We start from the raw sequence: 144,179 nt of genomic DNA on the forward strand, positions 1-144,179 counted from the left end.
ATCACAAGCACCACTCTTGCTTCTTAGTAATAATATTGTGCATATGATATGTACGTGAATGTGGTCTCCTCATGTCCTCCATGGCTATAAGCTCTGGAAACTAGTCACAGGGACATCATACTGCATGCCTTTGTCCAGTATGAGTGAAATTGTCTTTAACGCTGGTGGGACAACCAGTGTATCTTCAACAAAGGAGGGCATGTCACCCCCCACTGGGTCTTAAAAACAATGCAGTACCATCTGACCATAGATTTTGCTCAAGGGCATAGCGAGCATGGCACAAATCTGCTCGTACAAAGGCAGAAGTATTTACAAATAAATAAGATAAATAGGAACATAGAAGTGGGCCAGTACAGTAAGAATTCATAAAAATACATAGCTTAACAATGAATAAACTGAAGGACAGCAGGATGGAAAGGTATGAGGTGGACGCTGGGGAAGCGGTAGATCTGGAGGCAGGAGAACGGCACCCCAACCCCCACATGGGATGACTTGCTTCATTTGTAATGAGCCCGGACATTGGCACAACACCTGCCCCTTCCAAACCGTCCAGCAGCCTGCCACAGGTGGTCACCACAACAATGTGTCTAATCAGCCCCCTACATCTCTAGTGGTCCTGATGAATCCTTAGACTGGAAGAGTGAGGAACTGAGTTGACACTGGTTTCAGAAAGTGTTTCCAGGCTTAGATAGAGAGGACATGAGAACAATGATGGAGGAGCATGATTTGGTTGTTCGATGAAGTTGTTAAGGCTCTGGAGTTTAAATCAGTGCCACAAGTTGCGATAGAAATGGACACTGACCCTACTGAGCAGCTCTTTGCCCAGCACACAACACACAGTATGGAAATACAGCGAGAAACTACCATTTCCATTGATTATCTCACGGTAGATCTATTGGGGGAATTTCACAGTTTGGCTCAGCTGGCCTGTGGCTTTCAGGCGGAGAGTCAGGGATTATTAGAAATAATGTCTGCAGCCTGTACCAAATGCAGTTCAGACAGACTGGCAACTGCCCAGTGCATTCACGGTGAGAACATCTCCACCTCCTGTTTCTACTGTCTTGCTGCACAATGATGGTCCACTCGAAAGCCCGATGGCACAAAAGTCCCTACTAATGTAAAAAGTGTGATAGCCACAATGCAATGTAAATTAATTGTGATATTAACAGAATAAAAAGATGCCAACGCTTTCATATTGTTATGTCAGCAGAAATTAACTTACCCTTTTAAAGCTCACCACAAACACTGGACTTTGCTCCACACACAAAGCCACAGATTGTCGCAATATCCCTTGACGGAACAAATACATGTGTACTGTACATGGTAATAGGATAGTCTAGTTGGTTTAGAATGTGTTCTTGGCAGTGAAGAATGAACAACAAATGTACGAACTGAATGTTGATAAATATTAAATAAGTGAATTGTGTTGATTTTAGGCACTGTATGATTTCCCATCCACCGTGGACGCAGGGATGCATAAATGTATATGCTGATGCTTTAAAAAATTGGTTATTGCAAAAGTATTTTTTTACCTTTATGTTTTTCCTACGTTTTAGAACATGGACATGGAGATGTGTTTTTTTTGTATATATGGCTGTGTTATTCTTTTTTTATTGTTCATGAGTTGTTTTTAGGGCACATCTTCCTATATCAGGTACAGTGACATGAATTGCCTTCACGTGTCAGCAGATTGCAGCAATATGATGTCCATACTGGCCTTGAGTATTGAAAATACGTATATTCACATTTTCTTTCTCTCTCTCTTATTCCTACTGGCTATTTTCTTGTCCCTTAGAACATGCAATGCCTTAAATGTGTTAAGAAGAATGAAACATTTGCATGTGTAATTCAGACAGGATAGTGTGGGTGGAGTATGGGGATCGTGTGTTCAAGTAGGATACAGTCTTGTCTGACATGGACTTTTAGAAAGGGAACACAAGGTTTTAGAAGGATATAAAGAACATGATGAGCTGGGAAGGACAGAAAGTAGGGGAAAAGGTTTTGTGATTCAGAAAAGGAAGAAGATACAGTACGGTGCAACTATGATATTAAGATATAAGCACTCACTATGCAATGAAGATTGGCTATTCACATTTATGGATTTATGTTTTTTCAATTATATCATTTCCTTTCCAAGAATAATTAGAGACGTTTATGCTGCGAAAAGTAGCATGAAGAAGTTATCAGAAAAAAGAAGTGATCTCCCTGCACAATTTAAATGTAATTTTAAATATACCTTGTTCTCTCAAAGTGATGCAGTTATGACCAGAGCAGGGAACATGCTCCCATCACACACCTAGACTGGTTCCCCTATTTTGTTTAATTAATTAGATGCATGAGTCCTCTAGCACCACTTCGGCCACACCAATTCAAGTTGTGGGTTTCCAATATAGTACACGTTTGGTTGGCAATGATAAACATCGTGCCCTTAATAAATGATATGTGAATGAACACTCACTATTACTGTCCTTACTACATGTAGTTGAAAGGAATTGTCCCATAAGGAGTAATGTTGAATGTTACATGCTTTATGATTCCACTGCTTTTACTACACTATAAATTACACCACACACATAGTACAATAGAATGTGGGATTAGGGGCCAGATGTACCAAAGGATTATACCCATTCTGTGTCAATGGGAAAATGCTTTAGTACAAATGGCCCTAGGTGTGCACACAGAGAAGGGGGAGTGGTCTACGTGAACTGTTTCAATCAAAGTATGACTTTTTCTGCAGACCCTCACAAACTAAGAGATTTATTAACACCATTGGATTAGGATTTCCCTTCAAAAGTATTTGTTTCCAACTTTCTGCAAAAAGTACAATGAACTAGAAACATACTAGGCAAAGGAACAGTTAACGATGACTGTGGTCAGATCTTTGAGTTTTGACAGTGGACTGACTTTTGTTTCCAAAGTGATCAAAAGTCTTGCAAGGGACTTGTGAACAGCAAAAGTGCACTATGCCTTTCATCCTCCAGCAGCATGAGCAGCAAAGCGCAGGAATGGTGTACTGAAATGAAACTGGAAAGATTTGTGCATCCACTGAGCTGTCCTGGATTGATGCACTACCCCCTGTTTTATTGGCTAGGAGAACCACCCCTGAGAGAGTGACAAAAATGAACCAACACAAAATACTGCTTGGCCGGCCTATGCACATCCTATGCCAATTCACATGTCCATTGTTCCGCTGTCAGTATCTAATGATTTGCTTCTACAGTCACGTTGAGTTACCTTCAACCACAACAGACCCTTCCTGGCTCAACAACACCAGATGGACATGATCTCCAACCGGGATTGGGCCTGGGCCAGGGCCAGGGCTCACACCAGACGCCACTGCTTGCAGGCCCAGTGAAAATGACCATTTCAGGTTCTCCAGACGACTACCACAGCTGTCAAGCAAGAGGTGTCAACCTCCTGGACGCACAGGTCTCACACTAAGAAGGTGCCCCACCAGTGGAGCGACAATAAGGACCAGGGGCACCACCAACTTCATCGCCTGCAGTTCTGGCTGAAAGACCTCACTAGAAAGCCCTGTTGCAGCAAGTACTGGTGATCTCTGATTAACCAAATAAGGTACAGGAAACTCATCATTTTAAAGTTTTCATTTGAAATGTATTGAGACAATGGCATCTAACACCTCTTTAAGGCCCGCCAAGAAAGGGCTAAGGGTACCAGTGGTTATCTGTGGTACTGTACTGCTCATGGTGTCTGCGGATTTCACACAAATACATCTTACTTCAAAAAAGGAACACTGAATGACACTAACACTTTTGAACTTTGAGAAACTTCCCCAGATTGACAATACAAGTAGACATCAAGGAGAATAGCAAACATGTTTTGGGAAAAGACCTATGTTGAATTAAAAGTGAAGTATGATACAAAGTTATATGCATTATGTAATTTTTGTACGCACCCGCTTCAATAGTACCGAGAAGATAATGAATTACAGAGTAATATGCAAAATAACATTTTACATCTACTGCTGTAAAGAAAAATACACCAACTTGAAAGTTCTGTTACCGCTCTAATAAGAGCGCAGGCATCCCAGAGCTCCAGTCTTCGGAAAGAAAGATTTAAAGATTTTTTCCCCAAGGTACACACACAAAAGGTAGTTAGTGATTATACATGTTTTGTTATGATAAATAAGTCCCATGTGTAACATTTGTCAACACAAACTATCACAAATAGCGGTACACTGTGACAGCCACCAAAGACTAACCAAGAGTATGAATGATGATGCACTAGACCAATAGTAAGTTACTCAAGTTAGCAACAACACATATGCCAGACACAACATCTAGAACTAAACACTGAGGGATACAGGGCAGTGTCAGGGGAATAAGGAACCCCGTGTCATCACTGAATATCAGAGGACAGGGTTTGGAAGCCTTTTTTTTTTTGTGTGGAGTTCATCTTGTCTTGTTCTTGTCATGCGATGTTCAACAATGACAAGGCCTGCAAAATGTGTGCAGAAGTCAAATGACCTCATATAAACTAATGTACCCGGCTGAATAAGTTGTAATGCGAGGCTTGCCCAAAATCAGCTCACGTAACACTGATTGCATCAATCACCCATCAACAGGCAGACATTTGCATCTCAAGGGGCAGGTATGGTGTAAACCCCTGTATTGACACATTTGATGATCCCAGCCACCAGGATATGTTGACCCCTCACCTGTCACCATCTTGTATCACATCTGTATCACAAGATGTTATTCCACTGTGATTGGTGATATGCTTAAGGCTTGCGTAATTCTGGCTTCCTGTGGTCAGCAACACACCATGTATTTGTTCATAATGTTGTCGAAATATTCTTTTCTCCATCATGATTGGATATGCATTTTCACTCCTGTGGTTTTCATGTATCAACGACCTGGTGAAAATTCTTCAAATTGGAATCACTTGCTCATGTCCACTTGACTCACCTATAAATGCTGCCTATGAAGATTGACAATTTTCTGTGTCTCTTTAATTTATCTTCTACACCCCTATGGTGGCTATCATCAAAACCTGATTGTGAGAGATAGGGTTCTGGGTAATTCCTGAGTCTCGTTGATGTCTCCACCCACAACAGATTGTTGCTGCTTTTGACCAAATAGAGTTTCCCCACTGTTTCACTCCTTAATAACAATGTATCCTATCAGCTCTATCTTCACACCTCCATACACCTCAGGATTGATGTCAGGAGGTAGGAACATGAACTTTTCATACCCATATGTTTATTCCATATATTTGTCTTCCACAAGAGCGAAAGGAAAAACAGAATTTGCTAAGACTGTGAAAGTTTTCCCCGTAATCACAATCTGGCATTCAGACATAGCTATGTGACCACCACCCACAACACCATCTACTTGTTTAATCCCCACAGAAGAGAGCAGAACTTGTAAGATCACATTTTGACTCATTTTAGGCACTTTCACTAACTAATGAACTTTGACATTCTTGCATACTTGAGCGGAGTGCCTTTTTTCCTAACAGTTGCGACAAACCGAATTGCGAGCATTGCAGTTTGGACTATTACACAGGTGATACGCACTACCACATTTGGAACACCTGAATTCGGAGTCCCTTCCTGTGCCAGGATTCCCTTTATTTAGATCCTCGCTCACAGTCATCTTTTTAACTGGATTCCTTTGTTTATCATCAACTCCCTTGTCACCTGCACATGCCATTATTCAGTCCACAGAATGTGGTGCACTGTCCCTCTTTTTTTCCCCCTACCCTGAAGTGTGTTCCATACCCTTCACTATATCCACAGCTTCTTAACGTGAAGGGTTCTTTGCCAAAAGCTTTATTTTTGCACCCTGGTGTCATTAGTGCATTGTACCAATTGGTTCTTTGAACATTAAAATGTTCCCTTCCCCATTGCCAATTATGATTTCATCCAGGCTCTCATATGTGTTGTACTCTTCTATGCCCAAGTTAAGTGGTAATACACCCTGCTTCCTGGCCACAGATAATTTTTCACCTACACTTGTTATTAAATAAGAGTCAAAATGTCATTTCAACCCCTTCCATGGTAGTAAAGGCTCTCCAGAGTCAGCCAAAAATTGTGGAGGTAGACCCTATTTGCCACTGCCATATTATGAGACCTGTATTATAGATCAAACTCAACAAGCTAAAAACATTAACTGATATAACAAATTAAAATAATAAGTCAAATCAGTAAATTAGTGCAACAAACTATAATAACAAGAGATGAACTTAAACCCTGGATCCTGATCTGTGTCTTGAATTGCATTACTTTTAGCGTGTTTTCAAATTTAATTCTCCCGCAAGCTAACAGGTTACGTTGTAACCAGGCATGTCAGGTTGTCAGCACACAAAATCACCTCAATTTCATCATGTTTCTGAGGGTGGGGGGAGTGGTCACAGTTTGTGCACATCATGTGATGCATCTTCGCCCAATGAGATTCGCCCAGACACAATACTCTCTTCGCCAAATGAAATGCATGCTGACCCGAAATAAATGCGGGAACGTCTTTACAGCCCCAATCAGATGTACGTGCCGCTCTACAAGCAGTTCTTCCAACCAGTGACCTCCTTCTACATCACAGCTGTTTTCGACACACAGAGATCAACAGTTTGTGAATGATTCGTGGCCTCATGTTCAGGACTCAAACCACGCCCGCATGGACCACACAAGCACTGCAGCGTGCGGATGACTCAACAACCATAGCCTGACACCACCACTTGTGCAGCAATGTCTCACACTCTATCCAACACAATTTCAAACCAAACACTAAATTGTTTGTATAAAGCAGCGCCTGAATAGTCCATAGTCGCACTTACAATTGCTTTGGCAAAAGTTGAAACCTTATACTCTGGGCTGTATCTCATGGAGTCACCCGTCCAAAGCGTCACACGGGGTTCTGTACAATTCAGAGGGATGTTGGTGGAAATAGTCCCTGCCCCTCCCAGGTCTTCATCACCAATGTTAAGATGAAGAGGTCTAGACAACAGTAGTCTTCCAAGTTGTTTATTCCACCAACAGCACAGCTCAAGTACAACCTCCTTGTTCCTTTCCCAGTTGTTCTCTAACCGTCAAACCTCCCACTTGTTACCCTGGCTCCCCCTCAAAAGTCACTGAATAGAATGCACATTTCTGTGACCACTTAAAGAGCAAGTTACAAAACTAAGTTTGGCAGCAACCGGATCACATGCCTTCTTTATGTAGATGATGACTTTTTAATATCTTGAGCGAGGATCGGGTTTCAACGTCAATATTTTGAACTCAACTGGCTAATTACTAACCTAGACAAAAACATAATCATGGTTATTGGAAAAAAAGATTGAGAAGTCAGGAGCTTGTCATGTGAATGCTTTTCCAATCAAGAAGGCAACAGAGTACAAATATCTGGGGGCTGTGATAGATAGCCAAGGCTCTCCCAAAAAGCCATTTGTGTCAAACTTTAACCTACTATACCATATGGGACTCAAGTGATGCTCAAACGTCAGTTCACGCTTAATTAACTGAGTCATGATATAAATAAAACTTGAAAACAAGAAATTGCTACCTTTTTAAAAGTGGCATTTTCTGAATGTGACTTAAAACCAGACTTAACCATTAAAGATGTTTTAAAATTACAATTCTTTTGAGACCAAACATTACATTTCTGCCTGTTCCCAATCAAAAGTTAGAATTTATTGAATGTAATAAGATAACCAAATGTTATCTAATGGGAGACTTAGGCCTCACAGTAATGAAAAACAGGATATGTAAAACTTTAAAATACATGTCCTACCTTTTAAATACAATGCATCCTGCTCTGTGGGCTCTTTAAGTCCTACATTAGGGATGATATATGTTCTAAAAACAGATGTTTAGACCTGGGACAAGGTTTATTTTGTCAGGTCGAATTGGTTGAGTTTTCAAACTGCACTACAAGCTGCAATGGCAGGTCAGAGATGTTTTAAAAGGCTAGTTATGTGGGTTGTACAATCAGTGCAGCAGGCCCACTAATAGCAACTAATTTACTAGCCACAGATACATGCCATATACTAGGGAGTTATACGTAAATTATAAGTAAATTAAATGTGCCAAACAGGTGTAGGTCAATTCCACCATGTTTTAGGGAGCGAGCACAAGCACTTAATCACTTTTGGCAGTGGTAAAGTGCATACAGTACTAATGCCAACAAAAAGGAATTCAGAAAACAGGAGGGGTGAAGTCAACAAGTTTGAAGGTGACCTTGCAGAATGGAGTAAGCCCAACAGTACTCCATTGCAAAACAGACAAGGTACCCTGTCTGCCAAACTCTTGGGCCGCCCACTCAATTTTGAGTCATGTGTACTTGCAGGATTCTGGAGTAAAAGTTACTAGTGTAATTTTCCCTGCGACGGCCTGTGGGAGTATGGGCCACTGGACACAAGCTATTCCACCCTATTTAGAATTAGTTGTCTCGTAGCCCTAGGAGGCAGTAAACATTTTGAAAAATGACTGTCACTCCATGGGAGTGAAATCCCATGGTGTTGGTGCTATTTGATTTTAATTTTCAAGTAGCTTGAAGAAAACCATATATTGTGTCTCAACTCATGAAGCAAGAACAATATTAAGAAATTAAATTGCATAGTGTTCAAACATCACTCCACTTCTGCATGCCAATTTTTACTCCTGCAACATGTAGGGAAGTACCTAAAGGTTTAGGTTGATTCCATGCATGTTCTGGCATTTTGTACACAGGTAAGAAAAGAATACCATACGTTTTGGCTTATAATTCATAAACCACCAATGATAGGCATAATTTAAATTGTAGAACTTTGGAAAGATAAGTTTATGTATGATAATATTCTTCCCTGTGGCTCACTGAGAAGTGGCAAAAAATGTAGGTGGACTTGCATTTTTTCCATTTAGCACACTGGTAGGGTGAAGCACACAATCTACTTTGTCTCAAAATTAATGAGCCATCAAAGATACAGATGTAACCTAAATTGCAGAATGTTGGGGCAATGAATCTGCTCCTGTATACCATTTGTCATGCCTGTGGTAAGTAGATATGTGGCAAATAATTTATGTTGTCTCCATGTACGGTTTGCTATTTCACAACCAGGCAAAGCAAGCAGCATTGCACATTTTGGCTTCTTGAACCAGAAATGACAGAGACTTATTTTGAATTGCAAAATATGGGGAAGCTCATTCTGCTTCAGTATACTAACTGTTAAGGCCTTGATATTTAGGGAACGGAGAAAAGTTTTAGATTCACTGCATGCATGATTTCCGTTTTGTGCACTGGTAGTTAGTACACCGAATATTTAATCTCAATCGATGTACCATGGAAGATAAAAAGAAACAACTTAATTGCATAATGTTGTGAATATCATTCCACTTCCGTATTCTAATTTCCATGCATGTGACGTGATAAAGGCAACATTGACTTCTTTCATGGTTTGTCACTCCATGCACCGAGAAAGCAACGAGCACCAGCAAAGTTTGATATTTTTCATGAACCATGAAAGATGGAGACTGAAGTCCGAGTCGATACGCAGACGACATGCAACTAAATTCGCTTGGTTTGAATGTCTTGTGCGTATCGGACACGGATTTCTCCGGTGCAGTGAGGTCCGTATTGGTTGAATGGAGCCTTCTTTTCATAACGGCTCTCACTGTGATTGAATTCATGGTCTTCTACGGTGCTTATTTGATAGTTGCTTCGGTTTAAAGCTATCAGTCAGTTGGCACCGTCCCGATGAGAACCGTGGATTAGTTCCTTCTTGGGGCAAAATGTCGACATACCCACGGGGCTATCCAATATAGAGTAATAAGAATACTGATACGTTCATGTCGAAGTTGGAGTCACTGTGGATACCTTGTGTTATTCAGAAGTATATAGGTTTTGTGCACTAAACACCTTCTGCCCCTTGCGCTACCTGCACGGATTGTTCAACTTTGATGTCATGATGCTGTGGAAATAATATCATCACATTGACATTGTACTCTGGGACTATTGTTGCATTTATTGACACTCTAACACACCCATGGTGGATGAGGTACCAGTGGGGTGGTAGAGCTTAAGCATAAGTTTCCCCCACCAGACCATTGTATATTTGTTCTGTAATTTGACACAGGTTGCAGTCTGGGTGTATGGGTCGGTCCTTGTGTTTGTTGTACTATGGAGAATGTACGGCCTACCTCAGGGGTGACTCAGGGGTATTAATAAAAGGTTTGGGCCTGGCAAAAGTTTTTTTTGCCAGGTCAAAATGGTAGTTTACAACTACACACACAGACTGCAGTTGCAACCCTGGAGACAATTTTTAGGTCAAAGCCTAGGCAGCGCACATGCGTTGTCTGCAAGACATGCTGTATTCAGTCAATGGGCATTAACCACTCTCACTATTGCCATTCGTTGTTTGTTGTGCTTGTCTTAAATGCTTCCTTTTTATTAGTGCATGTTTCTTAATGTCCCTCCTTTGTGTGCTTAGTTCCCTCCCAGGTGATTTCACTACGAGAACATTTTTGTTGGCCATCACACTACGTTCACGCTTCCTCCTGTTACAGCGTGTGATGGCCCCGACTCCCTCCTCCCATCTGGGCATTTCTGCCTTAGTGTTCTTTTGGTTGGCCCCAGAAATTTGTTCACACTACACCAGTGAAAACACATATGTATCTGTGGCCAGTAAATTAGCTGCTACTAGTGGGCATGCAGCACTCTTTGTACCACCCACAAAAGTAGCCTTTTAAAACAGCTCGGACCTGCCATTACAGCTTGTAGTGCAGTTTGAAAAAAACAACCAATTCGACCTGACAAAATAAACCTTGTACCAGGCCTAGACATGTTTTTTTTAGAACATGTAGGTCCTAAAGAGCACACAGTTCTGATAGTTGCTTCTCTGGTCCCAGTGGTAATTCCTCATTCTCAATCCTCTAGACAGTGCTGCAGCTGCTTCTCTGGTCCCAGGAGGAATTCCTCATTCATTGTTCTCTAGACAGTGCTGCATCTGCTTCTCTGTTCTCGTCGGTAACTCCTCCATTCCAAATCCTTTAAGGAGTAAGGCACCTGTGTCTGTTCATACATCCTTTACGCTCCAAACCAAAACACACAGGTAAAAGACATTGTCATTTACAGCACCAATAGCTCTAACTCTCACAAATCAGACCTATTGCATTGCAATTGCTTGTTTATTGTGCTACTGTAGTGGGTGGGACAATGGGTGATGCAGCCCACTGGTAGCATTTAATTGGCAGGTCCTAAATACAATATAGTGCCATATTCAACAGACGTATAAGTAAATTAAAAGTGCCAATTAGGTATATTCCAATTTACCTGTGTTTAGAATGGAGAGAACCATCACTTCACCTCTGTTTGGAAGTGGTAAAGTGCATGGAGTACTTTGGCCAGCAAAAAAGGGGTCAGCAAAAGGAAGCAAAATATGAAGGGTAATGCCACGTTTCTCAGAATACGATCCTGTCGCTCTCTGCCCTTGATTAAAAAACATTGTCATACTTTGCTCTGAGATTGCTATCAATGCAAAGTGGATCAAGACGCTAAGGGTGGTTAGGCCCTCTACCGTCTTTGATTACACTTATCTGTAAAGCTGATCTAATGCAACTGCCTCTACTTAGACATCATGGCAAAAAACACCAATACATTGCAATATTTGAAATGTGGTGCTGCAAGACTGCAACCTAAACAACAATTTACTTACCTTTGGTAACACATTATCTGGTAGAGACAATGTCTAGCTGTAGATTCCTTACATTTGAATTTCCCAGGCAACAGGCTGAATCTGGAAGATTTTTGCATGAGCAGTACCCCTGTGCGCTGTCAGGTGGTTTCATTTGGTTCCACGTGTCCTTGTTGTCTCCGGAAGTGACATCGCAGTCACCTATATAGGAGCCACCCAGGCACACGGACATCAATTTTTTTTAATGACTTTCCCCGCCAGAAGTGCAGAGCCATGAAGTGCACTGACATTAGTGTGTCCAAACTAGGGCCCTGAAAGGGATCGTCCTTAACCCTAGAAATCTGTCCACAGAGTGGGGAGGCATGGGTGGGTTTGTAAGGAACTGCAGCTAGACATTGTCTCTACCAGATAATGTGTTATGAAGGTGTGTCACTTGTTCATCTGATAGAGACATCTAGCTGCAGATTCCTTTTCTTTGAAGAGATACCCAAGCAATATCATCCTGTCAGTGGGCTGCGTACAAGTTTGTCTAAACAAAAAGTCCTGTAGGACTGAACAGGTGAAATGCCAGTCTCTTCCAGGCAGTAGTGTCTGGCAAACATGTGCAGGGATGCCCACGTTGCTGCCTGACAGATGTCCAGGACTGCAACTCCACATGGCAACACCATGGTCGCAGCCTTTCCTCTGGTGGAACGGGCCTTTAAGCCCTCTGGATGCTCTTTCCTGGCCAGGGCATAGCAAACTTTTATATAGAAACGAACAAGCATGAAATGGTTTGCTTCTGTGCTGCCCAACCTTTCTTTGCTCCAACATAGCGTTCGAAGAGTTAGTCGTCCACCCGGAACTCTTTTGTGCGGCCAAGGTGGAATGACAATGCTCTTTTTGGGTCCACAAGGTGGAGTCGCTCCTCTTCTTTAGAGGGATGTGGAGGAGAGTAATAGGTGGGCAGGCTAACAGATTGTCCCAAATGTAATGGGATTACCATCTTTGGAAGGAAAGAGGTCAGAGTGCGAAGCACCACTTTGTCTGGAAACAATAAAATAGGGAGGCTTGGATGACAAAGCCTGCAGTTCACTCACCCTCCCTGCAGATGTTATTGCCACCAGAAAGGCTGTCTTAATGGTAAGCAGCCGGAGGGGACAATAGTGCAGCAGCCAAAAGGAGCACACATGAGGTAGGTGAGAACCAAATTGAGGTTCTGATGAGGCATAATAAATGGTGAAAGGGGAAACATATGTGCAAGTACTTTCAGAAACTTATTTACAATAGGGGACTTAAATAAAGAGGGTTGGTCAGGCAGCCACTGGAAGGCGGACAGTCATGAGGTTAGTCATTAGAGACACACTTATTTTAGCCTAGGTCTGAGGCCTGGGAACCTACACCGAGACACTTGCCATTTCACACCTTTTATTGTTTTAGCAAGGCAGCATTTTAGTGGTGTTGATTTATTATGTTTATCTATTGTCCTTCTTTGCAGAATTTCTTTATTTGTTGCTTTGCACTACAGTTCATTCTGTGCTCATATCAAGGTTACATATGATTGGTTCCCTGGTAATGCCAGTCCAGAGAGTACGGTGTTTACCGTACACAGAAATGGGCGTGTTGTCACGTCATGGCGGTTCTGAAAATAACACAATGTTTATTATAAAATATCAGGTTGCTTTAGTATACCAGTCAAATTGCCATCTTATGCTACACGTCACCTACATAGTTTTAGCTGAAACTTGGCGCCTCCATTTCTGAGGATTTTCAGAAGACTAACCAACCTTTCATTTACCTTCAAGACAGGTATGGGGCTTGTGCTACGTTGCCAGGACTAGAAGGGTGGATTAGGGCTATCACTGCTATTTGCTCTCATGTAGGAATCTTAGTAGTGTATGTAGGAATATTGGTAATGCTATTGCAACCAATATGGTGGGACTGTTTCTATGTTTCACCTTCTTGGTCACTGTTGTAATAGTGTCTGGTTTCATCATCCTTATAATCGCATTTCATACCTTTTTACGTAGAATGCATTTGGTTCAATAAATCCTATTGAACCAAGTTATGCTTCTGGCTGTCATTACATATGTGAGACTTATGTAACTGAGAGAACCAGGCATCACCTACTTCCACCACGACTTCCTGAGGAGTCTAAGAGGGTCATGTGATAGGCTGCCACAAATCACTTTTACCTAGGGTATCTGTGAGGTGCTGCTAGCTGGCTGGAAGGCTGCCACACAGTTTGAGATCGGACTCAGTCCCCCATACTCAGTGGTGCTGCCACCAAAAACACAGTAGTCTTGTTACTTTGGCGAGAGTCTTATGACATGGCACCGTCAACGTTGGTTAGGCACTGACTTTACGGATCTCCCAAGTATCTGTCTCATTACATGTATAGACTTCCCTAATATCACGGACATCTACAGAGACGTCCGAGGTATTAGGGAACTCCTCCTCAGCTAAGTAGGTAGCACCTATTTTCAGCTGTAGGTTGTTCAAGCTTGAGCCTTTAAAAGGATTCTCCCCACTTGGTGTTTCCGTCTCTGACCAAGGTATTAATTTATTACATTTGTTATAATGGCAGACCGCAATATGGTCACAATTGCAGCTAATATGAGATTCATCCTCACAAAGCACTTATTGCAACATGGCCTCACAGAAAAGGGAGGAGGTGTAACATTCGTAGTTGAGGCACACACAGTTTACAGAACCACCTTTCCAGCAACAGATGGGAACACACATACATTTCAACATTACACTCCAGCAAATGAACCGGCACAGTACAGACCATACATGTGTTTAGAAATATCTATCTATTATCAAGAACACCAGAATTGTCTTCATGGCACTCTACCATACGTCCAACAGAATGTTAGACTAGGTTCACTAAGTAATAATGGACCAACGAGGCCAGAATTGTACACGTATGCATGGAACTCAAATGCAGCAGCGGTAGCAGAAGTACGCAGCCGGTACACTAATTTAGTAGAAACATATAGATGCTTAATTCAATTTGTAATGCAGACCTTAAACACAGCCACAGCAAGCAACCACATGACGCGAAAGCAGGAATTAATCAAGAGGCAGTGCACTCAATAATGGGTAGAGTACCCACCAAACGTGAAGAAATTCCATTTTGGATGGCACAAAAAAATTAGAGCCTTGGAAGCAGTGTTTCCCCCTACTGGACTCCAAGATAAACCGAATTGGCACAATGTGCTTGCCGTTTGGGATGATTCCCTCAGTGGACAACTGCACAACAGAGGGGACAGTATTTGCTGCTCTCTATACTACTGCACATGGTACACCAACACTTGCGAATGTACTGAAGGTGTTTAAACAAATTCAAGATGAATACGGGGCTGCAATTAATAGGTAATTTTGCCACAGTGTCCTCAATAATTTTAAACAGCCTTAAATTCGAAGCAGTTGCTCTGACAGTACGCCAACAGATCCGGAATGTTCCAGTACAGGATGAAGAACGTGAGCTGCCAAAGATTATTGCTGAGACCTATAGTAGCATAGGTTAGGGTAGTCTGGGAGCCAGACCAAGTACACCCCAATTACAAGGGAAATCTAAAAGAATTCTACCAAGCAAGCGGCTGTGGGTTCAAAATAAATGCGGGGATAAACAAAAATAAATAAATATATACTGTTAAAGAAAAAGGAGTATCTCCTTGTCCGGAGACCTCTGAAAAACGCTACAACCTTAGAAAAAAAGAAACTTTGAAAACTCCTGATAGATACCAATATATTGACACATGCCAATCTCATTTCTTCCAGGACTCACTGGAAAAACGCAGTGAGAGAGGAGGGCGTTCCGAACAATGAAACGTGTAAGTGAAACAAAGAAAAGATCCACAATGCTCGATTGAAACGTCCACTAAAAAGGAAAGTTCCCCAACAAAAAGCACAGTTTAAAAAGAAAAAGGTGGCAGCAATTTTGGCCCGAAAAGCCACGCATAATGAGAAATTTAATGAAGAACAGGAAGTGGGCACTGACTCTGCTTGTCAGCGCAGCAGAGGTCACAATAGTTAGCTGGAATCTTCAAGAGCTTCTGAATGTGACAGCAAATAACAACTATTTAGAATTCAAAACTGCAGACATGTGCGTCTTCTTCCCTGACATAGTTTACAAATTGAAATTGCAATTAGGAGACATTGGGTACACAAATAAATGTGATAATCTGAGAAAAATTTACAATGTGCTACGATATCCTATTGGCCGAAAATGACTGGCCACCAGAATCTGCCCGCAATCTTCCATTCGGGGAAAAGGTTATTATAACTTCTTGCGCCTCTTGTTTCTAGGAAATCAGAAGCAGCCTACGCAGTGGATTGGGCTCTGGCACAAGCCCCAGTGCTGTATCCCAACAATGTAGGTTTGGATAAGGATTCCACCTACCCCATAATACCGGTAAGATCTACTCCTAACCACAACCACAATATCCAATTAAAGCATGAAGCTGCAGCACCAGTAGAGAAATACTCACACATCTTGAGTACTAGGGGGTGCTAAAATGCTGTGTATCTCCTTTGAACAACCCTTTGTTCTCTGTAGCGAAGCCAGATCATTCATACAAAATAGTCTTAAAGTACAGAGATTTGAGCAGTCACAAATGCACATGTGCTATACAAAATGCTCACAGCACTTATCAACAATATAGTGCGCAAAAAAGTACAAAATGGCCCTGGATCTCTCAAATGGGTTCTTCTGCCAAAATACAGCACCTGAAAGCAGGGATTAAACAGCCTTCAGTGCAGTAGGTTTGCAAAGGAAATTCTTACGACTCCCAGAGGGGTGTGAGAACAGTCCTGGGCTGTTTTCAGCACAAGTAACTTCTATATTGCACAACATTGACCCTGAGGCATTGTCTTTATGTTGATGTCAGGAATCAGACAAAGAATACATATGAGAGAGAGTTCATGTTTTAAGGTCCAAAAGGTAACCGAAATCTTCTGCGATCAATCACTGGAGAATCTTGCTTTGCCATGGTCAGCACTGAGGCTTTCCAAGATGGCTGCCGTTTTAGCTTGCAGTCAGAGTCCCCCTTTTTATAGAGAATATCACAAGATTTGCACTGTGTTGGTGACAGCGCAAGCGCTCCTCTGCGCACTTCAATAACGATTTCTGAGAAGGCTAGTGTCTTCTCTCTCTGAGTCTCTGCACTCACAAAAACAAAACCTATGTATGGAGCTTGTGGCTTCATAGAATTGGTCCTGTCGAGGGAGCAGTGTTCCAGTTCGGCTTCACTTCAAATCCAAGGTCTTTTGTTCCTCGTTCATTCCCCAATAGAAGCAGTGAGTTGGTGAGCCACAGCAGGGAGAAGCGGCATGTTCTGAGACAACAACCAAGGAAGCATACACAACGGATGACAGAAATTCACTGGCAGTAAGAACAGTTGCTTGTTGCAGGGTTTTCTGCCACCCCTTTTGGTTTTTTTCGGGACGTTCTTTCCTCGCCCTTTCCTTTCCACACCTTGTTCCTATTTTTGCTAGCATTTATTCTGTCAGGATTTTACATGACTAGAATAAAGCTTACAACTGAGGATAGAATGAAGAAAGGATCAATTGACTACGCTGGTGCTGATCTCAATTAAGAAAGTACTGCATGGATAATCAATCATCTATTTGCAGATGGTGTGAATTTGTATAGAACTGCAATTGCATTTATCCTGCGTAACACAACAGGTACAAAGCTTGAAACTTGTTAGTCACTTATTCCTTAGTCTTTTGGTAAACACGTTATTTACATCTATTTCAGGCTACCATCCCAGTAGTGGGTTGCAAGAGTTAACACAGAAGAGAAGCTAAATGCACCTGACTGCTTGGTGGGTCAATGGAATGCCTAAATGCTGTAACAGTGGAAAGGTAACCAAAATACATTAGGGAAAGATAATGGTGCTTTACTGCATGTATTGTGTGTGCGCATTAGGTACCCTCTTAAGGGGCAGATCCATGTAGCATGAATTCCAGAAGAAAGAACTGTGAGAATAGGGAATAGCCCAGCCGAGAGAAAGTCCCAGTTTTCAGGAGCAGTCTCTTCTTTCACCCATTCCCCTTTCACCCCCGGCAGGTGAGCCCCGACCAGAGTCTCAAGTAGGTGGCACCAGAGGATGAGCTTTGGGTGCTCACTTTCGTTCTGCTTCCGTGGAGAATTCAGGTACTTGACAGTCAATGACATTTACTTGACGAACGATGACCTTGTCCAACCCCTAAGAAGGGTGGACCATACTGAAGTGGGTTTTGCAGAATTTGGCTACAAATTCCATTTTAATAAAACAAAAATTGCCTTCCTCAGTGTCCTGTTTTTCGGATACGAGCTAAGAGATGAAGGAAAGAGCCTAGCGCCGCACTTCCTATACAATTGTATGCACTTACAACAATAGAACACAATAAAAAAGCTAAATCATTACTGAGTTTTTAAAATTTTGTCAGAACTTACACTCCAGATTATGCACAGAGCATAAAACCACTGTATGATCTAATACGCCCAGATTTCACAAGTAAATTCTGAAGAGCAGAACACACACGCATACTCAGAGCTTTACAACAGGACATGCTGGAGGCAAATCACTTATATACACAGGACAATAAAACAAACTTGGTCATCAGAGTACTTGCTGGTGCAATCAGGTTCATCTATGCGACATTCAATGAAGGTGATACCGTCCCAATAGCATATAAATCACATTTATATTCCATGGCTGAACAACGCTTTGCTCCCATTGAAAAGATTTTAACTGCTATTCAGCTGGCTGTAATTAAAGAGACACCTTTAGGAAAATGCATTGTGGTCGTGACCTCGGTACCATCTATTGAGGATATCACCAAAGTCAATGTTCCAAAGGTAAAAGCATTACGTCCAAGTTGTATACAATAGGCAACCTCTCTGACGGCTACTGATGTGGACTACGTTTTTGACCCTAAAGTACAGACAAGAGTTCTTACAATATAAACTAGAATATCCATTGCCTGCAAATATTTTGCCACTTGACCAGTATCAGATGATAGTCTACACTGATGGTTCTGCACAACCAGCAGTAGGAACAAAACACTTTGCTGATTGTACAGCAGTAAGTGGTGTAATGAAGGATGGCCAGTTCCACCCTCAAAACACATATACACAGACCCTGGGGACTGCACTGCACAAATGGCTGAGCTTAAGGCTCTGCTAATGGCACTGTAACATACGGATCCCAAACTAAGAACATTAATTGTGTGTGATTCATACTACTGTGTCCAGTCCTTTAATAATACCTACGTTACTGGCAACAGAATGGGTTCAGAGACTCAAAAAGGGAACACCATTAAACACAGGCTCCTGTGCGGGAAAGTAAACAATCTAAAAAAGATTCTACCAAACACCCAAGTTGTCCATACCATGGGCCACCAATGTGTAGGAATGCATGTTGTAGGCTATGGCTCATGAAGCAGCCAAGTCAGCAGTAGCTGTGGCTTCTGTTGCAGCTTTTACTAGTTCCGAGACAAGATTGGATGATGAATCACTGGCTGCTGTGAAAGCTTCTGCTGACAACAAGCCCTTACCAAAAACGTATCCTGCTAAGTATTCCTACCATTTAAGCTTGCAAATGGGTGGGTGATCGTGCAATCCAACCAAGACCAAAAACCAGAACTAATTAAAGCAGCACATGAGGGGGTTGCATCTGCCCATGCAGGTATGGCGGCTACCATCTTACTATTGCAAAAACGCTATTGGTGGCCTGGTCTATACAAACAGACCAGACAGTATGTCCTTTGTTGCAACATCTGCCAACAAATAAGCGGGTCCATCGCAAAATGCCCACCACAGACTCCCCCTCCTAATTCCTAACAAACCTTTACGGTACGTGCACCTGGACCATTGTGGTCCCCTAACATGTGATGGTGCATAGAAGTGCAATCTAGTCGCCTTTGATTGATGCTCTAGATTTGTATGGATATGGCGACAACGATCAGCTGAGGCTCGAACTGTTATTAAAGACTTGCAAGTTTTCATCGGTACATATGCAGTTGTGGCGTTTCATTCGGACCAGGGCCCTGCTTTCGCCTCCAGAGCATTCAGGGACACCATGACTAGGGGGGGTTGGGTATCCAACTCCATTTCTCATCACCCTATCATCCAGAGGGAAATTCAGTAGTGGAACAGAAAAACTGTAACTTAAAGCAGTCCTTAACAGCCAGAGTACTAGGTACAGGTCGTAGTTATCTTAACCACCTGTGTGGAGTCCAGTCCCTTGCTCACTGTGCCACTGGATTCAAGCTAGCCTGGCTGATGAAGGGTGATACCCTGAAACCGGTCCCAGGAGGCTTGTTTCCGGTCCAGGGAGGACCTGGCTTGGCAGTTCGGGCTGAACTGTTCCCATGAGGAACATGGTCAAGACTGATTTGCATGTGGCTGGGTCCAACCTGGGGTGGCATGGTGAGCAAAAGAACGATGGAGTAAACCCAGATCTGTGAGTGTTTGCATTGTTCAGCACTCCGTCCATCATCCTTTTGTGTCACTAATCTACCTAGCAGGTCCCTTGGAGGGATTCCCCATATGAGTTCTTCTTTGGGATACCTATGCATGTCCCAGTTCTTGATGGGCCTGATGCTGTGGCACTAGACACACCTTTTGACATAAACAAATGTGTCACTGTCTTGCAGGAATTACAACACTTTTGTGATGAAAATTCATCAGCATCTGCCGCTGCTTTGGGAATGAAGGATACACCAAAAACAGCAACAGGCTGGATTCCAAAGGTCAGGGATCTAGTGTGTGATTAGATTGCTGTAAAGAAGGACTTTGGCCCATCATATAGAGCACCGGTTCCAGACTTGGGAATACTTGGTATACCAGAACTGTCATACTACCACCGCTGTCCGGTTCCAGAGAAAACCGCTTTGTATCCATTGACAATGTTAAGTTACACCATGTGGCCAGTCCTACACAGCAGACCTCGAGGAATCCTGAGCAGTATCCAGACCCCTCTCACTGCCAGTCAGGATGTGCCTCTTCAAGATTTAAGCATCAATAATGAGACTTCCCTGAGCCTGGGGAGGCTGAAAAATTATCTTTCATTAGTACCTGCTGAATCATTTTTCTCCAATTCTATACAAATGGATGTAATTGTTTACTACGAACCACCAAGAGCTACATCTGCCAGTTCTACTTCACCAACACCAGTTCCAGTCTTTGCACAAACTGCTTCCAGATATTTTGCCGACATCAAAGATTATTTTTCAAACTCTTCAGCATCTTATTCTGCACCTCTATCAAGATCACATAAGATGTTCATTTGGCGTAAAACTATTTGATTTGCCCATGGAACTATCTGTGGATATTGCTAGCTCTGCTTGCCTTCCTTCTTTAGATTGTTTTCTCCTTCCTTGTTTTTTTAATTTTTTTTTTATTATTACTACATGGTCATTATCTTCCTGAACGTTCGGCTGTTGGACTGGTGGAGGAGTTATTAAAACCTTGCTTGTCTTCTCACAAAGCCCAAAGAGACTTGTTCCTAGTGAACATTTCAGCTAATTGTAATGGATTGTTTGGGATAATGTATCCTTTGATATATAGGGGCCCACACAAATGATTCAAATTCCATATGTATTTAAAGTTTCAATGAATTATATAATAATAACACCAGAGGGTTGTTTCTGATAATTGGAATGTGAAAACAGTTGATATGTTTTCTGAGCTTGAATACTATACTGTGTTTGAAAGTGAAGACGTTTACCAAACAACTGCCAACTATGGTGAAATATTCTGTAATAGGGCTGTGCGGGGAGCTTCGCTCTGCATTCAGAGAAAACAGAGTTTTTGAAATGCCGCGCACCGCTTGGACCGTGGAGTTGTCCAAAAAATTCCACTAGCCCCGCCAGCAGAACAGAGCTCACTTAGAGTGCGATGCAGCCCAGCATGGGCTGCACAGCACAATCGCAGACAGTCTGGAGCAGAGGAGGGAGGCAGCAGCTGAGAGGACTTGTCACTATTGGACAACAGGGATAGGATGGCAACACAGTTGCTGGGCTGGAGAGAGCCTGCAGAGGCTCCCAGTCTGCCTGGGAGCACCCTCGCTGGGTGCTCCCAGTCAATCCTAACGGTGCTCTGAGCAGTGTCCGGATTGGCGCAGGGCAGGCTGGGAGCCTGTGCCTGCCTGGAGCAACGATGGAGAGAGGAGCGGGGCAGGTAAGTTTATTTTTTATATATATATTTTTTTATTATTCCCCCTTTCCCTCAACTCCCTGCCATGTGTTGCACTGCCCCTTTTAATCACCGCAAGCCGCGACTGACTGCTGTTGCTACTTATACTTCGCAATGGCTGCTCCACCACAACAAGATGGCACTTCCACCAGCCCAACAATGTTGTGATCACATGATGCAGTATTTCAGAGCACCACTACAGGAAGAACTGGAGTCTGAATGGTCTTTGTCATTCAGACCAGTCTTAAAATGTGTGCAGCCCATCTTTCGTTGACAATGGTGCCAATTCAAACATACACCAAAGTGTATCTTGCTATGCGGTGTGTACCTTCTTTGGACTCAGATCTGATGTTGTTCTCAATGAGGGCTCATCACCAGAGGTGCACATTGAGATCGCGATTGCTACGAGAAGCTTCCTATGAGCCACCATTTGGGGATCAATTGGCCCAAGATGCTAATACACCTGGCACTTAATGGGACACTTTTGCTTTGGCCGGACCACTGGCTGAAGCACCAGAACACAAGTGCTCCCTCGCCTTCTTTATAACCAAACTGGTTAGTTTGTCAGCTGCCATAGTGGAGTCCTTCCTAAATTCAATTACAATTGAAGACACTGGGACATTTTTTATTTTTTTTACAGCATCATGATAATTGCTAATGATCTAATATTAGGCTTTCCATTTTTTGACAAATTTCTTGCATCCGTTTTTAATTTCTAAGTTTTCTCTTTACATAATTTGGCTCGCTGTTAGTATGCCTGTTTTTTTTTTTTTTAAATAAACATTTTTATCTCAATTCATGTATATTTTTAGCGCGTTTTAATTAGTTTGTGGTGATACTCCTTGTAGGATTTTTATCGTTAGACTACATAGCACTCTTGAACCGACAGTGGGGAGAGTGTCATGAGGTTAGTCATTAGACACATACACTTATTGTAGCATAGGCCTGAGGCATGTGACCCTTCACCGAGTCACTTGCCGTTTTACTCCTTTCATTATTTTAGCGAGGCAGCTTTTAGTGGTGATGTTTTATTATTCTCATCTATTGTCCTTCTCTGCAGAATTTTCAGTATTTGTTGCTTTGCACGACATTTCATTCTGTGCTCACATGTAGCCACATCAAGGCTACATGGGATAGGTTCCCATGGTATTGCCGGTCCAGAGAGTAGTGTCTACCTTACACAGAAAGGGACATGTTGTCACGTCAGGGGAGTTCTTAGAATAACACAATGTTTATTATGAAACATCGGGATGCCTTAATATCCTTAGAGGGGACATTCCATTCACCATTTTATGCTGTACGTTGCCTTCGCGGTTTCAGCAGACTAACCAACCTCTCCTTTACCTTCAACACAGGTATGGGGCTTGTTCTACACTCCTGGGACTAGATGGGCAGATTAGGGCTATCACTGCTATTTGTTCTCATGTAGAAATTTTTTGTAGTATATGTAGGAATATTGGTAACGCTATTGTGACAAATATGGTAGGTATGTTTCACTTACTTGGTCACTGTTGTAATAGTGTCTGGTTTAATCATCCTTATAATCACATTGCATGCCTTTTTACTTAGAAAGCATTTACTTCAATAAATCCTATTGAACCCAGTTATGCTCCTGTCTGTCGTTACATTCGTGAGACTCATGTAGCTGAGAGAACGTGGTATTATCTATTTCAACCACGACTTCCTGAGGAGTCTCAGAGTGTCATGTGATATGCTGCCACAAATCACTTTTACCTAGGGTATCTGTGAGAGGGTGCTAGCTGGCTGGAAGGGGTAGGCAGACGGCTGCTACATGGTTTGGGATCAGACTCAGTCCCCCATACTCAGTGGTGCTGCTGCCCAAAATTCAGCAGTCTCGTTATTATGGCGAGAAGAGTCTTACGACAAGACAGAATAGAGCAACAACCCTCAAGAGTACGTAGAGCCCTGCTGTGCAAGGGTAAGAATGAAGAAAGGATTATCAGTAAGAGGCAGAAAGAGGGTTGATAAACTTTTCTGTGCAATATAATACAAATATTTTCCATCATCTTTTGCACCAGCTTGGGGGAGGAACGCTTGGCTGCCAGAATAACATTACAGATTGGGGGGAGGGGAAGCAGTGGGGCGGTGAGATGGCGGGGGTGTTGGGAGGTCAAAGGGGCTGTCAACTGTTGCCGCTGAACCTCCATATTCGGGTGGACGACCCTCCACTGCTGCTGCTGCAATAGAAGATCCTCTCAAAGGGACAGCCTGATTGTAGGATCAATACTCATTTTCAGCAGCTCAGAATACCAGACTCTCCTTGCCCTGTCCGGACCCACAAGGCTTACTTGGGCCCGGTTGTTCCTGATCTTCTTGAAAACTCTGGGCTGAATTAGTACAGGCTGAAGTGGGAAGGTGTAGAGGCCTTGAACTCCACTCGAGATGAAGTGTCTCCAAGCAACAGCCGCCTTGCAAAACTGCTCACATTGTGCTCTCTCTTCTGATGCGAACAGATCTAACCAAGGGTCTCCCCACTGCTGAGAGTCCTTGCGCCACCTCCAAGTGCAGACGCCACTCATGATCCACTAGCCACAGCTGAGTTCATCCGCCCCACAGTTTAGTGAACCTGCTAGGTGTTGAACCACCAGGATTATGCCCTGCTGTTCCAGCCATGTCCAGAGATGCAGTACCTCTTGACAAAGGGAGCACAACCCCACCCCACTTGTTGCAGTACCACATGGCAGTGGTGTTGTCCATGAAAACCTGTACTATCTTCCCCTTGACAGAGGGAAGATATTCATTTAATGCTAGCCGGATCGCACGGAGCTCCGGCAAGTTGATGTGGAGTCCAAATTCTGCCAGAGATCAGACTCCCATGATCTCCACATTTCTCAGATGGCCACCCAACCCCAGAAGTGACACATCTGTCACTACTGTCAGATCTGGTTGGGGAAGGGAGAGGAGTCTGTCTTTCACCCAATCACGGTTTATCAGCCACCACTGCAGGTCTTTTGGAGTCCCCTTCGAGATCTGCGCCATGTCAGAGAGATTTTCCTGATGTTGCACCCAGTGGAACATCAGGTACCACTGCCGAGCCCGTATATGCCATCTGGCATAATTCACCAACAGGATGTAGGAGGCCGTGAGGCCTCACCGAAATCCAGGACAGCAGCTGAAACATCAGTATCAAAGCCTGAATATCCTGGACTCGTTGCTCAGGAGGATAAGCCTAAAACTGCACTGTGTCCAGAACTGCCCCGATAAAAGGGAGCATCTGTGAAGGATTCAGGTGTGACTTCAGCTTGTTTATAGAGAATCCCAGAGAATGCAAGAGGTCCACTGTATGTATACTGGAGATGGGAGATGACAGTCTGGAGCAAGCCCGCCTTCAACAGCCAGTCATCAAGATAGGGAAAGACTGACACCCATGATCTCTGCAGATGAGCTGCAACCCTTAGCATCCCCTTGGTGAACACCCAAGGGGTGCCGGTAGGGCCAAAAGGGAGCATGATGAATTGAAAGTGCTCAAGGCCTACCTTGAACCACAGATGTTGTCTGTGGACACGCAGGATGGGGAGGGAAATGTGGATATACACATCCTTCAAGTCCAGTGCTACCAACCAGTCTCCTTGGTCTAGGGCATGCAAGACCTGAGCCAAATTGAGCATCCTGAGTTTCTCCTTCTTGAGGAAGAGATAGACGGTTTGGAGGTCTAGAATAAGTCGAACATTTTTGCTCTTTTGGGCATCAGAAAGTAGCAGGAATAGCAATTACTGCCTACTTCTGACATCTGAACCCTTTCTATGGCTCCTTTGGCCAAGAGAGACGCAACTTCATCTTAGAGTAAGGATAGATGATCCTCCATCAGTTGTTTTTGGCTTGTCAGTATAGGTGGAAGAGCAGACTCAAAGGGGAAGGAGTAGCCCCTCCGAATGATCGGCAAGACCCGTTTTTCCAACGTAATGGACTGCCAGTGGAGGGGATGATGTTGGATTCTCCCTCCAACTCGACAACCATGGTCTTGCAGATCAGACTAGGAGGGCTTATAGGCTGCAGCTGCTGGTGGGTTGGTGGCAGACAACTCTCTGCTACCTGACCACAGGGCCAGAAAGCGCCACATCTTTGCACAGCTTGGGAAGCTTGCGCAAGGCAGAGGACTGGCATAGAGATGATGCAGTGGCACCTCCCCTGCCAAAGCCACAAAAGGCAGATTGAGGACGAGAGGTCACTGAGAGAACAACAGACTTGGCCGCAGCCCGCAAGTCCTTGAAGCTCTCCAGCGCAGAGTCTGCCTTCTCGCCAAAGAGACGAGTCCCGTCAAAGGGCAAGACCAGGAGGTTGTCCTGGACATCCCCTCGAAAAGTAAGATGTTGTCAACATGGCAAGGCGTCTAAGATCAACCGTCGACAAAACTGCTCTGCCCAGTGAGTTAGTCGTGTCCAATCCACATCTGATGGTGAACTTTGCTGCATCTCTCCCTTCTTTTACCGCTTGGGAGAGGATGGACCGGGCCTCCTTCGGAAACCGTGGCAGCACTTGTGCAACTTCAGCCCACAGAGTGGGAAAAACACCCCAAAATGTATGTGGTGTTCACAGACCGCAATGCTAGGTAGCTGGAAGAAACATTTTCTTTCCCAAAGTGTCCAGCCTCTTCGATTCCCTGTCTGGGGGAGCACCAGGGAATGCACCCTGGGAAGTTGAGGCTTCGACTACCAAGCTCTCAGGGGGTGTGGTGTTGGCTGAGGAAACTTGGGTCACCCAGGGCAGGGCTATGACGGCGGGCAATTGTCCTGTTTACAGGAGCTCCTGTGCTGGGCTTTGACCAGTTTCCCAGCAGGACATCAATCAGGGATTCATTGAAGAGGAGCAGGGGTTCCCAAGAGGAAGATCTGGGCTGAAGCACTTTTGTCAAGTTAGTTTAGACTGCCATTGAGAGGAGGTCGAGGACCTCCACTGCCCTCTTCACCACCATTGCATATGAAGCTCCCTCCTCCGTAGCCACAGTAGGGGTGGGGGGGAAGCAAACCAGTATCTGGAGATGTGTCCAGTCCACTGGCATCTCCAAGTTCCTCATACAAGTCCAAAGAGTTATTTTTTTGTTTTTTTTTAACCCCTTCGCTGCCATGCCTTTTCCCCCTCAGGTGCCAAGCCTTTTTGGGCTATTTGGGGCACTTTGCGCTTAGGCCCTCATAACTTTTTGTCCACATAAGCTACCCACATCAAATTTGCGTCCTTTTCTTCCCAACAACCTAGGGATTCTAGAGGTACCCAGAGTTTGTGGGTTCCCCTGAAGGAGACCAAGAAATTAACCAAAATGCAGGGAAAATTGAATTTTTTTCAAAAAATGGGGGAAAAGGGCTGCAGAAGAAGGCTTGTGGTTTTCCCCTGAAAATGGCATCAACAAAGGGCTTGCGGAGCTAAAATCACCAGCTTCCCAGCTTTCAGAAACACGCAAACTTGAATAAGAAAACCACATTTTAACACAATTTTGGCATTTTACTGGGACATACCCCATTTTTACAATTTTTTGTGCTTTCAGCCTCCTTCCAGTTAGTGATAGAAATGGGTGTGAAACCAATGCTGGATCCCAGAAAACTAAACATTCCAGAAAAGTAGACAAAATTCTGAATTCAGTAGGGGTTCATTTGTGTAGATCCTACAAGGTTTTCCTACAGAAAATAACAACTGAAATAAAAAAAATATTGAAATTGAGGTAAAAAAAAAAAACAGCCATTTTTCTCAAAGTTTTACTCTGTAACTTTTTCCTGCAATGTCAGATTTTTTAAAGTGATATACCGTTACGTCTGCTGGACTCTTCTGGTTGCGGGGATATACAGGGCTTGTTGGTTCATCAAGAAGCCTAGGTACCCAGAGCCAATAAATGAGCTGCACCTTGCAATGCGTTTTCATTCCATACCTGGTATACAGAAATATAAAGAATGAAAAAAAGGTAGAAAACCTTTGTATTTCCAAAATGGGCACAAGATAAGGTGCTGAGAAGCAGTGGTTATTTGCACATCTCTGAATTCCACGGTGCCCATACTAGCATGTGAATTACAAGGCATTTCTCACAGTTTTTTACACACTGTAACATTTGGAAGGAAAAAATGTAGAGAAAGACAAAGGGCAAGAACACATTTTTTGCTTTTCTTTGTTTCCCCAATTCTCCCGATAAAAATGGATCTCACTTGCGTGGGTAGGCCTAGCGGCCGTGAAAGGAAATGCCCCAAAACACTATGTGGACACGTTTTTGTTGGGGGGGGGGGGGGGGGGTTCCTGCATTTTTAGTCCTGGGCTCAGCAGCCATATAGGGAAACCTACCAACCTGAACATTTCTAAATACTAAACACCCGAGGGAATCCATGCAAGTGTGACTTGCGTGGATCCCTCAATGTTTTCTTACCCAGAACCCTCAGCAAACCTCAAAATTAGCTAAAAAAAATAAACATTTTTCTGTGTGGGATCACCGCAACGGGCCAAATTTCCTACCACCCAACGTCCCGGTAAAAATGATACCTCACTTGTGTAGGTGGGCCAAGTGCCTGTGATAGGGAAGAGCCAAAAACATGTCGAAATTGAGGAGGAACCAAAGCGGGTATAAGGGCAGATAAAAAAAAAAAAAAAAAAAATGTAGGCTGACAAGTGGGGCAGAATCTTTATTGGTATAGATGAGACAATGCTGGGTGGTAGGAATTTTGTGGATTCCTGCAGATTCCGGAAGGTTCCATCACAAAAATGTGGAAAAAATGTGTGATTTCCTGCAAAGTTGGAGGTTTGCAGGGCACTGTGGGTAAGAAAATGGTGCGGGTGCATGTGAAGCACACCACCCTGGACTCACCCAGAGGTTTAGTTTTCAGATGTGTCTAGGTCTTGTGGATTTTTCTACATGGCAGCGTCCCGAAGTCCATAAAGTGCAGCCTTCACCATTCCAAGTGGGAAGATTTTGAGAGTTAGCCAAGCTCTCTTGGCCCAAATGTAAAACCAAAATCCAAAATAATAAAATGTCCTCTTACTTGTCATGGGATAAGGTGTTTTAGTGTGTGGGGGAGAGCTGAAAGACTGTTACCCCCTTCAGTTGGGGTGGGGGCATAACCATGCCCATACTGGTTGGTAGCCAACACCACATTTTTTTTTTTTTAAACAAAATCTTCCCTGGTCTCTGGTGGGCTTTGGCCTTCCAAAACTAGGCCGATCTGCCCCCAAGGGTGGCAGATATGGCCAACAGTAATCTGCCCCCATGTGGAGCGACCCTTGCCCAAGGGGCTGCCCCCCCCCCCCAACAAAACACACATACCAATCCCAGGTGCCCAAGTGGTTTCCGCCCCCCCCCCCCCCGGGGGCAGAAATGGCCTAAAAACAATTTGCCCCCCAACCCCCCAGGGAGCGACCCTTGCCTAAGGGGTCCTTCCCTTATAAATAAATACATTTGAAAAACATCCCTGGTGCCTAATGGCTTCTGCCCCTAATAAAAAAGATTGCCCCCCCGGGGAGTGACCCTTGCCTAAGGGGTCACCTCCCTTGTCAATATAATAAAACAAATCCCTAGTGTCTAGTGGCTTCTGCCCTCCGGTGACAGAAAAGGCATAATAAAAAATTGCCTCCCAGGGAGCGACCCTTGCCTAAGGGGTCGCTCCCCTGATCAACTTAAATAAAAATAAATCCCTGGTGTCTAGTGGATTCTGCCCCACTCCCACCGGGGGCAGATTGGCCTAATTAATATAGGCCGATCTGCCTCTGGGGGGCAGAAATGGCCATATAATAAAGTGCCCCCCTTGGGGAGCGACCCATGCCCAAGGGGCCGCTCCCCTTCTTTGTTTTACCTAAAGTAAACAAACTTCTTGGTCCTCGGGGGTAGCGCTTCCCCCAAGGTCCTATACCAGGACGTAATGGTTACGTCCGTGGCCCCTCAGCGCTCCGCCACCAGATGTAACCATTACGTCAATGACGGGGAAGGGGTTAATAGATAGAGATGAACCATGGTAGAGGCCATTGGCATAATCCAGTTTGGATAGTACAAGAGAGATAGTAGGCTGTACCTTGTGTGGAAATCAGAGGTGGGGGAAGATGCATCGCAGAGTCTTCAAGGTGATGAAGCTAATTTGTCCACTAGGGTATTCATTGTAAACTTGAAGTCCATGGTAATTCCAGGGTTTTTAACTTCTTTGGACACTTGAGGAGTGAGTACGAAATAGTCAGGCCAGGAGCACAGTGGGTCATAATCTTTCCAGTCGCCACATGTGAATATTTCTGTTTTGGAAGCATTCAGTTTGAGATGGCGCCAGGTCATCCACTGATCAACGGCTCTGAAGCAACTGAATATTTGTGAGTTTTCAATGTCTTTGGGGCATTCTAATTTAAGTAGTATTTGTGTGTCATATGCATAGTTGTAGCATGTCAGTTGAAAATCATTGATCGATTCTGGTAATGACACCATGTAAATATTGAAAAGCATAGTTGAGATGACTGATTCTTGGGGGAACCCTTCTTTTGTGAGGTAGGGTTTGGACGACAAGGGGGAAGAATAGATAATATTAGTTCTGTTTTGAAGGTAGGATGTAATCCAGTTGTAATGATAAAGTCAGAGGTGCATCACTACTCATGGTTTTAATATATTTCAATATCCTAATTTAATCTGAATAATACTAAAAGGTAGCTCTAGGTCTAACACTGTAAACCCTGCCCTGAATTTCGAACTTTAGTTAGAATTGTAGAAATCCAGTTTCTGGGCATCCACAATTAAACTAGATGCTTCTTGTGCATATATCCAGATAGCGCTGCTATCTCTGTAATTCAACTAAATTACATGGCTTGTTGTTGCAAAGGTATCCGTTTTATAAAACAGATAGCAGTTACTACTACAGGTAACAGAAAACAATTTCCAAAATATTTTGTCCGAGCCATGGAGGGTTAATGAGTTCTGGATGCCAACTGCACCACCTCTGATAACCCTACTGTTGCTTGGTCAATAACAACTGAATCTAGTGTTACTGTAGTCATGCCTAAAGCCCATTGCTGTATCAAAATATATGTAGGGATTGAGCTCACGTACTTATTTTAGAGCTGCCTACCACACATATACATATATAAGAAAAGAAAATCATGATACACTTTTTGAGCTATCAGGACAGGGCAGAGCGCCTTTCGAGACTGGAGTCTCTCCTTCATAATTTTGAAGCCATACCCTTCATGTAAACCCCCCTCTATCAAAAAGGTGCACGTATCTGGGAGCCCACATTCGAATAGGGAGAGAGTATCAAAAGCTGAGGGACTAATAATTTCATGGAGTACTATAACTTCTGGAAAGACAAAAAAGGGACTTTGGAGAGGAGCCCAGGAATGGTACAGGAAGGCTAGGTACACAAGCATTTTCCTAGCTTAGAAAGGTCAGGTAATGGGGTTTCAGTGATTCAACTGTCCCTTAAGTTGCTTACCTGAATGTTCTGGCAAGAACTTGTAGCCCTTGCTCCTGTAGGGTTGCAGCACATGCTTGATATATGTTCAAGATGAGGGAGGGGAACATGGTGCATTACATTGTTCATGTTATGTTATGTTATGTTATGCTGGGGGAGAGAGTGTGGCGTAATGGCCTGAGCTGATGACTTTACAGCTGGGGAAACAAGTTCAAGTCTTGGCGTCAGCTCAACATTGTGTGATTCTGGGCAAATATCTTAATGTCTCTGTGCCTACAATTCAGCGCCTTGAGATCCTCACAGGAGATTTGCCGCACTTTACAAATCCTGGATTTATGGTATAACAAGACAAATTTGTTTCCTCCATTTCAGTCTGTTTCAAGATCAATTTACTGTGTTTCACCAAGTGTCACAAAGTTTTTGCAAAAAACTGTTCTAGGTTTCCAATTTGTTTTTTTTTAGTAAAGGTGCATGTGGTGAAAATGTTCCATCAGAGTCATTTCATTTTATGCTATTTCATTTGAGTGACTGATATTTAAAAGGGTACAGCTTTTGCTAATAGCACCCTCTGGCTGGGAGGCACTACTTCCTCAAAAACTGTAAGGTTTTAAAACTAATCACACAACCCCAGTTAGGTCACAGAAATCCTCAGTAAAGGAGACAGTCGAGGAATAGAAGAGCACTTCACTGTGGGATTCCAATGAGACGCTAGGACTGATATCCAACCCCACAACCCATGCCAAGAACAGCTGGATCGTCATCGAAAGCAAACTCAACTCGACTGTCCAAGTCAACGCCATCACACCACATGCTTCCATACCCCGAACATGCTGAAGTACATTTTCAAATGGCTCCCAGTCAGCACCTGGAAAACCACCACGCTCGCACTCATAACAGGTGAGCAAGTCTACGGGAACCCTACCTACGCAAACCATTCGGAATTCGGTAGGCAGAATCACTCTCACTCAAACTCCCTTGCCGCACTTAAGGGTTTCCACTGACTCCCCATACACAAACAAGCACAATTCAAACTCCTCAGCTTTCACAAACCTTCCCGACATCTCTGCTTGTCTGGACTCCTACTTGCACACATCAAGAAAATCAGATCAGGCGGCTGAGCCTTCTCATAAAACGCTGCTAAAGCATGGAATGACCTGCCGCTACACATAAGAGCCTCCTGCTCATTTCTTGAATTTCAAGATGCTTAAGTCCAGGCTTTTTGAGTAGTCCCACTAGACCCTATGTCGGCTAGACTCACACATGCTCACCACCAGGATACCCTCTAGGGTGACAGTGCACTTCTTCATAACACTAACATACCATAACATTTATTTTGCCAATGTTGCATAGCAGCGTATTCATGCTTGTGAGCTGTCAGAGTACATGGAATTATGCATGTCTTGGGCTGCCTAGTAAGTGCATTGAGGCACAGCTCTCAGAGACTGTGAGCCAGTCCCCACGAGCATCACTGACTCAATTACTACATACATATATGAACATGAAGGATGCACATGCAGTTATTTGAGTAAAGGAAGATCGTGATGAATGATACAGTCTTGTAAGTAGGGATATGCTGAATGTGGCGAGGTGTGAAAGTGTGTTGTGAGTAAGGAAACAACCAGAAAATATTTAGCTAAAATAGTTTTATTTAAAAAATGTTTTTTATATATGCTTGCACATAAATCAATCACTTTCAAAATGAGTATATTTTGCTACAATGCTCGTAAAGGAAACTTGCATCGATATACCACAGTACACCGCAGAGTCAGTTTTTAAGCAAAAATAGCCTTTAACAAATTAGTCTGCAGATTCCCCCACTGCTGTTGTTTCCTATCCAAGATGCAGGCTGAAGCTCCATCCACATCGGGGCCACGTGTCAAAGGTGTGCATTTAAAAATAGTCATTCCTACAGCCAAACTGGTAGAATACCACTTTTGTAATGCAGCAGATATCAGAAAGTCTTAAATCATTTTCTACATAGAAATTGACTTTTGTCATTTAGAAAAAATATATATCAGAACGTGGCAATCAATTCTGAGAAAGATGGCACTCTACTTTTCATAGAGATGATTCAAAGACCACAGTCACCGATGCGTGACATTTCATTAAGACAATTCATAAAGTTTCCTATGTCCTGCCCAGAATTCTATGTATTAACTAAAACATGTCAAATTAATTAGATTTAAAAAAAAAAAAAAAAATGTTTACCGAGTACTCCAAAATGTAAAGTGAAAATCAGGTCAATGCAAACATCGGTGCAAATTCTTTGGTGTGCACAACCCCAACAATACAAAAGTTACATATAAGTAAGGCTACCTTGCCATACTCCTAAACTAAAAAAATATGTTTGCTTTACAAGCACACTAAACAGGTGTTTTCTTTCTCTGCTTCATTCACGGCAGAAATAGCTTTCATCCATTCAAATAAAAGAATGGACTGAGACCCACCTAAAAAGAGATTGCTTTGAAAACAAGCTTAATGGCGTGATTTGATCAAAACAAAAATGCCGAGGATATTTGAGGGACAGACCCACACTTCCCCGCACAGACTTTAAAAAAGCTATATACCACTACATATTTTATTTTTATGTGCAAAAGTTTAAGCGATACATATAGTTTAGATTCAAAAGTATCAAAACGTCTTTATTATATCGGCAATACAAAGAACATAAAGAACAATGGCCATCAAGAAATTAACATGAATTTTTTGGTTTATAACTTAATTTACTGTCCTTAATTTTTATCCTCCAGTTGGTAAGCAGAACAAGGCGCAATATAAAGTGACACAGTATGCTCACTGAACAAACATTATGCTCCCAAAAGCAACCATTTCTAAACTACTTACGTCTTTTTTTTTTATTTACACCAAACTTCACCGTGATTGGTTTTGTGCAACTGAACAGTGCACATTGTATAAATGATAAAACAAGAGAAAAATAACCCTAAATACAAAGTTGGTTTGAATATTGCAAACACCAACTACGGTGAAAAGAGAGGCAGAGAAGTGAAGCGTACAGAAATGCCATTTTGATTTTCTAGTGCTGTTGTTTTATGCTCCCCTCTAATGAAAAGAAAACAATAACTCACTCCCAACAAATCAAAACACATCAACATCTACAAACATCCCCCCAACATTACTACCTCTACCTACACTGTTATTGTGAGCTGAAGAGATGGAAGTCCAAGAACCATCACCAGTCACTTCTGACCAGAAACTCCCAAACCTCATATGGACCTCATCAGCAAACCGAAACATAGACATCAGAGTGAAATGCATTTGAGTAATACATATAGGAATTGGGAATAAAACCACAATAAATAGTGCCTACGAGGCACCCTCCTGATAGTACAGCAGTGATCTCTTTTTGGGAGTGGGTGGGGTAATAACCCAATCGCTACATTGAGGTGAGTGGTCAAATGCACCCTGTACAGTTATTTCTGTGTAACTTGTCAGTCACAGGCAGGTTATAGGGACAAACAAGGCCCTAATCATGTTTTCCTACTGAGGATTCATTCGAGGATGTACTGTAGGTGTGTATATGATAACTGACCATACATTGATTTTCAAAATATAGGATTACGTCTTAGTTGCAGCAGTTTAGATTTGCCATTATATTAAGTACACAGTCTTTCAAGGCTCTCGACAAAGAGGCAACAAATGTACCTACTGATTCAGCAGCAGATGTAGCTATCTCTCGTCTTCCAAGTCTCTAGAGCAGGAATAGTGCAAACATTACTTGTGTCACAATATATCGTCTTTGACCCTTCTTTACCCACACAATTTGCAGCTCCGCGATGCAGCACAGCACTCTTTGCTTCTCCTTCTCGGTGGGTCATTAAGTAGGTGCTGTAGCTCAGATGTGGATATGCCAGTTCTGTTCTAGGATGCTAGGTTTTAACATTTTCTGTTGCTGTTTTGAGCTTTATTTCGAAACTCTACAAAACAGCAATATAATATAGCTCACACACTTGTTTCAGTTTAGTGGTTTGAGGATTGCACTTTCCTAAATACGTATTCATGATTTTGATTCCTTTGTTGCAACATACTTTTGAGGGTGACTGTTTACTTACTACTCAAAGAATGCCTTTCAAGGGGAAACAAAATCGCCCATTATATGGATTCCCGGATTTTTCACAGTTGGATAACAGTCTATGTTTTAAAGCAAGACCTCAGAGGGATTTTTTCACAGTCAGAAGAAATTGTCTACACTTTCATTACATCAAAAATACATCACAGCCAATGGGAGTTGCCTAAAAATGTTTTTTTTTTTAACCCAGAATAGGGCCATGGGGGCAACGTCATTTTATGAGTGTTTGAATTACTATGTCTGCAATGTTCAGTAAACATAGCAGGGTTTTCTGTAACACGCGGGGACACAGAGGTAGCACCTTAAGACCACAAGGTCAACATGTTGACAGTGGTGGCATTGCAGCATTAATAAAAATAAACCTAGTTCTATATAGTGCTTCAGAAGAGGATGTTTATTTATTAATCAACTCCATAGGGCTCACTGTGACAGTTTCTAAATGATCAATAGCTGAGTTGGCCATGAAGTAAGTCAAAACTGCAACTTATGGGTAACACCTCAATTTCTGCAGCAAAGGCATTGGCTCAATGCACCAACTCACCTGCTATACAATTTTTAAATAAAAGTAAACAAACCAGAACGTTTGAAACTACACGCTATAAAGGATGTGGAGAGAAAAAAAAAAGAAAAAAAAGAGTAATTTCTTATGGATGGGTCTAGTGTCAGAACCTTGCGTTTCTGTGATATTTCTTCAATGTCATCTCATCAAATCTGTAGCACTATATTGCCTTTATCAGTTGAAAGGTTTGAAAAAATCTTTTCGTATTCTTCCTTCCAATCTTCATGGGCAAGTGGTCACTTATTGTGTTTTATTAAGATTATAATATAACCTAATCTAATCTCAGCACGCCTCCTGAGGAGTGCTGTGTCGGCTCTAACAGGCGTGAAATTTTCACAGTAAGAGTAGCTAATGGGTGAAAAATAAATGACCATATTACTAAGGTTCATGTTAGTTAGCACTGTTTCCCTGTGAAACAGAGAATTTCTGTTAAGATCCTCTGCCTTATGCATCATGTTTCAATGACCTCCAAAAACTCTTCTTTGCCTGCAGATTTTCAACGTATAGTCCTACACAAAAGATCTTCGCTATTCTCTTCTCTGCGCCCAGACTGGGAAAACCAGGTAGTAAATCACTGGCTGTATGCGGTGTGGACCTCAGTTATGGAACCCAATCCCCACCAGTCTTAAATCTATTCCTTTCCAACACAAAATTAGAAAAGCTTTAAAAACACATTTTTATTCTAATGTTCTTGCTTTTCTCTTAGTCAGCACTTGGGCTGCACTTAATTGGCAGCTAACTGCTTTTTTAGGTGAACGTTTGCGCTTTACAAGTCAATCTCATTTGTTTTGTCATTGTCAATGTTTCAGAAGACCATTAAACAATATTTCAGACTTTCATTTAAAAAAACACTGCCTTTGATATACATTTTGCTAGAAATTCCACAAAGATTAGCAATGAGTAATTTCAACTAGATTCACGTCTGCAGTGATAGGATCAGAAAAAAAAACCAGCCAGTAGTCAACTTGACACTTAGAGGTCAATAAACTTCAGGAGAGCTGAACCAATAGGTGGAGCAAACAACGACAAATGGAAAATACTCTGGCTAGGTCAATTCCTAGAACCCCTATGTGAAAGGATACTTCATAGATTTTGAAAGGCAGTATTCCCTTGTTTAAACGTAGCATCAAACTGCAAATGTGCACCTGGATCAGACATGCAAATGACATGCTGCATAGACATTCTGATGATGGCAGAAAGTAGAAAAAAGATAAACTAGCAAAATCGTTGACTTGTCTCTTGATGCTGGAAATAGAAATTTAAGTATGGTTCTTGACAGAGTTCGGTCTCTCCTACCTCTCAACACTTAAGACCAGCGTTGTACATTAAAGAAAGCTTGTGGATCCAAAGGTTGTATTTCCTCACACTAGTATTAACTGTTTGCCTTCCTTGACTGTAAAAACATTGAAATGACCTCACAGGCCACTATTCGAGACACTGTGGTGAAATAAAACGGGTATCCACCACTAATGACTTGCTGTCATCTTGTCCTCAAAACAAGAAGTTAAGAGAAGACCAGCAAAGTTTGCCCCTAGGTCCAGCTTAAGCTGGAGAAAGAGTGGATAATTAGGAAAACAAGAGTCAACAAACTGCCAGAGCAATCAGCCAAAGGATACAGCTTCACAAGGTGTGTGGCCAAACAAACATAAGAACAGCAAAATTGTTGTTCTACCTGTTTAGTACAATGTGTTAGTGACTAGGTAACAGACAGGACACAATGTGCGCAATTCAACTATCCGATTCGCAATAGTGAATCCCTCCATTTTTACCTTTGATGAAGATGCTGCTGCATAGAAGATAATAATGTTTAAACACAGACTGTAGACTCAGCTGTGTACAATGTGCCTTTGAGGCTAGCAATAAAATAAAAAAAATCTAAAATGTATTTACAGAATGCCTTTCAGTTAAAAATACCCTTTTTAATTTATTGGTCAAAAAGTGTACACATCCCTCCTTCCAATTACCCTTCTTGTTCTAAACTTGACTAGCCTCCATCTACCCTAAAAACACTACAGAAAGTGAATGGAAGTAAATTCATTTGGGGGTTTACATTCCCAGAAATATGCCAGGGCCTGTCTCCAGCAAACAGATTTTAGACACAATACTTGTTGAGAACAACTCCTAGGAGCCGATGCAGTGGCAAATATGGTGGGAGGAACATTACTCCTGTACATGACACCGGTCTGATTAGTGTCTTTTAGAACTATCTATGTTACATCGCATGCTGAATTGCTCGGTCTTTTTGACTGAACTTTTACTCTTATGCAGGTGCTACTTAGATTACCTTCAGGTTAGACAGAGATAACTAATATTGTTCCCAAGTTCTGTATTAAGGAAGTTGCACCCTGGAGGAAATAAAACTCTCTGGTCCTTAATGTCGATAAACCGGAGGTCGTTATCTTTGATAACCCCTCCAAGTGACTACAGAGTGGTGGTCAATTACCCTTGGTCCGTTGCCCACCCCTGCCAAACACACCAGAAACCTTGCCATCATTTTGACTTGAAGCACTGCTTTGAAGAGCAAATTCCCTAACCTCCACCTGCATCCGTCTTCTAAGCATAATCAGTAAGATTCTTTCATATCTGCCTTAGTCTTCCAGGAAAAGTCTCATAAAAGCCTTAGTAATATCCAGGGCCGATTACTGCAACTCCCTGCTGATAGGCCCCCCTGAATATTTGTTGCAAGCTTCATATGGTCCAAAATGTGGCAGCTCGCCTAATACTTGCACTGAAAAGACAATCTACTTCTAGGCACCTGCATCAGCTTCCCTAGATACATATTTCTAAACGAAGCCTATTTAGGGCCTGGGCCACAAAACAACCTACACAAGAAAGATACATGCCTGCTTTAGATTCCTAGTACTTTCCAGAGTGGACTCCACTCCAAATTAGGCCATCAGTGATGGAGGTTGCGCACATGCAGTGGTGACCTCCAAGGTCTGGAATGCAGACCTTGGATTCAGACCTTTGGGCTCAACCCCAATCTAATCATATTCAGATAATGGCTAAAGACTCATCTAATCACAACATTTACATGGTGTTTGTTTTCAACTACTGACTTGTTACCTTTTTAGAACCAGGATAGATCTTTATAAGGTATTTGTGAACTCTACAAATAAACTTAACTTTCTGCAGAATTTCAATGAGCAGAAACTATTTCCACAAGGATGTTTCTTGTCAACTACAAAAAAACTAAAAACTATGGATAGAGTGCAGCACTAGTAACATGTTTCAAACATGTGCATTCTTGTTAAAATACAGAAACAGTTAGAGGATCTGAAGATAAGCGACAAGAAAAGAAAGGGTACACCAGATGCAAAATCAAGACCAAGAGTACATATAGGCCAATTTGTCCAATTCTGAAACAAACAAACAAAAAAAAAAGAGCTCATATTAAATGTGTCTTACATGACACAATTAATACCCTCTCAACTAGTTTCTTACTCTGTGGTCCAGAGACCACTGGGGGTCCACGAATCCTACTCGGAGGTCTGCAAACGTCTTCGAAAATTAAACAGTATAAACAGATTATTTAAGTATATACAAAGAAGCAAAATTGAAAAATGTAAAGCGTTCTTCAAACTTGAAGACATTTTAAACTGGAGGCTAAAAATTAAGTTAGTATCCTCAAATTGATCTGTGGGAGCAGAGCAAGTGCATTAAACAGAATATGGACGATGAGTGGCCTCAACTAAATTTAGGATTACATATTAAAATGTTGATTTCTTTTTATACTTGATTGAATATTACATAAAATATGTCAACATTTGTTTGATGAATGCTTGTTTTTGCATTTTTTTGTTTAGTGTTTTGTGGTTCAAATCATCGAAAATGCATAAGCCGGGGTCCACAGATCCCAGTAAAAACTCAGGAGGGGTCCCTGGATTCCAATAACGATTCAGTAGGGTCCTAGAGTTCCATTAATGATTAAAAGGGGGTCCACAGAATTAAAAATGTTAGAACAACTGCTCTAAACCACTTACTAAATGTCTAAGTGCCTTTAAACGTTATACTCTTTCTCTGTCAGGGAGTTAGTTGAATAATGCCAACCCTCTTTGTTAAGGAAAGTTTGCAGATACTACAACCTTGTCTTAACGCAAGGATACACATGGACGCACAATTATTAACAAAATTAAACTATTCAAGGCTGTACATAGGTGTGAGATACTTATGTCTTGCCAAAGATGCTTTCTGATTTAGTGAGCAAACTATAACCTCTTGGGCCTTTGACAGGAGAGAGAAGAGGTGATGTATACTTTATTTACTTTCAACCAATTGGTTGTAAGCAAATAAAGCGGACAGCACCTCTGCTTGTAATGGTTGTAAGCAGATAAAGCATACAGCGCCTCTTCCCTCTCCGGTCACCTTAAAATCAGTGAGAAACGGAAACAAGAAAGGCAGGGAGGATAAAGTCTATTTGCTAAACCTTTACAGATCTTCTCAAGGAAGCAAGTCAAAGAATTGGCATTGCGGATTTCCAGATCTCTCACATATGGGAATCGAAAATGGAAGTGTTACTTACACACAAGCTGTAAAAGAATTAGACTACTAACTGAGCAAACTGGGAAAAGGATTGTACATTTAGAGCGTGATCCTGTGAGAAACAAGAAAACCTGTCAGTGAATAACAATGTAATCCCAGGGAATTTAGGAAAAGTACTTCCATAAACTTACAATGCAAATCTGTGGTACACTGCAAGAAAACAAACACACTGCAATTATCTTGTATTCCAAGCCGGAAAACATACCATATGACCAAACAGATTCTCGGACTTACAAAACAATCTTATGTGGCATACGAAAATATAGTGCCACAAGCCTAGAATGCAATCAGACACGACAGAGAAGAAACACTGCTTTCATAGAAAAAAGAAAGATGAGGGAAAAAAACAAATGGTTTACTTGAATGCAAGACTGTCGAACAGGACAAATTGTTAGGGATAAAAAATGCAATACTGCTGGACATTAAAGGACAAAACATTGCAGCTAACGTGCCATGTAATCCCTTCAGCCCAGTAATGTAAACTGATTCACATGTTTAGGTTTGGTACCTGGTTCTCAAAACACTTGCTAGACATAAGGTGAACTCTCTAAATAAAAAGGTTTGATTGTCATATTTTGCATGTAGAACTGTTAGAAGGTCGGACATTCTGCTCGGCAGTCATGGCACTTTGTGGATGTTGTCAGTAAGAGGCCTCTGCAAATGAGGTGAATTCCCATTGAGTTGTGTTTTTTGGGGCTATTCATGTATTTGTAATGTTTTTCCCACACTTCTTGTCCTTTCTAAACTTGTATTTAAATGAACCAGGGGGGAAGTGAGTAGGAGGCGGACATCCATCAGAGCATTTATGAACTTTCAATACAATTCCTGAATGCCACATACACAGACATTCTTCAATGCTCTATCTACAAATGCAGGGTTTTGAAACACATCCATACAAAAGGGAAGTCAGGAAAAATGAAAATTTCCAACACATACATTTCTGATTTCTAAAAACGGTAAGATGCTACATTTGCAAACACAATTGGCAGATTTGTGCATGCAGAAATTTACACTTTGTTTTTGTGAATTAGCCCCATCATTTTTGTACTCATTGTCCACAGATTATGGTAGCCTTCTTCCGTAACCAGTGACAGACCAAGCTATCTCAGACCTCACCAGTGCTCCACAAAAGGCATAATTCTATCTGCATGGAAATAAAACATGAACAATTTGCAGTTCCACTGCGTAACTAGACCTTGTATGAATTCAATTTCAGGGATCAATTTCTTTTTGTCATGCCCATCAAGAAAACTAAATGTGCGAAGGGTGATATGCTGCAGCATCCGTCTGACCAATCTCTCCTTACTACTGATAATAATCCTTGGTAAAACATTACCTCAAAGAGACTTGCAAATTGGATTAGTGAAAATGTGTCATGGGAGAAAAAGAAACCCAATGATTTTCACTGCATAGGATCCCTAAACAAAGCCATATATGCAATATTGGGTCTTACGGAATCCAAATGTACAGCTAACAAGAACGTTGCTCCATAAATCTGGTCTACGATTGGTAATTCCATTTGTCAAAAGTAAAACTGAAACTAATGTATATGACATTCTGTAAATACTAAAACCAGTGCTCTTGATGCAAACAACCCAATGCTTGGCATTATAGGTGTAAAGGTGAGCATTTTAGATAAGTTTCAATTTTTTTTGTTTCCTTGTCCAATGCATTAAGTGTAAACTGAAGAAAATTACTCCTGCTGGAAACGAGAACTATTATTTTTTTACACCCTAAATAATAATTCTACTCAACACTCCAAAAGGAGACGCTCAATACTTCCAAGCACAACGTTTAACCCAGGCAACTAGAAACCTGCAGAATTTAAGGCACTTTGCTCAATTCCACAAAGCATAAAAATTATGAAGGGGCAAACATAAGAAAACCCCTATATGCGGTTGTCATTTTTTCTCAACATGGTGCAAGATTTTTTTTCTCTTAATGCTGAGCATTAATTATAAAGAAAAAAATTACTTATGCTAGCAAATGATTGTTGATGGATCTGGCAACATTTTATTCTGAGCAGACGTGCCGGTTGAATTCAAAACAGAACCTTCAAGTATCCTTTTTTGACTGCATAAGGACCAGCATTATTATTCACCTTGCATATTTCCTATCACTCCTTAACTGTACACTATCTACTGGAGTCTGCTTTTACAGACTGATAACAATGTGTGCCACGGCTGAAAACAGTCCAATTTGATTATCTTAACAACCAAGAAAAAACGACAACTCTGATCTTACTTGTCAGAAACACCAAAAATAGTCTGTGGGCAGATTTTCTTCACTAAAAGGGGAAACATTCTTTAAATAATAATTCCATCTCAAAAAGGAGCTTTTGTCAGAAGTGTATGTTTGAATGGTAATTACTTGGAGTTAGGTTAGGTGCGGATAGATACTATCCTTAGTTCCTTGCGTTAAGCATTGTGCTTGATCTTTTCATAGATCTAGTATAACATTCCAAGTGTGAAGAAAGACAAAAAACCTACTGTCAATCAGGAGCAGGATTGCATGAAAGCCTGCCAGCAGGGACGATCGTGGCTTGCATTCATTCATTAACACTTCACACTGACAGTTATTTTCTAAGTGCCCTAACTTCTGTTTAATAGTTTTTTTTTTTTTTTTCTTTCGGCAGGTCTCATTACCTTTTTTCAGTTCTGCAGAGTTGCGCAAGCCATTCGAAACTTGCTGAGACAACGTCTTCCCTACTCCTGACAGAGGTGATCCGTGTGGCCAAGAGGCTTCTGGATGAAACTGTACGGTTGGCCCTAGGAACGAGATGGATGCATTCGAGAAAACGCTATTTTCAATACATTATGTAAGTTCTGAAATAAATGATTAAGTGCCTGTTCTTTGGGTAGAAGAACACATTATAAAGACTTAGAACCTGCTAGAGACAAGTACGCACGCACATTTAGAGCAGTGTTCTGCTTCTGTGACTTCACTCCTTTTTTCATCCAGTTGTATGACGTGAAAAGGATTACTTGTCCCACAAAGGAGGGTGTCAGCAACAGATGCTCCATTCCTCGAGTATGAGGTTGCAATCAACGCACCTCAACAAGGCAGGGCTCTTCAAGGCCTCTGTTCCTTTCCAGCTGCCTTCAGTATAGACATTTTTTGCAGTCTTTGCTGTAAAAATTATACAAAAGAAGAGTTACAAAAATAAGGTTGGCTGTAAGCTTTTAGGAATTTCAAGTTGCATACTGAAAATATAAAAAATGAAACCAGTCTGGTCTGGCTTTTCTCTTGTTTCCCAGTTTGTCTGTTGTGTTCTTTCCTTGTGTTAGGTCTTCTGAAGGTCTGGGGAGAAGGGTCCAGGGGTAGAGGGTCCCTCTAGGTTCGACAGCGTGAGCGGTCCATGGCTGTTAAACACTGAAGGGAACTGTGAAGAACGCAGAGTTTCAAGTTAGAATACACTGAATGTAGGAGAAGTAAAGCAAGTGCAGAGCATCCATAGCACTGATATTTTATAATGAAAATGTCACTTACCCAGTGTACATCTGTTCGTGGCATCAGTCGCTGTAGATTCGCATGTTTTGCATAGCTCGCCATCTGGTGTTGGGCCGGAGTGTTACAAGTTGTTTTTCTTCGAAGAAGTCTTTCGAGTCACGGGACCGAGTGACTCCTCCTTTTGTCTCCATTGCGCATGGGCGTCGACTCCATCTTCGATTGTTTTTCCCCGCAGAGGGTGAGGTAGGAGTTGAATTGTAGTAATAGTGCCCATGCAATGGAGTGACTAAGTATGTACCTATTTAAGGTTGAGATGATACATATACAAATAGTTGAAGGTAACTTCCAAACTGCTACAGGCTCCCGGGGAGGCGGGTGGGCACATGCGAATCTACAGCGACTGATGCCACGAACAGATGTACACTGGGTAAGTGACATTTTCAGTTCGATGGCATTTGTCGCTGTAGATACGCATGTTTTGCATAGACTAGTAAGCAGTTATCTCCCCAAAAGCAGTGGCTCAGCCTGTAGGAGTGGAAGTAGTTTGAAATAATGTTCTTAATACGGCTTGACCTACTGTGGCTTGTTGTGCGGATAACACATCTACACAGTAGTGCTTGGTGAATGTGTGAGGCGTAGACCATGTGGCTGCCTTACATATTTCTTGCATTGGGATGTTTCCTAGAAAGGCCATGGTAGCACCTTTCTTTCTGGTTGAGTGTGCCCTTGGTGTAATGGGCAGCTGTCGTTTAGCTTTAAGGTAGCAGATTTGGATGCATTTAACTATCCATCTGGCTATACCTTGTTTTGATATTGGGTTTCCTGCATGAGGTTTTTGAAATGCAATAAATAGTTTAGTCTTTCTGATGTTCTTTGTTCTGTCAATGTAATACATTAATGCTCTTTTGACATCTAATGTATGTAGTGCCCTTTCAGCTACGGTATCTGGTTGTAGAAAGAACACTGGAAGTTCCACTGTTTGATTTAGATGGAACGGTGAAATAACCTTTGGCAAAAATTTAGGATTAGTCCTTAGGACGACCTTATTCTTGTGTAGTTGTATAAAAGGTTCTTGTATTGTAAACTCCTGAATCTCGCTTACTCTTCTTAGGGAAGTAATGGCGATGAGAAATGCAACCTTCCAGGTTAGGAACTGTATTTCGCAGGAGTGCATGGGTTCAAAAGGTGGACCCATAAGTCTAGTTAGGACAACATTTAGGTTCCATGAAGGAACAGGTGGTGTTCTTGGTGGTATAATTCTCCTAAGGCCCTCCATGAATGCTTTAATGACTGGTATCTTATACAGGGAAGTTGAATAGGTAGTCTGCAGGTATGCAGATATTGCTGCAAGGTGTATTTTAATGGAAGAGAAAGCCAGGTTAGATTTTTGTAAGTGAAGCAAGTAACCCACTACATGTTCTGGAGTTGTGTGTAATGGTTGTATTTGATTAATATGGCAGTAGCAAACAAACCTCTTCCATTTACTTGCATAGCAGTGCCTGGTGGATGGCCTTCTGGCTTGCTTTATGACTTCCATACATTCTTGGGTAAGTTGTAAGTGCCCGAATTCTAGGATTTCAGGAGCCAGATTGCTAGATTCAGCGATGCTGGATCTGGGTGTCTGATCTTTTGGTTGTGTTGTGTCAACAGATCTGGCCTGTTGGGCAATTTGATGTAGGGTACTACTGATAGGTCTAGCAGCGTTGTGTACCAGGGTTGCCTTGCCCAAGTTGGTGCTATTAATATGAGTTTGAGTTTGTTTTGACTGAGTTTGTTTACCAGGTAAGGAAGGAGAGGGAGAGGAGGAAAAGCGTAAGCAAATATCCCTGACCAGTTCATCCATAGGGCATTGCCTTGGGACTGTTTGTGTGGGTATCTGGATGCGAAGTTTTGGCATTTTGCGTTCTCCTTCGTCGCAAACAAGTCTATTTGAGGTGTTCCCCAGAGTTTGAAATAGGTGTTCAGAATTTGGGGGTGAATTTCCCATTCGTGGACCTGTTGGTGATCTCGAGAGAGATTGTCTGCGAGTTGATTTTGGATCCCTGGTATAAATTGTGCTATTAGGCGAATTTGGTTGTGAATTGCCCAACGCCAAATTTTTTGTGCTAGCAGGCTTAACTGCGTGGAGTGCGTCCCCCCTTGCTTGTTTAGATAATACATTGTTGTCATGTTGTCTGTCTTGACGAGAATGTATTTGTGAACTATTATTGGTTGGAAAGCTTTTAGTGCTTGAAAAACTGCTAGAAGTTCTAGGTGATTTATATGCAGTTTTGTTTGATGTACGTTCCATTGTCCTTGTATGCTGTGTTGATCGAGGTGTGCTCCCCACCCTGTCATGGAAGCATCTGTTGTTATTACGTATTGTGGCACTGGGTCTTGGAAAGGCCGCCCTTTGTTTAAATTTATGTTGTTCCACCACAGAAGCGAGAGGTAAGTTTGGCGGTCTATTAACACCAGATCTAGAAGATGACCCTGTGCTTGAGACCACTGTGATGCTAGGCACTGTTGTAAGGGCCTCATGTGCAGTCTTGCGTTTGGGACAATGGCTATGCATGAAGACATCATGCCTAGGAGTTGTAATATCATCTTTGCTTGTATCTTTTGTGTTGGATACATGCGTTGTATGATGGTGTTGAAATTTTGAATTCTTTGGGGACTTGGAGTGGCTACTCCTTTTGTTGTGTCTATTATGGCTCCTAGGTATTGTTGTACCTTGCACGGCAGAATGTTGGATTTCGTGAAGTTGACGGTGAACCCTAGTTTGAAGAGGGTTTGTATGATCTGATTTGTGTGATTTGAGCACTCTATTAACGAATGGGCCTTGATTAGCCAGTCGTCTAGATATGGGAACACATGTATTTGCTGCCTTCTGATGTGTGCAGCGACTACTGCTAGACATTTGGTAAAGACTCTTGGTGCGGTTGTTAATCCGAAAGGCAGTACCTTGAATTGGTAACGTATTCCTTTGAATACAAACCTTAGGTATTTCCTGTGCGATGGGTGTATTGGTATATGGAAATACACGTCCTTGAGGTCTAAAGTTGTCATGTAGTCGTGTAGTTTTAGCAATGGTAATACTTCTTGTAGTGTGACCATGTGAAAGTGGTCTGATTTGATGAATGTGTTCACTATTCTGAGGTCTAGGATTGGTCTCAGCGTTTTGTCCTTCTTTGGTATCAGAAAGTACAGTGAGTAAACTCCTGTGTTTATTTGTGTGTTTGGCACTAATTCGATTGCATTCTTTTGCAATAGTGCCTGCACTTCTATCTCCAGGAGATTGGAATGATGTTTTGTCAAATTTTGTGCTTTTGGTGGTATGTTTGGAGGGAATTGTAGAAATTCTATGCAATAACCATGTTGGATAATTGCTAGAACCCAAGTGTCTGTAGTGATTTTCTCCCATGCTTTGTAATAATGACTTATTCTTCCCCCCACTGGTGTTGTGTGGAGGGGGTGAGTGACATGTGAGTCACTGCTTAGTAGTAGGGGTTTTGGGGCTTTGAAATTTTCCTCTATTCCTAGGGAATTGCCCTCCTCTATATTGTCCCCGAAAACCTCCTCTGTACTGTCCCTGGTAACTGGACGGTGGTGCCTGTGAGGTGCTGGCTTGTGTGCTCTGACCCCGAAACCCCCCTCTAGAGGGTGTTTTACGGAATGTGCTGTAATTCCCTCTGCTCTGCGGGGAGTAGAGTGCGCCCATGGCTTTAGCAGTGTCCGTGTCTTTTTTGAGTTTCTCAATCGCTGTGTCCACTTCTGGACCGAACAGTTCTTTTTCGTTAAAAGGCATATTGAGAACTGCTTGCTGAATCTCTGGTTTAAATCCAGACGTTCGGAGCCATGCATGCCTTCTGATAGTTACAGATGTATTAATTGTCCGTGCAGCTGTATCTGCAGCGTCCATGGAGGAGCGGATTTGGTTGTTGGAAATGGTCTGTCCCTCCTCAACCACTTGTTTTGCCCTATTTTGTAGGTCCTTGGGCAGATGGTCAATGAGATGTTGCATCTCATCCCAATGGGCTCTGTCATAGCGCGCAAGTAGTGCCTGGGAGTTAGCGATGCGCCACTGGTTTGCAGCTTGTGCTGCGACTCTTACCAGCTGCATCGAACTTGCGGCTTTCTTTATCTGGGGGTGGTGCATCTCCAGATGTGTGGGAGTTGGCCCTTTTCCTAGCTGCTCCTACAACGACAGAGTCTGGTGGCAGCTGTGTAGTGATGAAAGCCGGGTCTGTAGGAGGCGCCTTATACTTTTTTTCCACTCTTGGTGTGATTGCCCTACTTTTGACCGGCTCCTTAAAGATTTCTTTTGCGTGCCGGAGCATACCAGGGAGCATAGGCAGGCTTTGGTAGGAGCTGTGGGTGGAGGAGAGTGTGTTGAATAAAAAGTCATCCTCGACCTGTTCTGAGTGGAGGCTTACATTGTGAAATTGTGCTGCTCTAGCCACCACTTGAGAATACGCAGTGCTGTCCTCTGGTGGAGATGGCTTTGTAGGGTATGCCTCCGGACTGTTATCTGACACTGGGGCGTCGTATAAGTCCCATGCGTCTTGATCTTGGTCACCCTGGCTCATGGTGGTGTGAGCTGGGGAATGTGATGGAGTTTGTGCTGGTGAGACGTTAATCACAGGTGGAGGAGAGGGTGGTGGGGTAACTTTTTTCACCACTTTTGTTTGTGGTGTTTGTTCAGTTTGGAACTCCAATCTTCTCTTTCTTCTAATAGGGGGAAGGGTGCTTATTTTTCCTGTCCCCTGCTGTATGAAAATACGCTTTTGCGTATGGTCTACATCAGTTGAGTGTAGCTCTTCCTCAAACCTATGCTTTTGCATTTGGGAGGTTAGCGAGTGCTCTTCTGTATAAGAGCCTGAAACTGGGTCGGTTGCAGTTTGTTTTGGCACCGAAACCCTGTCTGCATCTTTTTTCGGCTCCGAGGTGACTTTTTTCTTTTTCGGGGCCGAAACCTCTCGGCGTCGATCTTCTTCGGTGCCGCTGTCTCGGCGTCGAGCCGTGTCTACACCGGTATCTCGGTGTCGATGCTTGTCTCCAGCACTTTCTCGGTCCCGAGAAGGCTGCGTGCCGGTGTCTCGACCGGAGTCGGACGATCTCGGCACTGTTTGGGCCTTTTTCGGTGCCGACGGTCGGTCACCGAATTTATGGGTCGAGCCATGGCCTGGTGGCAGTGGCGTCCCCTGGGCCTTGTAAATCTTCTTCTGAGTGGTTTTCGACGTCTTACTCACGGTTTGTGTATCGTCGAATCCTTCGGAGTCCGATTCTTGGATCGAAAAGGTTCCCTCCTCTTCTTGTTCCTCGAACTCCCGGTGGGCTGTCGGCGCGGACGCCATCTGAAGTCTTCTGGCTCGACGGTCTCGGAGTGTTTTTCGGGACCGGAACGCACGACAGGCCTCGCAGGTGTCTTCACTGTGCTCAGGTGACAGGCACAGGTTGCAGACCAAGTGTTGGTCTGTATAGGGGTATTTATTGTGGCATTTGGGACAGAAACGGAACGGGGTCCGTTCCATCGGCGTTCTTCTGCACGCGGTCGGGCCGACCAGGCCCCGACGGGGGAATCGAAAAAATTACCCCGAAGGGCACCGGAGCTCTTCGATCTTAGACGCGGTGTTGAATCTAACTACGCCGATCCCGAACGCAACAATACAGACGAAAATCTTCCGAAATTAGCTATCTTTCCGTTCCGAAACTCGGAGCGACAGGAACACGTCCGAACCCGATGGCGGAAAAAAAACAATCGAAGATGGAGTCGACGCCCATGCGCAATGGAGACAAAAGGAGGAGTCACTCGGTCCCGTGACTCGAAAGACTTCTTCGAAGAAAAACAACTTGTAACACTCCGGCCCAACACCAGATGGCGAGCTATGCAAAACATGCGTATCTACAGCGACAGATGCCATCGAACATGCATTTCCAACTGACTCTAATAATCACTGATCTATAACTAGAGGGGTGAATAGACTGCCAATTCATAACAGGCCATTATAATGTATCTGGAGTCTATGAGTGATGATACTTCCACAGGAGGTTCAAAATAACCACTCAAACTCAAACACAAGCTTGGGAACTGAACATTTGTTTAGAAAATTACACAGACATCAGGAAATGTGGTATTCCTATGTGACTTCTCTGTCAGGGTATGCAGCAATCCCTCCTAGCAGTAGATGAGTGAATAAGAATAAGGTACAGCATGGGCATGATTTGTGACAATGGGAGGAACTCATGTGTGAGCAGTTTTTTGCATGTGCATGCACAATAACCTTTGTTTTAAAAGGCACTGATGTTAGTGTGGGGATTCATCTATAAAGTTAGCAACTGAGTGGACATATGGCTAGGCTTTCAGTGGAACTTCACGTCTGAACTTCTCGGATCCCTCAGCTGTAGTGGAGACATGCATAACTGCTCAATTACTGGAAGTTGAGGAAGCATGTGGCACATCCCTCTTGTGCACAATGTTGTGAGAATTTGGAGTCTTGTTAGCACCAATGAAGTGGGCAGGTGTTCTGTTTGAGGCAAATGTGTGATGAGTGGGACTTGTTTGCTGGGAAAGGCTGGGACAGCAGCCATAAGCATCACATTCTATCCACAATATAGACTTAGGGACCAAATAAAACAGTTTGCACTAATCGGTATAATAAGAGGAGTGAAAAATCAGAGTTCCAGGTAGCGGATGGTGGTAGAATTCAGCGACAAACTTGTTTTGCAGATTAAAAAGCCCTGGAAAACATGGCAGGTGGGATATTAGACATCACACAACCCTCATAACAGATGAATGTTGGTCAAAAGAACTTCAGTGTGCAGTACTGAACCTTTTTTGAGCTACATTTGTGCTGTTCGTGGATAAAGTGGCTATAAAGCTTCAATCTCTGCTCCTATTGCTGGACCGCTGCAATAAATGTGATGTGTTAAGTTATATGGATTTGGAGAGTGCAATCACCCAGGAGGGAATCATGGTGCAGAGCAGGTTACAGTCAGCCATCCTAGAGCTTAGCAGGACAACTTAAAGAGCCAAGTCTTCAGATTCTTGCAGAATTCATCAAGAGTGGAGGAGGCCTGGATGTGTAGACGCAGGTTGTTTGAAGCTTTAGGAGTGTCAAAAGAGAAGGGTCAACCACTAGCTCTGGTTTTCCGTATGCAAGGGATGTGTTGGGAGTAGTTTAGTAGTCAGTCCGAGCAGAGGTGTTGTGAAGGTCAGTGATAGTGGATGCATTTGTTGAGGTATGCATGGCTGAGTAGTGTAGTGCTTTGGAGGTGTGTATGAGGAGCTTGAAATGTTCTCACTTGTGTATGGGTAGCCAGTGAGGCTTTTGGAGGTGGGGTGAGATGAGAGTACGCTGTGGTAGGTTGACTGTGAGTCTAACAGAAGTTTGGAACGGTCTGCAGTCTCCTGATGACTACCTTGTTGATCCCGGGATACAGGGTGTTCCTGTACTGCAGCTTGCTTGGGGTTAGGCTGTAGATTTTCTAGGGGTTGAGTGGGAGCCAGCAGAACATCTTCCTCAGCATATTCAGGGCATGGATGCAGGAGGCAGTAACTGCGTTCATTGGGGTGGTCATGTTGAGTTTGGAGTCGATATTGACTCGGAGGTTGTAGGCGTGGATGGAAATGGGCCCAAGCTTTGTGGGCCACCAGGTGGAGTGCCACAGTGAGCAGCCTTTTCCGAAGTTCATGACTTCAGTCTTTCCGGAGCTCAGCTACAGACCATTCAACTTCATTCAGTCTGCGATTCTAGTCATGCAATTCATGAGTTTGTTTGGGTGTTGGGAGTTTTGTCTGAAGGAGAGGATGTTGCATGTCGTCGGAATAGGAGAGGACGTTGATGTTATGAGAGCAGATGATGTTGTCAAGTGGGATCATCTAAGCATTGAAAAGAGTTGAGCTCAGGAAGGAGCCTTGAGGGACTTTGTCCAGTAAGTTATGAAGAAGCAGATCCAGCACAGATCAAGGCCCTTTGACTTCAATGCCGTGGGGATGTTGTATGATGACAGGATGGGAGACTGTGTCAAATGTTGAGGAGGGGTCCAAGAGAATGAGGGCTGATGTGTCTCATTGGTTCAGGATCACGTAGATATCCAGCATGAAGGTGATGAGTGAGGTCTTGTGCTGTGGTTTGGTCTGCATCCCGAATGGGTGATGTTGAGGAGTTGGTGGTTGTTGAGGTAATCTGTGAGGTGTTCGTTAATGGTTTCCTCTAATATCTAGCCGGGTATGGAAGCAGGGAGAGCAGTCTGTAGTTAACTGTGGAGAGGTACAGTGTGGGTTTCTTCACCATGCGAAGAACCATAGCATGTTTTCAGGTTTCTGGGAAGGTCGCTGCGGAGATAAGAGTTGCTCAGGATGGGTGTGGGCACAGCATTGATGGGTAGAAGTCCACTAGAGTAGTGATGGGGGCATGGGTGTGATGGGGCCCAACAATTGATGGACTTCATGAGGTTAGTGACAGCTCTTTGGACATTGAGAGAGCGGGTGTTGAGCAGCATGCATGAGTGTGTGAGGTGTTATGTGGGAGGTGCCTGATCTGAGTGAGAGTGCAAGGGGTTGTGTGCTGTTGGTGCAGGAGTAGAGTACTGGGATGTGGGAGCGTGCATGAGTAATTGCAAAAGGCGCAGGAGAATGCTCCAGGCATGGGGTATGGTGCAGTGCAACAGCAGCGCAGAGAGCGGTGGCCAGGGTTGAAAGCCTATAGGGTCACCATGGGTGGGAGTGGGACCAGGATACCCGCTGCTGGGTGAGGTCAAGTTGTGTCCATGCTGCAGCTGTCATTCAGTAGGTCGTGGGAGGGTGGAAGAGCGCAGGGGGCAGTGGGCGTGGCTGAGAAGTTGTGCGGGAGAGCAGGAATAGGTAATGAGTGCTAGTTGGAGGAAAAGAGGAGGAAAACAATAAGGAAGTTGAGCAATGTCACCAATCAAAGGTCCCAATCATGGCAGAGGTACAAAAGTGAGCGAAAATAGTGCAGAGAGACACGAAAAACAGAGTATGGCGCAAAACAAGAGTTAAAAACAGGGTCAAAGGCAGACAGCAGAGGTCACAAAGGAGAGAGAATGGCGCAAAAACAGAGTGAAAAAAGCAGCAAGAAGCCACAGAACAAAGTTCAGAAGAAAAAAAGAGAGAATGTAAAAACAACAGAGCAAAAAGGCACAGGATAAGGGTCATAGAAAGAAATGCACGAAAGCGAGCAAAAAGCAAGGCAACAGGCAGAGAGCAAAGGTCACAAAACAAAGAGCATGGCACAAAACACAAAGAGAGAGAAACATTAAGAGAGAGAGAGAGAGAGAGAGAAAGCGACCAGGAGAGGAAAGAAGCGTGGTCAGCAAGACGCTGAGGCAGGAGCAAAGGGGTAGTCCTAGGGGATAGGAAGTGGCACCTGTTTAATGTCTAGAACCCTCACACAAACACTTCTTGTACCAGAGGCCAACGGTTCCTTCCTTTTTATAGTGATTAAAAAACAGCATGCTTTCTGTGTATCTGTCCCTCAGGGATTTACATTCTAGCAAAGCCAAGACTAATGAAGCAGGAATGATGGTGTCCATCATGAGTCATTGGTTACCTGTGTAAACTGAACCTATGATTACACCACATAATTTGTTCCTCGCTGTCAATGTCAATGTTTTTAACGTCAATCAAAAAGCATTCTGTGGAAGTTGCAAACACAACCATTCTAAACTAACAAAGAGGTTGTCACATAAGTGCAAATTTCTGCATTGTAATATAAACTTTATGCATCCAAACAGGCTTTTTCCTCGTAATTAAAAATAGATACAGAAACAGAATATACAAATGTAACTTGCCAAGCTGTCGTCCACAGGGACCATGTGCACATCAGACTAGAAGGCCACATCCCCTCTGAGAGAGAATATATGCAACTCAATTGCAACACAACATGGACACATGAAAATGTGTACTGTGGAAAGTAACACCTATGAGAAATTCGATGCAGGGTACAATCGGGAGGAACCATCAGTTCCACAGAATATAATTTTTCTTCTGTTTTCGTGATGAATGCAGAGAGCTCGGCCTTTCAAAGTGAACTGTATTCCTAAACGTCTGCAACCAGGTGGCCGGTGTACTAGGGTCTGGGATAAGCTATTGAATAGTTCCTGGACCATCTACCTTCTCCTTAGGCGAAGCACTCTTAACATTCAGACTATCAGTCACCAGAATGTTTGTGGCTTTCCTGTGTTGACTGACTTTCAACTCCAGGAACGACCTAATCCACACTCCATTTGCGCTCTTCCCAGGTCATCAATAGAATATGAATTAAGATCAGGTAAAGGCTGGTCCTATGACAACATCTAACTTACTATTCCGGGAAAGTGAAAATTCCAGTCATGTACTTTATCCTGTTCAGTATTCTTGTCGCTTTTATGAACATTTAACGCTCTTATTCTCAAGTCATTCACCAGTAATAATTTCTCCTTCTAGGTAGAAGGAGAAATGGTTATTGCCTCAGTACGTGAATACAGCTGAGCTTCCAACTATACCCCAATTTCTGGTTTCTTTGAAAAGGACCTTACTATCAGTGAAGTATTTTGTATCCTCTACTTGTTTATACCACCTTATTCCAGAGTGTCATTTGCAGAAGTGTTAACGCACCGCATTCACCATAGTCATTGCCTAGCACACAGCCTTGAACCATTTCACTTGCCGCTCAAGTGCCAAACCGCAAACTGTAACCTGCGAACTGTGCCCAGTGACGGAAGCAGCAGACGCAGTGGGGATTGATGTATCGGCAACACACAATAGTGACTGATGGGTCGTCGGAAAAGCCAAGGGATCCAGGGGCTCAACGACCAAGACGGAGAAATTAACAGAATAACTGCCTGATCCTGGACCACCACTGGAACCACTCAAGGGAAGAGAGACATGGGAGGGAAACAGAAAATAGACCCCTGGGCCAGGGGACAGGCAGAACATCCACTGTGGAAGAGCTCAAGGACGGAACCAAACTGCAAACGTAGGGAAGAAGAGCATTCCTCCTGGTGCGAAATAACGTAAAGAAAAATTGATAGATTCAGACACATCGACATAAAGGATGGAAACCTCTGACACGGAGCACTGTAGACCCATAGACCCTCACCAGAAGATAGACTGCAGAAAGCCAGGAGATGGGAATCTGTCCACAGGAAAACCTCAGGGAAAAGGAAAAAAAGAGGGGTACCTACCGATGCACATAGCAGCAGACAAACTGGTTGTCCATCAGAACACACTCTATGTGCCCCAACAGGGGACGGAAAAACAAAAAGGTAATCAGAACAGCCCTCCTCAATTAGAAGACTGAAGCTTCTCAAAGCAACTCCACGTCTACAGAGCAGCGGAATCCCCCAGAGTCGTACCCCATCCTATCCCACAGGCATGGGGCATGAGAACCAGCCCAGGTTGAGTATGGAAATGGAAAGTTCATATACAGACCTTATTATCATGTGCATCAAAACCATGTAGAAAGAAACCGAGTGAACCCGACTCATCAACCCCGACCACTGAGGGAAGAACCTATGTATCACTGATGCTGTAGAAGGCCCCCAATGTGATAGCAGCGAGGCAAAGTACAAACTGCAACAAGCACAACACAGGAAAAGCAGGCCTCCATAAAGCCTGTTGGTGGCATAGATAACACCGCTCTCATCGGAGCGCATTCCCTAGCCGAACCTAGACAGGTGGAAGTGCCCGGACATGCTGATCAAAAAGCACAGCGGCGCCATGACAACATCAGGCAGATGCCCTGCGTCTGCCTATACGAACTTAGAAGCAAACTGATGCGGCAAAAAGACCAGGGGAATAAGTTGCTATCAAACAAACATCCCTGAGGACGTCGCAGGCCACCAAGCAAGCCACAGGCACGCCCGCATACAAACACGATCACAAAAAAATTAAATAAAACCGCTACAGCACATTTTTATAAAACAAGTATTTGCAATGCAATGCAATAGGCCTAGCACATGCGCCACCTTTACAACAGCTGTCTCATCTGTGAACCTCACATTAAAACCTGCCCTCGCATCATGTAGGAGAGGGTGCTTATTCCAGACGTCCCTGCAAACAAGATCTCTTATGAATACAGTCCCTGCTAATGAACGATCGAGGGGAGTGACTGGGGGGCACTTGGGCACATGCAGCTGCTACCAAGCTTTACAAAGCTGTCGGAGCAGCAAGGAGTCCGCAAGTCCCAGGCCAGACCACAGGCATATCAGGCCCAGCGCAAGGGGGAGCCTGGGGGAATGGCGGATCTCGCACCACTGCTTAGTCACTGGTAGGCAAGGTTTTACCGCTGTTGGGTCGGAGCACGTCAGAGGAACATATTAAGGGGAAAACAGAGCTGCTAAAAAAAATAAAAAAAAAATAGCCCCTGTATAGTTATGAGTATTTAAAATAAAAATTGCAATTGTTATAAATTGTAGCTGCACATATAGAAACTAGGGAAATGGTGAAAAATAAGGAGGAGTAAAAGGAGCTTTCTGAGGCTGGAAAGGGTGACTCACCTAGAAGACATTCAGCCAAAGAGCGATGCACGAAGGAGAGATGGAGTTTGCGCTTGAAACCGCCATGATCGCGCAATGCGAAGGGGATAGACAAAAGCAAAAGTAGTGCGCCCACTCTAAAGTGCATGGGTGATTGTGCAGGGTCAGACTGCAAGGTGGTAACAAACCAGCCTCAAGGTAAGACAAACTTAAGGCATTTACCAACAACATCAAGGGATTTTTCAAGGACAAGCCCAAGAACGAAAGAAAGGGGTGGGCGCGAGGTTGGTGTGGTTAAAGTCTGCAAATAGATAACAACACAGCGGAAAGCAGCACTTGCGCGCTGTTACGCTCAACCTTAAAAAAAAAATAAAAAAAAGAGAGAGAGAGAGAGAAATTCAAAACAAACATACTTGTAGCCATAATGGCAACTGACAACAGAAAAAAGAAAAAACAGTGAGGTCCTTCCCAGGAAGTGATGTACTTAAACTCCTGAGGATAAGGGCCATCTTAGATTGTAAAGGTAAAGTCAAGTTTAGTAATTATGTTCTGCATGAATGGAGATAAACTATATGTAAGGACTATGCAAGAAGACGGACAAGGAGGTAATGGGACATAAAATAGGCTTAGGCACCAATTTAAAAAAAGGGCACCCACCTCCCCAATTAGCAAAGCAGACAGCTAATAAAAATGGCACACATTTGCAAAGCAGGCCAGTTTTGAACTTGTAAAGGTAAGCTGCATGGGTATTTTGCAAGACATAGGAGGCTGCATGCATATGCGTTTCCTGCAGGTAATGCTTGTAGTAATATCAGGAAAATAAACAGTAAAACTGGCCGAGCTGGCCATAAAACTGGCCCAAAACCTTCTAAACAAACCATCCCACATACTGATCTATCAGACAAACCCACGAGGCAGGGCCTGATTGCCCTATAGGCAAGACCACTGGAATTATGTGATTATGCAGCCGCAGCGATTTTCACATAATCATAGATTTGCCACAATTCCCATATAGTCTATCGTATACCGCATTATCTGTGTATTTTAACAAAAAAATAAGTTTCTAGCTCATACGGTACAAAAGGTAATAAAAATGCAGCAACAAGTGTTGCTGTGGAATGGAGGGCCATTTAGCAAAGCTGAACTGTCAAATGTCTGATGCTTATTGCTATATTTCGGTGTTAAAACAGGTACTAGTGATATGCAGCCAATATCCAGACAGTGATACCAAGTAAAATATGATGAAACCATGAAGTAATATCATTACAAAATGTGCCACATTATGCCACATAATTTGGCTTTTATTGCTGCATAATTTACTCAACCCTGCTGCATAATTTGACCCTTTCCTGTCGCAAAATTTCAGTGGCTCTGCATAGGCCAGTCAGACAGTGCCCACTGCAAAAGTCTGCTGCCTTGCCCACTTGACTACTCTTCTAGCTAGCTCTAATTAATAGAATCCAGTCTAGTAACTGCCCCAGTCTTGCTACTCTGCTTCTCCCCTATACAGACTGGTTTTCTAAAAACCCTATTGTTAGCACAAAGTACCTCAGCATTGCCTTAAGGAAAACCTGTTTTACTTCAGAGAACAACGTCATCCTAGTTAATCTTTTGAGGCAGCTTAACTGCACAACAGGTAGAGTTGTAATTTTTAGACAGTCACTTACATGTAAACCTGTTTATCTAGGTTGCCAAAACCTCTTGCTGTTTCTTTAGTCGGTTTGCCCTCATAAATGTGTATGAAAACCCTACACTTTTTGGGACGATTCTTTTTACTACACGATCCATGCTACTAAGAGTATATATTAAAAGGGGCAATCAGGTGAAAATTGCCCCAATCTCTCCAAACAGACATCACTGACCAGTGCTATAAAATAACATAACTCATTAAGCTGCTGTCACCTTAAGAATGCAAACATTCTTACTGCAGCGTTTACTTGGGCTCTTTCATCTGAAAAGTTTTTTTCATAGTGATTTTAATATTTGGACTAATATTGTTGGTAATACTTCAGCCGAAATTTAAGTGATTTGCTTCCATTTGGATTTCAAGTAGGTTCTACTTACAAAGTACAATGCAAACTTACACACGTACATTTCAAACATGTCTTCTTTGATTACTTCGAAAATAATTTGTTAATGCCATTCCACATAGTGCTCCACTAAAATTGGGCACAAAACCTACTTTTTATATGTTTTTCCTAATACTGTACTAATTATTATACATCCATTTAATTACAGGCAGCGCATTCGTCCACGGTGCCAAGGTAAAAGGACACTCTCTGCTCTCATGGTGTCCCCGGCTGGGCTTTGGGCAATGAGAATAATAGATCTGTTATTTCTTAAAGTGTATTTCTGAAAACTCAGAACTGTAAATGTATTCAAAGTGACACCTCATGTAGGCGCTTACAGATGAGCAATGCTGTCACGGTAGTGATATGGAGCCAGAATTTGTGTAAACACACTAAAAGCAAAGCAAGGTCTTACCTGGAATAGAGTGTTTGCACCGTGCAACCGGGCTGGACTCAGTGGTGCCACAGGACTGAGTGTGCTCCAGAAATGAATACTGGACAGGAGAGGGCTGGGTGTGAGCAGGATCGGTGTCTGAAACACAAAAGTCAGAACTGGTAATGTTAATGTCGGCACTATTCCTTATTTTACACAGCAGGCAGGAGACTTGCAAATAGCGAGCTGTCGAAAGTAACCTAAATAGTACATCACAATGAAAGAAAGGGAGTTGCAAATAGCTAGCTCCTCCAAAACATTTAAGACACTAATAAACCATACCATGCAGTCACCACTGTGCTTTGTAAGCATTAGTACATAACTGCCTGTATCCTCCAAGAATGACGAACTTAACCTGCGACACAAATACATGCAGTTTACACAGACTGAGGTCTGCAGCTGACATGCCAACAAAGCCCAGAGTGTAAGATCTGGCCGAACCAGTAGTAGCGTGTTGGTTGCCTGGATGTAGGTGTGACTTGGAATCTAGTGTGTCATCCTGAAATGTGGCAAAGCATAGGATTCTTTGGGGATGGGGGAGAATAGACAATCGGACCAGCTGGTTGCGACCTGCGGAGGCATATAGGTGTAGGAAGCAGCAACCTGTATTTTTAAACCTTGTTGCTTCTTTGTTGTGTAGGCTTCTTAAAGAAAAATAGTGTTACTGACTGCTTTGTCCATCTCACAGTGACGACCAGTTGAAATACCACCTAGGAGCAACAAGGTACAGGAGCGCAATGTCTTTTGTGAAGCTACTACAGACAATGAAGGAGAGATCTCGTCAGCCCAGTTGTAGCTGGATGACGATGCGCTTGTCTACCGGTATGGACTAACCCACTGGAACAGACGTGATCCATGGTGATTTACATCATATTTTCATAGCGGAGTAGAGCTCCAAACCCATCATTATGTCCTAGAGCGCACAAAGGAACACATATGCTCCACCTCCACGTGGTAGAGATGGTGTGTTGGAATAAGGCACTGAAGCAATTGCACTCTGTTATCGCACCACAACTCAGGAAAATCATCAACAGTTCCTTCGAGTCCGCCACCTTCCCGGAGAGCTGGAAACATACTGAGATCAACGCCCTCCTCAAGAAACCCAAGGCAGACCCAAAGGACCTCAAGAACTTCCGGCCCATCTTCCTGCTCCCCTTCCTGGCAAAAGTCATAGAGAAAATTGTCAACAAACAACTGACTCGTTTCCTCGAGGAGAACAACACTCTGGACCCATCCCAATCCGGATTCCGCAGCAACCACAGCACCAAAACCGCCCTTATTGCCGCCACCGACATCAGAACCATACTGGACAATGACGAAACCGCAGCCCTCATCCTTCGGGACCTCTCAGCCACGTTCAACACCGTCTGCCACCACACCCTATGCACACGCCTCAGCGACGCAGGAATCCGCGACAGAGCCCTAAATTGGATCACCTCCTTTCTCACCAGCAGCACTCAGAGAGTCCGCCTCCCTCCGTTCTACTCTGAAGACACCAAAATCATCTGTGGCGTACCCCAGGGTTCATCCCTCAGCCTGACCCTCTTCAACGTCTACATGGCTCCTCTCGCTAACATCGTCGATCTCACAACCTCAACATCATTTCATACACCGATGACACCCAACTGATCCTCTCCCTCACCAAGGACACCGTCAAGACCAACCTCCATGAAGGAATGAAGGTCATCACCGAATGGATGAAGAACAGCTGGCTGAAACTGAATTCCGACAAGACTGAGGTCCTCATCTTCAGCTCTACCCCCTCCGCATGGGACGAATCCTGGTGGCCTGCCACACTGGGAACTGTACCGACACCCACCAACCACGCATGCAACCTGGGATTCATCATGGACTCTTCACTATCTATGACCCAGCAAATCAACGCCATCTCATCCTCCTGCTTCAACACCCTCTGCATGCTTCGGAAGATCTACAAATGGATCCCCTCTGAAACCAGAAGAACAGTCACCCAAGCCCTCGTAAGCAACAAACTGGATTACGGCAATGACCTCCATGCAGGAACTACGGCCAAACTCCAGAAAAGACTGCAACGCATCCAGAACGCCTCCGCTTGCCTCATCCTGGACATCCCCGCCCCTGCCTCATCACAGCCCACCTGAGAGACCTACATTGGCTCCCCATCATCAAGAGAATCACCTTCAACCTCACCACGAAGTACAATCCTGGGAGTTATTCTTAAAAGAGGAACACTGGGTGAGTTCACACCCATACCAAGGCACTAACTCAGTGGAATTTTGTGTATCTCACTAACGTAGATAATGGTGTCTATCTTGATTATTTTAACTTGTTTTTCAGGGCAAACTGTGACAACGTAAATTATTTTAGATAAGCCATGTCTTCCGTTGCTCCACCACCATCCTTCTATTCTGGAGAGCTGTCCAAGCCTTGGGAGGATTTGTACGAGATCTTTCTGGCATATGTAGAAGTACTGGAAGGGGAAACTGTACTGCCACACATAAATTAGCATTATTTGAAACTTCACCTAAGGGTGAATGATTTGAAGAGTTCAAGAACTCACCCTCATTAGAGGCAAATACAGTTCTTGGTTTATATTGTTGGTATAACATCAAACAGTTGGGTTTACAATATGAGTGAAGTGTAAATGCAGTTATGGAGCACTCGAAAATTCTACTTCCAGTGACAATGTGATTGTGAATAAACTGAAGGGTACCAACTGGTATTAAGGACCGTAGAAGCATTGGGTGATTCTGAGCATATAAACTTTAACAGGTTGGAAGAGACCACAATTTTCATGAGATTTAATAACAAAACAAGCATTTGCAATCCAATAGGTCACGCATTTACATGAGTTACAGCTATTGGAATTGTAAATGCATCCCTGGACTTGTCGTGCAGCATATTTTGGACCGCTCTGCCACATAAATTCAGTGTCCTTGCATATAACTAATGCACTTCCATATACTGCTGACAGACTTGCCATGATAACCATGAACATTTCTTAGATTGTTTTTAGTACTGTTTTCTTGTAATTTATTTTTTATGGGGTGATGTGTGAGGGACTGTTACTGATTTTACTTATGAAATAACTTCAACGTTCCAACCAATACCTCCAATTGAGTTTGCGCTTCACACTGCCATGGCGGCTATGGAGCGCGAAGGGGAGAGACAAAAGCAAAACTGAATTGATTGAGTCGGTAGCAGTGTGAACAATGTGACATAACTGGTAGTCATGTAAAGTGCTCCAATACCGCCGATCGGCTTCGTGCTGAATGAAACTTCAAAGCGCCATGGCCGCCACACAGCGGGAAATGGTGAGACAAAAGAAAAAAGTAGTTCACCCACACTAAACTATTTCAGCAATCGTGCAATAATCCATGTACCGGGGTCAGTCTCCAAGGCGCAACAAAACAGCCTTAAGGCGGAACAAACGTACATCATTTACCAATGACATCAAGGGATTTTTGAAAGGCACGTCCAGGAATGAATTAAAGAATTGGGCGTGAGATAAGCGTGGTTAAAGCTCACAGAACAGATTTACAATGTTGAAAAGCAGCGCTTGCACACTGCTAAGCTCAACCTAAAATGGGACAGAGGCTGCCACCACCATTTCTGTGAATATTTCTGATTGAAAGCAGAGCAGCAAAAGCAAATAAATGTATCAGAGAGACTCAAAGTGATACATGTAAACATAACTGAAGCTTAACAGTTGAGGAGATACTGGTATATGCTGCTGAGTAAAAGCACGACTGAAAAGGTAACTGAAGGCTTTGCAGGAATTTATTAAGGGATAAATCTGAATTTAGCTGAGTGAAAACAGAACTAAGAAAATTACGGGGAAATTGCAAAAGATCCAAAAGTGCAAGGTTCAGAAAGCAGCATGTGAAGTGCACCAAGAGCATTGTCAAGATTAGCAAGATATTAATGAAGAATTAAGAACAAACTGTCACGTCAAATGCAAATGTTACTGCTCCTAGAAAAGGTGAAAACACAAATTTACTGTTGAAACATTTCCTTAGTGGACAAAAAAAGGAGTCGTCTATTTGCAGGTACTCAATGCCACGGCCAGCAGAAAGTGAAAGTAAAAACCTTTTAGTATTTGGGAAGCAGTGCTCGATATGCGAAATCACATGAGAAAGCACCTGTGTAAAGAAAACACTACGGAAATCATTGAAACAAAATTCAGATCTGAAAGGAATGACAATACATAAAATAACATCACCACACAAATAGAGGAAATAAGTAACTCGGAAGAAGTAATTGTCATCGAAACCCGTGGAGATTTTGAAACGAAATAAAGCTGGAGTACGATGTAACACATGACAACAGTAACTGTACAAATACACAAAACTGAATGCCAAGTAGGAAAACAAAGTGTAATAAAACAATGCGGGTGCAATAAAACACCACAAGAAGAATACAAAAGAGATTTCTTGGAAACAAACACTGCCAAAAGGCAATGTGAGGAGCTCTAACATGAACTGACAACATTTGCAGTCATAGAAGTGACCTTTTGGCAACAAACGGCTTCAATATTTATTGTGACGGGGCACCATTATTAACTAACATTACACTTGCAATTAATATTGAGTCCCTACAAGGTTGATAAAATTGTGATCATTGACAAATTATTTGCAAACACTCGAAAAGCAAGAAAGCTGTCACGCAGGCACACGCCTTTATCTCAGCATTTGGGAAATGGAACAGGGGTGATTCTGGGAAGAAAAATAAGAAAAACTTAATAATGGTATTCCAGAAGTACCTGCATAAAAAGTAATGATGATGGAATTGAGGGAGACCAAACGCCACGAAGCACGAATGGAAGAGACAAAAGACTGTCAAGGAGTGCGAAGGATAGGGTCAAAAGAAAAAAATTTAAAGCGCCATGGCCGCCATGGAGCGCGAAGAGGAGAGACAACACAAACAATGTGACATAACTTGTAGTCATGCAAAGCGCTTCAATACCGCTGATTGAGTTTGTGCTATATGAAACTTCAAAGCACCATTGCTGCCACGCAGAGCGAAGCGGTGGGACAAAACAAAAAAGTAGTTTGCCCACACTAAAGTATATTGGCAACCGTGCAATAATCCATGTAACAGGATCAGTCTGCAAAGCTTAACAAAACAGCCTCAAGGTGAGACAAACGTAAAGCATTTACCAATTACATTAAGAGGTTTTTGAAAAACAAGCCCAGGAACGAAATAAAATGATGGACATGGGAAGGGCCTAGTTAAAGCCCACAGATTAGATTATGGGCATAGTTAAAACCCACAGACTATATTACAACATGTCGAAAAGCAGTGCTTGTGCGCTGCTATGCTCGACCTAAAAATGGCATCCCAGACTGCCGGTCTGCTCGGTCTTAACAATGAAGACAGCTGTCAACAAACTAAAAGGCAAAGGAAATTCAGAGATTATATGTTCAAGAAATAAGAGACATCTAATGTAGTGAATGCTAAAATTAGAAAGGTAGGATAGAGAGAAAAGGAGAAGATGGGACATTGTAAAGAGCGCAGAGAAGAAACAAAATCATCAGTGTTACAAGTATGGCAGTTTTAGCCATGTTGGAAATTTTAGAGGGTGTCCTGATGTTGGCAATGTGTGCCACAAATGCAAAAAACAAACAAAACAAAAAAAAAAATTGCACAAGTATGAAAAAAGGGTGACCTCAAGAAGGGTCAATATTGTTACATTGCAGGAGGAAAAATAAGATAGGACTCTTAACCCCAACTAGTAATTAGCGTGGGCGATCATAGGATTCAATGCAAGTTATCTTCAAATATTATTAAAGTGGTGTAGCAATCCACATGATAGAGTCCTATGCCTGACATTTTTAAATTAGGCATGAGCTGCTTAGAGCCTTATGGCAGAGTAGGAGATTGATAAAAATAAAAAAAGTGAATGGGTGGTTGTGCATGGTTACCAGACTTTGGGAGAGGCATCAAGGAATTATTCCGAAATCGAAAAGGAGTTACTCGCACGTGCATGGGCCTTTGAACACTACAGAATATTTATTTGGTGAATTAAGTCCACTATCATAAATGACTGTAAACCCCTTGCCAACATCTTAAAGCTGGTAGATGGAGAAGCCAACATCTTAAAGCTGGTAGATGGAGACCTTAACGGTCAGCTTCGCTTTGGTTAGGTTAGCAGCCAAGTTGCAAGTCTTCTGTTATCTCTTTGAATTTCTCTGGGACATTGAATGTGCTTGCTGATTACATGCCTAAATTACCACTTATTGCCCCTACAGATTCTTTGGAAGGTGAAATCAAGTTTCAGGTAGCCTTCACTTTGGCAGATGTCAAGAGGAATGATTTTATATCTGTTGTATTTGTGATTGAAAGAGATTGGGGACAAGTATAGCAGCAGATATGGAGCTCAAAAAGGTCAGGGTGGCCTGAAGAGCAGAAGCTGAGTGGATAGTTGAAAGTGTATTTCAGGATAAGAAACAAGTTTAATGTGAAGCACGTTATTCTATTTAGAAGAGAAAAGATTGAGTCTTCTTTCAGGTTGAGAAGAAGGATGTTTAAACAATGCCCTGAAGGGCATTTGGTCATATCTGCCACCAAGAGGCATGCCAGAGTAATTTTTGGTGGCAGATATGGACTAATGTGTAAACAACCGGGTTAGTCACTGTGCTGTGTGTTTGAACAGAGAGTGGTAGGTAGGTCAAACTCGCCAGGATGGAGCCAAACTAGTGGAGGTGCTTGGGTCAGAGGACGTAGCCAAAGACAAAGTTTTCCTTGATGCTGATTTTCCGCTTGCAGCAGGAGCAGCTTGATTCGGTGAGATGTATAAGCAACACAAGCATGGATGATATCAGTAAATGCTGAAGAAGTTCTTTTCATTACAGTAAACACACCAAACACCTTCCAAAGAGCTTAGGGTGATTTGTGGTCTGGATGAATTGTTTTAGACTTGCACTGCGTAGAGTTTTGAATAGTTTATAGAAGTTAACTTTGTAAAGAACGGGGAGATATATAGTAACGAGCTGGTTGCCCGAATTAATGCGTGACTTGCACCAGCTGGTTGGGAGCGGCATGGCTAGGCATGGGTTGAAGTAGTCTGTATTTGCTAACCCTCGTTGCTCATTTGCTGTGGAAGGTTCTTAAAGAAAAATAAATTGTACCTGGAGTAACAATACAGCCTTGTCAATTCCAAAGAAGCACAGGCCAAAAAACACACACGCTCATGGAAACAACCTGCTGAATGTGTACTTTCAGGTGACCATCGCAGTATTACCCAACCCCTCGTAAAGCAACATAAAAAAAGATTTTAATAAGTCAGTACCAAGAAAATACTGGGGTTGCAATGTTTGAGGTCAAATAACTCTGGATCACTCACCTGTGAAAAAAATGCTGGTGTTAGTGATGCTGTGGGCAGGGAGGGGCTTAGGATCCCAAGCGGGCTTGAATCACTGCCTGTGACAACAAGAGTTGGAGTCAGCTCCAGCCCCTTGGGTTTCTTGGACCTGGCAGTATGACTGGAACCTTCCTTTCTGTCCAACAGGTACGGTACCTCTTCGTATACCTCAGGGGAGAGATTCTGAGAGTGCTCCAGCTGCTGCGAGGCTGCAGAGTCTAAATCAGTGTCAATGACCAGCTCGGAATTCGAATCAGGAGGAGGAGAAGGGACATGCGAGGGGATCTGTTCAGCAGACACAGCCAGAGGAGAGTTTGAGAGAGAATTAATGGTGTCATTTGCCAAAGGGGTTGTTCTCGGTGGTGTCACTTTAAGTGGAACTAAACCTTCCAAGGCTGGCAAAGACTCCTCAGACACAGGCAAATTGTCACCAGAAGACACCTCTGGGAATGGAGCTGGCACTGGCCTCTTGTATGGCGTTGTCACAAACTTGATGACTGATGGCATGGTTTCCTGAGTGTTCGTTTTCTTCTCAGCCAGTTTCCCAGCGGGATTCTCCATTTTGATGGACTTGATACGTGTTGCATTGGATGAACCTAGAGAATTGAGGGTGAAGGAGGAGTACAGGCCAGAGTGAATATAGTCGTTTCGGCCTGAAGGCTTGGTGCTGGGCAGGAGAAGCTTCTCCTGGGAACTATTCTCTTGGTCTTTCCTGGTACAGCAGATCACCTCTTTGACACCCATCTCGAGCTCTTCATCAGCTTTCACTAGACTCATGGGATCCATTGTTAAAATGTCTGGGTATGAGACGAATCTGTACACAAACTTCTGTCCGTTCACCTTTTTAATAATATTCTGCATATAGAAAGATATACAAATATATAAATAAAAACAACACTCGCAAATGCACGTTTCATCAGCTCCCCTACTAGAAGGCACTTTGGGCCTGATTACAACTTTGGAGGACGGTGTTAATCCGTCCCAAATGTGACGGATATACCACCTACCGTATTACGAGTCCATTATATCCTATGGAACTCGTAATACGGTAGGTGGTATATCCGTCACATTTGGGATGGATTAACACCGTCCTCCAAAGTTGTAATCAGGCCCATTGCCATTAACACTATTTTGAGTTTGATTTGGTTTTATCTGATTGTGTACATGCATAGACTTAGACATGACACAAATACATGCTTATATAAGTATTTTTAAATGCCTGGAAAGGTTTTTGTTGTTCTACCAAACAAAGCCACCGTCAGTCGTAGGTCCACCTCACAAAGCAAGCTTTGTGAAAGCAAATAGGTCTGACCATAAATTTGCACAATGATTAATATTGATAAAAATGGAAAAAGTGCCATAGAATAAGAAGGAGCACTACTCCGTCCATTTTGTCATAAATAAATCTACCTGTGTAGATGACTGTCAAGTGCCCCATAAAATATGTTAAAGGAAAGCCACTGCTGGATGATTTTTTTGTAGGCATTAAGTTTGGAAGTGCAGACTAGAGGCAAGGAGCACTGGGCTGCATTCTTTGTTTTTAGCTGTCCAGTATGGGTTCACTTAATGGCTTTTGTTATTAGCAGGGAATCTAGGAAAGGGGTGATGTATTTTATAGCAGCTGGTGGCATGGAGGTGCTCCTTGTTTTTTTGGTATGTCCGAGTGATGCAGCCGTGCTTTTCAGATATGGTTTGTGAAAGGCAGTGGGGCATTTCTGGGGTCCTACAATGTTTGGCAGGCAATGGTTGATTTTTCTTTTTTTTACCTGCACTTGCAAGTTCCCCTCAGGTTTTCTTTTCTGAGAGATGCTGGGTATACATGTTTCTAGTGGCAGACGTTAGAGGTGAAAGAAGGACAGAGTTTGCTTACGTTTCTAGGTTTTTGGGAGCAATGTTTTTTTGAGAAGTGCTATTTGTCTTGGTGTTGGACAGACAAAGGTGTTTACATGGAGACTGGCTCTGCGGTTCCTGTGAAATTAAGCCGAGAGAATTGAGTTCCAATAGTTGCCTCTATTTTATCTATGTTGGGGCTGAACATTTGGGGTGGTTGAAAGGCCAGAGGGATACAGTGCAAACAAATGCATACCAGCAAATTAGGCTGCATTGTGATTAGAATTCAGGAGTTAATGTACATTTACACTGGGAAAGGGTTTCCTACAAAACAAGCTTAATAGATACCCACAGAAGCAAACTAGGGACACTGTGTTCTTCGTCAGTTGGTTATGTATAGAGTACAGCTGGCGTTACACTGGCACTCCATTCTTAGAAGGTGAAACTCACATTAGAAACATAAAGCACTTATCTTCTTAATATTTGGATTTTTTTGCACAAAAAAAAAAAAAAAAAAAAAAAAAGAGTGCAACTCCTCCAAGACCCGGGAATGGTTGTACCATCCTAAGCTAAAATATTGGGCATGTAGGTCAGACAGTCTCGCAAATCTTTTCTCTAGACCAATATTTACTAATTCCATTAGTTCAAAATGACTGACTGATTAAGAATTTGTAGTTGATAGTTACACACAACTCCGGCCCTAACACTTATTTATGCCACGTTGACCTTCTTACCTTCACATAGTAGTAGCGGAGAGCTCGGCTGAGTTTGTCATAGTTCATACTTGGCTTGCTCTTCCGGATTCCCCACATCCGGGCCACTTCCTCAGCCTGCAGCAGTTTGAACTCCCCGTCGCTCGATGTCCAGCAGATTAAGTGCTTGTGCTGGGGCTCCTGAAGAAGCTGAAGGAGGAACTGCCAGAGGGTGATAGTACTGTCCATGGCAGGGTCTGACATTAGCTAAAGTAGAGAATGACAGACAGGACAAGGGATTATTGGTGAATTCCTATTCTAAGACATCAATACTGGCTGACAGTTCGAGCATGAATCACCTCTAAACTCTCAACCTTATAATAGACAGTCCTCTACAGGTGTGCCTCGTGATTTAGATACAGTAATCCCCCCGAACTTCAAAATCAATCAATATTACAGAATTCAGACTCATACACAAAACAAAAATCAACTTCCTTCCAAACACCCATAGCATATTTCAAACCCTATGGAACATCGACCTATGCTCCAACACCCAGCGCCTACTTTATTGCACCAAACTCCACCTACACTTGTACACCCAGACCACTGTTTAGAAATATAAAAAATGGCTTATTTGCCTTTGTGTTTCACTTTTCAGACTTGGAGTCCCAAGGAGTAGGTCAGAAAACTACCAGTAAAGCCAGCTGATAATGGAGGCAGGGCACATAGGTTGTGGGATCCAGGGGTCATTTTTTACCCATTGCCTATTATTTATACCGAGGTATTAGCGAAGGTGCTGCTTTTGAAGTAGCCCTATGCTACAAAACACAGACCACCATTCAAAACACCATTTATCAACCAAATCTTGGAAACAGCATACATTCCAACTTCCACGGACCTTATACTTAAAAGGTTAAAGCTGTATTATCAATTGCAGTTAACACTAATTAGCAGACTGTTAAACCTGCCCCCCCCCCCTTTTTTTTTTTAAACAGGGTCATCCCCAAACTTTTTGCCTTCCTCCTCCTATTTTTTCTGACCCCTTTTTGTTGACATTAGTACTCTGAGGACTTTACCACTGCTGATCAGTGCCAAAGTGGATGTGCTCTCCCTTCTAAATGTGGTATAATTGGATTACACCTAACTGGCACATTTAATTTACTTGTAAGTCCTTTCTACAGTAGTATCCTTTATACCCAAGGCATGTAAATTAAATGCTACTAGTGGGCCTGCAGCGCAGCATGCACCACCTACAGAAGTATCCTTTCAAACCTGTCTCAGGCCTGCCACTGCAAAGCCTGCATGCACAGTTTCTGCCACAGGAGCCTGGCATCTAAACTGACTTCCCAGGCCTGGAACTCCCCTTTTACTACATATAATTCACCCCTACGGAAGGCCCTACCTAGCCCTATGGGCAGGGTGCTGTGTATGTAAAAGGTAGGATATATGTCTTTATGCACTACATGCCCTAGTAGTGACAGCCTGTTTGGTTCCTCACGACTGTGAGTGCTGCCTTTCTCATAGGATTACATTGGAAATGCCCTAACCTCTGTCTAAGTGGTATCGTCTGATCTATGAGGTGTGGCGTAGGCATGTTTAATATGGCTGCACTGGTAGTGAGAAATGCTGCTTACTGGTGTAGGTGGATTTTTTATTACAATTATAGAAATGCCACTTTTAGAAAGTGAACATTTCTCTGTGCTTATGGCTCTGTTCTTTTGCAGCTCGACTCCAATCCACGTCTGAGGCAGAGTGACAGCTGGGCTTTGTTCATACTTTTCAGACAGCCTGTACACAGGGAGGGTAGAGGTGTCACAAGAGTGCATCTGCATAATGAATGGTCTTCCTGGCCTGGGTGAGGTAGAGGCAGGGCACACCTGCATTTGTAAAGGCCGTGGTTTAAGGTGACATCAAGTAAGACTGTTTCCCCAGAAGTATATAGAGCAGTAGTTATCTGGATGGGGGGGGAGGGTAGAGGCTTGCAGGGGGCAGAATAATGGGGCTATGGGAGCGCAACTCAGTTGATCTGCTCAGAAAATATAGTTTTGAGATCCCTAATTCCCTATCCCTATCTACCTAACAGCACACCCTTGGTACCTGAAAGGTGGGACTTAAACCTAAAAGGGATAGACCACATTGCCCAATTAAGAATCCTGAATTATTGGGTTGAAATTTGGACAATGCCTCATCCCGCTCCTTACAGAGCTTCTGTAACACCATGGTTGAGGGCAGTGAAAGCTCTGTTTAAGTTGTTAAACACAGGAAGTATGAACCCAGCAAAATGGAAATAAGCACATCCAAAAGAGTTGAGGAAATTTATTTGGATCATATCCTTCTGGAAGTATAGCACGAGCTTCAGTCTGATGGTGTGGTAAGTTTTTATCCTGTAAATCCTGTCCCAAGTTTGAAGTATTCCTCAATAAAATTAGCCCCATTAAGGTCAAGACCCTTTATATTTGTTTAGAATTGGGATGCTATCACTTATAGGATTGACAGCAAAGTGGGACAAGAAGAGTGATACAGGGTAGGGGGGGGGGGGTTCCCATTCTGTCCTAATACTTTGGAAACAGAAGAAAGCTTTTTATTTTTTGCCCTAGATACAACAAGCCGAGATCTAAGTAGATTCTTCCACTATGTCAGTCTTTTGGGCATAACCAGCATCTGGCAGCCCTGTGACTTCTCAAATTTGACACAGCAGAACCGATTGTCTTTGCTCTATCAAGATTTCTAAACTAAGTCTGGCATTTAAGATCTAGCATAACATGCCATACTGAAGCAACATGGGTCAAGTAATATGTGTTGTTCCAAAGCCTATGGTGTAATACTCTGCTTGGAGGATACTACATAGGAACCTTACATATTAAATTACCGGGTATGTATGCTACATGAGGAGAAAAACCCTGGCTGACTTAGTTTTGTGTAACTGCACTAGTAGCCACAGGGACCCCTATATGGGGTTTTATTGTTAACTCATACCAGATCACTGCACACAGATAAAGTTGAATAGTCACAAAACACAAGGCCTTGTGGGCTCTGTGTAAGTCACATAAAAAATGTGTTTGAGTATTATCTGGGTGCTGACTAAAACATGCCAAGCCTGTTTAGTATGTCCCCCAGATGAGGCGGGAGATCTCAAGAGCTGACATAAAACAGGTAGTTGATAGGAACACTGATGGCATATCCAGGATACTGAAAATAATCTACAGGGGCTTATGGATCCAGTGTGCAAAAGCACAGGGATGGTCTATCATGCAACACGTTCTTAGGCTCAATTTATCTTACAGAACACAGCTCTTGTTGGCTGAATTTCCTCATGTAGTTTCCTTGTGTTGGCTTTGTCTATTTGACTGTTGCCTAGTCAATATACAATTGTTTGGCTTCTTATAGCTGTAAGGCTGTTGATGTTCTATGAAGTGTGATTTTTATGTGGCTTCCGTACTTATTACTTTATAACTGCTTGGCTTCTTATATACCAAAGATCAATGAGTTTTTATAGCTTAGGATTTCACTTGTTTACATGAACGCTGCACTAGTCACCTAACAACTGCTTGCCTTCTTCGGATTGTAAGGCTGTTGATGTTCTATATAAATTGTGATTTTTATATGACTACTGCACTTCTCATTTTTTTGATAAGTGCTTGGCTTTTTATATACCAAAGATTGACGCAGTTTGATGATTTATGATTTCATTTTTGTGAATGTATTATACTTTTATGTCTATGCATTGACTGAAATTAAGTAATAAAGATTGGGACAGACAACTGTACAACAAAAGAAAGGGGTGCAAACAGCCACACATTAATCCACAAGTTACAGTATCAGCATGGCTAAAAGTTAGTGGCCTGGAGAAAAGTGGGATGGAGTGGCATAGGGTAGTACAGAGTGGAGAGGCATGGAATGGAGTGGCACAGAACGGCATGGAGTGGCACTGAGTAGTGAGCAGCGGCATAGAGTGGCATAGAATGGTGTGAAGTAAAGTGGCATGAAATGGAGTACAGTAGGGTAGGGCACAGTGGCGTAGAATGAAGTGGAAAGGAATGGCAAAGAGTAGAGTGGTGTGGCGTAGACTGGAGTGTAGTGGTGTGGCATAAAGTAAAGCTGGGCAGAGTAGGGTTGCATATGGTAGAGTGGAGTGGCATAAAGTTGGGTAGGGTGGAGTGGTGTAAAGTTGTGCAGAGTAGAGAGGCATAGGGAAGAGTTGAGTGGCAGGGTGAAATGGTGTGGCGTAGTGGGGTGGCGCAGAGTGCGACGTCACAGATTAGAGAGGAGTGGTGGAGAGTAGAGAGGGGTAGCTCAATGTGGAGCAGGGTGGCTCAGAGTGGGGAGGGGCGGCTCAGAGTAGAGTTGCCGGGAGTACAATAGGGTCAAGTGGAGTGGCTTGGAGTAGGGAAGAGTGGAGTGACGTCAAGTTAAGTGGCGTAGAGTGAAGTGGCATACAGCAAAGTGGAGAAGAGTGGTGTGGTGGGGTGGAGTGGCGTGGAGTATTATGGTGTAGAGTGGAGTGGCACAGAGGGGAATGGCAAAGAGGGGAGTGGCACAGAGAGCTCAGATTGGAGTGACATGAAGGAGAGTGGTGTAGAATGGAGTGAATTACAGTGAAGTGACGTTCAGTGGCATAGAATATACTGGATTAGAGTGGCGTGGAGTAGAATAGCGTGGAGTGGGGTAGAGAGGAGCACAGAATGGAGTGGCATAGAGTGTAGTGGTGTAGAGCAGAGTGGAGTAGAAAAGAGTTGAGTAGAGTGGCACACAGTTGAGTGGCAATTGCATGGAGTGGTGCACAGTGGAGGGGTGCAGAGTGGGATAAACTAGAGCAGCGTGGAGTAGCCTAGAGTGAAGTAACCTAGAGTGGTGTAGAGTGAAGTGGCCTAGAGGGGAGTGGTGTAGCTTAAGTGGCACAGAGGAGAGTGGCATGGAGTACATTGGCATAGCGTGGAGTAGAGTGATGTAGAGTGGAGTAAAGTTGAGTGGCATAGAGAAGAGTGGCATGGAATAGATTGGTACAGAGGACAGTGGAGTGGCAGAGAGTACAGTGGAGTGGCAGAGATCGAAGTGGCGTAGAGTGGATGCCATGGTGCGGAGTAGCGTAGAGTGGAGTGGTGTGGGGTGAGGTAGACTTAAGTGATTCAGTGCTTAATTTGTGCCTGTTGTTTCCGGTGCTGAGCACCGGCACTTATTTTTGAGGGCCGGGACTTATTCTTTTGCCTCAAGCATTTGCTGCAAGAAAAAGACACATATGGGAAAGACGGAGGAAGGGAAAAACGAAAAAGCGTCACAAAGGGAGACTGCGAGAGTGAGCTGAAGGGGGAGGGAGTGTCTGTAAATGGATTGAAGAGGCCCGAGATCGCTTCAGGATTACACTGCCTCACTATTCAGTGCTTCCAGATTTAATTACAGCAGCCCCATGTTTAAGAGAAGGGCTTTGAGCACCGGCACCTCTCTATTTACAAATTAAGTACTGGAGTGATGAAAAGTATACTGGAGCAGAGTGTCGTAGAGTGGTGTGGAGTGGGGAAGAGTGAGGGGCATGAAGTGGTGCAGAGTGGCATTGAGGACTAGGGACATACAGTGGTGTAGAGTGTAGGGATATACTGTGGTGTAGAGTCATACTGTGGTGTAGAGCGGAGTAGAGTTGTGGAGTAAAATAGAGTCAAAGTGCTTACAGTAGTGGCATACAATGGAGTGACATGGAGTGGCCTAGAAGTATACTGGAGTGGAATGGAGTAGAGTGGAGCGGTGTAGAGTTGACTTGCATCGAGTGGTGTAGAGTTGCGTGGAGTGGCACGGAATAGCATGGCATAAAGTAGCAGAGTGGAGTGGTAATATGTGACATGGACTGGCGTTTTGTGGCATGAAGTGGCATTGAGTGAAGTGGAGTGCAACTGTGTAAAGTTGACTAGCTTTATGTGGTATGGAAAGTGGCCTGAATTGTCACTGAATTGCTCTACAGTGCTTTTTTGAGCCAATGCAGGAGCTTATTTGTATGTACAACCCTTCTGCCAGAACTGGTTTGTTTACAAGTAAGTGCACTTTAGGCTGGAGGGGCTAGCGGGCGAGGAAGCAATACACATCGTACTGGCTGTGGATAAAGAAGATCGAGCCAGATGGCGGCACTGAAAGAAATAGTACCTTAATCACAGCATGATCAACAGACAGACATTATTTAAATTGAATCAACTTGTGCTTGGCCCATGCTCCACAGAGAAAGTGACGCCCAAAATGCAATAGCCAAATAGGAGGCAGCACAGAAGAGTGACAATGAAACCAGCAAATGGTAAGCAATGGGCGAGTTTCAAACTTTTCATTGTAAACAATACCCCTCGCAAGAGCATGAGCTGTGAAAGCGAGACCTAACAAATAAAAAAGTTGAATGTGGAATTATTGAGCATAGAGCCAGTTTACATCACTAGCTGCTGACCCGTAGCTAAATTATGTACTGGAAAGAAAGTAATGACTGACACTCTCTAAAATTAATATTAGCATTTGATTACTTCCAAAATGCAATTGATGCTATTATAATAGCTTTAACATGCAAAAGACAGAACAAAAATAACTGAAAACCTACATCACCTATAAAGGCTTGAGAAACATAAATATGACAAAATTTGACACAAACGAAATCTAAAACTGGAACATATTTCAGCCTGCCTACATTTATCACGTGGAATCTATGCACTAGTTAAAGATGGTACTTACAGTTAAAGAAGCCTACAACTATTAAGTGGAATCTATGAACAAGTTAAAGACGATGGTACTTACACTTAAAGATTTGTTGAGATGGCATTCTAAACTTGCATGCATTCAACCATCAGTGATTTCTCATTGTGAGACACAGAGGTAGTAGTGTTGCCCTCCTCTCTATTGCTGTCCACTTCCCCAGAGATATGCACATATTTAGTAAAGGACTATATTCCAAATGCTCTGACTGCTAACCCTACTATCAACATTTGAAGAGATGCATAACACAAGTGTAGTACAGTCAATATCACCTCAAGAAGCATCACAAACAATCTTGTGGCAGCTGTCTACAGACGCAGCATTCTGTGCAAAGTAAAACGACAATATCAATCAGTGGAGACAGAGCGCTGCTTGGCAGCGGAGAAGCAAGTGAAGCGGATGCATTTCACTATTCAATCAGCGCCACCATTATGTTTGTTACGCCACTCAGTGGATGAATACGTTAGAGGTACAAAAACCAAAAGAAACTAAGTGCCATGACTTTCAGAGCACATTGTGCTTCAAAAAATAAATAAGTACATGAAAATTAGCCAGAATGAAACAAATTTCTACGGCAACCCAGTGACCCTCAGCAGGCAGTAGCAAACAAAGATAGACTTTATTATAGTTGAGGTGAACAAGTCAGGTAGGACTAACACGGCCCACCAAAGCGGACACCTTCCTGATTCACCCATAATTTAAACACAAAGACACATTGTTTCTGGCAACATTACTCACACAGACACCTCTTACAACTTAAAGTATCTGACAATCACTCAATGTTTTTGCTTTGTTTTGACGTGTTTTCTTCATCTTAAGCCATCTGAGCATTTGTTTTTAAAGTGATAAGTGACAAGGAGCAAACTGGGTGGTCTTGCAAATGGTCAGGCCTAAGTTTCGAACAGTTCAGCCAAAGATACTTAAGCCATAAGGGGGATCCCCAAAGGTTGGGCTGCTCTAAAGCGGCTTCTTGCTGGTGCAAAAACAGAATTCTAATGCAGCTGCTCACATAAACACAAAGTTGTCAAAGATCAACGGTACGGAGATCTAATGTATGTCCCTCTCATAGTTCCATTTCATATTTAACGAAATGTAATTAAGTTACTCTTTGGTATGCATTGCTATCTCTACTTGTACCTTATAATTATAGATCTAACCACTGTTATCAATAGAGAACGGTCCTCTGTGGCATGCAAGCTGAGCTGAGATGTAATGTGGCACAAAAGAACTACAGATATGATCCAGAAATTGCAATTTTACCCCAAAGCCCTGCCTTTTTTAACCCTTACGTTACTCAATCATTTTAGATTCCTTTAATTACATGGCATCGAGAGAGTGGAAATCTATAAAGAAAATACACTTGCAATCCGCAGGAAGCAGAACCAGTACAACAACATCTTTACAGACAGGCATGCAAACATATGATGTACAAAAAAAGGCAATAAAACACCATTAGGCAAATAAAGGATCGGTGTCATTCTAGGAGTAGGGGGGGCAGGTCGTTGTAAGAGCAGAGGATCACAGTCCATAACAGTGAAAGATGTATAGAACAATTACAGTGCAGCAACATAACTGATTGAGTTAACAAGCAAGATAAGTAACAGGGGCTTATGTGCCCAGAGTATTCTAAAGAATCAGCGTGAAAAGATACGGTCAGATTATGCACGCAAAAAACATATACAAGTCAAGTCAGAATTAGTAAACATTAAATAGTGTCTGGCTATTTGCAGAGTATACAGAGTTGACAATATGGATCAGAAATCAGATAATGCAAGGTCAATCCCCGCATCACAAAGTCAAACATTACAATAACTTGTTGATACCATTTAGTCAAAAAAATTGATAGACGGAGCTGTCCTGAGGGAAGGAAGTTCCATTGCTTTGGGGCTGCTCCACAGAAAGCCCGTTTCAATAATTTGTGTTTCAGATGGATCTGCAACCTAAAGCACATAAAGCCCTCTTGCTTCTGGAAGAACAAGCTCTCCCAGAAACGTTACGTTTGTGCAAGAAGTAATTGGGCATGCGCAGGTAATGCATGTGAGCTTTTGCATCGCGACCTGGAGCCTGTTTAAGATTCTATAGTGCTCTGGATGTGGTTTCTACGACTGGTGCCAGCCACAAGACTTGCGGGGTTGCTTTTTAAGGCGCAAGCGTGGATTTGGGAAGGCTTTTGTAAACAAAGACACTGTCATTCACAGTGACAGGAGCATACAGCTGCTGTTGCAAATCGCGCATGCGGAGTCAAATCCAGTCTGCCCTATCTCCGTTGTAAGGTCTCCGAGCCAAGGATCCATACGGGGCAAAGAATTACTACCACAACTGCCCCCGTACTCTTATACTACCTAAAGAAATCCTATCATTGCACCATCATTTTAACAAAGACAGACTGTCAATGTTTCACTATAAAAAATAAAAAAAACAGGGGAGACTCGCCATCAGACTGCAGACATAGAGCAAAATGGGTTACCTCTGCAACATTAGCTGAAATAATTATTGTTGGCATACTAAATATTAAAACATGAATAAACTTCCTGTACCTAAACAGTATCAGAAATAACCAGCTTGGTATCCGAACTTGTTAAAGCACTGCCCTAGAGAGTTGATACAGAAGATCGTATATAAAGATGCCAAACAACTGATGCTGGTTTAAGCTCAAACCACACTAAAGAAGCAGACCCCACAGAACTGGATGGATTAGTACGTTTTTAGGTCGAGCATAGCAGCGCACAAGCGCTGCTTTTCCGATGTGTTGGTATTGTATTGTAATCATATTTATATAGCACTTACTAACCCTGACGAGGCGTCGAAGCGCTTTTCGGTGAGTAGCACGCTACTCTGGAACCCAACAAGAATTAGTGATGGATTAGTGTCGGGAAATAATGAGTACAGTTTTAGTATTATTATGAGTTAATTTGAGCCGCGGATATGAGAGATTGTTAGTTAGATTGACTGGAGTAATGGAGGGGTGGAGAAGGAAAGAAATCCAGAAGTGTTCATTGGGAGTATGTCCTTAATTTACTCATCCCAAAGGCTTGGGATGAGTAAAGGGGGATGGTGGTGGTGGAGGTAAGAGTATGTGGAAGGGTTAGGGAGAACATAGTAGCAGGGTGAGATAAATGCGGGAGAATTTAGTAGGGTTGTGTGAGAGGTCACGGTAGTAGAGTGAGGTTTGGTGAGTTAGATGTGGAAGCGGAGGGAACAGCTTAGGCAGAGTTATTTAGGAGATGAAAGTAGTAAAAAGGATTTGGGATGAGAGTGAGAACGGAGGATAGTTTGATAGAGACATGACATATGATGATGGGTAGATAAGTGTGATAAGATGAGAGCAGGAATTCATAGATATCTAGTATAACAACCCACCCAGGAGCCATGCAATATAGCGACTTTAAGACAAGAGCTATTTTTAACGTGGCAGGCCTAGATGTCATATGTAGAAACCAGCTGAAAATACTAATACTGTATCTCAGGAATGGGTCCAGCTAGACAAATAATTAAACAACTATTTGAAAGAGTTGTTAAAAAAAACAATTCAGTGGTGAAGTTGGATTTTAAAAAAACATTTCGGATTTTTTTTTATGAAGCTGCCTTTGCCGTTCCTGGAGTCATATTTGAATTGGCTCTCCAGCTTCTCCCTGCCAGTATTTTGCCTTAAATAGATGTTAGTACGTGTGAAATGCTTCCCATAAGCAAGCAATAGGCTGATCCACAATGGCCAAGATGACTTCTCTCAAATCCACAGAATATGCAGGTTGCAGGTGTGGGCCTCATTTTTGGCAATATAGTGTCAGATTATGTTCAACAGGTCTGCTGGATTCACTTCTAACTTTTACAGCACACTCAAAGAGAAGATCAGAGAGTGTCAAGACAGCTTTTGTGGCGTCACTGTCTGGTTGCTGAAGGGCTACATGTGTCCTACTGGACTTCTGCCTCTGCATTTATTGTGGTTCCAGTGACTGCCTCAAAGTGGATTTTAGTTTTAAATGTGGGTGGCACTAGGATTAAAATAATACGCTCCCAATGGAAAATACCTCAGGCCTTGGAGCCCAGATTTAGTGTGTCCAGAGACTTATCCCATCCAAGTTGGCCAATGGAACATTTACCACATTGGTTAGGGCAAGTCAGGAGTCACCCCCCCCCCCCATCCACTATCTGGTGCCAAGCATAAATGTGGCACCTTCTGGCATCCACTTTAGAGCACATTCTGGACCTGCAGAAGAACAGATGAGGGCTGGACCTGCTGTCAGTGACCTGCGAAGAACTCTGAAGAACTGTACCAGTTCCCCCTTCTACTCAGGACTAACAAGGTTCAGCTGGCTGACCTATGGAGCTACAGCGACATAAAAAGCTACAAGAGGTTTTTTTGCCAGTTTCCCAGCTGACCAGTGACAACTTGAACTTGGACTGGACTTTACTTGTGGCCTCTAACTGGCAGCTTGAGCGTCTCTAGGTGCTCCCTCAGGGTTCTGAGGAAGCTTAAAAGTGTACTTTTGTGGTTACTTGGGCACCAATTAAAAGTTAAGAAACGTTTTAAAAATGTTCCACTAGAGACAAGGGAATGTGAGTTACTGAAAAAGGTAAAGGACCGGCAGGTCAACCCATGGTGTCAAGACTTCATTTCAGATTCGCCCTCCTGGAAGGCGACAGCATCTCTATTTTAGGACTTAGTCAATTTTCAAGCAAAAACCTCAAAACCTCCAGCGCACTAGCGGGAGCTAACTGTGTCAGATGTCTGACCACCAGTTCCACAGCGGCAGCTACAATTTCAGATCTGTCCTGCAGAGAGTTACCTTTTTCTTTAAAAAAATAAAAAAGTTTTGGATTGAGACTCTGAAACTTTCAACTTTCCTGACTTTCAAATCAGCACCAGAACCAATCCACTTGGCAGAGCCCACCAGGGAACCACAGAGGTTGGTCTCAAAACATGCCCAGTTCCCAAATGACCGCTCCTATAGACCACTGGTTGCACTTTGTGATCTTCTGCACAACACTTATATATTTAAAAATTCATACCTCCAATATATCTTATAGGATTTGTCGTTTTGGCCTTATTTTATCCATAAATGCTCTTTATTTTAAAATTGGTTCTGAAATCTCTGTTTTGTGTGACTTACTGTGTATGCACTGCTTAAAAACTTTACACATTGCATTTGATTTAGGCCCGACTGCTTTAGGTCACATTACCTGGAATTGAGCACAGGTTTATTTTATTAAATCTGTTGGAAAACTAGCAGATGGTGGCCTTATCCTGTGAGATGGATACTTGTCGACTCCAAACAATACTCCACTTTCCGGCAGAACGGAAATAGTTAGCATTTTAACTGATGTGATAGCTGAGCAATGAGAAACAGTATTTTGTAAAGCGGGTCGTTGCTAATGACCATAACAAAAACACACAAAAATATTTTGATCTAATAGTCAATAAAATAATTGTGGTTTTTTTTCATACTATTCATGCATGAATAATATTCAAGGTAGCCCACAATTTTTAAATACTCAAGATATCTCAAAGAATGCAAATGTTAGTGTCACATCATAATTAGACTATTTAAAATACCTTTGCTTTTAAAAGCTCTTTAAATGCTTGTTTTGCTTCTTCTTTTGTGTTCCAGGTGTATGTTTTCTTAGCTACTTTGTTTTCTTCCTTTTCATCAGTTGAAGCGGGGCTTGCAACATCATCTATGTATGTATGTATCTGGGCTTTTAACAACGGCCACCTTACGCCCAGCAGTACCACTCGTTCGTGGGCTTGCCCTTCAAAAATCCTTTGATGACATTGGTACATGGTTTACGATTGTCCCTCCTTGGGGAGTATTTTTTTTTTGTGTTGAAATTTTTTTTATTATGCAGAAAGGGGATCAAAGTCCCTGTACATATTGGGAATAGCACAAACTGTATCTCATGGGTGGCGAAGTAGGCTAAGTACATTCAACAGCAAGTCGAAACATTGTAAAAGGGCAATGGCGATTAAGAAATGGGGAGGGATACTTGAGGAGGTTTTGTTACCGCCTTGGCCATCGCCCCTGTTACATGGCTAATTGCACTTTTGCCGATAAGTTTGACTGCGAGTGAACTTCTTTTTCCTTTTGTGTCTCTCTTCACGCTGATGCTCAGGGCGTCCGTGGCACTGTGAATCGTCTTGCTTATGTGAAACTGTTTTACTTTTCATTTTCAATTTACGTGCCAAGAAAAGTCCGGTTAGGAGTTTACAATGCTAATAACTCTAATTCAAACAAATGCGAGACCGATTGGAATGCAAATGCTTATTTTGGTTTACCCATTGTGTATTCTTTAGATATAAACAGCACAGAATTACCAGCTTTATCATACACATCTTTCAAGTAAATGGCAGACTGCTGCACAATTTACCTAAAGAGCACATTTAGCAGAGCAAACACTCACAGATTACAAAAGCTACAAAACTAGGAAGCCAAACCAAGCTTTAATTTACAAAAAAAACAAATATGTCAGACCTAATAGCTCTCCACTGGCTTCCATTGGAGATGAGATAAAATACAATCTACTCTGTACCATTCACAATCCTTACTGTAACAAAGGACCAGAAGATCTTCCAAACTTGGCTCACCATTATACTCCTGCCAGGAACCTATAGTCAGCCAGCTAGCACCTAATCCAATCACACAGCTCCAGATGACAAAGGACGATTTTGTGTTAACGATGTCCCCGAAATCTGGCTTTGAAACTCACCTTGGAAGCGGAGTCTAATCATTTCCACTTCAGAAAACCCAACTCCCCAAACGTTGTCTTGCTAAAGAATCGGTATAAATCGCTGTAGTATGTAATACCGTGCCATAGACTGGGGGAGGCGAGTAAGTAAGACACAGGAAACCTCTGCCTTGGGGTGGTCTCCTGGTACCCGAAAATCTTGATCCTGTATTTGAATGGTACAGTACTTGACACAGACTGCAAGGCAATCAAAGAAATAAATAAATAAATGCCAGTGCAAACAAATGCAGAATAAATTTGTAACACTAAACTAGGACATAGCACATCTCCGTCTGTGAACGCAACAATGGTGGCAACAAAATAAATGTCACTTCACAATATCTTCAAACAAGAAACTACAGAGACAGCCCTTTCGAATTCAACCCTTAATGCCCAGCTGTGGCACGCACACATGTACCTGCCATTCTGTCTGTTATCTCTTTAGTGTTTTAGTTCCCACGCACCTAAGTCAGCAGAAAAGCAGCAGAAAAATGGAAAAGTGGGAGTATCAGAGAAGACAGAAGCAAAGGTAAATGGAAGGAGCCTTGAGGAAAACTTGGTTTTCCTACAAATCCAAGTATCTCACTACTAGCGCAATATGCTGTGGTTAGCCGGCCTATGGTGTGTGCCTGGGATGGAGGAGGAGTAATGAGGGGGAGGGGGCTGGGGAATGCAGCTCTTTGGGGGAAGCACAAAGGACCACCACAAGATTTGCATTTCATGGCACGCCTTTAGCATAGAAGCCCCGACATCTCCAAAGAACACGGAATGTTGACACAAACACACTCCTACCGCAGAGAGAATCCTTGTTGCCAAACCAGGTGGATAAACTGAGCTTTACTTGCAACAGGAGCCACACTCATCTGCCAGCGCGCATGACGGTCCGTCCTGGTTAGGGTCGAGCCTGCGTTTCATGCGCTCGCGCATGCCTAGCGCAGCGAGATGCTTTTGTATTTAGAAAAGGGCTCGGAGCCCTGTCAACTTCACGTCAGTGTTTTTTATTGGTTAGTGGGCTTGCCTAATAAAATCTGCTTGCTTTCATTAGTCGAAGGCAAGCATACGTCATGCCTTTTCCGGTGGCTAGCCCTCCTCGAGCGCAGCGACCAAGTACAGAAAACATGCGAGGCTCGCTGTTTTCCATCGGGCTCGTGGACTTCTTTTTCTCTAATTTACGAGCGCGATCTCGCTTGGCAGAAGTCAAGCGCTTTACATAGTTAATTTCACCTTTTCGGGTTGTGTACACAAATGCACTTTTGCCCGATAGGTGAAAAGTCGGGTTAGGAGTTTACAACGCGATCGGCTCTAACATGAGCAAACGCGAGACCCGTTGCATTGTAAATGCTTGATTTATTTTTCTTGTCTCCTAGGTTGTTAGTGTGCAGTGCAAGCGCCTGTGCTTGGGACAACAGGAGTCCCATAAGTCTCATCACATCACTTGACCTCTTCTTATACAAGTAGGACAATGTAGTAATCCATGTGAGGAAAAAAAGAAAAAGATTACTTGACTAAAATCCAAGTGCACCCACTTAACTAAACGTAATGTGCTTAAGTATTATTAAAGAGGGTACACTAATCTTTGAACACTACCCCTTCAAGTTTCTGCTCTCAAGCCCGACTGGGTTATTTTTTTCTCCATCATATCTCTTGCTCATCGTGAGAAGGCTTCTTCTATTTACTCCTGTTAGGCTTCGCCACTAGGCTGTGCCACAAACAATTCCTTGCCTTGTCCATTTATTAGGTATTGATTTTAAGACGTCTTAATGTAATGCTTGAAATCTAAAAGACCTTCAGGGCCACATACGCATCGTCATTCGTAGAAACATAAATGCTCTCACGACTGTACAGCAACAAATAAGAAATGTTCTGACAATGTTCACTCTCTACTGTTCTGCAGTCTCAAAACCACAAGTGTATCCTTTTAAAGCATGGCAAAGGGATTCCGGTTTATTTTTCCTTCCTATCCATTACTTGTTCTAACCAGTACGTGACCAGTTTCCACTCAGTGGCAATAAAAACATGCTTCTCATTGCGAAGAAGCGTACACAAGGTATTCAAGGGAAGAGCTAGCGCGAAGGGAGGATTCAGTCCGCAGACGCCACATCCCATGCGAGCCTTTCCCTGCCTGAAACTTCCTGTTGTGTCTGGACGCTGAGCACGATAGTGTCTGCCCAGACACAAAACCCTCTGCACTGAGAGAGCTGAGTGAAGACCTGTCTAGAGCTCAGTGTGCGGTTCCAAGAAAGTGGACATTCTCAGGAGTTAAAATTCACATTTTAAATATTTTTTCACTGGCATCACGCTGTCTTTGCAGGCACTTTGCAGGCAGTGTGCTTGGTGACAGATTAGAACATTACAAATAAAACACATTTATAAGTCTTATTTTCACTGCCTATTTCCCAGAAACTTCCAAGACAATCATACGCCTTTTCATCTGTGTTACAAAATAGCTGTAATGACAGGGTGGATTGCAAATTAAGTACCCGAGTTTCCAAAGAAAATGCATTTTTATTCTAATGGAAATACTCCTATCGGAAGGCAGATGCTTTACTACTTAATAATAATCATAAGTTATAAAAGTATGGAGTAAAATATCACTACGATCGTTAGCTGGAACCCTGAATATTCAACCTGTTCAGATTATTGATTATAGTTCCTACATTTGTCCAGACAAAAGGCAAGACGTAAAAAAAATAAAAAAAATGAACAAACATAAGAGTGTTTAGTCAGACCACAATATAGAAAGAAGGGCCCAACTATGTATGTGGGGACTGAGAAACGGAGAGTAAAGGAGAATAAGGGTGTCCTCAGGGCAAAAGAGAGGCGAGTTGATGCTCATTGGTGAAGGATTTATAGTTCTGGACTAATGCAGACCCCAAAAGAAGGGGTGTAGCACAGTTTTAGATGATAGGGGGTCGGGGGAGGGTTCAAAGATGCAAGCTGAAGATTTCAGGACAGACCTTGCTACTCCTCTTTTTCCAATTTCCTTGTGTTGAGTCGGGTGGAAGACCACAAGAGGAAAACAGTGTTTGAGCACGTGTGTATGGTTATATTGGGAACCTCAAAGAGAGGAAGTGCTGGGAACGGCAATGTAATTATGCTGCTACTAACCTTAACATGGATGCATGGGATTAGGTGGTGAACAGGAATTTGCTCTTCACTTCTGCTTGGAGATGTGACCGTGGGGAATAATCAGTGATGGGTCTAGAAGAAGAGTGGGGTCTTAGATGGAGATACTGTAAGAAGAATCTGGGTTGTGCTTTGATTTACAACACATCAAACAGCAATCTAATCCCTCGTACATTGGATAACTTTATTGAGTTCCTGCACCTTAACATAAACTAGGGTGTCTAAGGTTAGACTCCAAAAACTTGCTTCCATTTAGGAGCCAGATCACTCCACTGCCTAATCTCCCATCTGTGTGTCTCTCTCACGAACAATCAGTCTGAAATCAGACTTACAGAAATTCCAAAGGATGCTGAACACGTCCAGTTTTGCTCCGTTCAGTAGTGCGCTCTAGAAATGATTGACTGATCCCTGCCTTCGACGCTCTTATCACACGAAAGCAGCAGCTATACAAGTCGCCAACAGATGAAAATAACTGGACGGCATTGTTGGAGGTTTTGAGGGGCTCCAGATGAACGTGTGTGAGAGAATCCACTGCAAAGGTTTGATGAGTGGGTTTACTTGGCCTAAGGGTATTTTCTATGAGTTACTGCGTCGAGTGTATCACCAGAAATTCCTAAATGAAAGCATCATGGTTGAGGAGTCTGAAGAAAGTCTGCTGCTCTTAGGCAATTACATAACCACGGAGGGGGAGCAGTGAGAGTGAATTGTGACAATCTCATACCTAGAGATCTAATATGCAGTCTTATGAATGTCTCTTTGGACCTTCCTGCCAGAGGTCTGACAGAAAGATGAGTCAGTGAAGGAGTATTGTTGATGCGTCTAATGGGAATCACCTGTATCAGTTATATGGGATAAGTCCTGGTATGAGTGAAGATTTGTATTTGAGAAGGAAGGTATGTATGAGGAGTTAAGGGACAGGTGGAGAGGTAAGAGGTGTGAGGAAAAGCAGAGTGACAATGGGTACATGCATGTGTGAGGATCTCCTTGCAGGGACGGTACATTTCCAATGAGGGAAGATTCTGCATATGAAATGGGGATTGCACGTAAAGCTTTGTGAGGATATGGTGGGGAAAGTGGATCTGAGTTTGAGCCCTATACCAGATCGGAGCGGGGGGGATGGGTGCTGACAAGCATTGTGTTGGGGGGCTTTGGGGAACATTAAGTGGATGTTATAGTTGCAAGCGCCAGAGCCAAAAAGTACTGGAGACTGGTTTAGTCAGAGGGTTTTATAGATCCTGTTAGTAGTATGATGTAAAGATCAGATGGTCTTTAAGAATTTTCATCAGCGCTTTGGTGGGGTACTTAAGCATATGGTAGGCCGTGCTTTCGGTGCAGGTTGGCGGTATGACATCCCAATTGAGCTTTCATCAGAGCCTCTCGGAGGTCTGTAAGAAGGATTCAGGGGATATTGACAGAAGTGTCAGCAGATCAAATGGGGGATCTATTGGGAGCATCTCAGATAAATGTATGGAAGAGGTCTGGGGGGGGGGGAGGGTTCCTGTTGATGGAGTTACTGGTCAGATTTGAGTGGCGATAAGTTGTGGATTCTGGTTGTCCTTTGCTAGATAAAGAGCTGGTGTTGTAGGTCAAGATGGTCTTTAGGATTCTGATGGCAGCCTGGTGTGAACTTCAATTCTCACAAGCAGGCTGCTTTGGAGTCTTTCTGATCCTGATGGCTTTCGGGTGGTGTGCGGGGGTGCTGCTATGCAGTTCTGACTGGAGTTCTCCAAGGGAATGGTCTTTGGGGGATCCATATTCAGATATGGTGTGATGCAGAGGTGTGGTTCTGTCCCCTAAGAGGTAAGTTGCTTAGGAGAAGACTTCTATAAGGAGTCTTTGATGTTCAGGATATTTACTGTGCTTTTTGGTCAGGGTCTGGTTAGAAGTCCCTCAGGGACTTTGCAAATCCCTAAGTGCATTTTCTGGTGGGAAGCTTTTGGCAGAGGTCTGGTAGGCACAGCGGGGTCTACTGTGGGAATCCACTGTCAGTCTAGTGGTGGATTTAGTGATGACAAGGGGAGATTTTCACCAGCCCCCCTGTTACCTTTTCATACTGATTCATCTTCTTGTCCAGTCAGGTGAGGGTTGCGTGGAGCCTGGGAACAGGAGTGAGTTAACACATCCCACTTCCCTTCACAATTGCAGGGGCTCCCTTTCTGAACCCTGCTCACCTGAAAACTGAACACAGGATAATAAAAATAAGGGAAATTTGATTCTAGTAAGACCACCCTATTCAACTGACATCACTTCCAACAGGGTGGCATTGCACTTGCCACAGGTCTGCTTTAACATAGAGCAACACAGAGTAGGTCAAAAAGGTCGGGATACATTTTCTGAATTTTTTCAAAGAAACATGATAAGTACTTCCTTTGTGGTTCAATTACTTTCCAAAATTTATTACGAATAACTTTTGCAAGGTCGATAGTGACTCATAAAACAATTATTTTATGACAATAACTATTCAAATAACAACACATTGCACAAACAAAATTGACACTACATTAAACATAGCCTAATATATTTTTGGAGGGCAACAACAGACTTGTTGGAGCCTTGGAAGCAAACGGACTGTCAACCGGGAGTTGTCCCCAACTAAATTTCTTTGGCAAGAAATAGTGGTTACATCTAGTATTTGTTTTTGTAATCCACTACGGTGCGATTATTGAAGGTTCGTGTATGTGCCTCTTTAGAATACCTGTGTATTTTTTTTTTAGAGGTATCTATCCATGTGCGCTAAATTCTTTTTAGGATTGAATACAAATCAAGAACCCAATCTCGCCAAGGTGTGTGTCGATGCGTTTCGGCCTCTCCAGTCTGGGCCTCATCAGGACTATCAAGGGACAACGTGGCCTCTTGACAAGGCTACAGCCAGTCTCCAGGCAGGGGAACGCAGCACCTTATAAGGTCTTGTTTCAAACGGAAAAGATATAGGCGGTCCTCGCCGCAGGAAACGGCGGCTGGTATTGCGATGCGTCTATTTAAATGGCTTGCCCACTCCAAGAAGCATTATGGTGCGTGCGGTGGACAACATCTTGCTTGTGCTGAGTGTACTCTCCCTTGGCTCCTTGCCTATCACGTCTTCCTACTGTAAAGTGACGTTTCCTGTCAACACGTGAGGTGGTGCATGACAGGAAGGCAGAAGGTCGGATTAAGCAGAGTAGGGAAGTGCTTTGTGTGGCTTGAGCCTAATGAAATAAGAATACCATCGCTAGCCCGCTAATTCTTCATGCATGTCATGCATTCTACTTTTAAGAGAAATAATAAATAAGATACTGCCGATCGTAAAGTCACTCTCTCATTTCTACTGGGCTGCAAGACAACACTCGCAACAAGGATACTAGTAGCCCATGTGCAGGGCCACTGGGATTATGCGGTAAGAGAGGGCCAAATTATGTTGCAGGGTTCACTAAATTAGGAGACAAGAAAGGACAAATTATGTGACATAATACTGCACATTTTCTGATAGTATTACTTTATTATTTTGTCATTTTTAGGTCTCACCTACACCATGAGCTGTGCTTGCAAAGGGTACTGTTTATAGGAAAGAGCTTGAAGCCCGCCTTTGCTTCACATTCCTTGGCTCTATTGTTTCTGTTCTTTGTCAGCTCCTGATTGGCCAGCGCACACCATGCGTCACTTCCTGTTTCGAATCTGGAGCAATGGACAAAGTACAGATTGATTCCTGGTGAATAATGTCCGTCCGCTGCTCGCACTGGTATTAAGGTACTATTTCTTTTCCTCAAGTGTTTCTCCTTCATCTTCTCCATTACTGCTCCCCCACACCCATTGTTGCTTGCAACAACACCTAAACTGATTATTTTTTAAAGCACGCCACAAGTGCATGTATTCTCCAGCTGACTCCCCTGTGTGCTTCTCTCCTGACTTCAGCGCATTGCTCCTCACCCGTGATCTTTTTTTAATGCATTTTTTACCTCCATTACCTTGGCCAGATTTGCGTTAATCTATTACTCTGTTTATCGAAGTGTGATTTGGTACACCTTGGTTTCCGAGATTTTGTGTATTCTGTCCCTTTCTTTATGTTTTATGCAGAAGCATGACGGATTCGCATTTGTTTGTTTTTCTCTTTCGATTTTTTGTAACATCTTGACATTCCCCCCAAAAAACTGAAAATTATTGTGAGGGCTCCTTGAGCTGTCTTCAAGTGCAACATACTGCAGACGCCAAACGAGCTAATATGATTGAAAAGAACATAATTTTTGTGTGGACTTTGTCTGCTTCTGTTATGCGTCATGGGGTACCTCCAGCTGTAAATGAAACTTACTGGCCGGGATACAAATTAGCAGAAAATGAATAGATCGAACAAAGGGTGACTCAATATATTGATTAACAAAACTACGAGTCCCCGGATGCCTAGCGGTGTTGGTTTACAAATTAGGCTTTCCTGACTCACCCCTTACTTGCCCATCCCCATCTAGAAGGGAAAACGGTTTGAAAGCAATGTTAAAAGTATTTCAGAACACCTTTCTATTTATTTTCAATGGAATAATGCCTGCCTCTTGAGAGCAAAGCTCCTATTCGGTAGCATACAGCAAACAAAGCTGCCAAAACTACCTCATGTCACGTTTGACTCTTTCATGCAGTCCAGATGACTTTGTCACACCACATTGCATTCTGGGACATGTAGTGTTTCTGTAACATTGTAAGCCTGAGCTAACAATTCACCTACATGTGCGGGGATAATGGATAAAAAGCTTCAAGGAGTTAAGCAGAGTTCACTTGTGCTTCAGTCTTAATTCATCTTGAGCTCTATAGGATGCGTATGGGCCTGCGGGCAAAATACAGTCACACACTTGCATGGAAAAAACGTTAGTCTCTAAAGTCATGCGCATTCACGGTTATGTTCAGCTACCAATGATTAGGAATTTAGTGAGATCTCAAGCGATTCATCATTGGTTAGACGTTTTTTTCCCTGGAGTGTCTCAAGTACATTATTTTCTATGACATTTTTAAATCGTTTTACATACATTTTATTCCAACTTATGTACAAAATACTGCCAATTTATGCATGTGCTCGTAAATTGTTGGGGAAGGATGCGGCATAACGCTCAGAGCTGCCGACTTTGGAGCTAGGGAACCAGGTTTGAGTCTAGGCCCAGCATTCTGTGATTCCTGGCAAACCACTTAATGTCCCTGTGGCTGAAAAAATGAACGTGTCCTTGTGTGATGTAACTGGTGCTCATGTAAAGCGCTCCAATACCTTCGGGTTGAGTTCATGCTACAAAGAAATGCCCCAAAAAATGTTGCTGGTCTTTTGAGTCTCCGTAGAGAATGATCTGAGGATATCTCTGAAGTGAGTGTGTTCTTGAATTAAACATGCCATTTAAGACTGTTTTGGTGTGTTCTTATTACTTAGCATAGCTGCTTCTGCCTGAAAGCGTGTTCACTAGGTTTGTGCAACATGCAGAAACCCTGCACACCCTATTTGATATATAGTTTCATTATGATGGCATTTAAAACGTCTGGAGATTATTCACAAATTTTTTGATCAAACAACTTAACATGCAATATTGTTAGAACATCATCAAGGGATAATACTGATTTAAATGGCTTGGTTCTATATTGTTTGTTCTAATAGCACTTAGCAACAAGCATTGCCAAAGCCAATTTGACTTGCCAGTGAAAGAGCTATTGTCTTTGACAATGCCTTCCAGGCATGTTTGGGGCAGTGTTCTGATGCGTTCATCACGTTCCACATCATAGCATTTTTTTAAAACTTTGTCATGCTGCACAGCAGCTTCACTGCTTTACAATATAGCTAAACAAAAACCAATAGCTCGCCATAGGCAAGACCTACTGGCTTTGCCAATGCTTGTTACCACTGTTGGGGATAGGCTGAACCTTATTAGTACTAGTTTAACACCCAAACATAGCAATAAGCAACAGAAAGGTGACCAGTCAGCCTTTGCCTTTCACTGCAAGCAACAAGTGTCACTTCGTTTTCAGTAACTTTTGAACCGTTAGAACGAAAAACAATTGTTTTTGTTAAAATCTGCAGATTATGCAGCAGATGATGAATTATATGGAAAATTAGGCAGATCCATAATTATGTGGCCTCACAATCGCATAATTCCAGTAGCCCTGCCAATGTGTCCTGTGCAGTCATGGTCACTTGGTCTTGGGGTTTGTGTACTCTTGTCCTCATCATAGTCAGAAGAAAATGCGAGCCAAATAAAACAAATTCTAACTTACGCATCAAGAATTTTCAATTCTATTAAGGACACGGAGGCGAGGATTATGCTAACTCTCTCTCTACTGTCCAAATACAGCAGCCAATCAGTTAACAGTAAACAAAAAACTACACATCCCATGATGCTACAATATGGTATCACATGCCCCAATCACCAACCATGACCTCTGTCCATAAATAGCATGACCCCAAATGTCACTTCCTCTTTCTTTGTCAAAGTCAGATAATCCTTAAACTTCCGAAACGAAACTTCTTATGTAGGTGCTGATCCATCGACCTCCAAATCAGATCCGGAAAACCAAAAGAGCTCAACTGGAGCCAGAAGTTGCGAAAAACTTCTAAGGAACTGAATCATATGAATGACTTAAACTACATACAAAGGGACAGAACTTCAGGTAGTCTTCTGCTCAGACCCTAAAACATAAAATAATAGAAAGTAACATCTCACAAGGTTGACTTAGTTAGTAATACTTTGCATTATCTAATATATTAATGAGGGAGGGTAAAATATAAATAATACACTATCAAAATGATATATATATTTTTTGAGTATATGACATAATGTATTTAAGGGAGGGATAATCCTCGCCTCCGTGTCCTTAATAGAATTGAAAGTTCTTGACGCGTAAGCTAGAATTTTTTTAATTCTATTTCAGGACCGGAGGCTCTGATTATGCTCGTTCAAAGCTGTCCTATCACAACAGCAGCAACATCTACCACAGGTTTATAATACAATTTACGAAACGTAGATTCAGATGACCAGTCTGCTGCCTTCATAATGTCCTCCAACCGAGAACCCAGGGCATATGTCTTGGAGGCCATAGCTCCTCTAACAGAATGAGCTCCAAACTGACTGGTATCTATACCTGCTTCACCCATTAACTATCTCATCCATCTTGAGAGAGTGGCTGAGGAAACTGGCTTAAAATGTTTCTGTAAAGAAATTAGTAACTGTCCATTAGCAACCTGCCTAAATTCATCAGTAACCACCTCATAATCCTTTAAACATTGCACTACACAGAGTTTTGAATTATCCGGATACATTGGATAAGTTACTGAACTGCAATTAGTTTTTGTTCTTCTGGTAATATTAAAAGTAACACATTCAGGAGAATACACTCTACCAGACAAATCCAATGCCTTGACATCTGAAACTCCCTTACATGAAATCAGGCATAATAACAGTCAGTTTTGGTGAAATCTGTTTACGAGATAAATATTTATTGGCAGGCCAAGAGTCTAAAAACTTTAGGACAATATTCACATCCCACAATACAGAATATCTGGTTTGAGGGGGGGTAGCTAAACGAATACCCCTCAATAATTTAAATAACCAGAGGATGTTCACCTACAGGTTTACCATCAATATGAACATGACCAGCTGAAATGGCTGATCTAAAATTATTAATCGTTCTATAAGCCAAACCTGAACAAGCCATTTCTGTTAGAAAGTTTACAATCAGTTCAATGTCCGACTCCATGGGATTAATACCCCTTCCATCGCACCAACCATTCCATCTGCACCATATCTTTTGTGAGTTCCAAAGGCCCAAGCTTGCTTGATAAAATGTGCAGCTTGTTGCGAAAGACCTGGGGAATTTCCATCTCGACCTGAAACCATCCAAGCCATCAATGTAAATTTCCCTGCTATTATCAGTGGATGTTGAAGGCCTTCCGGACTCAAAAGAAGATTCTGACGAGGAGGAATGAGCAGCGGGCGAGCAAAGGCCAACTGTAGAGCAATTGGGAACCAGGGTTGAGATCTCCAAAATGGCGTCACCAGTATAATGTCTGCTTTCTGTTGCTGAACTTCAGACAGGACCCTGGGTATCAACAGAAAGGGAGGAAAGGCATATCCCCGAAAGTGGGACCAATCCTGAAGAAAGGCATCTGTCGCTAGAGCCAGAGTGTCCGGGCACCAGTGGAAGAATTTCGATATCTGAGCATTGAGGCGAGATGCAAACAGATCCACTTCGCAAGGACTCCATTCCCTGATTACTTGAAAGAAAATCATTGGACCCAGTTTCCAATCGCTGGAATCTGTCAGAAATCTGGAATTCCAGTCCGCAATTGTGTTCTGGACCCCCGGGAGATACTCTGCAAGGACAATCAGATGATGATTCAGACAGTAGTGCCAGAAGTCCTTGGCAATCTCTGCCAGGATCCCAGACTTCGTCCCCCCTAGTTAGTTGACATACCGTACCGCTGAGATGTCCATTCTCAGCAGAATGCAACAGTCCGTCTTCTGAGGGGAAAGACTCTTTAAGGCAAAAGAGCCTGCTAGGAGTTCTAGACAATTGATATGAAGATTCTGTTCCAATTTTGACCAACGTCCCCCGGTCACTAGAGAGCTGCAACGGGCCCACCAACCCCACCGACTGGCATCTGATTCAATCACTACCTCTGGGTGAGAACCAAAAATGGCCCTGCCGTTCCAGGCTTCCATGTGTTGGAGCTACCAATTAATTTCCGAATTGACCTCTGTGGTTAAAGGAATCAATTCTGAATAACTCAGACCCTGCTGCAGGTGTCTGATTTTGAGACTCTGCAGAGCACGATAGTGAAGGGGGGCTGGAAAGATTGCCTGAATAGATGAGGCCAGCAGCCCCACTATTCTGGCAATGTTCCGCAGAGAAATATTCGGACTGGATAAGGCAGATCTCAGCTCCCTCTTGATATTGTAAATCTATTGTGAGGGAAGGATTAGTTGGGATTGGACTGAGTCTATTTTGAAGTCCAAAAACTCTATCACTTGAGTCGGATTCAATAACGACTTCTGCACATTGATAAGGAAACCCAAGTCCTGTAAAAGACTGATGGTCCAGTCTAAATGCGTCAGAAGATAAGGAAGGTCCTGAGCCATCGATAAGATGTTGTCCAGATAAATGATCAATCAGACTTCCTTGGTTCTCAACCATTCCATTACTGGTCTTAGTAGTTTCGTGAAGCACCAAGGGGCCGATGACAGGCTAAACGGAAGAGCATTGAATTCCAGACATTGGCCCTTCCAAAGGAATGGCATAAATCTCTTGTGAGAAGAAACGTCTGAAATCGAGAGGTAAGCATCCTTCAGGTCCAGGCGGACCATCCAGTCTGCTTGTAACAGAATATCTCTCAACATGTGGATCCCTTCCATTTTGAAGTGTCTGTACAAGATCCAATAGTTGAAATCCTTTAGATTAGGTCAAAGACCCCCACCTTTTTTGTCCACCACAAAAATGGGGCTGCAAAAAACCGGAAGCGTGAAGAGTTGAAAAACATACTGCTCCTTTGTCTAACAAAGCCTGCACTTCTACGTCTATAAACATCTGATCTGCGTGGGGAATAAAAAATGAACTTAAATAGGCGGGGATAGTGGAGTCGGAGTACCGATAAACTCTAGATGGAAACCCAAAACAGTCTAAGGAATCCAAGGATCCCCGGAGATTCGTCTCCAGTTGTCTAGAAACAATCCCACTCTGCCCCTAAGAAGAACCTGAGAATGGGGAATAATGCTCACCTGAGTAACCAGCTTCCTGGATTGCTCCTTGCTGTCCCCTACGGGGTCCCCTGCGATATCTGGGCTGACCTCCTCTGGAGCGAGTGGGGTAGAAAGTAGTATCGGATTGGTCTCCATACCAACCACCTCTTCCTTTGGGGACTTGAAAAAGTTACTCAGCCGGGCATTCGTCCTCCGTAATGACCGGCCCTGACAAAAAGGCCCCACATAAAAACTTTTTTAAGGGACATTTGTGCCTTATCCAGGGAAGAAAAACTAGAACAAAACTTGGCCAGCTCTATGATAAAAGAGGAACCAAAAAGAAGTCCGTCTGCAGCTGGGCCTGCCTCCGAAGAGGCTTAATCCACTAGTTTCGGGTCAATACGCATGAGGATGGATTTTCTGCGTTTCGCAGATGCTAATGCCCAATTGACAAATGGCTCTCTGGGCCCATCCAATCAAAACATCTGTGTCTACAGGAGTGGCAGACTCCTTAGCAAGAAAAGCCATATCTAGGATCTTTGTTAATGGACCTGTTAAATCGAGGAGTTTATCCTGGCAGAGGCGCCAAAATCTATCCAGTCCTTTCTTGGGATCTTTCGCAAATTTTTTCATGAAAGTGACCATGATGGGGTCAATTTCAGGAGTGTCGAACACCTTATTGTCCAAATCTGGTCTAGGACATTCCGCTCAAAGGCGTGACCGAACCTCTTTGTCAAAACTCTGTCTAAGATTGGAGAGTACATATTGTGCCACTTCAGTGGACGGTAGCCAATTAGATGATCTGGGGTGTATGATCTCAGAGGGATCAAACTCCAATACCTGAAGAAAAGGCGTCTGCTTCTCTGAATTCTTACTGGGACCCGGATCCTCAGAGTGCTCTGAATCCCTAGACGAAGGGTCCTTATCTGAAGTTGATGGGGAGAAAGAAGAATCTTTTCTTGAACTATAGTTATGCTCAGCAACTCGCTCCTTGCGCAGTTTGTCAAATAGGTCAGCATGTAGGTCTACATTTTTTTAATTAGACTTGGATTTAGGCTTAGCATCTTCAGAAAGGGGTTGTTGTCCTTGAGGCCAATCTTGAGAGTGAGCGTATTCAAAAAGTTGGCCCGAAAAGGGTCCTAACGCTCTTACTAGGGCATCATTAACCGACGGTTGAACCCTGGTGTCCAGGGCTTCCACCAGATTCTCAGTGTCATCAGGTAAGTATCCTGCTTCCTGTTCATTCCATTGAGCCATAATGCTAATATATATAGTATCCAACAAGGATAACTATTAAAAAATAAGACGTGGAGTGAGCCGCCTGTGGAACACTCTAGGCCAAGCTTTCATTAATTTTACAACCCAGGCGCTAGTATACACTGGGCGTCAGGGATCACATGAGTAATACCAAAATGAGGAAACTCCGGTGTAGAGCGTGCTGTAATCACGAGCCGACTTCCAGTAAAATGAAACTGAAAGAAAACGGCTTGTAAAAACAGCGCGCGCACACCGCATGAGGGAAAAAAACTAAACAGACTACGCGCGATGAGCTCCACCAAAAATAAGGGCACAAAAAAAAAAAAAAATCGCCACATTGCCGTTAACCTAAAACGCAAGAAGCGTTACAAAATCACAAATAAGCGAGCAAAATCGCGTCGCCGAGACACACAAAAAAGGCAAAATTACATTAACATATATGCATTTAAGCAGAGGAATAAACGAATAGTACTTATCTGCAGCGGAGCAGCAAAGAAAGAGGAAGTGACATTTGGGGTCATGCTATTTATGGACAGAGGTCATGGTTGGTGATTGGGGCATGTGATACTATATTGTAGATTCATGGGATGAGAAGTTTTTTGTTTCCTGTTAACTGATGCTGTATTTGGACAGTAAAGAGAGAGATAGCATAACCGGAGCGTCCGGTCCTGAAATAGAATCTCAATTAAGACCCCTTAGTCAAGGGCTCTGGTCCACACTACGGTCTCTAATTCACTATCCTTAGGAGTTCCACCACCTGCGGTCTACATGACACCAACAATCTGGCCCAGACAACCAGGATGCGATTTTTCATTCCGATTAAGAGGAACGGCTATTGTATGGTAAGACAAAAGCGCAGTCTGATGGCATACTTCCTCCCAAACTAAAATGTTGACTATGAACTTTGCCTATTTCATTCAACTTCACAAAAACCTGGTAAAACAGATAACTGTTATTACAATGTGAAAAGACCACATTCAGCACTAATTTTGTAAAGAAGCCCTTGGCTCTCAAATAATTGCAGGTTTCAAGTAAGATGTTTTCTGCCAAAAGCTACTATAGAGGAGCATTCTTGCCACAGCTAGAACATCTTGCATGCTGGAATACCAGCTAAAGGCCATGGGCCAACACCAGAATGTAACAAATTAATCTACCAACAAGACGAGAGGCCGTGGCTAGCAAGCCATCATGGCGGGCGTGTAGTTTTACTGCTCCACTCCGAGCTACTCATTTAGACACTGGGCGGTATCCAGGAAACTTTGGTGAAGAGGAGCAGCACTCAGAGGCAGTGAGGTGGGCTAGCTTGAGGCACAACTGCCATAGAGGCCTCCTGTTGGAGAGGGGCAGTTCCCCCAAGGGCTGGCGAGGGTTTGCCTTGAGCAGACACATGGCGTTTCCTGCAGGGGCTCGGGCTACACCCACCCACCCTATAAGCGACACAACCAGCAGCCTGAGGAGCCGGAGGTGAGAGGTGCCCAGAAGTGCGGGACCAGCGAAAAAGGTCGGTGGCCTTGTTGTTGTGGGTCACGTCCTGGCCTGTCCTATGTGATCAGAGAGCAGATCTAGGCCAACAACGGGGCAAGCCGATTGCAGAGACGACATCCCCACTAGCAACCCTGATGGCGATGGTGACGGGTGGGGAGACAAGGGCCTGCTGAGTGCTGTGGACCCGCGGTCAGGGGCCGCCTCAGACCCCTATCATGCATACCTGAGGCGGGCCTGGGTGGCGACACTTGTTGAGCGGCACATGAGGGCCTCTTGAGGGCTCCCTTGGTCCAGTGGCAAGTATCTGTGGAGTGCATGGAGTGCATGGCGCACCAGGGGCACTGAGTGGAGACTGGTTGGAGATGCAAGCGCAAACGGTGCTTTGGATTGTGGCTTTTGGTGAGTCTCCACTGCTGGAGGGAGACACATGGGAGAGAAAAGTCACCTGGTACAGGAGATAGTCTTGGAGCCCTGCTTGAATATGTGTGTGTGGCAGCACTAGCTAACTAGTACGGATTATAATAGCATAGCTGACTATTTCAACCATATCAAGAGGAACAGCTAGAAGTAGGTCCTCTCCGCCCCACTGCTGAGAACTGATGTGATGTGGGTGAGGGTGCCTCAGCAAGACTGGTGAGCCCTGGTGGTGCCTGCAGTTGTGTGCCATTGTCTCCCTGGTGGAGCTGCATAGATATGGAGGCCTAATGGAAGCTATTGTGCACCTACTTGGACTTCTGAGTGTGGGGTGACCTTTGAGAGACACTTCAGCATTAGCTTGTTTGCAGAGGGCTCTAACACAGGAGGCAAACACACTGTGACTTAGCCCGGAATCTGACTGCCTTGCCCCGGTGAGAGACTGCTGATGTGAGCCAGGTGTGCATCGTATCGTCAAGAGGTATTGGAGAACATCTAGTGATGGGAGTATAACCTCTAGACACACCGGAGTTTAATCTCCTCTATTCCACCCCCACCCAGGTGCCCTACGCTGAATAAGTTGCCTGTGGGGATCTGCTGCTCTGCAGTGAAGCCATTCATTAATGAGCACCCAAATAAGAATAATAAGCGGGGCACCGAGCCCGCATTGGTGGGGGCACAGACCAGTGGGATCGTAAGTCAAGCCCACCCGTGTGCTACTGGATACACATGGGGAAACCCAAGAAAAAAACAGACAAATGCTGCGGCAGGGGTGCTGGACACAGACCACACTGCACAGGTAGACAGGGGTGACTCGGAGGAGACGACCCTGTCCCTGCAGGTACAATTTGACAGGATCTTGGCTGCCACTGCCAACATGAAGGCCGCACTACAGCAAGATATTGGAACAGTATAAATGGAGCTCGGCCTTTTGAAGGTGGAACATCACAATTTGGCAGACAAAGTGAAGGAGGTGGAAGGGGGGCTGGGAGAGGTGCGTCCAGCACAGGAGGACCTGGCACATCAAGTAGAAGCACTAACAGATGGAGTGTGCACATTAGAACACATGGCGGAAGATGCAGAAGAGCGCAATCAGCGAAACAATGTTCGAATAGTGGGCCCACCAGAGGACACTGAAGGTAAAGACATGGTCGCCTACCTCGAGTAATGGATGCAAACGGCTGTGGCCCCGGACTGCCTAACACAGTTCCTTGCCCTTGAGCGGGCGCATAGTGTGCCTGCCTGACAGCCCCACCCAGTGGTGGCAAGGTTCCTTCATTTCCAGGACAGAGAATCCCTACTACTACAGAGGGCGAGACAGGATGGCCCCTTCACCACTGGAAACAACAAAGTAACACTATTCCCAGACTACATGGCAGCTGTCTAGTCCAAAAAAGCCTCTTATACGGAAGTAAAACGAGCGCTCAGGGAGGAAGGTATCCAATATTTTCTGATGTTCCCAGCATAACTGAAGATCATCCTATATGGCAAAATTCAGTTTTGTGACGACCCCAAGGCAGCATGGGACTGGCTCAAAGCATACAAATCAGGACTTACCACAACAGACTCCCGGACCACAATGAAGGAGAACACACATAGACCACGGAAGAGGCCCCGGAGACCTAGGAGGAGGAGCGCCACCAAGAAGCTGACTAAATCGGAGGAAGAACAAGAGAGGGAGGCAGCAGAGATGCTGGCACAAACAGGATCAGAATCAGACCCAGGTTCATGGTCCGATAAGCGATCAACAGATTCTGAATCTGAGATTGATCCTAACACGAGAAAACATGCCCACAGTAACCCTGCAGTCAGTAGAGGAACTTATCAGATACTGGAGGAACGATGATTCACGCACTGGACAGCAGGATTCTACTGACGATCTGCGGACCCCTGGAAATGGACTTCTGGGGGACCCACTTTTGCCCAACATCACCCATGAGCAGACAGCAGAATTGAGATAGGCAATTATTTAGCAGAGTTGCCCCAACGCACAAGTTAATTGCTGGCATGGGACCCGGACTGGCCCCTGGAGGCCTAGCCACATGCCGCCAGAGCAGTCTTTGATGCTTGGTTCGCCCTTCCCTGTACTCCACCACTTATCCTGACAAGGGTTGTGTGGAGGATACCTACTGATATTGGCCTTAGTTATTACAAGTTTGGGCGGCAAGCCGTTGCTGAGCGGCCTTTGAAAATGGGAGTTTGTTGTTGGGGCATGTATTGTTCTTTGTCTCGGGGAATTATTGCTGGAGGGTGATGCATTGGTTCTTCGTGGGAAACAGGTGGAGAGTATAAACACTACACATTTCATTATGGCCAACAGGAATGCTGAACTGAGGTGTAAGTCCTGGAATGTGAGGGGAATGGGATCTGCCATTAAAAGGCATAACATCAATCGATACTTGAGATGCTGGGGGTTAATACTGCTCTGCTACAAGAGATACACCTAACAGGGGTTGAGGTGGACGGTCTATGCCGCAGGTGGCGAGGACAAATGTGTGCAACCTCCTACTCTGCATATGCCAGAGGGGTGTTAATATGGGTTAAAGCTGGGACCCTCTTTGAGCATCTGTTGACATCTGTGGATGTGAAGAGGAGATATTTACTTGTTAAGAGTATAGGCTTCATGGGAGAGAGATAACACTAGGTAGTATATATGTCCCTAACCACGCTCAATTGCCTTTTTTTTTTTTTTTTTAATTAACAGACTGTCCACCCCACTCGGACAATTGACAGAGATTTGATAGCAGGTGGAGATTATAACTGCATCACCAATGTGCTGCTGATCGTTCCACTCATCCTCTACCAGGGGCACCCACCTGTAAGATCGCAAACGGTTTTAGAGACTGTCTCTGCATTGGGAGCTAACAAATATTTGATGTTAAAACATGGGGAGGAGCCGAAATACTCTTTCTTTTCTAACATCTATGCCCTACACACTAGACTGGACCGGATCCTATGTTCTCGGGGACTGTGCAAATTTTCCACTTTTACTAATTTTTTAGAACGTACATTCTTCAACCACAGCCCCTTGCTAATGGGGCTTTGACTGACAGATGACAGAGTAGTGATACAAACATGGCGCCTCTAGCTGACAGAACATGTGTGATAAGGAAACGTTAAGGGCTGCCACTGTAGAATTATTTGATAAATCTGTCATCACAGCATCATCCTTGCTTTATGAGTGGGAGGCCTTTAAGGTTGTTATATGAATGGTACATGGGGAAGTCACTGGAAAGTAGTAAGGATGGCAACACAGAACTATGCTCGCATGACACTTTCCCACATAAAACTGAAAACTCCTTGGGGGTTCAACCCAGCCCAACTTCTGCTTGACACAAAGGAACGGTATTACACCATTTTGGAGAAATTGAGTTGCCACGACTATAAGACCTATGTTGAAAGAGTCCTCGATGAGGAGGCAAAGCAGGGAGGCTGCTAGCATGGCTGATCTGTTACGTGCAGAGGGGTGCACCCATAAACCACCTGACATCAGTTACAGGAAACCATATTTACTCCCCACAGGATACGAACATAGAAATTAGACAATATTACAAGTCCCTTTATAGCTGTCCAACAGTACCCCAGACGATTCCCTAACATTTACATGTGAAGCGCAGGAGAGTCTAGGAGGCTCAAAGACAGCATCTGAGATAAGGCAGGCTAATAAAGACAAGGCCATGGGCAAGACCCCTTGCCCGATGGACTGCCAACTAAATTTTATGCGACATACGTGGATTTATTGATTCCCAGATTAATAACTCTATTTGCTGACGCGTTGAAGGTGGGTTGTCTTCTGGACACCACCCTCAGTGCGACGGTTATCCCTCTCCCCAAATATGGGGACCCTGGGGCTCTGGTCCTCTGCAGGTGTGAACAGGATAGGGGATTGTTTTGAAGCTGGTTCCCTCCTGCCAAGGGAAGAATTATGCAAGCGCAATGGCTTATCTAGCGGTCAATTCCTTAATTACGGGAGATTGGTTCAGGCTTGTGCAGGACTTTGGGGCCGAGGTAGAGATGAACCCCCACAACACTCAGTCCTACAATTATTGTGGTCATTTGGCTCAGCACAGCGATAGGTGATGTGGATAAATAAGGCACTCAATGTCATGGGATAGAAACAATTGGGGACCCTCAGGGCTAGATGGACAAATATTCTGGGACACGACATATCAGATAGGGAATGGGATAGAATGTTGGCCTACCCCAGGAAGGTCTCACGTAATACAAGATTGAAATAAGTGCAATTTAACCCCCAACACGACATACTTTACTCCACATAGACTGCAAGTTTAGGGGGGTGGGGAGAAGACCCCTGGGGGTGTCCGCTGTGCCAATTCCTTGATGCAGATTTTTGTCACATCGTATGTGGATCCCCCGTGTTGCAGGTCTATTGGAAAGCAGTCCTGCAGCGCCTCTGTGGAGCACGCATTGCCGTGCACGATAGACACCTGCCTTCTGGGGAGTTTTGCCGGACCTACAACCCCTAGGGTGGGCACCCGATTCCTAGATTTAGTCTTGGGGTTGGCTAGTCGCAGGCTTGCATTTGCATCGAATTCACCGTTGGGACTAATTTTCAAGGCCTGGGCAAGGGCAGAGGAGAATATACTCTGCAGGGAGAAAGCTGGGAACATCCGGACTGAGACTCCAGCTCAGATCAAAATGACTTTGAGGAGAGACGAGAGAGGGAGGGAGTACCATAGAGACAAATAGAGTTTGGTGGGACACCTCATAAGTTTGTAACTACTTACAGATTGAGACACCTACACCAAATTTAAGCATGAATCGAACTTGAGATTCTGGTCCTGGTTGAGGTGTATCTGGCGATACTATTTGGGCCATAGTTTACCTTTATAGAACTTAGCCAAATTCATGCCAGGTGGCCTATGGTTGAGGTTTCAGTGCTCCCCACTGTGATACATTATGTTGTAATGCTCAGGACTCCACCCCCAGAGACTGTTCATTTGTTTGTTTACTTTGGGTTTATTCATATTTATATATCTACTTTTTACCTCCCTGGACCCATTCCTGTGATGGAAGTATACAAAGAGTCCCCCCCACACTTACTACGTACAGCCTTTAGGAAGAGTTAGTGGGTAGCACACACTATATTCCTAAGAAGACATGGAAATAATATAACCATACCGATCTATAAGTGGCTGGCCCTCCTCTGCCCACAAGGCTAAGCAACTTGTCATTGGAAGCGAATGGGGGGGGGATGAAAGCGTCACACACTGACAACCGATCAAATAAAAGCCAATAAGTATGCGCCTGACTAAACAATGCAGAGGTGAACAAGAACCAAGATCCTACTGTATTATATGGCCACTTGATTCCAAAAAATAATGAAGATATGTTTAAAAAAAAAAAAAAATCAACCAACAAATCGACTACATACACCTTGTAGAACAATGATCACAACACGTCCTTTGCTGTGGTTTCCATCTGTCATACCCAGGCGTGCGCCCAGCATCTTAAAACACGTCATAGTTATGGCAAATAAGGCCATTTCCAAGGGGTCTGAAAAAGCCCAGGTACATGGAAGTCTAAAACCAATGCTTCACCTGCAATCAAGACCAGCTCATAAACTCAAAGGACAAATGATTTTTGCATGTAATTTTGCCTTGTATGATATAGATTACCAATATTTGATGACTAGTATATGGGTCTAATTATTTAGGGACAGTATAGGAAGATATCAATTACTCTGAGGTTCACGTCTTTTGAGAGATTTAGGGAGAAATCACAGGAGGATGCTGCTATACACTCCTAAACATATCACCCAAGAATAGGAATCCAGGAGGGTGCGCCTGCACCACACAAATAGCTCCCTTCCCTGATATGAGACGCTGTACATGCATGGTCCATGCAGGGTAGCACAAGACAGCCTCTATACACACCTTACATACAGTTCCAACAAATCTCACCCGCTCTTACAACTTAGATACCATGTAGCCCTTGAACGCTGGGTTCCATATGCGGGCCCAACGGATGCATAATAGATGATGGTGGACTGCTTTGCTAGTTGGCAGTTGGGAGGAAGGACTTAGGGGTAGTTTATACTGCAGCAGCAGGAATTAGATATGCAAGGGACAATGGGCCCATTCATGGCCATATATTTTGGTACTGTATAAGGTAATACTGTGTATGTTATTGCTTTATTATGTATTAATGTATACCTGCTACTGTAAAAACAAAAAACAAAAAAACATGGCAATAAAGTGTGTGGAAAAAAATAAATAGACGGAGGTTCACTGTTTCAAACGGCCTCTGCTCATAAGATGGCGTCCATTGTTCAGTTACACATTGGGATCAGCAATTGGTTATCCTGTCTAGCTAAAAGTAAAAAATTGGGCCATTTGGCAAAGAGTTATGAATTAACACCCATTACTCAATTTATGTAATTTTGATTTTTTTATTAAATGCTTGATTTTTGTACACTTAGGTGAATGTACTACAACAGATTATAGACTAGTCTGTATTTACACATTTTAAAATGCCACCCATTGAAACACACATTCAAGCCAACTCCTATCCTTTGTTTCCACTGTCTTGTACATTGCACTTTCGTATTTAAAGTCATTGTTTCTTGACCAAGGCCTGCTTGCCAAAATACATTGGGCAAACTGCGTTTCTGTTGCCCACTCTTCCCACTGGATTAAACGGTGATGCAACAGAACTCCGATTGTGGGTTTTCTTCTATCACAAGGGACGGGGATTTGTGCATGTCTATCTACAGGTATCAGGGATGTGGAATTCCTATCGCCCAACGCCCAGGATATTGTTTGGGGTCAAGGGCAACAAGTTTTCATGTTTATTTTGTCCTTGGGACAAGTAGACCCAACCCCAAGCAGCACAAACCCTTTGGCTGCCAGTTTACAGAGAAGGGAACTGTCTGCAGTTTAGGTAATATGTGTGCCCATATGTTAATGCTGTTCGAACTTGTATTTATCGTTCATTAATGAGAAGCCTTCATTAATAGTGTGAGGGCTGTAAATAAACGTTTTAAGGCCACACTGCTCTACTGACAGTAGTTCCAGTATAAAAAAATTAAACTTTTCAAACGTGTACACTTTTTTTTTTTTAACAATATGAGGCTAAGTATAATGCTCCCAGAACGCTCTCCGATTAGATGCAAATGTCTGCAGAAGCTTGTAAGCAAGACTGATGATTCTTTGCCTTCATAATAAAATGTTCAGAAAAAAATGCAAGTAGGAAAAAGGTTTCACAACCATGAAATTTTAGGTGCTATTTCTTTGAAGCGTCATTTAGTAAAATGTGTTGATGCATGCTAGTATTTCCCAAAAATATTTGTAATGGAAAATCAGTGTAACCATTTTCAACACGATTATGGGAAGCATGAAAATAAATAAGCACTGGCAAAGCCAATTGATCTGACATTTTTTTGTCCCTCTTAATTTCGTCAATGCATCTCTTGTTTTGACATGGCTTTCATAACACTTTATTGTTGTGGGAGCTGCCAGGCCCTCACCACTGTAACAAACACTGACAAAAAAAAAAAAAAAAATTTGGGTCTCAAAAAGCACACATTGCCCCAGGTGGTGTAACAAAGGCCCTCGTGCCCCTTCGCAGAGCTCCTGCCCTGAGTGAATCTTTTTGGGGGTGGGGGGTCTACATGTTCTTTGAAGGGGCCCCCCCTTCAGTTTCTTTACGCCACTGATTGCCACAATAGTTCCTGGCACTGAACAAAAATACTTTGTGTGCCAATATTCTCCTTGTAGAAGAGCAGAATGAGATCACTCGCAGTAAAGCCACCCGATACAGAGAGAAATAGAAGTTTAATAAAAACAAAATGACTTTGTTAATGCCAGACCTAATGAGGGACCCAATTCTTAAAGAAAGTCACAAAAGTGCACCCATGGTATATGTCTTTGAAATAGTGGCTTTCATGAATTCACAAGAACTTAGAGAAGTAGACCAGGAAATCGTATTACTAGAAAATATTTGTAAACTGTATTTTAGCATGAGCAAATATGCATGTGTAGATTTGCTCATGTGAAAACCTATTGAACGTTTACAAATTCACCTTCCCTCCAACCACTTTTTTTCCCCCAACCCTGGAAGAACTTCTACTTCTGCCACTGTCAGGAGTAAATTTCCAACCTTTCTCATTAAGGGAAAAGATTAGAGGAGAGCTGGTGAAAATTCTTAAAACATGCAAATTAGTAGGTTTGCAGACTCAAAGCTATTCCAGCCCTGGAACAACTGCTTCCTCCAGCCCCAGTATGTAGATCTGAGGAATGGTGGCCAAATAGGGAAATTGCTATAGTAGGGATGGAAGTTGCAAGTGTTCAAGCATACTACAGTAGTAGACATGTCATAACCAGAGAGGCTATTATCAGAGCTCTTCTTTAATGAGATTGCTGCTATAATTTGTTGCCACACTAAATGGTACCAAAGGGACAAGTAGATTTTTTTACAGGACAAGTAGATTTAAGAAGCAATCTGTCCTATGAACAATTAGATATTTTAATAATTTCCACAGCCATGAGGCATCATCTTAAAATCACTCAACTAACTATTAAAAATACAGAAACGGAAAAAGGATGTAAAGGAAAAATAAAAATATGGATCACAGAGATATTTTTTTGTGGCTGCCGGAACCCAGAAGAAGGAACAGACAAGTACACAAAACCAATCAGCGTGTGGGTGTTTCGGGAGGGTTGAAGGGGGCTTAAAAAAAAAATCAGAGGTGGGTGGAGAAGAGAGCATCTAATTTGCCTGGCCAAAAGATAGGCGGGGCAATATAGGAAGTGAACACCTCAAAAAACAAGCCACCTCAAATAAAAAATAAATAAAAAAAAATACACAAATAAAAAGAATAAATGTGTGGCTAGCTATGGTGTGGATAGGGTTAACGGCCAAAACAAAACGGTAAGTGTAAAGGAAGTCCAGGAAAAGCAAATCGAGTTAACATGATTTCTCTCCAAGAAAGGCATTCTCCATATTAAGCTTGTGAGCCTGCTCAGTGCCAATCAAGGTGAAAAAAGATCAATCAAACCGGTTCAGTACAAACAGGTGTAACCCTATAGAAACTGGTCTCTACAGGGTTATCTCTGAATTCATGTGAAACTCACCAAGTCACATTCACACATCTAACTTTGACCACTTATCACCCACAGTAATAAAATGTTACTCATTGATGTCACATTAGGTCCTCTGGAGCAGAAGCCACAATATATTTTTTTTCTGATCTGGACCCCAATTTTATGTGGATTCCTGTGACATTACCATTGGACTACTGGTAATACAAAATAATTCACAATGGTGTCAAGCGAATGCTATTTGGTGGTTAACGTATTTAAGGAACAGATATTTCGGAGCAGCTGATTACACATCCACCTCTGCCAAAGTATTGTACTTATGTGATAGCAGTTCTTTAATGAAACAAACTTCACTACAGGGACCCCTAACTACATTGAGAAACCATTTGTATTAATCACAGGGCCCTTGACTCTAATAGGTATTTAAGTATTTCTACTAATTAAAAAACAATGCCTAAGATGTAATTTAGTTGGCCTGACTAGGCTCAGACAGTTTGCACTGATAAATTCATATTTGAAGAAAGAAATTTGCACTTTTCTTTTTTAGGTGAACGAGCCTTTCTACTTGATGTTTTTGCATGCTTTTCATTTTCAGTAAATCAGTAGTTCTTTGCTCTAGTTTATTGTAGGGACCATACATTAGCTGATCTGTCCACTACATTCTTTTATTCCTTGCGGGAAAAGTGTCATGGTTTTAATGTCAGATTTGTAATATTGTTCTGGTTTTAACAAACTAAATAATAAAAATGATTTTATTCCATTCCTTCCTAGTATGGCCATTGTATTTCTGTATTACATAAACAGCATGTAATTTCCTTTATTTCCAATGCACATCTCATTCATTAATACGCAGTGGAGGCAGGTGTTTTCAAACGTACTTTACTTAATAAATCTAATGTATCAGAATAATCATGACATTACTAGAATGGTACACTGCTAGTACAACCTTTTTATGTCACCTTTCACCAATAAATGTGTGTGGTTTTTCTGTCTAAAACCCTATGAAAGCTGACGTTTTAGGATGTTAAGTTTTTAACTGAGCAGGCTCTGCACTTTTCTGCTTATCCACTTTATACTTAGACTTTCTCTGCCTTACCGTGCAGACTCTATGCTACTCTTATTTGATTCATACCTCGGGGGGTCATTATGAGTTCGGCAGACGGTTTTTACAGTCCACCGAACTTCTGACGAGGAGGTTGCCACCACACAAGCTGCCTCCCTGCCAGCCCCATTAAGAGTTTCCTGCTAGGTCATCGGGTGGAAACCTGAGTTGACAGCATTGTCTCCGGCTCCATTACGAGCCAGTGGCAATGCTGTAGCCTGCAAAGTGCACCAGCACCCTCGCAATGTTCACTGCCTGCAAGGCAAACAGTGAACATTGTGATGGTGCTGGCCAGGGGGACCCCAGCAATGTCTATGCCAAGTGCAAGGGCAGTGCAGGGCCCCCCTCTGCACTCATTCTCTGCCGGCATTTTAATGGTGATAGGAGAAGGGGGTCGTAATCCCCAGGGCAGCGCTGCCCTGGTGGATTAGGACGACCACCACCACCACCCCCAGACCACGGGGATCCCTGAACCTGGCGGCCTGACCACCAAGGTTGTAATGTGGCACCCGGACCGCCGCATTGGCAGCAGTCCCACTGCCATCCATGAGTCTGGCAATCTAGTGACCACCAGACTCGTGATTACCCCCTTAGTCTTTTGGGTTGCTTCTTTGAGAGCAGACTATCAGTATGTTTTGTGTGTATTATACTTGGTTCTGGCTATTGGCTTGCTTCACCCACTAACCTTATGTTAGTCCTCCCACATGTTATGACAATTCTATTTGAGCTAATTCATAACTGATTGATCACTTTTTGCCTTCTGTAATAATCCTCATTTTGAATAAACCTCTATGGTCTCATCTGGAATTCGGACTCACATATGATTATTTCATCTGGCTTTGGGCTAAGTCTTATGAAGACTCAAGACAATCTCGATCCCAAGTCTTGACCCTCTTAATTATTTATGACTTGGGACTCACTGCAATCACAATATGATCTCAAGACAAAGCAGAAGACCTAGCTCCATATCAATGTACATGCAGTAATTCAAAACCAGTCTGGAATTCAACTTTTATGAAAAGAGGTAGATATCAGTCAACATGTCAATACCACAATGATAGCTATATATGCGCAGTAATGCAAATATCACCAGCAGATCTCTCAGTTATGGTGCAGCCAGGCAGAGATGGCAAGTCTGCTCAAGGTTTTTTTTCCCCAACATTTCGAGAAACGGTGCCAGTGCAACATTTTATAAGACTCCACTCAAGGTGTCAGTTTATGGCCTAGGTTTGACAATTATTGCAGAGGCAACATCATAGTAGAGGATGATGCTGTTCTTCGTGGCCTGCAGTTTAGCGGTCAAGTAGCCCTCAGAGGAGGGAACAAGTTGAAGTAACTTTCAGTTGTTGTGTGCACTATCTAGAGAAATTGCATGCTGCAGTTAACCAGGAGCCTCAGTGAGAAGTGGGCTGGTCAGCTGAATCCTGACGGAACAGTACTGAGTGACAGCACTATTGCTCGCAATATATATGGTACCTCAACAGTGCATGAATCACAACCGTACTAATGTACCATGACTGATCTGGATTAGTGGAGGAGTAAGAAAGACCAGTGGAAAAAAATGAGGGCAGCAGACAGATAAGTGACCCATGAAAGACAGGTGGAAAAGCATGAATAGAATTAGGGAAAGCAGAAAAAACTGGAGAACAATGGAGAATCATGAGGAGAAGGAAAAGAGTTGAGAGGAAAGAAGGGAAGAAAATCAGGCACAGAATGGAGAGTAAGTAAGAAAGGAGGGGGGAGACGGGTAGGAAAATCAACTAGTGACGTTAGGAAAGAAAAATAGTAAAGGAAACCAGGTTGTGAGGTGCGATCAAATAGGGAGGGGTGAAAACCAGTGACGGAGAGCGAGTGGAAACATCTGCTGTCTAACGCCTACACTAATAAAGTATGTACAACTTGGGGGATTGCAGGCTATGTGACTCCTGAGCCTGTGATCCCTAATGAATAGCTGTGCTGTCCGAAACATCACATAACTAGGGCCACGTTGAAAGCATTTTACATACCACAAACAAAATCACAACAACGATTCTTACATCTTACTAGGGTGTTCGGATATGGAAATAAGGTTCCTTCCATCGCAATAGGTATTCATCATAAAAAAGTGCCAAGCTCATCCCATCATGAGTAAATTGTGGGAACAAATCAGGCGTCAACACCCCAAACACAGTGCTACATTTATACAATCCAGAAAGCTTTAAAATGTGGAAATCTCGCAGTCACCTCTAGCAAAATTAAGGTTCACATTCGCTTGTTTTCTGGCTGGCTAGTGAACACACTTTTTTCTTACTAAATCCTACATTCAATAGAGCTTGTGGTGCTAACGGTGCACATTAAATCAGGCTCCCTCAGTGTCCCAAAGCCCCACATTTATGTGAACCCAAAAGTGAGGTGGAGTTAGGGGTTGTCATCGGCAGGTTTTTTTTTTACCGGCCTATCCTGCATGTCTATGTTTGTGCAGGGAAAAAAATGGGAAAAAACATTAGAGCTCTGTGTTTTTTTTGTCACTTGAGATCTAAATATAAAAAAATAAGCAAAACAAGAAATCAGTTTTTGGGACGTAGCTAATCGTGTATTAAAACAGCCACAATTGCTATGTTAGAAATTAATACTGAGAAATGTACACGAATTCATTTGACCTACCAGGACTTGGCACTTCCAGTATAGCAAAATATAAACAAACGGCCGGTATTTGTTTCTGTAAAAAGTGGCAACTTTTGGTGGGGTCCTATCCCCACCACTCCAAAGAGAGGGCCACGTTTATTCAAGCCGCCAGAGGAAAGACGGGCTCTGATTCCCACCTTTCCCAAATAAAATAGCACAGTGGAGCCTCGCATGTTTATAGAGGCGGGCTCCTGCCTCTCAAATCGAGCGCGGCACTTGCCGAGTCCCCTGAAGTGCAAAGAGAGTAAGAAAGTCTCATCTGGAAAGTCACGTCCGACTCATTTCTCGCCTCTTCCAAAAAATACCGAGAAGGCAACTCTTCCTTCTTCCTCTCGCTTGTGGACTCAGCACTGAATCCACACACAATCCAATTAATCAGCTCTTTCTCTTCCTGTCCAGTATCACCACTACAACTCCGGTGCTTCCGCTTCCGATGCAAAGACAGGAATGTGTCGGAGAGGAGTGTAAGCAGAAACCGAAAAGGGACTACAATAAATGAGCAGTGAAATACTTAAAAATGGCGGCCATCTTACTATGGTGACCACCAAGTAGTGCAAATCTCAACTAGTGACCTATCTTACTCTTAGAATGTGCCACCAATGACGCCTCTGCAGCTGGGCACACCATCTTTAGAGTTCTTGATTTGACGATCTTGCCTGGGCTAACATTTGTAGTGGTAGGTGTTATGTGTTGAGAGTGAAGAACGGAAAGTAATTTTTTTGGTCTGTAAAATGATTTCAATTCTGCCTATATTGGATCATACATTCTTTAATATACCAGTGCCATATGTTATTTATTGTCAGGGACACTGGAAGGAGATTACGTTTGACTTCCTTTTACTGAAAACACAGCAGCTAAGTATAAACTACAATACCAACATTCCAGTGCGATAGTGATCACAAACAAGTTATTAAAATAACTATTAAGTGTCTTTAACACAGTATATAAGGCATTTTCTTTATCCACCAGTCCTCTTTCTTTGTTGTTTGCGCCAGCCAACATAAGTATCATTCCTTTATTAAGATTGTTCCTAATACTGTGCTTTAGTCATTGAAAGTTACCAATTATCCTGAAGATTTTTGTATGGGCTGGGTCATGGCAGGGGGCTGTTGCCCAACCAAAGATTAAATCAAAGCCCTTATGGAGGTCAGGCCCTCAGATGAACAGACTGGCAAGACCATGGATCACCTCTTCTTTCCAACAAAGGATCACCCCTTTTTCCACTCAAGGAATACAAATTGAACAGTGGCCAAAGTGAGAAAGGTGTCGCCAGAGGAAACTTTAACTCTTTATGTAAGAATTCAGTATTCCCTACTAAAGCTGGAGGTTTAGACAGAGAAATAAAATGCCAGAAAATGTCATCACATACATGGGTCGTTTAGCGTGTGAAGGGATTCCAAAAAGGAATTTTAGTGTTACCCATTTCAGGCGGTAAATCCCCATCATTTTCTACAGGAGATGGAGAAGATGATAGATTAGGAGGTCCTAGCCTCTTAGGCCAAAGGGGCAATGGAAACATTTTTCTTTATGCTAGAGGGTTCATGAAAAACCTCTTTAGTGAAGAAAAAATGCAGAGTCATAAACCTACAATAATTCAATGAATGGCTGGCAGACACTTCAAGGTGGAGGGTATCCATCTTTTAGGCCTGTGAGAGCTTCTGAGGCAGGAAGACTGGATAGTTAATCTCAACTTTTAAGAAGCCTACCTATCAGACCCATTTTTTCACTTGACTGACATTTCTTATAATTTCTTTGTTGAGACCAAGTTTGGGAGTTCTACCACCCATGGTGCTTCTCAAAGCTCCTCAAACAGGTGGTAGCTTGGTTATGGCACGAGGATGCAGGTTAACTCTTTTGCTGCAAGGCCTTCCCCTCCCCTCCAGTGCTAAGGCTTTTTTGGCTTTTTGGGATAGTTCAAGCTTAGGCCTCCATAACCTTTTTTTCCACATAGGGTATCCATGCCAAATTTGCGCCCTTTTAGGAGATCAGAATAGCCCTTGCTTGTCTGCTGTGGGGAAGGCTGGGGGAGGAGGAGGCGCCAGGAAGCGACGGCCTCCCTGCAGCATTATATCAGGCTTTTACCTTGGTCTTCACGCAACAGTAGCTTGACTTGAAGTGTACCAGGAAGCTAGTGACACCAGAATGCTTCGTCCATCTATGCAAGACGGCTGAATTTCTACGGTACTGAAGCCCAGTGCTGGCTCCACAGATCCGTCCACCTATTGTCTGCTCACACTGATAAAAACAGACACGAAGGTCCTTTGTAAGGCGCTTGCCTTTAGGCAAAACAATTTTGGAATACCCTGTCCCTCTGTCCATGATGGGTCAAGTGGCCATGGATAAGATGGTGTTTTGACCACAATGCCTGTACACCATGTAACATTCATTTGACACCCTTACCCGGGTTGTATTTCGAAGACTGCATTCTCTCCTAACTACTCTGATATAGGCAAGTAGTAAAAGTAGGTTGGCACATGACTTCCTGTTTCTGCCCTTGCTGGAGGGTTGACTGGTGGTCCCTAACTTGGAACTGTAATGTTTGCCCTCCCAGCTCCAGCACTCCACACATTGGCTTTGTGGGAATTGGGAGGCACTGAAGAGATGTTCTTTCACTCACCAAAATTCTGATGTCGGGGGGAGGGGGAGACAGTATCCGGCATTGGTATCGTACCTTATTAGGCACACAGCTTCCTTTCGGGAAAGGACAATTAGAGTAATGCTGGCTAGGGCCCCCTTTGCTAGAGAGTTTATCTTTTACGACCTACGAGCATTCAATACACTCGTTGAATCAGTGAATGTTACTGCTTGGTTTGGGGTGGCTGTAAGACACTTGGCTATCTAGACCCCAATGAGGAGTTTATCACTTTCAAGATGGCGCAGGAGACCTTTGGACTAGCACAATGGCACTTCTTAATGCACACCAGCACAGATGCCGTAGTAAGGGAAATATGGCCCACATAGCCTGCCACTCTGCCCACATCACTTGTGTTTCGACGGCTGTTAGAGTTGGGGGAGGCTCGTCACTTGGTCTTGCACCTGTATAGGGCCATGACAGTTGATAGAGCCCGATCCAGGTTTCCTGCCAGGGCAGCTTGGGAGGAGGAGCTGAGCCCTGTGCTGTGGTCCAGTCTGTTTCCACTAATGCCGGGTTTAAGTTAGTTCATTTCAATGTTTTGCACCGTACATATGTGACACAACTGCTGCTCAACAGAATTGATCCCATTAAACCCAGTAGTTGCTGCAGATGTCTGGCTCCCGTGGTGACTTTCTTACACCTCGCATGGTGCTGCCCACCAGTGTACTTCTTCTGGATGTCTGTTGTGGCTCGCTTGGCCATAGTAGTGATGATTCTGATATCAATGGACCTGATTGTTTTCTTGCTGGGGGATATTCAATGGTGTAAGGGTAAAATAATGGAGTTTACATTCGTGCATCTGCAGTTATTGTTGGTAAAGATAAGAGCTGCATTCACATGGATGGGGCAAGGTGGCCCCAGTGTGGACGCATTGGTGAAAGACATGAGTGAATGCGCTGGTGTGGAGGAAGTTAGCCTCATAAAGTGTCGCCATGATGAGAAGGCGGGGAAAGGACCTGTACGTTTGGGGGACAATGCAGGCTAAGTTCACAGATCCAGGGGTAACAGGTAGCTTACGTCGGATGACGAGTTGCTCTCCCTTCCTGACTCAGGTACTTAAGCACCAGTGGTTCCTTGGGAGGAGAATATTTGGGTATGATGCTTGTGTAATCCTGTGGGGTGGAAACTGTGATGACCTGCTACTCTATGTGAATTGGTTGGAGATGACCAACTTTTCTTCTCTTTTTGTACTATTGTTTGTATAAATAAAACAATAAAAAATGTCTTTAAAAATAATTGCACCCTTTTTCCCAATATACTGGGGATTCTAAATGTATCTATGATGCCCCAAAATTGAATGGCAGCAGGGTGCCTGCAATCATGTTTGCAGATGACACCCTGCTGCTGTCCAAAACCCCCATGGGGATACAGAGGATCCTTGATTCTTTTGTGGCTTTTTGCACAGATAGGGGGTTAGAAATCAATGCTAACAAAACCAAGTTTATGGTTATGAACCCAACCCCAAGATCACGCCCGAACCCCTTACTGGGAGCTTCACGTTTAGAGAGAGTCTCCACCTTTGAATATCTAGGTGTAACGTTGAATGAAACCATGTCCTGGGGAACTCACCAGACTAGGGTTAACCTTAAATTAGTGCAGACCACTGGCGGCATTGCTCGGTTGATGAGAAGTTCCACATATCGACCGCTGGGGCCGCTTATCCAGATATACAAGGCACAGGCTAGAGGAGCTCTGATGTACGGGGCGGAACTGTGGGGTCACACAGCTTCCTGCAGTTTGTCTATAACTGAGAACAACTTTATTAGACAGATAGTAGCACTTCCGTCCAGTACTCCGCTCCTCCCCCTGAGGATGGATCTGGGTCTGAGACCAATAGCAGATGATTTAGGTCTCAGACCCATAGTCTTCTGGCGAAGGCTATGGAGCACCGAAGAACTCTCTTCTTATAGGGCGGAACTGAGGGAGTTTTTAACCCACCCTAAAGCTCTACAGATCCCGTGGATAAAATATATAAAAAAGTCCTGTATGGGATTGGGCCTCCCTGACCTGTGGTCGGATCCAGCCAACGCCTCACTAAGGATCCCACGAAGAGCTTTGGTCAGTGCTTACCACGAGCAGAAATTAGCTATGGCCCTAGACTGTAAGAATGAGGGGTCATTAACATCTGTATTCGCGCAAAGCAAGGACTCATACCGTTTGGAGAGGGTTCTGGATGCTATGTCTCCTGTGCTGGCCAGGAAGCTTTTTCTCCAATGGAGATATGGCACATTGCCTCTGCGATCTTACACCTGCTCCTGGTCAACACTGCCATCTACCAAGCTATGTCCGACATGTGTGGGAGCAGAGGAAAGCGATCTGCATGTGGTCTTGTTTTGTCCAACTTACAAGGCCGCCAGGAAATATTGGCTCCTACCACTTATTAGAAACCTTGGTTTTAGGGAGTACCTCCCGGTGTACAGAATTTTAAAAACTGATGTTTCAGGTCCAATTGTGTTTGCACTAGCCAAATTCCTTACCAATGTCTGGCATATTCGTACCCGTATTTTAAAGTTGCAGGCTCCTATCTAATTTTAAGTTTTCATTTTAATTGTATGGTCTTTTATCTGATGTGTTTCCTGTTTACTTTCCCTTGATGGTTTTACATGTTCATATGTGTGTTTTTTGTGTACATCTTTTATGGCCTAATTGGCCGAAATAAAGATTAATTAATTATAATTATAAAAAATGTATCTATGGTTTGTTGATTCCCCTGAAGAAGACCGAGAAATTAGCCAAAACATAGCTACATTTTAGAGGGTTTGGTAAAAAAAAAAAGTGCTGCAGAAGAAAGTGCCTTTTTTTCTGCAAAAGGCATCAATGAAAGGTGTGCAGTGCTAAAATCACCATCTTCACGGCTTTCAGAAACAGTGATCCTTGAATCAAGAAAACATTTTTTTTACCACAGTTTTGGCATTTTACTGGGAGATAGCCCATTTTTCCTATTTTTTTTGCTCTTAACCATGTTCCAGTTCCTGGTGGTAATGGGTGTGAAACCCATGGTGGATCCCAGAAAGCTATACATTTCTGAAAACTAGATAAAATTCGGAATTCAGTAAGGCATCATTTCTGTCGATACTTCAAGGTTTTTCCCAAAAATCTAAGTGCTGAAATAAAATAATGTTGAAAATTCGTAGAGAAAAAACCTTCCATTCGTGACAACTTTTTAATTTGTAACTTTTCGTCACAGTGGCAGATTTGCAAATGCAATATACCATGACACCTGCTAGACCCTTCTGGTTGCAGAGATTTATGGACTTTGAGGGTTTTTCAAGAACTCGAAGTACCCAGAGCCAATAACTGAGCTGCACCTTGAAATGGTTTTTCTTTGTGTACCAGGTATAGACCAAGTCATATGGTAAAATATAAAAAGTGAAAAATAGGAATCAAGAAAGCCTGTGTAGTCCCGAAATGGACACAAGATATGGAGTTTAGAAACAGTGGTAATTTGCACATCTCCGAATTTTGGGGTACCCATATTTGCATGTGAAGTAGAGGGCATTTCTCAAAATTTCTTCTTTCTTACACACTGGTTTACATTTGGAAGGCACAAATACAGAGAAATACAATTGCTAATAATACTTGCTCTACTATTCTGTGTTCCCCTGAGTCTCCCGATGTACATGGTACTTCACCTGTGTTGGTACGGTTAGTACCCACAACAGGAAAGGCCCCAAAACGCAACATGGACACATCATATTTTCCACTGAAAACTGACCCTTTGTAAGTCGAGCATAGCAGCACGCAAGCGTTGCTTTTCCGACATGTTGGTATGTATCTGAGCTTTTAACAATGCCCACCTCACGCCCATCACTACCACTCGTTCGTGGGCTTGCCCATCAAAAATCCTTTGATGACATTAATAAATGGTGTACTATTGTCCTTCCTTGGGGAGGTGTTGTTACCGCCTTGCCATCACCCCTGTTACATGGATAATTGCACTTTTGCTGATCAGTTACACTGCAAGCAAACTTCTTTTTCTTTTTGAGTCTCTCCTTCCTGCTGATGCTCATGGCGGTGTTAATCGGCTCGCATTTGTGAAACTGTTTTCATTTTCAATTTATGTGGCAAAGAAAAGTCCGGTTAAGAGTTTACAACGCTAATAACTCTAATTCTAGTAAATGCGAGATTCATTCCATTGCAAATGCTTGCTTTGAAGTGTTGCTAGGTATGGGTGTTGGGCCTTAGTTCAGCTGGCACCTAGGGAAACCTAGCAAACGTGTACATTTTAAAAAACTAGACACATAAGTGAATCCAGGGTGGGGTGACTTGTGTGGCTCCCACCAGGTTTTCCTATCCAGAAGCCCTTGAAAACCTCAAATGTTGACTAAAAAACACATTTTCCTCACATTTCTGATATGGAAAGTTCAGGAATTCACGGGGAGCTAGAAACTTCCTTCCGCCCAGCATTCCCCTGAGTCTTCTGATAAAAATGGTAACCCATTTGTGTTGATAAGCCTAGTGCTCGCAACAGGAATCAGACCAAAACACACCATGGCTACATCACATTTTTCCACTGAAAACTAACCTTTTTTAGGGTTGAGCCTGTGAGTGCATGCACTAGCACATGTGTCTCGCTTGCGAACATTAAAGAGCTTGGAGCCTACCCATCCCTTACCTTTGTTGCTTTGTATGGCAATCTGCTTTACAGCCTTGTAATTCGTCACTGCAGGCTTGGCATCACTTCCGTTCCTCTGTGTGGAGCAGGGACTAAGCACTGATTGATTCAACTTAATCAGTGGCCATCCGCTGCTCCTGAAGTGATTGAGGCCCTATTTTGTTCTTTTAAACTTCTAGTGTTCTGCAAACAGAAGGCATGTGACTGTCAAAAACGTGCCCAGCAGGACAAACAAAATTGCAAAGTTTTATTTTTTATAGATAACTTTCTTTTATTTTGTCAAGTTGTCTTTTGCCACTTTGCACTCATGTTTACTTTTGCTTTTGCTCATGGGCGCTGTTCTGAAAAGATGACGATTATCTTGTTCTAAATATTGCAGAGCGACATTGTTTTCTTTTTATGTGTAATTTCTGAAATTATGCTCTAACACATAATCGTGCAGTACACCCCAATCCACCCCACTCCAATCTGCCCACCTCAATCCATCTCAATTCACCCCACCTCACCTGACACCAATCCATCCCACCCCAATCCACTCCAACCCACCCCACTCCTCACAACCCACTCAATTTAATCTGCCCCACTCCAGTTCGCCCCCACTGCAATCCAAAACAGTCTACACTACTCCAAACAATCACCCCACTCCAATCCAAAACAATCTGCCCCTTTCCAATCCAAAACTATATGCCCCACTCCAATCCACTCCAATCTGCCCCACTCCCATCTACCGTACTCCAATTTGTCTTCCCTCCAATCCACTCCTATCTGCCCAATCCAAAACAATCTGCCCCACTGCAATCTGCTGCACTCCAATCCAAAACAATCTGTCCCACTCCAATCTGCCCCACTGCGATCCAAAACAATCTGCCCCACTACAATGCACCTCACTCCAATCTGCCCCACTTTAATCCAAAACAAATCGCCCCCCTCCAACCTGCCCCACTCCAATCCAAAACAATCTGTCCCACTCAAATCTGCCCCACTCCAATATGACCAGTCAATCCAAAATAGTCTGTCCCATTCCAATCCGCCTCAGTCTAGCCTGCCTTAGTCCAATCCCAAAAAACATGCCCCACTCCAATCCACCTCACCCCAATCCAATCCAGCCCACTTCATCCCAATTCCCCCACTCCGATCCAGTCCACCCCACTCACATCCAATCCCCACACACCATCCAATCCATTCCCCCACTCCAATCTAATCCACCCCACTCCAACCCACCCTAATACAATCTGCACAACTCTTATCTTCCCCACTCTAATGTGCCCCACTCCAATCTTGAACAATCTATCCCACTCTGGTCTGCCGCATTGCAATCCAAAACAATATGTCCCACTCCAAAGCGCCCTACTCCGATCTGCCCCAGTCCAATCCATTTCAATCTGCCCCACTCCAATCCAAAACAACCTGCCCTGCTCAACCTGCCCCACTCCAATCTAAAAAAAACCATTGCAATCCAAAACAATCTGCCCATTCCAATTTGCCCCACTTCATTCCAATCCACCCCACTCATTCCAATTCACCACAATCCACCCACTACAATCCAGTCCACCCCACATCAATCCAATCATCCCACTCCAGCCCAGTCCAATCTACCCCACCCCACCCCAGTCCAATCCAATACACCTCACCCCAATCCAATTCACCCCATCCCACCCAAATCCACTCCACTCAAAGCCCATCCACCCACTCCAATAAAACCCATTCCAATCCAATCCACCCCACTCTGAACCATCTCACCCAACCCCAATCCAACCCACCCTACTCCAGTACAACCCACACCAGTCCAATCCACCCTCTCCAATCCACCCCACTCCAATCAAGACCACTGCTACTCAATCCACCCCATTCCAATCCAACCTACCCCACTCTAGTCCAACTCACTCCAATTCAACCCACCCTACTCCAATCCAACCCACCCCACTCCAACACAATCCACCCACTCCAATCCACCCCACTCTAATCAAGTCAGCTGCTATCCAATCCACCTCGCTCCAGTCCAATCCATCCGTACCACCCCAATACATCCCACTCCAAAAAAATCCACTTAAATCCACCCCAATCCACTCCAGTCCAATCCAGTCTACATGAATCCACCCTACTCCGGTCCATTCCACACCACTCCAAACCACCTTAATCTACCCCATTCCAATCCACCCCTCTCCAATCAATCCACCCACTTCAACCCACTCCAATCCAATCCACTCCAGTCCAGTTCAATTCACCCCATTGCACTCCACTCCAATCCAGCCCAATCTACTCCACTCCAATCCACCCCACCCACTCCAATCCACCCCACCCCAACCCACTCTACCCACCACAATCCAACCCTACCCACCCCTATCCAATTCACCACAATCTAATCCACCACACTCAATCCAATCCACCCCCACCATAATCCACCCCACTTTAACCACCCCACTCAATCCAATCCACCCCTTAATCCAATCCACCTCACTCCAGTCCACCATCCCAATCCGATCTCCCCCAATCTAATCCACCCCACCCCACTCCAGTCCACCCCATTCCAGTCCACCCCACTCTAATCCAATTCACCCCACCCCACTCTAATCCAATTCACCCCAGCCCACCCCAATCCAATCCACCCCTCCAGTCCAATCCACCCCACTCCAATCCATTGAATCCCATCCACCCCACTTCAATCCAATCCATCCCACTCCAGTCTAATCCACCCCACTCTAATCCAGTCCACCCCATTCCAATCCAATTCACCCCAATTCACCCCACCCACCCGAATCCACCTCACCTCATTTCAGTCCACCCCACTCCACTCAATCCACCCCACTCTACCCCAATCCAATCCACCCCTCTCTGCTCCAATCCAATCCACCCCACTACCTCAATGCACTCCAACACTCCACCGTATTCCACCCCACCCCACTCTATGACACTCTCTGTCACTGAACCACTGAACTCTACTCTCCTTAGCTCTACAACACTATAGTCCCCCTACTCCACTCTAGTACACTCCAGCAAATCCACTCTATGACACTCTATTCCCCCACTGCACTCTGACATTCCATGCCACTAACTTTTAGCCATAGTGGACAGCAGCCTCTCTGGTGTATAACATGACAAAACACATTGTCAAAGTCAATGGCTCTTTACTAGGAGACACCTATTGGCTTTTCCAGTGCTTGCTTTACAGTGTGCCTCGCTTTGGATTTTGGGCACAAGCTCAGCCTGCACCTAGGGAAACCTAACAAACCTGAACATTTTTTTAAATTCGACACCTAAGAGAATTTAGGGTGGGGTGGCTTCTGGTTTCCCTACCCAGAAGCCCTTGCAAACCTCAAATTTTAACTAAAAACATTTCTGTGATGGAAAGTTCTGGAATTTGTGGGGAGCCACAAACTTCCTTCCACTCAGTATTCCTCTACATCTTCTGATAAAAATGGCAGCTCACTGGTGTGAATAGGATTTGTGTCCATGACAGGAAGTAGCCTACAACTCAACATGAATGCATAACATTTTTCCACTCAAAACTGATCCTTTTTTTTGCAATGTGCTGGTGTGTGGATTTTAGGCCCTAGCTTAGTGGCACCTACGGAAACCTAGCAAACGTATACATTTTAAAAATGTAGGCACCTAGGGGAATCCAGGATGGTATGACTTACACAGCTCTCACTAGATTGCTTTACCCAGAATCCCTGGCAAACCTCAAATTTTGATAAAAAAAACACATTTTCCTCACATTGCTTTGATGGAAAGTTCTGAAATCTGGGAGGAGCCACAAGCTTCCTTCCACCCAGCATTCCCCTAAGTCATCTTGTAAAAATGGTACCTCACTCGTATGGTTAGGTCTAGTGCTCGTGGAACGAAAGGGCACTAAACAAAACGTAGACATTTTTCCTGTGAAAAACAATGCATTTTTCCAATGTGGGTTGCTGTCGATTTAAAGCCGCAGCTCAGCCGGCACCCAGGCAAACCTACCAAACCACCACATTTTTAAATTTAGACACCCAGGGAAGTCCAGGGAGGTGTGGCTTGTGTGGATCCCCCAAAGTGTTCTTACCCAGAATCCCCATGCAAACCTCAAATTTAGCTAAAAGTCATATTTTTCTCAAACTTCAGTGAGGGAAAGATGTGAGATCTCTGGCTGGCACACATTTTCAATCACCCAGCGTTTCCCTATGTCTCCTGATAAAAATGCTACCTCACTTGTGTGGGTGGGCCAAGTGCCCGCGAAAGGGAAGGGTCCACAACATATTGTGGCAATAAAGATAACTGTGGTGGGTGTACTAATTAGTCCTGGGGTTGGCAAACATGTAGGAAAACCTATCACACCCAGACATTTCTGAAAAGTAGACATCTATTGGAGTCCAGGGAGGTGTCGCTTGTGAGGATCCCCCAACGTTTCCCTACCCAGAATACCCCTGCAAAGGTAAAACATTGAATAAAAATACTACTAATCTCTGGAAACCTTTCCCAAAATAATTCCACAATAGACTCGATGCTGAATGGTCTAGACCCTGACTTCAGGGACAAGTGATCATGACTCCAGACATTGATCTCAAGTTGACCACCTTTTTGGGAAAGTTTATCAAAGGCCATATAAAGGGTATTGATAGGTCTTGAAAATCGTGCTCGTAGAGGGTCAGGGATAGGGACTGTAGAACTAGAACCCGACTCAAGACCTTTTTGGTATAGGAACTGCAAAGTCCCTTTTAAATTTTCACAAAAACATTTTTTAAGAAATAGTAAGTCATAAAGGTTCCAGGACAGCACACAGTGTATCTGGTATAGGAGACACTTGTGTAATATACAGTTCATCTTATTAAGGTTTCTTCTCCTTTTTTTACATTTAGGTATTCTGATATATACCACCTCCCCACCTGATGATCACATAAACATGGTGAGTACTCAAATAAAGGGGAAAAAAAATAGAAAAATCAAAACCCAAAAGTGAATGATAGTGACTGTCCTTTTTCTGATTTTTTTAAGTTTGGTTCTTTTTTCCAGTCTCTTTCTAACTGTCTGTACACCTTTTAGGTTCTCCTCATGCTTTTCTATGGCCTAGTCCTCATAATGTGTACTCCTGTTTCTACTTTTTGAATAGCTTTCCTCTCCTGCACTGGCATCCTGTCCTTTCCTCTGGGTGAAATTAATCATTTTTACTTTGCACAAACACAAGGTGTTTAGAAGACCTAACACCCAAAAACAAAGTAGTCAAAATGAAAATAAGTATACTGCTTTCCTATTTGCTCTCCCACCACAAAGCGTTTGGTTCTGTTTTCTCCAAGGCCAACCAGGTACACACATGGGAATACATAACCCTCCTAGCGGTTGTGGTGGGTCAGGGACGTGGTATGGTTGGGCCGCAGACCTTTTCTTTTCTATTGCATCTCATTTACTGTGGGTATACTCTGAATAACTCTCTTCCAGTGATGTGGCCTCCATGGACTCTCCTCTTGGCTCTCTGGTGGTCTTCGCTGCTTGCCTTCTCTCTGGCTGCTCAGTTGAGTTGGCCTCAATATGCTTCCCAGTGTCCATACTATAATCGAGGACTCATCTTCTTCATCTTTGGCGTTTTACTTCTTGTGCATGCAATAACGATGATTCAGTCAGTCTTTTATGGTCCTCGGCTGTTGTTGTTTCCCTTTCTGACTCTTTCCACTTCTTTTAATTTCTTCTGTTTCTAATATGTATGTTCACTTTTCCCTTTAAGTGGTAGAGCACCTTGCAGGCCCTCGTCAGCCAACTTGCATTAAGTTTACACTAAAGTGGCAAGATAAGCTTGTAGACTTGTCAGGCCTGCTTTCCAAGATTGTAGATTTGGCCTTTATGTACAAGGATCAGGGACCCCAATTGACCCAAAGTGTCCTGACAGGTTGGGCCCAGAGAGCCATTTGTCTCCTTGGCAATGCCAACTATGCATTATCTTCAGAATGCCACTCTTTCATCTTTATACGGATAGATCACAAACTATACTAACTGGCTACAAATGCTTTGGAATGAGTCTTATTGTTTATGGATCCTATTGTAAAAAAGGTGGCAAAATTTGTAAACACCTTTAAATCTCTTGAGAAGATTCAGATTGCTCTCAAAAAGGTCTTTACGACTTATCTTTTCAAGGGCTAGGAGAGGCAGGGGCTCCATTCAGAGGATATCCTCATTGCAGAGGTTCTTGGAATGATAGCCAAAGAGAAACTCCTTTCTTCCCTTTAAGAAGCTGAAGTTACAGGGTCCATTTCCCATGCACACCCCTCTGTAGTGGGTTAACTTTTTCCCTCTAGAGGTAAACAGGAAAATCCATCATTATATTCACAATTGGGAAGAGTTCATGCAGGTTTCCTCTCAAAATGTTTTTGACTCCCTTCCAGGTCAATCCCTGAAATAGATCAAATTTTCAATGCAGAAACAACTCTGTACAGATAAAGAAAATTCTTTGCTGATTATGAAACAGCCCATCAAACAATATACCCTTCCCCTTCCTTTTGTTTCCTCAGCAATGTTTTCCTTGTGGACAAAAAAAGGAGGTTTCCATCTGATAATCATTTTCAAGGAATTCAATGCTTTGGTAATTTACAGACATTGCAAAATGGGAGGCATAAACTTTTAGGAGAACTTATAAGAGGAGGTGACTTCATTGGCTGCCTAGAGCCCGAAGATGCCTAATTAGCGATTTAAAAGTTTCATCCACATCAATGTTTTTTACAGTTTCAATGGAGGCACTACCATTTGGACACTCTTCAGCTCCTTGGTGTTTCACCAAGTTGCTGAAACCAGTCATAGAGTTCTTGAGAGCCAGAGGAATTAATCTGATCATTTACTAGACAACAGTCTGCTTATGTCTCCTTAACCAATAGCTAGACTTGAAATTCTCCCTTTTGCAGAACTTGGGTTTTGTGATCAACCAAGGAAAATCATATCCAAACCCATCCAACCAGATGAGTTTTATGTGGTTTACCATAGACTCCATTTCAAAACCCCCGTCCTTACCAGGTCAAAAGATTTGCACACTCAAACATGTGATTCGCAAAGCTATAGCAAATGATAAACTCATGCTCCATCGGACAGCCAGGCTCATAGGTCTACAAACTTCTTCTATTCAGCTGATTTTTACGGGACTATAACGCTATTGTCTCTGTGGTCCCCAGATTTTTCCAGTCTTGGCTCAACAATACATCTTTATCCAGGAAGCAACTTCGGCAAATGTAGCTATACCTCTTTGTCTAGCCTGTTGCAAAACAGTTTTAGATGTTTAATGCATTAGTCTTTAAAGGTAGGTACTTTACTCCTGAAGGGGTTAACTTTTTGATATCTAAGAGAACAAAATATGTATCTCGACAAATTATTTTCCCTGCTTTACCAGGAGACCAGAAATTGTGTTTGGTAAACTACCTACAGGTCTATCCTCAGATCTTCACCATCTAGCCAATTACTGATTTTTTTTATTTGCAGCTTTGGACCTGTGTCTTGCCCTACTTTAGCTCGCTGGATCAGATGGGTCTTGTCTGAGGCAGGAATTTACTCTTCCGTTTTTGATGCTCACGTATTCAGAGGTTCAATGTCCTCCAAATCTTTCGGATTTAGGGCGCTTCGAGAGGACATCATTCACATGGCAGATTGGTCATCAGATTTTGTGTTTATCACAAGCCAGTAAGTAACCCCTTTTGTGTGATTTTGAAACAGCTTTGACCTTGCAGGCCTGTCATTGAATGAAAAATGTTATAGCAAACGTGAACAAGAATTTTCAATTCTATTAAGGACACGAGGCGAGGATTGTCCCACCCTGTTTGTTGTTGTTTTGAACCGATTGTGCATTACAAGTTTAAAATGTATTCACTTATTCTATAACAATAAGCTCACTGTGGCGGGATTCTGTTGGGGCATTTAAGGAAGACACACAAATATTTTAGTGATCCTTATGGGATTTGTTTTATTTTAAGTTTTATATGTATAGATAATTTGTCTTAATCTATTGTGTGCTTATTTCTTTATAGTCCTTATTGTAACTTGGGTGTCTCTTGTCCGTCGTCTCTGATGTCCTTTTGTTTCCTTTTCTTCCTTTAGGTTTTTGTCTCTTCCTGAGTCCACCTCCAACGTCGGCGGGACCATGCGGGGAAAACAGAACCAGGACGAAACAGGTAAGTGTATCGCTTTTCCTCCCATGTGGTTATGTGCCAGATGTAAGGTTTGGGTACGGTATGGGAGAGGTACTACTAATTGTGTTTTTTCCTGCTTGTTCTGTTGGGTTACTCTGTATAACAGACCTTTCCAGACAAGAAAATAAGGACCCACCTTTCCCGTTTTTTTGGTTAGCGCATTCTCCCAGGCATGTTGTAGGGTTGGGTCATCTCGCTGGCTGATCTGAAAAGGGGGTGTTGTCCCCAACACCAGTTGACTCGCTGGGATCGAATTACCCGATGGTATACCCATTTGGTAAGATTTCTTTACTTCTCTTCTCTGTCTTTTACTTAATCTTAATTTTTCTTTCTCCGGAGTGATAGAGACTTGGAAAAAAGGAGCTTCATCCCACCATATACCTAGTTTCCGTTCGTCATGGACACTGTCCAGTAGCTGGAGAAAGTAGTCGTAGTCGGTGCCTATTATTACTTCTTCTACTAGGTTTTATATTACCCCCATGATAAGAATCTCCTTTTGTCCTCTCCATTCGAGTGATACTGGTACTAAAGGGTATTGCTTCATATCTCCATGAATGCAACAAATAAAGGCATGCTCCTCAGTTGATGATACCGTCTCACGGATTAAGCACTCACAAATTACCAACTGGCTACATCCTGAATCGATCAATACTCTAGTAAATTGTCCATTTATTAACAGGTCCTTGACGTAACGAGAGACATCCTTGCCCGTATAGAGAACTCTGCCTCTGGTGACCCCAATTTCCATTGATTCAGTTTTGTCTAATTTGTGGGGACAATTCCGTGCTATGTGTCCCCACCTAGCACAATTATAACACTGGGGTAATTGATTAGGATTCTTGTCGGATGTTCTTTGTGTGAGAGATTCTTCGGGTCCTTTCACTGGTTTGTTACGGAATGGGGGACTGGTTAGGCGGTTCCCTATGGGTTGTCCCTTTTGGGTTCCTATCTTGAATTCAGGGGCCCGATGGAAAGCACAAGCTAATTCTATTGCCGTAGTTGTGTCTACATGGGGATGCTGCTTAATCGAATTATGGGTTTAGAAGGGTAGCGCCTCTACAAATTGTTCGAGTAGGATAATTCGGATCACCTCCTCTCTATCTGTCCCTATGGGACCTAACCACTTTATCCCTAGATCCTGAATTCTGTAGTAGAGGGCCTGAGGATTTTCCATGGGACTCCATTTTGTTTTCCTGAACCTGATTCAATAGTATTCCGTATCGAACCCTACTCGTTCTAGGATACCTTTCTTTATTTCAGGATAAGGGGTGGTACCTCCAGGATTCACAGCCTCATATGCGGCCTGTAAGGTTCCAGTTAGAAGGAGGGCTATATACTGTCCCCACCTATCCTCTGTCTGTGTAGCTGATTCGGCTACTCATTCAAAATGAGTAAAAAATGCATCTGGATCTTCCCCTTCTTGGAATTTTTTTAAAACTGAACTTAGGACGTTGGGATGAACACGACTGGAAGCGATGGTATCTGTGAGTTTTTGTAGTGCTGTTTCATGCACCAGTTGGTTATTAGCTATTATTGTAGCTTGACTTTTCAAAGCGTTTTGAAGGGTTTCACAATCATTTCTGGCCTCTCTCTGTTGCTCCTCCCATACCAATTGCTCTGACCTTCTGCCAATCTCTAAATCATGTCCTCTAGGGTAGGTTTATTTTCCATTGCTCTATGTGGTTGTATGTCTTTCACCCCAATCTCACTTCTGACACCACTGTGACGGGATTCTGTTGGGGTATTTAACCCCTTCACTGCCAGGCCTTCTCCCCCTCAGGTGCCAAGCCTTTTTTGGGCTATTTGGGGCAGTTTGCGCTTAGACCCTCATAACTTTTTGTCCAAATAAGCTACCCACGCCAAATTTGCGTCCTTTTTTTCCAACATCCTAGGGATTCTAGAGGTACGCAGACTTTGTGGGTTCCCCAGAAGGAGGCCAAGAAATTAGCCAAAATACAGTGAAAATTTCGTTTTGTTTTTTTTTAAATGGGAAAAAAGGGGCTGCAGAAGAAGGCATGTGGTTTTTTCCCTGAAAATTGCATCAACAAAGGGTTTGCGGTGCTACAATCACCAGCTTCCCAGCTTTCAGGAACAGGCAGACTTGAATCAGAAAACCCAATTTTTCAACACAATTTTGGCATTTTACTGGGACATACCCCATTTTTACGATTTATTGTGCTTTCAGCCTCCTTCCAGTCAGTGACAGAAATGGGCGTGAAACCAATTCTGGATCCCAGAAGCCGAAAAATAGACACAATTCTGAATTCAGCAAGGGGTAATTTTTGTAGATCCTACAAGGGTTTCCTACAGAAAATACCAACTGAAAAAAAGAAATATTGAAATTGAGGTGAAAAAATCTGCAATTTTTCCCTACGTTTTACTCTGTAACTTTTTCCTGCAATGTCAAATTTTTGAAAGCAATATACCGGTACGTCTGCTTGACTCTTCTGGTTGCGGGGATATATAGGGCTTGTAGGTTCATCAAGAACTCTAGGTACCCAGAGCCAATAAATGACCTGCACCCTGCAGTGGGTTTTCATTCTATACCGGGTATACAGCCATTCATTTGCTGAAATATAAAGAGTAAAAAATAGCTATCAAGAAAACCTTAGTATTTCCACAATGGGCACAAGATAAGGTGTTGAGGAGCAGTGGTTATTTGCACATCTCTGAATTCCGGGGTGCCCATACTAGCATGTGAATTACAGGGCATTTCTCAAATAGACGTCTTTTTTACACACCCTCTTATATTTGGAAGGAAAAAATGTATAGAAAGACAAGGGGCAATAACACTTGTTTTGCTATTCTATGTTCCCCCAAGTCTCCCGATAGAAATGATACCTCACTTGTGTGGGTAGGCCTAGCGCCTGCGACAGGAAATGCCCCAAAACACAACGTGGACACATCCCATTTTTTGACAGATAACAGAGGTGTTTTTTGCAAAGTGCCTACCTGTAGATTTTGGCCTATAGCTCAGCCGGCACCTGGGGAAAGCCTAGCAAACCAGCACATTTATGAAAACTAGACACCTAGAGGAATCTAAGATGGGGTGACTTGTGGGGCTCTGACCAGGATCTGTTACCCAGAATCCTTTGCAAACCTCAAAATTTGGCTAAAAAAACACATTTTCCTCTCATTTCGTTGACAGAAAGTTCTGGAATCTGAGAGGAGCCACAAATGTCCTTCCACCCAGCATTCCCCCAAGTCTCCTGATAAAAATGGTACCTCACTTGTGTGGGTGGGCCTAGCGCCCACGAAAGGAAATGGCCCAAAACACAACGTGGACACATCACATTTTTTCACAGAAAACAGAGGTGTTTTTTGCAAAGTGCCTACCTGTGGATTTTGGCCTCTAGCTCAGCCGGCCCCATGGGGGGAAGAAATGGCCTAAAATAAATTCCCCCCCCCCAGGGAGCGACCCTTGCCTACGGGGTCGCTCCCCTTGCGTGACGGCGCAAAAAAAAGATCCCCCGGTGCCTAGTGGTTTCTGCCCCCTTTGGGGGCAGATTGACCTAAAATCGGCCGATCTGCCCCCAAAGCGGAAAAGCAGAAATGGCCTAAATACAATTTGCCCATCCAGGGGAGCGACCCTTGCCTAAGGGGTCGCTCCCCAGCTCTAAAAAAAAAAAAAAAAACACACCAAAAAAATTTGCCCTGGCGGCTAGATGTTTCTGCCCCAGGGGGGGGCAGAAATGGCCTAAAATAAATGTACCCCCCGGGGAGCGACCCATCTCTATAAAAACAAACAAATTGTTTTTTGCCTTGGCGCCTAGAGGTTTCTGCCCCCCCTGGGGGCAGATCGGCCTAATAACAATAGGCCGATCTGCCCCCAGGGGGGGCAGAAATGGCCTAAAACAAATTTGACCCCCCTCCGGGGAGCGACCCTTGCCTACAGGGTCGCTCCCCTTGCGTGACGGCGCAAAAAAAAAGATCCCTGGTGCCTAGTGGTTTCTGCCTATTGACCTAAAATCGGCCGATCTGCCCCCAAAGCGGGCAGAAATGGCCTAAATACAATTTGCTCCTCTAGGGGAGCGACCCTTGCCTAAGGGGTCGCTCCCCAGGTCTAAAAAAACAAAAAAAACACACACAAAAAAAATTAGCCCTGGCGGCTAGAGGTTTCTGCCCCCGGAGGGGCAGAAATGGCCTAAAATAAATGTACCCCCCCGGGAGCGAACCTTGCCTACGGGGTCGCTCCCCTTGCGTGACGGCGCAAAAAAAAGATCCCCGGTGCCTAGTGGTTTCTGCCCCCCTTGGGGGCAGATTGACCTAAAATCGGCCGATCTGCCCCCAAAGCGGAAAAGCAGAAATGGCCTAAATACAATTTGCCCCTCCAGGGGATCGACCCTTGCCTAAGGGGTCGCTCCCCAGCTCTAAAAAAACAAACAAAAAAAAACCACACAAAAAATTTTAGCCCTGGCGGCTAGAGGTTTCTGCCCCCGGGTGGCAGAAATGGCCTAAAATAAATGTACCCCCCCGGGGAGCGACCCATCTCTATAAAAACAAACAAAAAAAAATGTGCCTTGGCGCCTAGAGGTTTCTGCCCCCCCTGGGGGCAGATCGGCCTAATAACAACAGGCCGATCTGCCCCCAGGGGGGGCAGAAATGGCCTAAAACAAATTTCACCCCCCACCCCCTCCGGGGAGCGACCCTTGCCTACAGGGCCGCTCCCCTTGCGTGACGGCGCAAAAAAAAAGATCCCTGGTGCCTAGTGGTTTCTGCCTATTGACCTAAAATCGGCCGATCTGCCCCCAAAGCGGGCAGAAATGGCCTAAATACAATTTGCTCCTCCAGGGGAGCGACCCTTGCCTAAGGGGTCGCTCCCCAGCTCTATAAAAAAAAAAAAAAAAAAAAAAAACACACAAAAAAATTAGCCCTGGCGGCTAGAGGTTTCTGCCCCCGGGGGGGCAGAAATGGCCTAAAATAAATGTACCCCCCCCCCGGGAGCGACCCTTGCCTACGGGTCGCTCCCCTTGCGTGACGGCGCAAAAAAAAATCCCTGGTGCCTAGTGGTTTCTGTCCCCCTTAGTGGGCTGATTGGCCTCATAAAAATAGGCCAATCTGCCCCCAAGGGGGACAGAAATGGCCTAAATATAATTTGCCCCCTATGGGCCTAAGGGGTCGCTCCCCATCTAAAAAAAAAATTATCCCTGGGGGGCAAAAAAGGCCTTAAAAAAAATGCCCCCGCTGGGAGCGACCCTTGCCCAAGGGGTCGCTCCCTTATGTCCATTTCATTTTTTAAATAAAATCCCTGGTGTCTAGTGGGCGTTTTGACAGCCGGATTGCTTTCAATCCGGCTGCCAAAACGCAGAGAGAGACTTCAGCGGAAGGAAATAACTTTCCTTCCCTTTGAAGCCTCTCTTGGCCTCCCCCACGTGATCGGAAGAGAAATGCTTTGCATTTCTTTTCCGATCGAGGCCCTGTGACTAACAGCGCACGATCGCACGCTGACGTCACAGGGGGGTTGAGGGGGGGGTCGGGGTTAGGGATTCCCCTTTCAGCCCCGGCCTGGGGGGGTGGCCCTCGGGGGAGCCCTAGCGCTTCCCCCGAGGGCCGGTCCCAGGACGTAATGGTTACGTCCATGGCGCCACACGGGCGCAGCCATGGACGTAACCATTACGTCCGTGGCGACGAAGGGGTTAAGGAAGACACACAAATATTTTAGTGATCCTTATTGGATTTTTTTTATTTTAAGTTTTAAATGTATAGATAAGTGGTCTTAATCTATTTTGTCCTTATTTCCTTTATAGTCCTTATTGTAACATAGGTCTCTCTTGTCTGTCGTCTCTGATGTCCTTTTGTTTCTAAAAAAACAAAAAAACAAAAAAAAAATTAGCCCTGGCGCCTAGAGGTTTCTGCCCCCCCGGGGGCAGATCGGCCTAATAACAATAGGCCGATCTGCCCCCAGGGGGGCAGAAATGGCCTAAAATAAATATGTCCTCCCACCCCACCGGGGAGCGACCCTTGCCTACGGGTCGCTCCCCTTGCATGTCGGCGCAAACAAAAAAATACCTAATGCCTAGTGGTTTCTGCCCCCCTTGGGGGCAGATTGACCTAAAATCGGCCGATCTGCCCCCAAAGCGGGCAGAAATGGCCTAAATACAATTTGCCCCTCCAGGGGAGCGACCCTTGCCTAAGGGGACGCTCCCCATCTGTAAAACAACAACAACAAAAATAATCCCCGGTGCGTAGTGGTTTCTGCCCCCCTTGGGGGCAGATCGGCCTAATTAAAATAGGCTGATCTGCCCCCCTGGGGGGCAAAAATGGCCTAAAATAAATTTGCCCCCCAGGGGAACGACCCTTGCCTAAGGGGTCGCTCACCTTACGTGAAATTCACTAACAAAAAAACAAGAAAACTCCCTTGTGCCTAGTGGTTTCTGTCCCCCTTAGCGGCCAGATTGGCCTCATAAAAATAGGCCAATCTGCCCCCAAGGGGGGCAGAAATGGCCTAAATATAATTTGCCCCCTATGAAAGCGACCCTTGCCTAAGGGGTCGCTCCCCACCTCAAAAAAGAAATTATCCCTGGGGGCAGATCAGCCTAATAATAGGCCGATCTGCCCCCAGGGGGGGCAAAAAAGGCCTTAAAAAAAAATGCCCCGCTGGGAGCGACCCTTGCCCAAGGGATCGCTCCCTTATGTCCATTTCATTTTTTTTTTTAAATCCCTGGTGTCTAGTGGGCGTTTTGACAGCCGGATTGCTTTCAATCCAGCTGCCAAAACGCAGAGAGAGACTTCAGCGGAAGGAAATAACTTTCCTTCCCTTTGAAGCCTCTCTTGGCCTCCCCCACGTGATCGGAAGAGAAATGCTTTGCATTTCTGTTCCGATCGAGGCCCTGTGACTAACAGCGCGCGATCGCACGCTGATGTCACAGGGGGCTTGGGGGGGGTGGTTGGGGGGAAGGGATTCCCCTTTCAGCCCTGGCCTGGGGGGGCGGCCCTCGGGGGGAGCCCCAGCGCTTCCCGCGAGGGCCGGTCCCAGGACGTAATGGTTACATCCATGGCGCCACACGGGCGCAGCCATGGACGGAACCATTACGTCCGTAGCGACGAAGGGGTTAAGGAAGACACACAAATATTTTGGTCATCCTTATTGGATTTTTTTCATTTTAAGTTTTAAATGTATAGATAAGTGGTCTTAATTTTGTCCTTATTTCCTTTATAGTCCTTATTGTAACTTGGGTGTCTCTTGTCCGTTGTCTCTGATGTCCTTTTGTTTCCTTTTCTTCCTTTAGGTTTTTGTTTCTTCCTGAGTCCACCTCCAAATTCAGTGTGACCATGCGGGGAAAACAGAACCAGGACAAGACAGGTAAGTGTATATCTTTTCCTATATTCTGGCATATATAAGTAAATTACTGGGTAGGGAGGGGCGGGCGAATGGGGGTGAGGAGTAGTTCCATGTGAGGTTTAGTAATATATAGTGTAATTAACCCTGTGGTGCGCGTGCCCATCACACTCTCACAAGACATAACAGTGTTATAGTGAACACCCAGGTGTGCAGGGATTTATTTCCTCTTAACAAGTGTTTCTTTCCCCAGTTGCCTTTCCCACCTCCCCAATCCCACTAATACCCCGTGGGGTTCTGAAAACGTGCACAAACTTGCATAAGCCACGTCCCTATAGGGACGTGGCTGGAGTTTTCGTCTTGTCCCGCGCTGGAGTTTCCGTCACTCTCACTCGTTTCTTTTGACTCCCCGGCGTCCTCCTGCTCCATCTCCTTCCTTGTCTCTCTGGCGTCCTCCTGCACCGGCTCCTTCCTCGTCTCTCCAGCACCCTCCTGCTCCGGCTCCTTCCTCGTCTCTACGGCGTCCTCCTGCTCCGGCTAACTTCCTCCTCTCTCTGGCGGCCCGGATATTCGGGTTTTTACCATAAGTCCAGCCCTCTCTTCTCTTGTCAGGACCCCCGGGGTACCATAACATCAGTCCCATTCTCTTATTCTGCAACTGGGTTACCGCAACCCTGTTACACTCACCTATACGAAATCAAAGAAACAATTTCATAGATTTTCTACCTAGTACTACTATGTGTTTGTTCAGTTTCAAATTGAAGGCAAGAATGATCCTATTGATATTATGTAGGATGGCATTTGGTCCTGCAGCAAGAAGAAGAGGTTCTTATATCACCTTTGCTGCGTATACAGACGTCAAAACTATGAACCTTTAGGTTTCATGAGACTTTTAATTGTTCACATAAATTATGATTATTATATTCCCTTGGCTCTTCTTGACATTTTATGAGTTTATATTTACTGTCACATGGCTGCTAATGATGAAAAGCAGAGAAGAGAATCCATAACCCTCATCTCCATGTGCTTAATGGAAGTGAAACTTCCCATTCATTTTTTATATAGAATTTTTGATTCTGCAATAGTGGAGAATCAAACTATCACAGCTGCAAAGTTCCCAGACCCATGCGTGATAAGCTACTGCAATGTAGATTTTCCTAGTAATTTATGAAGGAAAGTCTTAATTTTATTAAAGACACGGAGGTGAGTATTACGCAGTAGTCTTTTCTTTATTTTTAATAGCAGCTCCAGTCAAGATCAACTACAACTCCCATAAGGCAAACCACAAGTAGCCAATGGGAGAACAACAGTAGTCCATAACAATGTACCAATCACCGCCGTATCCACGGAATAATACCCGTCTTGACTGAAAGCAGCCCTCTTTTCTTGTGCGAAACTCAATAAGAAGTAAACAAAGGTATAATAGCACAACAAATACAAAACGCCAAACAGAGAGAGAAAACTTCTTGTAAATAAAATAAAAGTCTCTGAAGGAAATCCAGTAGGTTTTGTCGACTCGTCTCTTGACAATCCTTGAAAGAAAACTCCGGGAAGGCCACCGCACCTAAACGATCCCTATGCAGAGGTTTGCTGTGCTGAATTCGAAGCTAAAAGGGAGGGTAATAAAAACACAGAGTTAGAAATTATAGCGGCGGGATAATACTCGCCTCCGTGTCTTTAATAAAATTAAGACTTTCCTTCATAAATTACTAGGAAAATCTACATTTTATGACAAGACCGGAGGCTCCTATTATGCAATTTTAAAGCGAATCTATCACATTAAAAGAAGCATGCTGAATCGGTTTACAATAAAAAACTCTGAATACATTATCATTAGACCAGTCAGCCGACCTGAGAATATCCTCTAAACGAGAACCAGCCCAGAAAGCTTTAGATGCCATGGCCCCTCTAGCTGAATGCGCACCAAAAGCAGAGGTATCAATACCAGCCAAAGTCATAATCCAGCGGACCCAACGGGCCAAAGTAGGAGAGGATACAGGATTGTAAGGTTTCTTAAAAGAGATCAACAACTGAGTAGAAGAGGACTTTCTCAAATCGGCTGTCCGTTGTTCATAAACCTTTAAACATTGACCCACACAGAGCTTGGGATGATCAGGAAAAAAGGGATAAAAAAACTGAAGAAAGGTTAGTTTTGGTACGTCTCACTACATTAAATAGAACCCCGGAGGGAGTAAAATAGCGAGCAGTAACATCGAGAGCTCTAACATCAGATAATCGTTTAAAAGATACCAAACATAAAAGCATAGCTAGCTTAGCCGATAACTGCTTTAAAGATAACAAAGGATTGTCGGGCCAAGAGGTAAACAAAGTTAGAACTGTATTGACATCCCATAAACAACTGTATTTAGGTTTAGGCGGATTAGAACATTTTACTCCCTTTAATAGACGACAAACCAGCGGGTGTTCTCCAATAGGCTTCCCCTGGAAGAAAACATGAGCTGAAGAAATCGCAGATCTATATAAATTAATAGTACGAAAGAACTTACCTTTACTAGCTTCCGACGCCAGAAAATTAACCATCAAAGGCACATCCGCTGTAACGGGATCAACTTGTCTTCCCAAACACCAGCAACACCAGAGAGACCAAGCTGATCTATAAGCCTTCTTTGTTCCAGGAGCTGTAGCCCGGTCAATGAAGGCTGCAGCTTCTGCCGAAATTGAAACGCTAGATCGGGATTCTCCGAAATTTTCCATGCAGATAAGATCAGTGACTCTTGAAGAATTAAACTGTGACGGAGGCCTTGATGATTGGTCAGGAGATCTGGCAAGGAGGGTATCAGAATCGGGGATTCGAATGACAGTTCCAGGAGGGAAGGGAACTACACCTGGGAGTGCCAATAAGGAACTATGAGGACTAGAGAAGCTCGTTGACGTCTGACTTGAGCCAGAACTCTGGGAATCAAGATAAAAGGAGGAAAGGCGTAATTGAGGGAAAACGACCAATCCTGAGTAAATGCATCGAAGGCTAGGGCTAGAGGATCTGGAAGCCAGCTGAAAAAACGAGGAAGTTGAGCGTTTAACCGTGAAGCAAAGAGATCTATATGAAAGGATCCCCACTTGTGTAGTAGGGCGTTGAACACCTGCAAGTTGAGCATCCAGTCGCTGGAATCCCGAAAGAAACGGGAGTACCAGTCCGCTACCAGATTGAGGTTGCCCGGAAAATATTCGGCTTGAACAGAGATTTTGTTTTGAAGACAGAACTCCCAAAACCCTTTCGCTAATTCCGCTAAAGGTTTGGATTTTGTGCCTCCTAACCGATTGATGTAACGCACCGCCGAAATGTTGTCCATTCTGAGCAGAACCGAACAAGAAATCCTGTCTCTTGCGAGGCTCCTCATTGCAAAGGAGCCTGCAAGCATCTCTAAACAGTTTATGTGCAATTTTGACTCCTCTAGAGACCATGAACCTCCAGTCGAGATTGCACCACACCGGGCTCCCCAACCCGTCAGACTTGCATCTGACTCTAATACAAGATCTGGGGCTGACGCAAAGATAGTTCTGCCGTTCCAGGCGTCTAAATGGTCTATCCACCACTGGAGTTCTGCCCGTGACTCTTGATCTAGAGCTATAATATCCGAATAGGCTAGACCTTTTTGGATATGACGAATCTTTAGTCTTTGTAATGCTCGATAATGCAGAGGACCCGGAAAAATTGCTTGAATTGAGGACGAAAGCCGACCCACAATTCTTGCTAAAGATCTGAGGGATATAAAAGAACTGCGAAGAATCAGGAGAATTTCGGACTTTATGGATTTGATCGTTGATGACGGTAGAAGGAGAGTAGCTGATACGGAATCTACCAAAAAACCTAGGAACTCGATTTGTTGAACTGGCTCTAAAGAAGATTTCTCGTAATTTACGATAAAACCTAGGTCCTCCAACAGAACGCAAGCTAGACGCACTTGAGACGATAGCAAGGTGCGAGTCTGACTCATGATCAAAATGTCGTCCAAGTAAATCACCAGGCGTATGCCTCGAGCTCTGAGAAAAGCCGCCACCGGCTTCATTAACTTTGTGAAGCACCACAGGGCGGAGGAAAGACCAAAAGGAAGAGAGGTGAAACGATAGTACTGACCTGCCCAGTGGAATTGGAGAAACTTCTGCGAGATGGGATGAATGGGAACTGACAGATAAGCATTCTGAAGATCCAATCTTACCAACCAATCGCCTCGAAGAAGAGTATCTCTGAGATGAAGAATAGTCTCCATCTTGAAATGCCGATAAAGAACAAACTGGTTGAACTGTTTCAGATTGATGACCGGACGCATTTTCTTGTTCTTTTTCTGAACCAGAAAAACAGAACTGAGGAAACCTGAAGGATCTAGAGAACAAGGAACAATAGCTTGTTTTTGCAGTAGAGCTTGAATCTCCAACAAGATTAAATCTGTCATTTGATCTGAAAACTGAGGAGGAGGAGGAAAAACCTCTTGAAAAGGTTCTGAAAAGAGTTCTATAACATAACCTCGCACTGTGTTTAAAACCCAAGGATCCTTTGTAAGATCCTCCCATCTTGACAGACATTGCGCAATGCGACCCCCCACCACAGGAGTAAAGGAAGTCTGACTTACCGAGTTGAGTCGCACCTCTGGAGTTACGGCCTCCTTTTGCTCTGTAGCCTCTGCTTCTTTGGGGATAGCATTGAGGCCTGTAATCCTGATAGGAGGTCTGGTAGGCACCGCGGGAACCTTGGTTAGCGTAAGTTCGGCCGGCAAAGCGGTTCCTACCTCTGCCGGCCCTGGTGAAAACCCGAGAAGCGAACACCTTCTTCAAAGATTGCTGCGCCTTATCCAAAGACGAAAAAGTGGTCACATACTTGCTTAATTCCTTAATGAAGGAATCACCAAACAGCAGTCCTTCTGCTTTTACCCCCGGATCTGAACCAGCTAAATTAACCAATTTTGGGTCCAACTTGAGTAAGAGTCCTTTCCTCCGTTCGTGGGTAATGGAGGAATTAGCATTTCCTAACAAACAAACAGCCCGCTGTGCCCATAAGGAGAGTTCTTCCGGGTCAATGGCCACTTGTTCCAGCCGAGCTGATTCCGCTATATCAAATATGCGTGTCAAGGGACCCACAATGTCCAAAAGCTTATCCTGACATGTGGACCAGGCCTTATCTACCCCTTTACGGGGATCTTTGCTGTATCTGGTAAAGAACGTCAGGAGTGAGGAATCAATCGATGGAGTCGCCGTTATCTTAGAAGACAGAGCCGGGCGAGGACACTCCGATTTCAACTTCGCCCGGACCTGTTTATCCAAGGGGGTACGAAGTCTGGCAGCAACGTAGTTCGCCACATGTTCTGAGGGAAGCCACTCTGTGGAATTCGGATGCTGGATATCCCCAGGGTCGAACATAGGAAACCCTTCAGAATCCAGAATGGCTGTGGACTCCGCAACATATTTGGACTTTTTGAGAGGAGGAGGGAAGAACAACTCTCCAACATCCTCATCCGAACTACCCACATCCGACTCAGGAGCGTTTATTTCCTCATCTGTGTCCAAAATTTTAGTTATTTTAATAGGGGATGATATATGATTGGTTTTAACCATGCATTTCCTCATAGACTTAGCTATTAACCCCTCCTTATTAGGAGGCCCATGAGGAACCACGTCCTCCGCCATGTGTGAAACACTGTCACTTCCAATTAGCGTCGCTTTTTTATTTTTTGAAGGGATTGGACGCTTTCTGCTTTCCCCCGCAGAATGGGCCAGCATGGTCTTGGACACAATATTAACAACTGAATTTTCCAAATTTTTTGAAAGTTTTTGCCAAGAGGCAACCATAGCCTGATCCACAGAAGACTGGATAAAATCATTTAAATGTTCTTTTAAAACATCTTCCTCTTCCTCATGAGTTAACTGAGGCTGGGAACTATCCATGATAAAATCTGAACACCACCCTTTTATCCCAGACAGGCAAGGGTTAACCCTCTCTCAAAGAGAGGAAAGGAGATACCAAGCTCCGCCCACGGGCGGAGTTAAACAAGAAGAAACCGAGCCGGGAGCTGAAATTGACGGAAAACCGATGAGCCTGCCAGGACGAGCGTCTGCTGAGTCCCAGGAGCAGCGCCGAGGTATGCGTGCAGTTTCTTCAACGCGCGTAGGCTGAAATATGCCAACGCGCGCTGAAGAACCTCAAACGGTCACAGGGACCGTTACCGGCCGCGCGCGATCCAATATATCAATACAGAACCCTTGCGGCTAACAAGCCGAACTCGCAACCCACATAAAAACGAAACAAATAATGTTAATGTCTAACACACACTAACGAAGCGCCGAATAAAAAGATGAAGGGAAAAAACGAATAATACTTATCTTGACTGAGGAGCAGCAAGAAAAGAGGGCTGCTTTCAGTCAAGACGGGTATTATTCCGTGGATACGGCGGTGATTGGTACATTGTTATGGACTACTGTTGTTCTCCCATTGGCTACTTGTGGTTTGCCTTATGGGAGTTGTAGTTGATCTTGACTGGAGCTGCTATTAAAAATAAAGAAAAGACTACTGCATAATAGGAGCCTCCGGTATTGTCATAAAATTCAGTTTTTTTCATTGACTTCTGGGACTTGTAAACCTGGTTTTATAATGAAGTAAACAAACTACAAGTCCCAGATTTTAAAGACGAAATGCTGGACTAGAGCAGCTAGTCACACATGGACGTGGGAAAATTGGCTGGGCTGAGCTATGCAGCAGGGTGCATTAGAATAATTTATGTGATAAGAAAAGTCAAATTTTCCAGATAAAGGATGGTTTTTGCTGCAAAGCAGGAGGGACATTTCCCGCTACCAGGTGCAACAACACTGCCAACCAAAGTCCTACACAATGGCTCTTCTTACCTGTGTTAAGGTTAAAGATATGAATTAATGAGTGATATAGTGACCAAGTATCCCTCTTTACAATACACCCGGTTATAGAGGGTGCATGTGGCAATGTGCAAACTGGTAGTGCAGTTTCAAATCTGTCTTTTGAGGATCAGGTACATATCAGACTCCCACAAAATACAATTGCCTTAACTCGCAATGTTTCTTAAAGAGTCAGCATAAGCTACAGTAAATTCGCAGGACCTCTGCAGGCTTAAAATCATACCTTCAAGCTGAATCTCTATTTTCACCACAAGGTCTCCTGTTTGACAAATCAGCCGAGGGCCTGTAACCACAAGTAGTTTCTATGGTGCAAATTCTAAGCAATCCCTAGCACAACCCTAGGCTCCTGCGGGGTTGGGCGCTTACAAAACACACCCTCTGCCTCAACTCAATTTCTTCTTTGTAAAGTCACCTCCATCCACTTGTTCTAAAGTAAATGAGTGCCTGTCTGGTGAAAATGTATTGTGTATGAGGGTACTACCCTTTCAGTACTCTGGGAGAAGTCTTCTGACTACCCATCTACAAAACCCATGCAGTCTCATATGACTAGGCCTTTGTCCTACAGCAGAAGAGTGTATAGTAAGAGGTCTATAAAGAAATAATTAAAATCCCTGCAATACTACAGTTCTTCACTGAATGCAGAGCCTGTGGTTATGAGTCTGTTTTTTCCTGCTACCATTTATATTCCCTTGAGAGAAGTTGTTTCCTTCACACCTGGCTTGTAAAGGATTACACACTCCTTCCTGTAAACTCAAGGTTTGCCCTAGAAAGCCCGAAAAGCTGTTAGCAACCTTGAGTGGCCAGGACATTTATAATAAGACCAGTATCTTCTTCCCAAACCAGCATAAGTACTAGATACCTCCAAGAAGCACTTTCAGGAGTAATTACCCTGATGACTGTGTGAATATAAAGAGCGCCTTGTTTGATGTGGAACGTGCATGATACTGTCTTTTCCCAGCTGGCCTTTGTCCCGCCCACCCGTGTGTTGTGTGTTGCCCCCAGGAGTACACTCATCCACTCGTGGACCTCTGACAGGCTATGGAGAGCTCCCTTTAGCACTTGTACTGGTTTTGATGTTAGTGAATAGTGACGATTATCCATTACAAAATCTGAGGCAAGCCCCCCTACACCTCCCACACCCACTCAGGATAGCGAATACAGAGGCTGACTGGGCCCCGATGTGAAAACAGATTTGTGGCACGAGATATTTGCTTTTTAATAAGTGTCAGTGAACTCAATACCAAACCAAACAGCTGGGAAAGCTCTTACACTATGGGGCATTGGAAAAAACGTGACTGCAGTGGTCAGGGACTGATATACTGGCCTGTTTCTTTTGTGGTGTGTCAAGAGATATTAGCAAAACAATGGACATGGTTGTAATGTTATAATCTCAGCAAATTACTTTTCGAGGCAGCATGTTCCAACTAGTTCCACATTCAAAAGTACCTTGTTTCATGCCAGGACACCCTTTAGAAGAATATGTCTTACTTCATGCTGTATCTTATGGTAACATTGCGTAAGTCATAATAATTCTACAGAAACGCAAAGGAAAGATATTTTCAAATTTTGCAAGTCATTTGCACCCTAAATATGGTCAGAGATTTACACCTGTCAAGGGCAGGAGCACATTTATTTGTAATGTGTCAATAGGGAGTGAACAACTCCTAAAATAGTGGAGCTTAAAATTTGGCCACAGGCAAAAAATGAGAGACAAAATATGATGCTTTAAATTGCAGTTTCAAGTTTGAGTTACACTTGCATTATTCCTGGAAATCTCCGACAGTCACAGATTCTCATCTCAGGAATTTGTTAATTTTTTGGAAGCTGAAACTTTACTCCAAATATATAAGGAAAATACAGGAGTACATTTCTGATTAGATTCTGTGATTGTGGTTCCTTTAATATTACATTGCCCCATTAATTTTATGAGATAGGAGCAGCTGCAGCCCCTCTGCTATGACAGAGGAGTATCGCCTCGCTGCTGAAAGGCATCACAAAAATAAAATGATAATACAATAGGTGTATTATAACTTTATTTTTCTCTTCCTCCTCGTAGGGCAGGGTGGGGCGATCCTCGTCAGCAAGGGTTAAGGAGTAGTGTGCACTCTAAGTGCGCATGCCGGTTGGGCCGGCCGTCCAAACCAACATGCGCACTTAGAGCTCTCCACCCGGGCTTTATTGCACAGTCTGGGTGAAGAACCAGTGCAGGCTACCAGTCCCCAGTTGAGCGGCATTTCAGGCCACTCAGACAAATCCAAGTGCTTCTCTCACGCTGGGCAGCAGCATGAGAGAAGCGTCTGCATTGGTTGGGGAGAGAAGACGCAGACAAGCACAGAGACAGCGAGGAACCCAGAGGTGGCATGCAGCAGGTAAGTGTTTTTTAAATATTCTTTTTATTATTCCCACCACCCCCTGCCCCCTGCCACTACTCCAACCTCCTTGCAATCCCTCCCATGCTATCACCCCCAACACCGTGCACATTATTACAGTGTTATAATCTAAGACTTAGTGCACACTAACCTGTGATCAAGTACTTAACCTTGTCTCTCCTATTGAATTCGGAGGTCTTTGTAGCTGTAGCACAGAGAGTCAAAGGGGAATCGCCTCATTGGAAGTGAAGACAACAGAAGCGTCAATGACATCAGGATCACAGGAGCTGCAGAGAGGCTTGGGCTGAGGAAGACTAGAGTGCTGGAGGTCAACTGAGGAGGTGAGTGCCGGGATGATGCTTGTTCAGGACAAAAATGAGGCCAAGCACCAGCACGTGTTTTGGGTGCAGTTTAAATACTCTATGGGTGTGGCTGACTCCTAAAAGGCACCTGGCTCACATGGGAAACAGGAAGGTTCAAACAGGCCCTAGGAGAGAACACCTATCAGCCTAATAGTTTTGACCTTTAATGCAATAATGCTCTAATAGTCTGGGGAGGGGCCCTGCCAAGGGGTTAAGTGTAGTGGGACCATGGGGCCTCAGGGGTGTTTATCTTTGTGTCACAGGAGGCCATGAAATATAACATGAGCCCTGTGCAGCAGATCCACTGTACAGAGGGCACAAGAGGGGGTTGAGACAGTTCCCCCCGCCGCAAAGAATGACCGATGGGACGTGGTTTGTCTGGGTGACGAGTTTGGAAGGAACGGACCAGGCGAGGGGCATGAACATTGCTGGCTGACTCCCAAGACTGTTCTTCAGGACCATGGCCTGTCCAATCAGTTAAATAAAAACAAATTACCATTAACGCGTTTTGAGTCTAGGATTCGCTATACCTCAAATTCCAAATGGCGTTCAAGTGTTTTAGGTGATGGAGGTGGAGCAGGATAGGTTTGTGCATCATAAGGTTTCAGGGGGGATACAGGAAATACTGGGTGAATTGGTAGATCTTCTGGCAGCTTTAATCACATGTGCTACTGGGTCAATGATTTGTTCTATTGGACAGGAACAAGGGTTGTAATTTACATCGACCCTGTAGTCGCAGGTTTTGTGTGCCCAACCAAACCTGGTCTCCAATGTTATAGGCCGGTTGTTGGTGGGGTCTGTTAGCATATTTCTCCATGCTTGCTTGCTTTAGCCTGATGTAAGCATGATACTACCTGTTGTGAGTTTGACAGATGTTGTACAAAATCTTGTATGGAAGGTATGGCATTGCAGTGTCTGTTTCAATGCCTGATTGACCTGTTCAATCTGCCCATCAGTTTGTGGGTGAGAAGCGGACAAGAGACTAACGTCAATGTCCAAGGATGTGCCAAGCTAGGAAATAAATTGCGGGTCTCTGTCCGAAATGATGATGGAGGGAAGACCA

The 144,179-nt window shown here is 43.6% G+C and overlaps 1 protein-coding gene across 2 annotated transcripts; it reads right to left on the bottom strand.

The window, feature by feature from the left end:
* Positions 1-42,984: 42,984 nt before the first annotated feature.
* Positions 42,985-111,257, bottom strand: ELK4 (ETS transcription factor ELK4). Of its 2 annotated transcripts, XM_069238567.1 has the most exons (6): positions 110,828-111,225; positions 82,053-82,268; positions 68,673-68,897; positions 66,091-66,963; positions 58,749-58,865; positions 42,985-43,737 (listed from the first exon to the last, which is right to left on the bottom strand). In XM_069238567.1, exons 3-6 carry the CDS (start codon positions 68,892-68,894, stop codon positions 43,639-43,641), a joined length of 1,311 nt encoding a protein of 436 aa, XP_069094668.1. In that variant the 5' UTR covers positions 68,895-68,897; positions 82,053-82,268; positions 110,828-111,225; the 3' UTR covers positions 42,985-43,638. The 2 variants fall into 2 exon arrangements, with proteins under 2 accessions (XP_069094668.1, XP_069094669.1); XM_069238568.1 differs by lacking the exon at positions 82,053-82,268 and having other exon boundaries at positions 110,828-111,257.
* Between the last annotated feature and the right edge of the window lie 32,922 nt (positions 111,258-144,179).

Source organism: Pleurodeles waltl, chromosome 6, assembly GCF_031143425.1.
Source record: "Pleurodeles waltl isolate 20211129_DDA chromosome 6, aPleWal1.hap1.20221129, whole genome shotgun sequence".
In the NCBI taxonomy this organism is placed as follows: Eukaryota; Metazoa; Chordata; class Amphibia; order Caudata; family Salamandridae; genus Pleurodeles; species Pleurodeles waltl.

What these genes read in the sequence shown, in the direction of transcription:
- ELK4 (XM_069238568.1), bottom strand. Translation starts at nt 68,894, where the DNA reads ATGTCAGACCCTGCCATGGACAGTACTATCACCCTCTGGCAGTTCCTC. An exon ending in CACCAGCATTTTTTTCACAG is followed by an intron (nt 58,866 to 66,090) that starts GTGAGTGATCCA and finishes TTTGTGTTTCAG; the next exon opens with ACACCGATCCTGCTCACACC. An exon ending in GTGCAAACACTCTATTCCAG is followed by an intron (nt 43,738 to 58,748) that starts GTAAGACCTTGC and finishes CGTTCTTCACAG; the next exon opens with TTCCCTTCAGTGTTTAACAG.